At 41.2% G+C, this 121,896-nt stretch overlaps 2 protein-coding genes and 1 long non-coding RNA gene across 6 annotated transcripts; 1 reads left to right on the top strand and 2 right to left on the bottom strand.

Moving 5' to 3' along the window:
* Nucleotides 1–871: 871 nt before the first annotated feature.
* On the bottom strand, nt 872–23,258 carry LOC147255852 (mitochondrial carrier homolog 1-like). Of its 3 annotated transcripts, none has more exons than XM_086213874.1 (12): nt 23,068–23,258; nt 21,997–22,081; nt 21,802–21,903; nt 14,498–14,560; nt 11,058–11,115; nt 9,632–9,683; nt 9,479–9,538; nt 8,916–9,009; nt 8,696–8,743; nt 8,548–8,615; nt 8,361–8,436; nt 872–7,120 (listed from the first exon to the last, which is right to left on the bottom strand). In XM_086213874.1, exons 1-12 carry the CDS (start codon nt 23,196–23,198, stop codon nt 7,046–7,048), a joined length of 912 nt encoding a protein of 303 aa, XP_086070000.1. In that variant the 5' UTR covers nt 23,199–23,258; the 3' UTR covers nt 872–7,045. The 3 variants fall into 3 exon arrangements, with proteins under 3 accessions (XP_086070000.1, XP_086070001.1, XP_086069999.1); XM_086213875.1 differs by having other exon boundaries at nt 873–7,120; nt 23,046–23,192; XM_086213873.1 differs by having other exon boundaries at nt 874–7,120; nt 21,802–21,908; nt 23,046–23,258.
* A 13,864-nt stretch (nt 23,259–37,122) lies between these two features.
* On the top strand, nt 37,123–39,717 carry LOC147255851 (uncharacterized). The gene is made up of 3 exons (XR_015117726.1): nt 37,123–37,215; nt 37,419–37,446; nt 39,088–39,717. It is a non-coding gene; the product is annotated as an uncharacterized LOC147255851 (long non-coding RNA).
* Nucleotides 39,718–53,625: 13,908 nt separating this feature from the next.
* On the bottom strand, nt 53,626–73,045 carry stk35 (serine/threonine kinase 35). 2 transcript variants are annotated; one of them, XM_086213872.1, is made up of 4 exons: nt 72,690–73,045; nt 72,203–72,531; nt 68,897–69,710; nt 53,626–56,976 (listed from the first exon to the last, which is right to left on the bottom strand). In XM_086213872.1, exons 1-3 carry the CDS (start codon nt 72,773–72,775, stop codon nt 68,968–68,970), a joined length of 1,158 nt encoding a protein of 385 aa, XP_086069998.1. In that variant the 5' UTR covers nt 72,776–73,045; the 3' UTR covers nt 53,626–56,976; nt 68,897–68,967. The 2 variants fall into 2 exon arrangements, with proteins under 2 accessions (XP_086069998.1, XP_086069997.1); XM_086213871.1 differs by having other exon boundaries at nt 72,203–73,036.
* Between the last annotated feature and the right edge of the window lie 48,851 nt (nt 73,046–121,896).

The raw sequence follows: 121,896 nt of genomic DNA, 5'->3' as shown, positions 1-121,896 counted from the left end.
AGTAAGTGTCTTAAACCACTGTGCACTTTATCTGTTTTTAGCTGTCTGTATGTCTGTCCTTATTTGTTGTGCTTGTGCACTTTAGTGTTGAGTCTACCTCATTGTCAGTAGATGTCCTGTCTTCACTGCAGCATAGAGAGAAACGCAATTTCGATTCCTCTGTATGTCTGGTGCATATGAAGAAACTGACAATAAAGCTGACTTTGACTTTGATAAGTCACCTAACCCTGAGCTTCCCTGGCATTGATTAAAAAATAAAAAAGACACTCATTTTACCTGGATTCCTAACTATAAACAGAGTAAAACAGTAGAAACCACAAGGGATTCTCCCTCCTACTAACTGTACAAGTATTCATATATTCACAACATACTTGGAGATACTGGCTAATGTTAGACAAATCCTGCACAAACTACTCTGTAGAGAGTCTCCCTTATCCACCTAAAACACAGCTAAGTTGGTGGTGCTTTCAGTGGTGGGGGGGTTGAAGCGCACTTGATTGTCATCATCTGGTGCTTTTAAAACTCGCAGGCCTCTAAGGTGACCAGTGAGGTGGAATCAGGCGGAACTCTACCTGCTCACACACATAACCCCAATACACTGCCAGGCACACACATGGAGAAACGCAATTAACACTAAATAATGACCTGGGGTCATAACAATTTCCATGCTGCTCAGTCTTGATCCATCAAGAATGATCAGGTCCACCAGTTTCGGAGACAAAGGAACGGCCACCTATGTTTCATTTAGGTGCACTGCGCTTCCTGGATCCTACTGGCCTGTTTCCACAAAGTGAAAATTGCAAAAATCCCACAATACAACAATGTCCCTTGAGTAATGGAGGGTGAGCACAACTTCATATCCAATAATTATTGTGTAACTGGAGAAACACAAACCATATTTTCTTAATGTCCTACAACTGATCTATAAAGCTGAACTAAATGATAATGAAGCATTCCCGTCTGAGTGGTGCATAGTTGTATACGTGACATGGGCACTGCTGAGTGCTAGATATTTTCTTTTAATAAGAGCAATGTTCACAACACAGTCTCATCTTTACAGTCACAAAGTGATGTGTGGTGCAACGCCATCCTATCTATCTATCCAACAGGCAAGCATGGCAACACGTTCACACCAAACACCAAGCAAATGTTTTGGTACACAATGATTACATAGAAACTTTACACTTTGCATTGGAAAACTTCAAATCAGACAAGAAATCTGTGTGGGAATGTGTCAGTCTTACTGTGGTCGATCTGATCCCTAGTCCATTCAGAATAACATGCATTTAAACATGGCTCCCGGGTCATCCTGCTGGTAGCCTGACAGCACATCACACAGAGTACAAATTGGCATCGTGATTATTTTCATCAATCTATTGCAATTACAGCTTGTGTTTATATTATCAGTGACAGACTCCCTATGACCACGCCATTTCAACACATCACAGTCTGGGAAGTCAAACTCTTTGTCACATATAAAATAATTATCTGAGAACACAGGGTTAAAAAAATAAGATGGTTGTTTCCATTTACTCAGTACAAGATCATGTGCCATTTGCTCGGTAGTTGCTGTCATACATTGGACTTGACATTGTAGCAAACAGGTTTTAGACATGCAGTTACACTCATTGCAATAAATATCATCTTTCTGTTGTAATTATTTTCTTCAAATATACACATCTATAAAAAAAAAAAGCAATTCTTGATTTTAATAGTCAAAAGAAACATTTTCCATGACAGGAACAAAAGACACCGTTTGGAATATCAAAGAAAAGCAAAGCCTTCAGAAGCAATGTGTTGACACTAAATGCTACTTAAACACTGACCTACGGACATCGAGGGAGGGAAAGTTGTTATGAGGGCCTGAGCCCGGAGTCCCTCCGGGGCGAAGACCCTATCATGTTTGCTCGTTGTTGTTATTATTATTGGTGTTAATGGAGGACAACTGCAGTTTGGAGAACTGGCAATGTTTCGCTGTGTTTGAGAGAAGAATAAAAATAACACAAATATAAACCTGGAAAGTTACTTATAGATATATTGTTATTGATAGTTAAAACTGCATTCTTATTTTTTTTGGTATATTTGTATATTGAAGCAGCAGTGGGCAAAGCTGCATGTTCAGGATTCTTTTTCTGACAAAAGGTTATCACTAGCTCAGTCAGCTCTGACCAGGCTCACTCAAAGTTAAGCACGTGCTTGACTTTTAAAAGAAGGCATCATAAATGGAGTGCAGATAAAATGACTGACCTATTTCACACCGGAAATGTTCATGCATACTCAAGGTGAGTACGAGAACAGTTTCCCAGGAAAAATACTATGGAGCACACACGGAGGATGCTTCTTGAACCAATGCACATTTAGTCTTTTTTTCTTTTCTTTTTACATTTAACCAAATTTTCTATGTAACAAAAGGGGTGGAATCAGTATTTTTTTTATTTAAATCCAACACAGTTCAATCCAACACAGCACACTTGGAAGCGACTGAAAGTGAAATATAAAAATACATTTCCAACAGTTATGGCATATTTAAGCCTTCCGCCATTTAAATCATGTTGCAGAGCTTGACCAAGAGCCCTATGAGCTGCAGCACTCACAGTGGGGGGAAAAAGTATTGGGCAGCCAATGATTCTGCAAGTTATCCCACTAATAAAGATGAGAGAGGTCTATAATGTACATCATTGGTTAACTTCAACTGTGAGAGCCAGAATGTAAAAAATCCAGGAAATCACATTGTTTATTGGATTGCGTGCACCAACAGCACCACAACAAATTCCTCGTATGTGTTCAATCGTACTTGGCAATAAAGCTTTTTCAGATTCTGATCGTAGGATTTTTAAAGAATTTATTTGTATAATGGTGCAGAAAGTAAGTATTCGGTCAATATCAAAGGTTCACCTCAATACTTTGTAATGTAACCTTGGTTGGCAATGACAGAGGTCAAACATTTCCTGTAGGTCTTCACCAGGTGTGCACACACTGTTGCTGGTATGTTGGCCCATTCCTCCATGCAGATCTCCTCTAGAGCAGTGATGTTTTGAAGCTGTCGCTGGGCAACACAGACTTTCAACTCCCTCCACAGATTCTCTATTGGATTGTCCGGAGACTGGCTAGGCCACTCCAGAACCTTGAAATGCTTCTTACGTAGCCACTCCTTCGTTGCCCGGGTGGTGTGTTTGGGATCATTGTGATGCTGGAAGATCCAGCCACGTTTCCTCCTCAATGCTCTCACTAAAGATAGGAGGCGTTTGCCCAAAATCTCACAATACATGGCCCAATTCATCCTTTCCTTAATACTGACCACGTGACATTCTCTCAATCCTCCTCTGGGTCATCCAGATGGTCTCTGGCAAACGTTAAGACAGGCCTGGACATGTACTGGCTGGGGGACGTTTCGAGCACTGCAGGATTTTTATCCATGACGACGTGGTGTGTTACTAATAGTAACCTTTGTTACTGTGGTCCTAGCTCTCTTCAGGTCATTGACCAGTTCCCCCCGTCTAGTTCTGGGCTGGTGCCTCACCGTTCTCAAGATCATTTGTACCCCACAAGGTGAGGGGAGAGGTGAGGTGCATGGAGCCCCAGGTGGAGGAAGACTGTCAGTGACCCTGTATTTATTCCATTTTCTAATAATTGCTCCAACAGTTGATCTCTTCTCACCAAGCTGCTTGCCTATTGTGGATTGGCTCATGCCAGTCTTGTGCAGGTGTACAATGTTGTCCTTGTGTCCTTAGACTAAAAAAAATGAACTGTGTGAGATGTTGAATTAAATAAATACACCTATGTTTAATTTAATTAACATTTCTATGTTTCATTTTAAAACCTGGTGTACTTTAGTAAGTTGAACTTACATGAAAAGCAAAATAAGCTAGCTAAGGAAATTGAACAAAACCCTACTGAGTGAATCGCACACTCACCTCAACACACTGATTGTCCTTGATGGTTTTCCGAAGTTCATACTGCGACCGCGCCTAATTAACTATTGCTGAAGTTTGGTGGGTGGAGGTGCGTTTTTCACAGGCAATAATTCGGGGTTTACTTCCATCAAATGACTCCGATCTGAGTAAATATATACTGTATATTTTATACGCTGCTGACCAATAGTGCGTGATGCTTTGCCTGGCCTTGTCTTTTTTATATGGAAAAAATCGATTTGATATTCGAGAAGAAACTATCCTGAACTGTCAATATTCATATAATGTAATTTTCTTTTTAGAATCACACCACCCGATTAGGGGACACATTTTTATCTTAAGATGTCACAAAAACATGTCGTTGGTCCAGTTTTTCTGTTTTGTTTTAATTGAACTGTGTCCTGTTGCTATTTTTATAAATATTGTTGAATGTCTGTAGGTGGAAGCAGAGTTTACCTGCATCACCACTGTCCCACTGGGATCAAAGTTCATGCAACCGCTGGATCATCACTCGATGCAGCTGATGACCATTTTCAGAAAACAAGGAGGAGCAGCAGGACTAAAAATATGGAATATCATGAGAGACTTGGATGAGGTATTTTTTATTTCATTCATTATACACAAATCTGATCTTCAGTATAGGTATTTTTTGAAATAAAAATAGCAGGTCACTTGTTGGGGCCTTAGGACTGCGACACAGCTGATGGTATATTGTTGCATGCCAATTAGAATAAAACAAACGTTTTGCTTCTACTTCTTGTATGACAGTGATGATCTGTTGCAATACGATGCAATACCAATATCACCTCATACATTGCCCTTGTTCACTGCTGTAGACTGATGCTGTTGAAACAATTAGAGCCCGCGAGCTCAAAGCACTCATGGTCGACCTCAATGAACACCCTGACCATCTCATTCAAGAGTATATGCTAAGTATTCTGTCCCCTGGTTTCTCTATCATAAAAATCCCTTCAGTGAAATCCCATTAACAGGAATTTGTCATCTATTAATTGAAGGTTGGTACTTCAATGAAGGTGCTTTTCTGATGTGTATGTTGGAACTGATGGTTTGTTTTTTTTCTTGTTTTTGAGGATGTTGAGGACAACCAGAGGGCTATGGACCAGACAGTCCTGGGAATTTTTGCCATCAAGGTTAAAGGTGCAGAGGCCACAGATTGCCTGGCAGATGTTGGAACAATCATCGAGGGGGTGGATGTGCTCGATGACCTTGGTAACATTGCAAATGCTGTCGCCATTTTGTTTGGCCTCATGTACTCACTTGACTTGAGCTATCCAGCCAACCTGCAGTACACATTTGAGGTTCAGCAAAAACTTGTCATGGAGCTGGATGACAAAAAACTCTCAACAAAGGTGCAAGTTTTATTTTGCTTTATTTTGGTGCTTCATTTGGTTTTGCAGGTCCTCTTAAGATATATTTGTTTTCATTGGGCCCTATCTAAAACTATATTAAAAATTCTTAAACAAAGGGGACTAACATGTTGAAAAAATGGTGTTTGTGGTTTAAAATATTATGTGCAGTAAATGTTTTCACAGAACATAGTGTTGTTGTTTGATTTTTATTGAACTACTTTGTATGGAAATTGTTGACATAAGTAGGTCTAGTAAGTCCAACATAAATTCACCACTTTAATACAATAAAACCTTATAAGTATTGCTTATTCAAAGCAGTTACATTGGAATTACAAGGAGTTGTTCAATTGGTTTTACTCAATTCAGTTGAGCACAAGTTACGTCAGTGAGTTAGGTTACTGTAATGAATGTATGTTTATTTAGTGGAGCGTCACCTGTTCTATTAAGTCTAACTAAACCAGATGACATTAAAATGACTTAAAACGGTCTTGTTGGTTTCACATAAATTAGAATTTCCCCTTGTAATAATTTGTTTGAACATAACTCAGTTATGTGGAAATTGTTGACATAATCATCTTATGTAAATTGAACAAATCTATTTTTTGATTGCAGACAGCTCTTTGGTCTTGGCCATGGTGGAGAGGTTGCAGTCTGAGTGTTTGAGGTTGTGGACAGGTGTCTTTTATACAGATAACAAGTTCAAACAGGTGCCATTAACACAGGTAATGAGTGGAAGAAAGAAGAGCTTCTTAATGAAGAAGTAACAGGGCTACAGGGACCAGAATTCTTGCTTGTTTGTTGGTGCTAAATACTTATTTTCTGCACCATGATACAAATAAATTCTTTGAAAATCATAAAATGTGATTTCTTGGATTTTTTTTTTTTAACGTTCTGTCTCTCACAGTTGAAGTGTACCAATGATGAACATTACAGACCTCTCATGTCTTTTAAGTGGGACAAGTTGCAGAATCGGTGAATTTTTTTGCACCACTGTATAACTTAGAACCATAATCATGTATAACCTTTAATATTAAAAGGCAGCAGGTCAGTCAATGCACCTGCCCATTCCTACTGTGGAGGGACCTCCTATTCTCTTAGTAGGATGTGTAATCAGTGCAGCAAGTCTTAAAATGAGCTAACTCTCAGGTTAGTAGCACAATGCCGTTAGCACAATTTAATTTGAAGTCTTGCCCTTAAGTTGAACTAAATGATTTCTACGGCAGACACCTTTAGGATTAATCTCTGATGATCCTCAGAGGGTTGTTCCCAGTGAAAGCTAGAGAAGTAAACAGTAATATCCCACAACATGAATCATTTCTGTTTCTGTTGATAGAGGTTGTCCATTGAAAAGCCTAGTTTCCATAACAGTAATGACACTGCAGGAACATGTGTTGCCAATGGAAATTTTTCATCTCAGTTTCTTAGAGATCTTTCTTTTGATGTGCTTTACTACACTTCCATAATCCTCAGAAATTATTAGTATGAAAAAGCTGGGAAATCAGGCATATTCTGAATGTTTCCTCTCTAGAGTCAGTGTTGCATAGTTTATGACTGAATACTCCCACAACCTGCATCTTTATCACACATAACTGAACAAAAACTCCAGAAGCAAAAAATTCCTTGGCACTCCATGAATGTAGTCGCTGCTGTTCCCACTACACCTGGGTGACAGCACGAGAGGCTTACAGGTAGGGTGTGTCTTTGTAGAGTACTTCTGAGCAGGAGGAAGAAGAACAGTTCAGAAGGCGATGGAGATGACTGGTGTCAGTCATCGATGGAGGGCAGGGTGGTCACAGGTACCCGTCGAGAAAAGAAGCTGGATCCTCTGAAGAGGAGGCCCTGGTGGCGGCATTGGTGGAGGAAGGACATATTTTAAATGTCTAAATTTCTATGGAAACACCACATTACTGTGTAAATATCAGAAGCTCAGGCTTCTCACTTAAAAGGATCACTTGTCACCAAACCAGAAAATCTAGCGCCAAGTCAGTGTAGCATCATACTATTTGTTCCTCAAGAGGCGATCGTGACTCACTGTCGTGCAAAGTACCAGGCACTGTAGAGCTCCACCTGCCAAAGTCTGGGAATTTCTGAACACAATGTGGCAGCTTGAATGGCAGCCACAAACAAACCCACACACTTCCTCCAGATATTGATTCTCATCCCAAATCTCTAGTGAATCAGAGTGCAGGCATAGCAAACCACTTTGTAAAACAGAGAGAGAGCTTTGGTCTGGATGTATAGACAAATCAAGTCCTTGTAAAAGACCGAGTTAATTTTTAACAACTGAATACCTTTATATTTATCCACAAACTTTGAAGGAGTTTCCTTGCGTAAGTTCAGCAAGCTAGCTTACTTTCATGATGCTGGAGAATTTGTGTATTAATAGTTGTTTCTTATCAAACAAACTGTTCAATACTTGACGGGAGTTTTGTTTTTATTAGAAATATTATTTGCAAGTTAATGTTCATGGAATGAGTCCATCTTGAGTTATTATTTGGATGTCTGCCCCTTTTGGAGGTCTGCAGAATGAGGCATTCATTCAGATGGTTCCGGTGTTTCAACGCCGTGTTTGCACCCTCAAAATGAATTCGATCAAAGCTTTGCTCAAATATGAGGGCTGAGCACCGTGCAAGGACCCATTAGCTGTAGATTTATGATATTTGCAAACCTTTGTTTTACTTCATATGATGAAAGAGGGTATAAGACAGAACTTAACAGGACTGCATCATTTTAATGGCTTCTGCTTAACTGTTTTCATTAGTTAATTGCTCTGTAACAGCAAATAGGGGCTGCTGTGTTAGAGCTATTTTGGTTGCCCGCAGAATTATTCTTGTTGATGGATTGGGGCCATACACTGATTTGTTGTTATATTATTCATTGCTAGATATCTGCCCACTGCTGACCATTTTACCAGCACAGAGCTGAGTAGACATGTGGAGGAGACAATTTAACTTAACGTGCCACCTCGTATGTATGATGTAGGACTATGGAATATTATGAAAAAAGATACTATTGTCAGTTTCGAGATCCATAAAAGCTGCCAGAGGTATACTTTCACAGATGAAGGGAGTGAGCTTACCCTCTGGCTAAGGTGATTCCAGCAGTGCAACCAGGACCTGAAGATGGGTGAGTGAGGAGGAAGACCTGCAGTCAAACTGAAAACACAAAGTTCAACAAATCAGACTCCCGAATTATCAGAAAACAATCACCAATGTTTTTCCTATAACTGATTTGTGAGCAAGATAATGTTTCCATACTTGACTCACCCACAGTTGTTGACTGCCATCAGGTCAGCAACCAGCATGAAAGGATATGTTAAAACACTCACTGCAATCTAGAGAAGAACAATTATTAGTCATCTGGAACACTGCACAAGAGAATCCTTTCATGAACGGATATCGATGGAAAACTTACGCCCATCACAAATTTAGTGTAACTCCTCACTGCAGAGGCCTGACTGAACTGCAAAAAAATTTAGAGGTAATGGAACACGAACAAAAGGCATTTTAACACCACAATGTTTGCTTTTGTCCTGCAATTATGTTTGAACCTCCAAGGGCACTCCTTCTTTGAACCAAGTGAATTTTGTTGTAAATCCCTTTTTATAAAATTGCGTGAAAAAGAATGGACTTACACTTTCATCAACAGCATAGGTATTAATAAAGTGAGCCAGAAGATTGCAACTCCACAGAAAGAGGACTTCTCCCAACACATGAGGCACGACACCACTGCAAACACAACAAAGCACTGGTCAGACTCCATCCGTCCATCCATCCATTTCTACCACTCATCCTGTTAAGGGTCACAGGGGGGCTGGAGCCTTCGGGCGAGAGGTGGGTGAGAGAGGTGACAGGTCGCCAGTCCATCACAGGGCCAGCATATAGAGACAGACAACCATTCACTCTCACAGTCACACCTACGGTCAATTTAGAGTATCAATCAGCCTCGTCCCCTCTTGATGTCTTTGGATGGTGGGAGAGAGCAGGAGTACCTGGAGGGAGCCTTCGCAGGCACAGGGTGAACATGCAAACTCCAGGAAGATCCCATGACCAAGCCGGGACACAAACCTGAAACCTTCTTGCTGTGAGGCTACAGTGCTGACCACTGCACCGCTGTGCCGCCCCCTGGTCAGACTCACTAGCCATAAATCTGAACTAGTATTTGAAGCAAAATTAACAGTAAGACAGCATGACTCACACGTAAAACCCAGCAACTCCTTCTTCCTTGAAAATGCTGACGATACAAGTGAGCATTCCACTGCAAATGTGACAGAAAATAAACATTAAGACGGTTTTAAAGGCTTTATAAAAGTTTTTTTTTTTGCTTTTGTTTTTTTACGGTAGTTCTCACCTGTATTTGACCTCCCTGCCAACGAACTGGGCCATACACCGCACTGACATAACTGCCACAAGAAAATGACACAGGCAAAGCTAAAGAGACTGAAAACACACACAGTAGTTGGCAGCACAACAGTAACGGATGGATTCCACATATAATTTATCCATGCACATCAAAAAGAGACCAAACACTTTCTAATTTCAGTTTCTCCAGTATGAAGAATTGCTGACTTAACAATTGGTTTGCATTTCATTGGCTAGTTCGTTAACAAAAAGTGACATTATGTCCCTTTTTAGTACTCACTTTGCACCACAAAAAACCCCATCAACAATAGTGTATTATGACAGATTTTTTTTTTCAAACTATGATGTGGACCTCCCCAGTGGCTCTCCAGAGAATTTCAGGGGGTTCAGTGAATGGATGTCAAAGAATATCATATATCAGAGGAAAACATGAAGATGTATGTGATTTGGGGAAAGATATATTTAGTTAGGAGATACAGAAGTTTTGGGGGAATTCTACTGTTTGTCCTACTTTCATAGAGTCAGAAACTATTAAATAAATGAGGACAGAGTTTTTTCATGTATTTGGTGTTGGCTAAAGTTCCATAAAACATCAATATTAGGCTAGTTTGGCTAAATAGCTGACCGTCCTTTGGATCAAATACTAAATAATGATCATGATAGCTATCCAGAAAAAAACCTACAAGCAACATAAGGAGGGATAAAGGGAGGGGCTTGTCTAAGACTAAAAGGGAGGTCCATCATCTAAGATTTGAAAAATCCCTTGCAGGACCACATCATGTCTTTGCCCCTGCAAAGAGTATTCACATTCCTACTTAAACTGCTTCTTTTTTAATTTGTACTAGGCAAAAGTAAACACTATTGATGTTTTCAAAAATGGTGGGGACAAAATTTGAATAGGTCTTGTTCCCACCCTTTGCAACTGACATAAGCATTTTGGTTGTTAGAGTATTGCCAGTTTTTCTGGCTGAGATCTGGTTCTTTGGAACTGGTTCAGATTAGTCAAGTCAAGTCAGTTTTATTTGTACAGCGCCAAATCACAACAGAAGTTATCTCATGACACTTTACAGGTAGAGCAGGTCTAGTACCACACTCCTTTATTGAATTTACACCCAACAATTCTCCATGAGCAAGCACATCCTGCAACAGTGGTGATGAAACCTTCCTTTTAACAGGCAGGAATGTGTTACTTGGAGAGGAAAAAAAGAGCATGTTTTTATTTGTTTTGGTTGTGACATTTGTGCAGGTAAGTACAGACCTTCCCAAACAAAAACACAGCTTTTTATCATGGAAAAAAATTTATAGTAGTGACTGAAGATCATTTGGTATATATAATATTCTACATTTTGCTTAATAACACATGTTGTCAGCATGAGTAAAAAACAAATAGATCAAAGGAAAAAATCCTTACGTACCATGAAATGGATGAGTGGCAACTCTGGACAGGAACTGGATAATCATCTCATTAGAGGTCTAGAGAGAGGAAACATTTTGAGGGGACACCTTGTCTGAAAATGAAAATGGAACCGAACACCCTGCCACTGCAAAGCAGAGATGTTAGGGTTCATGACAGAAAGAGCTGAATGTTGTCTAATTCTACTGTAATCAGAGGAAATGCATCAAGACATCGTGAAGGAAGTGGCTCACTATCAGCGCTGATGCTGTGTGTGATGGGTGGGTGTGACCGTGGTCAGTCCTTGTCAACATGCAACTCAAAACCGAAATGTGAACATTTGACAAAAAAAAGCAGTAAAAATCTTATAAATACATTGTACATATAAACTCATATTAATATAATTTCTAGGTGGGGGTATATTGGAGGATAAAATTAGTCTGTCCCTGTGTGACAAGCTGGCCTACATCTTATAAAAAAGGTAAAAACTCTGAACTATGACTTGAATAGAGATTTGTCCCTTATTCACTATGTTTTTGTCCTCTGAGATTCTCTCCCATAGGTATCATCTCACCTGTCAGACAGACACTAGTGGTTCAGTTTATCTGGTGACAAACAAACATAATATGATGTTAATCACACTCTTATTACTGATGCATTACAAATTGGATTTAGTGGTGTGTTACTGTCACAGTTCACTGATTTAGGCTGCTGCAAGTTGCAATGCAAGTTCAACCAGTTTGCACAAGGGAGGCTATCAGTCATTCTTTTTTTTTTTTTCATACTTTATGTTTATTTTGTTTTAGTAAAACAGAACATACAGGTCACTGGTCAAGGTTAATACACTACGTTTTACACATTCTGAGTACAATGTCATGTCAGGGGTTACTTTAAAGGAGCAAGAAAAGAAAATAAAATATATGTAGCATCAGTTTTATGTTATGTCCATATTCATATATTTAAACCATTTACACCAGTTTCTTTGAAATGCATCTATACAATGTCTCAGAGAAAAGGTGAGCTTTTCCTTATCACTTATTTCTTTAACAACTGAAATCCACTCTCCTTTCGTTGGTGGTTCTTTATTGAGCCATTTCTTAGTGATTGTTTTTTTACAAGATACAAGCAGTATTTTAAGAAGGTATTTGTCATGAGCATTAAGAGAAGGTGAAATATTACCTAAATATATAGTAATGAAATTGTCTTCAATTTCAAAACCCTTTATTGCTTTTATTTCTTTTACTATCTCTAGCCAGTATGGTTGGATTGACGGGCAGCTCCAAAATATATGAAAGTGATCAGCTGATGGGTTGTGACAAAGTCTCCAACAATATCCAGCTTCTGGCCTGCCGCTCTGTCTAAACTTTCTTCTTGGAGTAATGAAAAATCTGATAATATTCTTCCATGCAAATTCTCTCCACTGGCCAGAGCTGGAAGTGCTGGATTGTATTTTACATATATTTAACCATTCTTCTGCTGTTAAAACCATGTTTGACTCCTTTTCCCGTGCAGTTTTAATATAGAAAGTAGAGTGATTCTTAGAAGTTTGAATAGCTGAGTATAGTTTGGATATTAGTTTCCTTTTGATGTTTCCTTTATATGCGTCAATAAAAACATGAATGAGGCTCACTTCACTTTCTCCATCAATTTTAACATTTTTGTCAAAGTGGTGCCTAAGTTGCAGTTACCTGTAAAAATCCTGTTTATCCAAGTTATGGGAGTCACAAAGACTTTGGAAACTTTTCAAGCATGTGGTGGTTGAGATTGTACTGTATGTTGTTATGCCTTCCGCCATCCATAGTTTAAACCTAGAATCTAATTCTGCTGGCTTAAAATCTCTGTCATATGCTACCCACAGCAACAACCGTATGTTTCTGTCCAATTTTAAATTTTTACAGTCTTGAAACCATATATTGAGGGGGACCATTGTCCATCGACTTCATTTATCTGAATACAGAGTCCTAGTGGTTCTGTCCCCCAGCATGGACTGCAGGGGAATATCTAATTGTTTTAATTCTAGCTCTTTCCATTTCGCATTGTAGTCCTCAATACACCAACAGACTAAATATTTTAATTGTGATGCCTTATAATAGTCTTCCAAGCATGGGAGGGATATTCCTCCTTTTTCTTTTGGCAATTGAAGTGTTTTGAGTCGCACCCTCGGCTTCTGCCCTTTCCAGATGAACCTGGAAATCATTCGCTTCCATTCACTGAACTGTTTTATTGGTATCTCTACCGGTAGAGATTGAAAAAGGAACAACAATCTTGGTAATATGTTCATTTTTATAGTTTCTATTCGATTATACAAGTTTAGTGTTAAGGGAGCCAACCTGAGCAAATCTGCTTTTATTTCCTTTGTGATAGGACCATAATTTATATTATAAATATTAGCCAAATCTTTTGGAATATTAATACCAAGGTATTTAATATGACTGGTTTTCAAAGCTATCAGTCATTCTGACTTTGATATTTGCATGGAGGTTTCTGTTAGTACTGCAGCAATTAACGAGTGTGTGTGTTTCACGAAATGAAGTTAGTCGTGTCAGCTCTGGATAGGCAGCACAAAAGCTTAATTCCTAGTTTAAGTATATTAGTAGCGTGCAGGTGGTAGGGTTTTCTTATGAAACAGTTTTCTATGATGAAGCTATTTTTGACTCATCTACATAGCCTTAAATTCTGCAAACACTTCTTAAGTATAAGCGCAGTCTGAAATAGAAGACCGACATCACTAAAACAGTCCTGGTGGAAGCAAAGTGGCAGAAGATGCACCATCAATAATACACCAAGACCTTTCAGCCCTAAAGAGGGGTCCAGGAAGTTGTGAAGCACTCTAGAGCCATTTGGTACACATTGCAACTACACAGCTCTCCGCTCAGTGTGCAGGTAAAGGTCTTTCTTATATATACAATTTCATGAAGAATGACACAGAAAGGAGAAGTTATCACACATCTGATCAGAAGATTAGCCTTGTGACATTCTCAGTCAACTCATCCAAGAAATCAAGAGGGCAAAATGTTCATGCATATCAGCCCAACCCTCCTAACCTGATTCCACCTGTTGTAGTTCACACCCACAGCCTGAATATCCTTAGCAGTTTTGGAGCTACCAAGTGAAGATGTTACCTGTGGATGGTGCAGTGGAGGCTTCCACTGGACTGTTGTGAAGCAAGTGCATATGGATTGTATTTCTTTTTCATTTTATGTTTATGTCAGTGGCAGTGGGAAGACTGCCCTTTCTCTCAATAGCACTGATTATACATAACGAGATGACTGTGAATGACTGTGAATGAATGAACATTAACTTTATGATAACCTTACAGAGGGAACGTATTTAGCTACTACGACAATATCCAGACGCTAAACCGCCTGTTTCCATCAGACACAATTCAAACAGCTACTGTTCCCTTTAAATTTATAGAGGCCTTTCAGTTCTGTTTAGATGTTATGTAGCAACAACTCTTACCTCTTTCACCACTTTCCTCAGAGAAGTCTGCTGCTCATCTTTCTTGGAGAGAAACTCCATCTGCTGAGTAAAGACACGGCCTCTCACAATTAGATATCGTCCACCCATCCATTTTCTTCCGCTTATCCTGTTAAGGGTCACAGGGGGGCTGGAGCCTATCCCAGCTGTTTTCGGGCGAGAGGCAGGTCGCCAGTCCATCAAAGGGCCAACACATAGAGACAGACAACCATTCACTCTCACAGTCACACCTACGGTCAATTTAGAGTGTCCAATCAGCCTAGTCCCCATTTGCATGTTCTCCCTGTGGGAGAAAGCCAGAGAGAACCCACACAGGCACAGGGAGAACATGGAGACTCCACACAGAAAGATCCCACACCCGAGCCGGGACTCAAACCCAAAACCTTCTTGCTGTGAGGCTACAGTGCTGACCACTGCACCGCTGTGCCGCCCCTGGTCAGACTCACTAGCCATACATCTGAACTAGTATTCGAAGCAAAATGAACAGTAAGGAAGCATGACTCACACGTAAAACCCAGCAACTCCTTCTTCCTTGAAAATGCTGACGATACAAGTGAGCAAATAAACATTGAGACGGTTTTAAAGGCTTTGTAGGACTATTGTAAAATATTGTGTTTTTGTGATGATACAGAATCTGACACAATATATTCACTTAAAATATACACTACCAGTCAAGAGTTTGGACACATCTTCTCATTTAATGGTTCTTCTTTATTTTCATGACTATTTCCATTATAAATTCTGATTTAGACCTTAGTGCTGCCTTTGACACAAGTGACCATCAAATCCTGCTACAGAGACTTGAACACTCATTTGGCATTAATGGAATGGCATTAAACTGGTTTAAATCATATTTATCAGGTCGATTTCAGTTTGTACATGTTAATGATAAATCTTCTATGCAAACAAAAGTTAAACACGGTGTTCTCCAAGGTTCAGTGCTTGGGCCACTAATTTTCACTTTCTATGCTTCCTTTAGGTCATATTATTTGGAAACATTCCATAAATTTCCATTGTTATGCAGATGATTCTCAATTATATTCATCAATAAAGCTGGATGAAGGCCAACAGTTATCTAAACTACATGCATGGATTACAGACATAAAGGCCCCAATGACACAACTTTTTACTGTTAAACTGATAAAACAGATGTCATTGTTATTCCTGTGCTTGGCCCTAAACACCTTGGAAAAACGTTACCTAGTGATATTACTACTCATTGGCATTACTATGGCCTCCAGCAGCACTGTTAAGAACCTCGGAGTTATATTTGATCAGGATTTGTCCTTCAGTTCCCCCATTAAACAAATTTCAAGGACCGCTTTTATTCATCTACGCAATATCTCTAAAATAAGAAACCTTCTGTCTCAAGGTGACACAGAAAAACTAGTCCATGCATTTGTTACTTCTAGGCTGGACTATTAGAATTCTTTATTATCAGGCCGGTCAGGCTTATCCGGGATTAGCTCCTAGTTTATGCTGCTAAAGACTTAGACAACCAGGGAACTCCCATGATGTACTGAGCTTCCTCCTTCTCTCTGTTTCTATCCATCTTCATCCATAACATTCACATATATAAATGCATCCATTAACCTAAACTTCTTCCCCGGAGTTGTCTGTGCTCTCTCGCCCTGCAGGTCACCTCGGGCTGTAGACGCTGGGGCTGTAGACATTGGGTTGATCGCTTCCTGTCCTGTACCAACCACTCTCTCACCCTGGCCCTGTGTTTCTCGCTCTTCTCCACTGCTCCCTCCCTCTCTCTCCTCTTATCCACCTACCCTGGTAGGGTAGGTGGAGGTTTCTTCCTGTTAAAAGGGAGGTTTTTTTCTTGCCGTCACTGAGTGCTTGGTCATGTGGAAATGTTGGGTCTCTTTCATTTGTAGTAAAGAGTAAGGTTCTAGACCTGGGGCCTCATGTATCAACGCGGTTTACGCAAGAAAAACTTGCATATGCCAGGATCGACACTCACGTTCAGATGTATCAACGCAAAAAGTTTGTCGATTCTTGCGCTGTTTCACGTCAACTCTGGAGCTGCCCTAGAAGTTGGTGGAAAGCAGATTCTTGTGTTAACTGCACTTTGGTCCGTTGGCGACACCCTGTGGCGGTGTTTGGTAACTGACATTATTTGACAACCGCACATACATCCGGCACGAAAAAGCCTTCCAGCGGGAGATGGCGGACCGTTCCGGGGTGAGTCAGTCAACCCTCAGCCGGGCTATGCCCTGGGTGGTGGACCTGATCATCATTAGAGAATCCGGCTATTGCTGCAAATTGCGCTTTAATATTGGCCTGTTCAACCGCACCGGAAGGGAATTTAATGTACCTGCGGGAGAGGCGGATGATCAGGTCCACCACCCAGGGCATGGCCTGGCTGAGGGTTGACTGGCTCACCCCGGAACATTCCGCCATCTCCCACTGGAAGGAGCCAGTGGCCAAGAAGCCGAGTGTGCTCAGCACCAGTTTCGGCACTAGCACAGCTCGGCTCCTGGCGTTTCTGCGCTGGAGCGCCGGTCACAGCTCCTCACAAATTTGTGGGAGGATGGACCACGGTAGCCTGAACCGGCTCATCAGCCACTCATCAGAATTGTGGAGCAAGTCTTCCCACTCCCTGAAATGTCGCTCCCTCTTATTGCACTGTTTGCCACGTCCTCCAACAGCGTGTGCTGCCATTGTTGAAAGTTGCACATTCAGCACAATCGTGAAGACTCTCTTATAGCTGCTTCAGTAATGCCAACAGGTGTTTGGGTTTGTGTTGATGGCTTTTTTGTGCCCGATATATGTGCGGTTATCAAATAATGTCAGTTACCAAACACCGACACAGGGTGTTGCCAACGGACCAAAGTGCAGTTAACGCAAGAATCTGCTTTCCACCAACTTCTACGGCGCCTCCGGAGTTGGTGTGAAACAGCGCAAGAATCTACAAACTTTTCGCCTTGGTACATCTGAACGTGAGCGCCGATCCTGGCAAGTTTTTCGTGCGTAAACCGCGTTGATACATGAGGCCCCTGCTCTTTGTGTAAAGTGCCTTGAGATGGCTTTTGTTGTGATTTGGTGCTATACAAATAAAAATTGATTGATTGATAGAGTCTCACTGAAGGCATCAAAACTATGAATGAACACATATGAAATTATGTAGTACACAAAAAAGTGTGAAATAACTCAAAACGTGTTTTATATTTTTGATACCTCAAAATAGCCAACCTTTTCTTTGATTACTGCTTTGCAAACTCGGCATTCTCTAGATGAGCTTCATGAGGTCGTCACCTGAAATGGTTTTCCAACAGTCTTGAAGGAGTTCCTAGAGATGCTGAGCACTTGTTGGCCCTTTTACCTTCCCTCTGCGGTCCATCTCATCCCAAACTATCTGGATTGGGTTTAGGTCAGCTGACTATGAAGGCCAGGTCATCTGGCGCAGCACCCCATCACTCTCCTTCTTGGTCAAATAGTCTTTACAAAGCCTTGAGGGGTGTTCGCCCTGTTAAAAAATAAATGATGGTCCAACTAAACGCAAACCAGATGGGATGGCATGTTGCTGCAGGATGCTGAGGTAGCCATGCTGGTTCAATTTTGAATAAATCCCCAACAGTGACACCAGCAAAGCATGCCCACACCATCACACCTCCTCCTTCATGCTTCACGGTGGGAACCATGCATGTAGAGACCACTCGCTCACCTTTTTTGCATCACTTAAAGAAACGGCGGGTGGAACCAAAGATCTTAAATTTGAACTCATCAGACCAAAGCACAGATTTCCACTGGTCTAATGTCCATTCCTTGTGTCTCTTGGCCCAAACAAATCTCTTGTGCTTGTTGCTTTTCCTTAGTAGTGGTTTCTTAGCAGCTATTTGACCATAGAGGTCTTATACTCTCAGTCTCCTCTGAACAGGTGATGTAGAGATGAGTCTGCACAAGAAATTTGTGCTGCATTTATCTGGGCTCTAATCTGAGGTGCTGTACTTGTGATGAACTTGTGATTTCTGAGGATGGTGACTGGATGAACCAATCCTCAGCAGCAGAGGTGACTCTTGGTCTTCCTTTCCTGGGGCGGTCCTCATGTGAACCAGTTTCATCATTGCCCTTGAAGGTTTTTGTGACTGCACTTGAGGACACATTCAAAGTTTTTGCAATTTTCTGGACTCACTGACTTTTAATTCTTTAAGTAATGATGGACTGTCGTTTCTCTTTTCTTAGCTGATTGGTTCTTGCCCAGATGAATTTATAATATATATGAATATAATATGAATTCCAACAGTTGTCAAAGAGGGCTGTCAGCTGTGTATCAACATGACTTCTCCATAACACAACTGATGCTCCCAACCCCACTAAGAAGGCAAGAAATTCCACAAATGAACCCTGACAAGACAAGTCTGTAAAGTGAAAACCATTTCAGGGGATGAATCTAATTAGGAGAAGGCCAAGGGTTTGCAGTGCTGTCAACAAAGCAAAGGGTGGCTACTCTGAGGATTCTAAAATATAAAACATATTTACAGTTATTTAATATTTTTTCTTTGCTACATAATTCCATATATCTCGCTTCATATATTTAATGTCTTCAGTATGTATCTACAATGCAGAAAGAAGTAAAAATGAAGAAAACATATTGAATAAGAAAACGTGTCCAAGCTTTTGACTGGTCGAGTTTCCAGAAACAAACGTTGTAAATTTATCAAAACAAGAAGCATGTAGAGTAGATGCAAACTGAAAATGTTATGACAATGACTTCTCTGTTATAGAGAGTGAGTGAATTATTGAGTGAGAAGTATGTCAGTACATCATTACCATTGAGGCTATAGTAAATAGCAAATTATATACTTAATTTTTTTCTGAAATATGCATTGGAGATCAAAATTACAGAGCAAATTATTAATAATTCATTATGAAGTATTGTTATTCTTATTGATAGAATAGAGAGGAGGAACAAAAACAAGCATCCGTGATGGTATGGGGGTGTGGTAGTGCCCATGGCACATCTGTGAAGGCATCATTAATGCTGAAAGGTACAGATTTTGGACCAGCTGCCATCCAAGCAACTTCTTTTTCAGGGACGTCCTTGCTTATTTCAGCAAGACAATGCCAAGTCACATTCTGGAGGTGTTACAACAGCATGGCTTCGTAGTAAGAGTGCGGGTACTAGACTGGCCTGCCTGCAGTCCACACCTGTCTCCCATTGAAAATATGTGGCGCATAGTCCATCCATCCATTTCCAACCACTTACCCTGTTAAGGGTCGCGGGGGAGCTGGAGCCTATCCCAGCTGCCTTTGGGCACATAACAAAGCGCAAAATAGGACAATGGAGACTCCGGACTGTTGAGCAACTGAAGTTGTACATCAAGCAAGAATAGGAAAGAATTCCACCCACAAAGCTTCAACAGTTAGTGCACTCAGCACCCAAATGCTGATTGAGTGTTTTTAGAAGGAAAGGTGATAACCAGTACCACAGTAGTAAAGATGGCCCTGTCCCAGCTTTTTTGGAATGTGTTGCAGGCATCAAATTCAAAATGAGTGAATATTTGCCATCAACAAAGCTTATCAGTTTGAACATTAAATATCTTGTCTTTGCAGTGTATTCAATTGAATATAGGTTGAAAGGGATTTGCAAATCACTGTGTTCTGTTTTTATTTTAAAAATCACTGTATTCTGTTTTTATTTTAAAAATCACTGTATTCTGTTTTTATTTTAAAAATCACTGTGTTCTGTTTTTATTTTAAAAATCACTGTGTTCTGTTTTTATTTTAAAAATCATTGTATTCTGTTTTTATTTTAAAAATCACTGTGTTCTGTTTTTATTTTAAAATCATTGTATTCTGTTTTTATTTTAAAAATCACTGTATTGTTTTTATTTTAAAAATCATTGTATTCTGTTTTTATTTTAAAAATCACTGTATTCTATTTTTATTTTAAAAATCATTGTATTCTGTTTTTATTTTAAAAATCACTGTATTGTTTTTATTTTAAAAATCATTGTATTCTGTTTTTATTTTAAAAATCACTGTATTCTGTTTTTATTTTAAAAATCATTGTATTCTGTTTTTATTTTAAAAATCATTGTATTCTGTTTTTATTTTAAAAATCATTGTATTCTGTTTTTATTTACATTTTACACAACATCCCAACTTCATTGGAATTGGGGTTGTATTTCCTATGGGCCTCTGGTTCATTGCTACTCCATCTAGCTAAACTAATTGGCTTATGTAAGCGATATTACACTGAGTCGTACACAAAAATAGAAAGTCATTGCATGACAATAACCAACTCAAGGGGGCAAGGGGGCAACGGGGCAAGGTGGCGCAGTGGTAGCACTGTCGCCTCACTGGCAGAAGGTCCTGGGTTGGATTCCTGCAAAGGACGCTGTGGGCACTCTGGGGTGTGCCCTCTCCTCCATGTAACTGGTGACCACAGCTTGTGTGGGGTCAGCTACAGGGCCTTTCTGTGTGGAGTTTGCATGTTCTCCCCGTGTCCTCCTATTCAGGAATCCCTCACAAAATCATGCAATAATCGTGGCCACTATAGCACCTCTTCTGGTCAATTGGGGTGCCTGATGGGAGGGGAAAAGAATCAGTGGGAATAACGAGATCCTCCCATACACTACATCCTACTGGTGAAAGTCCCCCGTCTCATGACAAGAAGCAGTCTGCTGACGGCCATGTAAGGTAACCAGAATATGGTTTTAACTGATAATGGCACGTGTTTAAATGAATGCAACACAATCAGAATATTGTCATATGCTGATTAATACAGTGTATGTCAACTTGGTCAATGTGACATAAGAACTAACTCTCAGTAAGGGCTTCCTGTTACTCTTACACTCGTAATGCTTCCAGATGACGACTGGCTACATACGCGCCATTAAACTTTGGATTCTTGGGAAAACTGTGGCAGGTGTTACCCAGCGGTAACTTGCACTTGCACTCAGCAGTATTTCTGCTGATGTAGTCGCTGTATATGGATTGAAGACATATGCGTTTACATTAGTGTTTAGAAGGTCAACTTAAGAGGTAGTCTGGCCAGTTGAAGCATGATCCATCCTCAATACTTCCTGGGTACATTTACGTTTACGTTTATTTATGAAGTGCCATCCTTTGGGGGTCTATAACACACAGTTCTTGTTTTGAAATACTCATTTATTCAAATTGAGATTATGTGTGACAACTCTAGATTTTGTTCTACAAGAATCGCTACAGCTATTTTTAGATGCAAGTATTTCTGACCCGCTAACCAAATCAGTGAAAGAAACCAAAATAAAATGTAACATTAAACCTTAGTCTTTATCTAAGTCCTCATTTACCTGTTTAACTTTGCTCCTGACCACCGTGGAGATGGCACTGGACATGATTCTTGAGGAGAGTCCACGGAAGAGTCCTCTCTTCCCATCCACTTTCACAATATACTGTGCTAAAACAAATCAATTTACTGACAGCTGCCCTGGCTGAACCAATTAACAGTCAAACAATGAGACAGTGAGTCATCAGAGCCCACTTACCATAAGAGAAGAAGCCAGGCAGGTATAAAACTCTTCTTCCAAACATAGTTGTGCCAACAGTTGGAGGAAGAGGTTCATGTCCAACCTGGAAACAAAAACGACCAATCAGAGGCTGTTATCCTGACTGGACGTGGAGTGTAAAGGCTTACACACTTGGAATGATATGGGGATGAACCCATTCTATCTGTGGATCCATCATAAAAAAGTATGCAATGTTGACAATAATGAACTCAAACTCACTGTATTACCCTCTCAGTATTACAGCCATGAGGTTATTCTCACAATATTGGCAAGCATTGAAAGATCAAAACTCCCAAGGTCCCTGGACGATATCAGCATGCAAAAACACATCGTTTTCTCCGTCTCAAGACAATGGCAGGGACAGGAGGAATTTAATGTAACCCAGCCCTGTCCCAGCCAGGAGGCTGTGTAGTAGTAAAATTGGGAAGACAACTTTCTGTCTTCATTCTTTCACATATTCAAGATATTAAATGTCAGCAAAACAGTTAACATAATTCAACTGTGATCTCACAGGCTTCTTAACTTTGATTTGAAAGGGTAATGTAGGAATCACTGAGCAAACTGTTCAACATCCAAGTGCAGCAACCTGGGAATTCATGAGCTGGCATTTATCAGCGTGCACAGCCATGTAAACAGCTTCTGCAATCAACCATGATCCTCCTGCTAAAGCTGGCAGGTTGTGGCACCACAGTGGAAGTAGAGGCAAAGCACTGCACTCGACCACTTGGTGAGAGACTCACTGTCCACCAGGAACGGGTCAGATTGCCCAGATTTTTCCAATATTGCAGAATGTGAACCCAGATTTAACCAAACGATGCACATGTGCTGTTTGAAGCCATTGATGGTGAGTTTGAAACAACATGTTGTCACTGGTTTGCAGAAGCAGGTCTAATCTCGTGTGGAGAAGCGCTTCCTCTTCCACCACACAGAGAACCATTTCAGAATATGAGAAGATGTAAGAAGCCGAAAACAACAGTTAAGGGGTTTGCCAACTTAATCGAGGTTACCTAGCTAGCTGCGTTAGCTACCTGTATCAGGAGCTTCACATACAGCAACGGATGTGTGATGGCTGTCACCCCTGCTCCCAGCAGTAGGACCGCGGTGTCCATGTCCACAGGAGCCGGCGTGGCATCCTGATCAACACCGTTTGTCTGGCGGAGAGGATTCTCCTGAGATTCCATCCTTAATTACGTGACGGAGGATACTTCATCCTCGGTCACTTTAGCGCTGTACGCAACTACTTCCGCTTTGTAACTTCAAAATAATACACTGTTCCTCAAGGGCGTCAATTTTGTAGTTATTGCATTGCAATCAATGCCGATGTGAGTCAGTTCCGTTCATGTCAAAGACACAATGAGAGCTTCATTATGTATGTATATAGACAACTTAAGTTAGGATGAAGGGGGGTGGGATGACCATGACCAATAGGGGCAGTAAAACATTATTAAACATATTGGCATTTATTTAAAAATCAAATTATTGCTCTGCTATCTAATATAATATGTTTGCAAGTTATTAATAAAACTGGTGATTTATTCTTAACCTAATCAAAGTAAAGTGAACCAAAGTAAAGGAAAATTAGGGTTAACCACTAACTTTGTTCTCTGATGATCAAGGCACAGTCCTAAGTAAGGGTGTAAATGACAGATCATTATCTGTTACAGTATTTTCATCCAGATAGTATATTTACTTTCCTACTGAATTTTCATAAAGCCTTTATCCTATTACATATTTTAAAAATACTTCTTAAAATGGCAATGTTTTTGCTGTTGTATTGTTTGTACTTTTTTTATAAACTCATGACATATTTGAAACACTTCGGTAGGCAATATCCACAGAAAAGGAAAAAAATCAAGCCCACAAAACCCACAGATTTCTCTGCTACATTGATTATCATTGTGGTGCAGTTTCAAAGGAAACCTTTATTTTAAGCAAATTAATGTGTTCATAGAAGGATGACAAAAAAAATAACAATAAACTTCATTTGTCTAGCAAATGTAAACATTAAACGCTTAACAAATGAACAATAAAACAGTGAAGCCCTGAAAACAGATCAAATAAGTTATATAAAATAGAAGTAAAGAGATAAAAAGAACTGATTAAAAACAACTGCTCAGAAAGATATAGGATAAGATATAATTTAGGATAAGATATACTTGTAAAGTGTCATAAGATAACTTTGGTGTGATTTGGCGCTATATAGATAAAATTGACTTGACTTGACCTAACTGTGGTGGGTAAGTTCTAAACTTTTGGTGCATAGCTTGCTGCAAAAGGCCATCTTACCGTTCTTTTTGCGGTTAGTTTGTTGCATATTGTTAAGAAAGCATGAAGCAAGCTCAGTGAGCAGATTGGAATATTGGTTAGTAGTCTGGAAGATGTGAAGGTTCTAAAGATTTTTTTTGCTTTGAGAGAGAATAAAAAAGTCTGTACTCAATGTATCAGATCATGGGTAACAGGTAGCTAGATGACAATACAAGTGTGACATATTCCCTTACTGGTTTTGGCAGTTCTTGTGGCTGAATTTTGAACGAGTTGCAGCCAAACTATTGTTTTTGTTGTTGTTGTTGTTGTTAGCTTGCTTAGATTTTTTCTTTAAAAAACACAATTATAGTGCATTGCAATAGTCTAAGTGTAAAAGCACAATGGTGTGAGTACGTTTTTAGCATCCTGTTAGGAAAGGCAGGGTCAAACACTTGCAATACCTCCTAAATGCTAAAAAAAAAAAAAAAAAAAAAAAAAAAACTGCCTTTGTAACATAGAGAATATGACTTTCAAAAATTATTATAGAATTTTCCACTTACAACTTCACCTGTAGGGCCAGAATTTAAGACTTAAAAGGTGGGTAGATAATAAGAATTTAAATTCCAGGGGTATTACGATTGTCCTTAATAGTTTTAGAAACATATGCCTGGTTTTCACACTGCATTTTCTGTTAGGGGTCATGGGGGGCTGGAGCCTATCCCAGCAGCCTTGGAGGGAGAGGCAGGGTTCACCCTGGACAGTTCACCAGTCCATCGCAGGGCCAACACATAGAGACAGACAGACATTCACACTTGCAGCCACAATTAACCTAGTCCCCACTTGATGTCTTTGGATGGTGGGAAGAAGCCGGTGTGCCCAGAAAGAACAGGGAGAACATGCAAACTCCACACAGAAAGATCCTGTGTCCGAGCTGGGACTTGAACCTTCTTGCTGTGAGGCGACAGTGCTAACCACTGCACCACTGTGCTGCCCCCGCAGAGTATATAATTTTATAAGTACAAATAAATTATATCTTTGACAGTCTATTATTATATCAGACTTTAGAGGTAATGTTCTGTATGATATATGAATCAGGAATATATCCACACAGATAACAGTAACCACAGTATTTTTTAAGAGGAATTTGGACATAGGAGCCCTAACAAACCAGCAGGTGGTGCTATTACCCTTAAAATGATCTCAGATGTCCTCTTTCAGGTCCCAACGTCAGAAGTATGTTTTGTAGCATTATACAGAATTATAGAACTCTCTGAATCGTGTTAGATTCAGACTTAATTCTTGCATGACTTACGGACAGATATACTGTCGATAGGTAGACAGACAGAAGAGTCATGCAAAGAGTGTGGTTGGGCCCTAAGGGTCTGGGCTTTGTAAAAATTACTCAAACTCTTTCAACTCTCAATTCTATTCTTTCACACTTTTCCTGACATGACAGGATGTAAAAATTAAGTAAGAATACAAACATCAATAAAAATAGTCTAAGAGTTAGGCACAGACAACCAGACTTCTTTTTGGTAAAGGAGACATTTCACCTGGCTGCAAGGTGGTGCAGTGGTCAGCACTGTTGCCTCACAGCAAGAAGGTTCCTGGTTTGAGTCCCGGCTCGGGCGCAGGATCTTTCAGTGTGGAGTTTGCATGTTCTCCCTGTGCCTGCTGGGTTATTTCCGGGTACTCTGGCTTCTTCCCACCGTCCAAAGACATGCAGATGGCTGACTGGACACTCTAAATTGGCTGTGAGTGTCTATATGTTGGCCCTGCGATGGACTGGCAACCTGTCCAGCATGAATCGCGCCCGTAGCCGCTGGGATAGGCTCCAGCCCCACCGTGGCCCTTTACAGGATAAGCGGAAGACAATGGATGGAGATGTTTCACCCCTTATCACTCTTCAACTACTATGTCCTGGATCACTGAAAACCTTCACTGGCATGAACAATAATGATTCAAAGTAAAGGTAATGACAGAAAAATAAATCACAAAAGTAAACTTAATAGAAAAGTCCTAACAGTATTTTAGAAAAAAGATTGAATCAAGTCCATGTGTGATTGTGTGATGGATAGCTGTATGGTAAAATCATCATTAATAATAAATGTTCCTCTTCAAACCCTTGTCTGCTGAGATGCCAATTGACCTCATGTGTGTTATGAATGAATTGGGTTTTTGGTTGGGCCCAGAGCAAATAGCCTCATTAATATGTGCCAGCCACTTAACATAAGGTTGCCAAATTGTAAGCTTCATCAAGATGTAATGACCACAAGTAAAATGTGCAAACAAATCAAGCACTACCATTCCCCGAAATAACAACCAGTTGTTAAATTGAGTTTGCATTATTAGGGTTACTTTATTGTGGTTGCTGCCCAAAATAAATGTCCACTGGGCCCACTCACCAATATCTAATCATACTATGTTATTGTAGCCATTAAAGTGAACTAGTTTCACAGGTTTTCCTCCTGCTGCTGGCTGAAAATAAACATAATGCCTGTGTGCCTGAGCTTTGCTGTTCATATAGCATAAACTCTCATCATGAATGTGTATGGATATCCGTCAGCACAGATATTTGTTTTATATATATATATATATATATATATATATATATATATATATATATATATATATATATAAATATATATATATATATATATATATATATATATATATATATATATATATATATATATATAAATTTTTATTTTTATTTACTGACATACTCAAAAACATCAATCGGGTCAACTCAAACTTTATACAAACAGTCTTGGAGACACACATTACTCAGATATTACTCTACATTGTTCACCTACAAATACTCCAATTTGCTCTAACCACAGCTGCCTTTTTTAATTTTCAGTGAGCACCGATTAATGTGTAAAAATGATTCGACACAATGCTTATTGTATCAGGCAACAGAGCACCTTGTGTGTCGTTCCCCCATATCAAAATAGATCCATCAAACTAATGTCTGATCCTATATCAGTACGGATTATGCAGAACAGCTGATCAAGTGTGGAGAACACTGAGGAACACTGAGTATCCTGCATTAATTGATGCAGAAGACACTGCTGAGAGACTACAGCTCTGCAGCACAAATGCAGGCTCTTGAACCATAAGATTGAGAGTTCTCTCTTCTGTACCTGTCTGTTGACGCTTGGAATGTGTTCATATATGTGGTGTTTTTTGCTCTTCAGCAGAGCCCCATTGAAGCTGTACATCAGAGCGAAAGTTGATACCACTTCCTTGCGTGGCCTTCAGAATGTTTTCTCCTAACAGTGTCATTTCTGTAATGTTTTGCTGCTAACAAGTTTGATGGTTTGTCTGATTCTCCATGTCTGGAAAAGTACAGAATAGACCAGAATATAGGTTAAACCTTTTTGGTCATTGTTTGAAACATGGCCAATATGTCTCAAGTGTGGGTGAGTGGGTAAGTGAGTCTATAATGTGAATTTGTGTGAATATTAGATATTGATGTATAATAGTACTAGTACTAGTAATATTAAAACATAAAATCGTTTTTGTTGTAATGCTCTGTAGGTCTGAATCCTTAACATTTAATTACCTTTTTTGCATTTTGATCAGGCAGCAGATTGACATTTTGAGTGGGAAGTCAGTTTGTCGTTCGTGAGATAAGAAAAAAATCAGGGAGGCATGAGAGACAGCGGTAGACAGACAAGAAGCATAGAACAACACAATATGCATTTCCTTTTTGCCCCTTGCCTAACATTTGATTTAACTTTTAGCCAACCAAACCAACCAACCAACCATAATTTAGGCACCCCTGACCAACTCAAAAAACATTATAGATTTATTCAGAGATTAATCAATGGGGTATTGTAAATTTAAGACAAATCGTATCCAGGAAATGTTTCAAAAAAAAAACCTGTGAAATCAAACACTAGCAACTCTAAATGCTCATCTTCTGTAGACTTTACATTGTTTAGTATCATTGACCGAAGAAGGAAGACTGTATTGATGGTAAGCAGTATTTTATTTTAATTATAACACACAGCTTTTGCTTTAGATGTATAAACCTCCAGGGAGTGCTGCATTGTGGAACAGGATGATTGAAGCACTAAATATCAGTAGCAGCAGTTGACTGTGGACACAGAAAGCTTCACTTTTAGGAGCTGTGTTGTTGTTTTAGTCCTGCAGTTATCTGCTGAAAAATTGGTTAATTCGCCAGCAAGGATGAGAGTTTTGTCTCACTGGCACTGTAGAAAGCATCTTTGTGTCTCAAAGCTGCACCAATCAGTGCGCTTCTTTTTCAACAAGTAACTGCCAGTGACAAACTCTAATACTCAACCACTGACAGAAAGTACAAATATAATCACTCAGGAACTATGACAGCTCAGCAAGTATGGGCTCTCAGCACATTTACAGTACAATCCCAGTGGACCAGCTAAAAAATAAACCAGTTTTTCTTTATGTTAAAAAAAGGAAGTGTGCTCTTGTAACTCCTGATGTACCACAGACACTGACAGGAATCATTCTGTTTCTGCTAAACCATTCATCCATTTTCTACCACTTAACCTGGGCTGGAACCTAACCCAGCAGGCTTCAGGTGAGGGCCAACACATAGAGACAGACAACCATTCACACTCACAGTCACACCTACAGTCAATTTAGAGTATCAATCAGCCTCGTCCTCTCTTGATGTCTTTGGACTGTGGGAGGAAGCTGGAGTACCAGAGAGAAGCCATTCAGGCACAGGGAGAACACGCAGACTCCACACAGAAAGACCCCGTGCTCGAGCTGGGACTTGAACCCGGAAAATTCTTGTTGTGAGGTGGCAGTTCTAAACACCACACCACACCAATGTTTTCTGCTAAACATTTTTGATTTTATGAATACTGCCTGGATACAACACTGATTCACTCATGAAATGGATAATTCATTCCTCAGATACTGGAAATGTCAACAGGACACGTTGATTAACATTTAAACTGGTCTTATTGTTTGTGCATGCCATTATCACCATTCCATTCATGGCAAATTGAATTCCTGCTCTTTGGTATTACTCGTTCCATAATGTTACACTCAAAACCACATCTGTTGTGTCTAGATTACCAGTAGTTTAATACTAACTTTGTATAACATTTAGAAAGATGAGGGCTCATGCACACAAATTCAGACTCTCATTCCCACCTCACCCACATACAAATCTCAAACAAGGCCAACCAACCGAAAACTGTGGACAGTTGATTTGTAGTCAACAAGGAAAATGCTGCTTTCAACCCCCTCTTGGTTTCCATCTATCCTGACAGACATGAACCTCCACGTCTGCAGATGGACACATCAGTTATTTCATACTGCTCCTGTCAAAGCAGTAATGCATAACAGTAAATAGGAGTCTTTACAAACTATTTCTCTCCATCACAATGTCTAGCTGTCCTCATATTGCTTGAATGAAAGTTGGAGACCATCCATCCATTTTCTACCACTTACCCTGTTAAGGGTCACGGGGGGCTGGAGCCTATCCCAGCTGCTTGCGGGCGAGAGTCGGGGTTCACCCTGGACAGAACCCACTCAGGCACAGGGAGGTCATGCAAACTCCACACAGAAAGATCAAGTGCTTGAGCCGGGGCTCGAACCTGGAATCTTCTTTCTGTGAGGCGACAGTGCTGACCACTGCACCACCGTGCCGCCAGCTGTAGACCAACAAGTTTTAATCTAAGTTCAAGCCCTCACCAAATGAGCGCATCCAAAGCTAATGAAGCTCACTGCTGCGACCAGAATCTGTGCATCTCCCACCAAATGGGGTTGGATTGTACGGCAAAGGAAAAAAAAGAGATTGGCACTCCAGAACAAATTTATTGTGTGCATGACATTTCATGCCTTCGACTGTCTTCGTCCTTTATTGAATATTAGATGTGATGAGATTCGGTGTCTCAATTTAAATAAGCACCCCTAAATAATTATTACATATGACAGATATATAGCCTGGGTCCAGCTTTGGAGTACTTATCCACTGGAGGTTTTATTTTTTTATTTGTATCTTAGTTTATTATATTTAATAACCTTGTGTATAATGGACTATGGGTACTTGTCTTTACATTGCAAATGTTGATGTGCATATGGAATTTGTCGAGATTTAAAATGTTAATTCATTTTTTTCACAAAAATAATCCAGAATCAGCAAAAATAAATGTTAATGATGTGGTCCTAAACAATCCCATTGAGTGTTTAAGGAGGGGTTTGTCCCTGCACAGAAACTTACAGACTGGCTGATGAACAAAGTGGTAAAATAAAAAGGTAAACATGACCAAGGTAGATGATCCTGAACTATCATGGACCACAGTGTTAGCAGTGGTGGCAGACAATGAGACATTCATTGCTCATTTTTTTTATTTTTTTCCCAAGTAAAACAAAAATGAGAAGTGTACTCAAAAGAAGTTCAAAAATTGAGGATTTCTTCCCTGCTTCTAAAATATTGTAATACCCGTTCTAAAATGATAGCACAGCAAACACCAAAAGGTTTTGAAATGGAGAAAAGAGTAACATATTTGATACCATTCTTGGTATAATTGGATTCAGAATGCCAGTCTTCCTGGGCGGGCCAGTTGTAACCTAGAATTAAAAAAGAACAACAAAAATCTTTGTGGCAACCAAAAAAACGCTTCATTTTCTGAAAACATCTGCCGCTGGAACATGGAAAATGTATTTACTGCATTTTTGAAACAAGATATTGTTCAGGAACTAGACCCTATATGTCACTTAAATGATACTTTTTAGGTTACAGTGACTTATACGAAGTGCAGAAAATAAATACACAACTTATCTCTGAAAAATGTTGATTTTTTTTTTCAATGTCCAAATGTAAGAGTAAATGTAAGTGGGAATTTGCATTTCTATTAAATATACTGTAATTACAAATGGAATCTCTGTCCAGCTCATCATAAATATAAATGTGTGAGCCACTTCGGCTGCTTAATATCTGCAGTGCTGGGTCAAGCAAAATTTTATTTGCCTCAGTTTAATTAACAGCATCTTCTCTCCCCATCCTGTATCGATCTCAGGGAAATCATTTTTATGCTCTCTGATATATATACAGCTTCTCTGTTTTACTAGCTGGTGGTCAACCAGGGTTTAGATGATGAATGCGATGTGGATTCCTGCCCCTCTGTGAGGTCAGTGGGGTCGATTTCAGGTTTAGATGGGTCAAATAATAAAATAGGTCATCAGTATGCATAGAGTTATAAAAATCCTCCTGCCTTGTCATTTCTTGTCCAATTGTTTACTGTGAACAGGTCGTATAGTTGTATGGACAGTCATTGAAGTTTGTAGCTTTGATTGAAGTGGTCATATTAATGCAAAAGCATGCTAGCTGCTGGATAAGACCTGTCTTGGACATGTTCAACCCTCTGTGTGTCTGCTTGCGCTGAGCAAAGCACTCTACAAAAGTACGCTTCCACCTGAAGCACCTCAGTGCATTTAGATGCAGCTTCCTGCTCAGTTGAAAATATATGCTGTTAAAGGCAAAAATCTGACCATGAATGAGGTTTCAGTTCAGGAGCAGAAAACACAAAGGAATATGCAATACAATCAATTTAACTACGTACATTTTTTAATTCATAAAAGAGGCACAAAAATCAAGGGAAAATTAAAGCTGCTGCACCACAATGGGATGGGCTAAGCGTTTAAGGGTGAAACAAAAAGGTTGAAGAAGACCAATACAGGAAGACAAATGAGAAATAGAGGAGGGTCCATCATCAGAACTGCCTGGATCAAAATGATCAATACATTTTATGGCATGTGTCTCTACATCACGCAGCACCTGAGCAGAAATTATGGTAGCATGTTTGTTTATTCTGCGTCACTTATGACTTTGACATGGTGATTTATCTTCTTACCACAGTCCAAAGACATCCAATTGGGGACGAGGCTGATTGATACTCTAAATTGACTGTAGGTGTGACTGTGAGTGTGAATGGTTGTCTGTCTCTATGTGTTGGCCCTGTGATGGACTGGTGACCTGTCCAGGGTGAACCCTGCTTCTCACCTGAAGGCAGCTGGGATAGGCTCCAGCCCTCCCCCCCCCCCCCCCCCCCCATGACCCTTAACAGGAATATGAGTAGAAAATGGATGGATGGATGGATAGATGGATGGTGATTTATCACAAAAATGAATACAAATCTAAACCAACAGATAAACATACAGTATTAATCAAAAACACATCATTTAAGACACCCTAAAAAAAGAGAAGTGGTGAATCAATAAAAACAAAAACAGTTAAAACAGTTTTATGTGTATGAAACTATAGGCCTATGATTTTCAGTTTGTTCGTCTCTAATTTTGTACCTAAAAAGTCAAGTTCCACAGCCGGGGAATACATAGAGACATTTTTTTTTAATCACACTTTTAACTGTCTTTGTGAAGAGAAGATTAAAGCTTTTCTCAGAATCTGTGGTGGCACAGCATCCAGCACAGATGCCGTGAAATGAAAAAGTCTCCAGAGTAAATTGATATAAAGCAGCTTGAACAACTTCTCGACATTCAAATATTTTTTTGTGATTAACAGACATTTTTCAAAAAAGTGACATCTGCTCCAACAACTCAATGAATTTTTTTTTTTTTCTGCTTTGGCATACAATTCATATCTGTATTGAAGATCTCTCATCCTGAAAGCAACTGTGGGAATATTAGTTTCATGATATTGCTCTTTATCTGTACAAAGAACCATTGGCTCTCTCAATCACCATGCCAGGATTTTAGATTTGGCTGGGCGTTTTAATAAAGCTATAGAACCTATGTCTGCCTTTCTTAGACTTCAGGCTGATAATGCAACTTTTCTTTTTCTAAAACATTTTTGAATGTAGAGACAGCTTTTTATTTACTCAACTCTTCACAATTACTCTTATTCACACTAGGCACAAACTGAATGAAAGTTAAGCTTGTTTTTTGGTGTGAATTGTGACTGCTCAATCAATTAGCTGAGAACATATTTAAGGAAGCCAGATCATCCAAACAAGGTGGTTAAGGGCAGAGGATGTTGTTATGATGCCATGTGAAGCCCTTTGAGACAAACTGTTTGTGAAAACGGGCTCTACAAATAAAATTGCCTTGCCTTGCCTTAACTAGTTGTTTGAGCTGATTGCACAGAGGCACAGAGACCATAAACACAGCAAGGGTGCGGTTCACCGAGGTGAAAAAGATTGAACCAAGGGCTGAAGGCATAATTTAAAGCCTCTGATTAGATGCTGATTCCCTAGCCATAGTCCACAGCACTGTGGTGCCATACACTGGTGTTATATATATATATATATATATATATATATATATATATATATATATATATATATATATATATATATATATATATATACACATATATATGTATATATATGTATGTATGTATATATATATATACATATATATGTATATATGTATGTATGTATGTATATATATGTATATATGTATGTATGTATATATGTATATATGTATATATGTGTGTATATATATGTATACACACACACGTATATATACAGTATATATATATGTATATATGTATATATGTGTGTATATATATATGTATACACACGTATATATACAGTATATATATATATATATATATATATATATATATATATATATATATATATATATATATATATATATATATATATATATATATATATATATATATATATGTACTGGTTACCGGGGGGGGGGAGTCAAAGAAAGAATATAAGACAAACACATTATTTGAATATTTTCTAATCAAACTCATTGCCCTAAACCTGTTGTAACAGATTATAATTACTCAGTTATAATTACTTGAGTAACTTTTTGGATAATTGCACTGGTGACCACATTGTTTTTTTCGTTTTATTTTCATTCCTGCCTGATGGGAATGGGATGTACTTTGAGACATGCAGGATGCTGCGGTGGTATGCTGGACACGCCCTTCATTACATTCTCTTGCTCTAAGCAGTTAAGAATCTGATTCAGTCTTTGGGAATCTGTTGTTTCATTTTTTCACAAAAGTTTTATGGGGTATGACGGTATTACATTGAACAAAAGTAGTTCTTTTAAAGGTCTTTTTGGAAAAAAATATCCCGACAGTCATCGGTCATCAATTGCATATTCATATTCATATCATAAAGTACATTTCACAGACACTCCCTTTCTATTAAGCGGATGTATTGCAGAGCGTAGTCGTCGTCACCAGAGGGCAAGCACAGGCTACGTGCTGTACGGGTGTGACAGGCAGACAGGCAGCTCAGCAGAATGAAATGGTAAACGGTGTTAGTGGCTGTGGGATTAAATTGACAGGAGGACAAGTAAAGGGAAAAAAATGTGACTGCCCTTATTTGGGATTATTAGGTTTTAAATCCAGTAATAAAAGTGGGCCAGCCTATACAGAAGAAGTTGAGTGCAGAAATTGCCTTAAAAGTGTCGTGGCTGAAGACGGAGGAGCCGGCTTTGCCATGCTCCTACTACGATGTACAGTAGTTTTCTGTCCGTGCAGAGGATATTGCCTTCGGCAGTGTCCCAAACAAGTGGCGTTTTGCCAGTTCAGTTTTACAGTCTTGTTCAGATTCTGTTGATGTGATTGTTGTACCTATCATGGCTTTTACCCTATGCCCAAAGAATAGGTCATTGCTGACTTTTGCTTGCCAATTGATGAAATCCACTAAATCAGAAAACCTGGCTCCTTTCCAAGTTCTCTTTTTTTAAATTTCACATGCTTTGCAGCTCCAGTGTTCTCTCCTTTCATTGGAATTTTTGAAATAACGATTGTCATATCTCTGGGGTCATCTCATTCATGTACTCGATGTCATCCATAGTGTTTCAGCATCTAGTCAGTGTCAGAGCATATCTAATCCTTTCCTGTCTTCTGTTTCTATCTGTGGCCATTCAAGGGCTTTACTCATGAGGGCAAGTGCAATTCACAGTTCATCACCATAGTGTTGTTGGAGGCGCTTCCTAACTTCACCATTACCTTCATCTGGCCTCATGTGTTCACAGCTTCAAACAGGGTCTTAAGGTTCTCCACTTGTGAACAGTTGCAGATGAAACAGTTGATCACGTTGACAATCGTAGTCTGCTCAAAGGCTCAAATGAACTATAGCTCTCTGGGGAATGTTTGAATGCAACCAGCTTTCTTCTTTGTGGATGTTTGACTGACAACCTTTGAAATACTGTCACTTGGCTGTATATCATCACAACCATCATCATGGTTTTCACCGTCAACTTTATCTACTTTAGGACTGCTTTGTAGCTTTTAAATCCAATCTCTTGTTTCCTAAAAAAGTCTTCAATTTCTACACATTTTGGAAAATACCAGATAGGTATAATGGCCTTTTCATCTTCATCATCATGACAAGGTGTTATTTCTGCTAAAACAACAATTACTTTCAGTACCCACAGGTTCTGATTGGTGTTTTGATGCACACAAACTGTCCTCTTTGCATGGTGGTTTGTAAGACTTCACTAGCACAACACCAGGTCTTGGGAAGACAGAAATCTGCAGTTAAATTTCTGCTTACTCACAACATTCAAGATCCACATGTCAATTTTAGTCCTTGTAAAGCAAGTTTTCTTCCTCTATGCTTGACTATAAGTCTATCCATATGCTTTGCATCTTTAACTAGCGATGGTTATATAAATATGTGTGTGTGTGTGTGTGTGTGTGTGTGTGTGTGTGTGTGTGTGTGTGTGTGTGTGTGTGTGTGTGTGTGTGTGTGTGTTGCGTGGGTTCTCTCTGGGTACTCTGGCTTCCTCCCCGAGTCCAAAGACGTGCAGGAGGGGAAATTGGTTAATTGGCCGAAGACTGCTGGGATAGGCTCCAGCCCCCCCTCCCGTGACCCTTAACAGGATAAGTGGTTGAAAAATGGATAGACGTGTATATATATATGTGTGTGTGTGTGTGTGTGTGCGTGTGAGTGTGTGTGTGTGAGTGAGTGAGTGAGTGTCTGGTCTTTATTTCTTCATTGATCTACAAAAAAGGCAGCATGATCATTGTAGGAGAGAAATCTCTGTGGGTGATTTTATCTCAGAAGGATTGTAATGTGAAATGAAACCAAGAATAAAATACTGACTAGTCAACACAGCAGCCTTTTAAAGGTGATCAAAATTCTAATCAAGGCTGATGAAACTCAAACCATGTCCATAGAAAATCAGCAGTCACTGACTAAATTATATATTTTATTTTATATATTTAGTACAACAGACTCCCTTTAGCCCTTGGCTTTCCTCAGTGTTACATCATTTTTTGGTCGAACCCGTTTAAAGATTGAGCCAGGACCTTCCAGGAATCAGACAGCTGCCAGTCACCCTAGAAGCAACAAATAAATATTATTTTGAAAAATCATAAACATATAATGATAAACAGACAATCCCACTTGTACGATATTTAAGGATCAGAGACCAAATGGATCTATCGCCATGCATGTAGATGTGTATATGATAAAATATTCACATTATACACGTTCATCAAAACAGTATAGTTAATGACAATGAACAAATAACATGAAGGGGGTAGTGATAGATGTAGTTTATGTATCTCAAGCGACAGCCACATCCACTCTAGAGTCTGTAAAGGAATTGTAATAGGCATGAAGAGGAATTCTGTGAATCTGTGCTTGACTACTCGTCCTCATCGACTGGAAGTCTTTCTCAGTGAAATGAATGGTCATTGTAGGAACTGAAATTGATTTGCAAGAACGGTGTTGTGTTCCAAGTTTCGTTCTGTTAGTGTTGTGTTTTTTGATCCAGTGTTTCTGTTAGCGTTTGTTTTTCATGCAGTTCTGAGGCTGGTGGGAGGCGGGGCCAGGTGACACTGAGCTCACACCTGATTACTATTGGCTCGTTTGGCCAGCCTATATCTGTCGGCACTGCCAGTGGTTCAGTGCCGGATGATTCCTTCTCCTGACCGCACGTATCTTCTTGTGCTTTCGGCTCCAGTCCTCCTACCAGTGCCTACCACTCGCAGTGTGCTTGCCGGTAGTAGTTTTGCTTTGGTTCTTTGTTTAGTCTTGTTATCCCTCAGAGGTGTTTTTGGTTTTGTCATTTCCCTCACCTTTGTGTGAGGCGCTTTATATTAACCTTTTTCCAGGCGAAGTTCTCCGGTTTTATTTTACTTGTCCCACGTGACTTTGTTTTGCACTTTCTGAATAAACTTTGTTACTCCTGCCTCTACCTACCAGGTCCTGGCCTTTGTCTCCAGAGCAGAAGGTAACAAACAGAATGTATAAGTATAAAGAGAACTGAAAGTTCACATAGGATGTTCATGTCATTTCAAAGTAAATGAATTCAGTGCCATTAAATTCAATTTCAAGTTTGTTGCAGTGCAATTCCAAATAATAACAATATCTAATTATACTCGTCAAATCTAGTTTTTAATGGAATTGCAATGTATTCAAGCTACCCAGTTCAAATATAAAACTTTCAAAATTCAGTTTCTAATGGCACATTTTCAGCCCATATTTTTTGTTCCTTAATGAAAGTTTTGTTCTGTTCGTTTTTGTCCTTGATAATTTTGTCCCTGTCTCACTCTTCGTTATATCTGTCAAATCATGATTGTATTAGGTTTGTTACAGTGTTACTGTGTCTATATTCAGGTTGCTCTCAATCATAAGATGATCCATCAACTTTGAACATCTCTGTCCGCTCTGAGCCGCAATCATCTTGCTATCAATATGCCTTTGTTCTCTTAGTCTGTCCTTATCAATCTAGCTAAATGTCCTTCTCATATTTAGAGCAGACGGGCTGATGAAAACATGGGATACTAACAGCAGCTCAATATGCTGTGACAAGGACAGGGCTAGTCTTTACTAAGGATGCCTTTTATCTGTGAGATATGGCAAACTCATTAGCAGCAAAGACTTGCGTCATATTGTTGGCGGTATTGAAACAATGCATCAGTATTAAATGAAGTCTTTTGTGTTGATTATTATTATTGTGGTTTCAGTCGACTTTAAGTAGCATTATGATAAGCCTATTCCTTGCTGCTTTATTTTAGAGTGGGGAACAACTCTAATTGAGTTGAGCAGACAGACGTGTGTCACTTTGAATAGTTGTGGACCACATAGAATAACTTTGATCTCAGTCTTTATTTGCACGTGAAGGTGATTTTAGCGAAAGATTAAATTTTTGTCATGCACCAGTTAGGGGAAAATGTAGTTGGGTACAGTTCATCCAGTTTCCATGTAATGTGCCAAAAAAATTACTGCTAAATCATTAAGTACATGTACTCAAAATATTTTAGTGACGTAACTGTACTTCTAAACATAGGCTGCCACTGATCATATCCATATATGTGTCTGATACATGGTGGTGCAGTGGTTAGCACTGTCTCCTCACAGCAAGAAGGTTCTGGATTTGAGCCCCGGCTTAAGCACAGGATCTTTCTGTGTGGAGTCTCCATGTTCTCCCTGTGCCTGTGTGGGTTCTCTCTGGTACTCCAGCTTCCTCCCACAGTCCAAAGACATGCAGGAGAGGAAATCGGTTAATTGGCTGAAGACTGCTGGGATAGACTCCAGCCCCCTGTGGTCCTTAACAAGATAAACGGTAGAAAAATGGATGATGTGTGTGTGTGTGTGTGTGTGTACACACGCATATAGATAGACCCTGGGGCACAAGGTCTTTCTGTGTGGAGTTCTCCTTGTGCCAGCATGGGTTCTCCGGGCCCTCTGGGGGACCCTGCCTCTTGCCCAAAGGCAGTTGTGATATGCTTCAGTCCCCCGTGAACCTTAACAGGATAAATGGTAGAAAATGGATGGATGTTTCTGACATTATAGCATGTTGGCAGATTTTAGATTGGCACCTTTTCAGTGATACACACCTGCATACATGATCTGTGTCTTCCTTTTAAAGGTTACAACCTACAAGACTATGGCCTCTGGAGGACCTGACTTCGAATGATCCCTCCTTTCAAGAAAGGATTCTGCCATTTTACCAATTTTAAAAAGTAAAACTCAATTGTAATCTGACATTCTGAGAAATTCACTTAGTTTTAAGTCCCGAACAGACTGAAGGCCTCAGGATGTTATCATTGTGCCAACTTCACACAAAAGCTGAGGTGTATGGACCCTTTGGGTTGTGGAATTGCTATATTGATCTGTTTGGCCTTAATTCCACCCACAACCTCAGTACTCAAGTGGAAATATAGCTCCCTCAAAGGACATTTCATGTAAAATCAGCAGTGTACAAACCAATGTTTGTAGAGGTCTTCATACTCTCGTATCATTTCATCTCCCATCAGGGTTTTTGAGCACATGGTTGCCATTATAAGTGTATTATCTATTTTTATCTGTAAATACCTGTACTCTTAGTGCCCTTGACTGTTTGTTTTTATTGCGTACTATTTATAATTCCTTGTTAATTGCCTGTTTGCTCTGTGGGTCTGAGGACTAAAATTTCATCTGTGCTGTCGAGCATATATGGTACATTTGACAATAAAGCTGACTTTGACTTCAAAAGTCACAAAATACTTGAACAAGGAGTTGATACAACAAATGATTACATCACTAATTTTTCACTTGATTGATTTGAAGTGCTTGAAAACAGGCCTCCAAATTCTTTGAACACAAAACCAGTTTACAGTAAATCCCATCAAAACAGTGAATGTCGTAAACATTCATAAGATTCATTCCCTTTTATCCAACGGCTGAAAGAAGCGCAGCAGATATTAGCCAATACTTAAATCAAAGTGACCCACATTCCCTCAAGATGAAGAGATTCTTTTCACAGGAGATACAAGCAGGATTACAGCAGGAAGATTCAGCTCAGTGAAATTTATATACAACAATAAAATGTTCTGCTCAAGTCAACTTCTTGATCTGGACTCTATAAATAAAGACCATAAAAATATAAACAAGGGCCATACTTGTTTGGCTGGATTGTTAACAGGAGTGGCACCACTTCAATAATGAAGGCCTTCATCACTGTGACATTACAATGTATCATCCTTCATATAGAAGGACATATATCACTTCATCTTTATGACATACCATTACTAGGTACAGAGGTATCACAATATACTGTACCACAAACTCAAAGCTTCTACAACTGTTCTGTTAGGTTTTTTTTGTTGTTGTTGGTATAATTTTTTTTTTTGTCAGGATACCAGTAGGACTTCTTGATATCAGCCACTTCTTCTATGTACCATTGATACATGTTATGCAGTGGCTTGTCCCTCCATCATGGTTCATCCTTCTCCTCTGTATCATCAGATTTCTGCTGCCTGAGGTTTTCACTTAGCAATTTATCTTTGGGGGGCATCTTCCTGATGTATTCTTGGATCTTGGCTGGAACACTAATCAGTCCTTGGCCTAGCTCTGCCGAGTGAACATTCTCAGGATGCTGGAGCTGGGGTGAAACCTCCTTGCATTGTGAGGAGCTTCCCTGTCTTGACGTCTTACAGACTTGCAGAGTGTATGTGTTGATGGCCTAGAACTTGTTCCTCCCATTAAGCTGACTTCTTAGGGCCTCCCCTACCCTGTGGAGCTTTTTTGCTTTGGCTGAGTTCCTTGAGGCCTCCCCATGATTTCAGTTTGTCTGCAGTATCCAAAGGTAGTTGTAGCTGTCCTGAACATTTGCAGTGCTGCCTTCTGGTGGGTCAGCCCCATCTGTTCAGATCATCTTTTCTCTCTCCAATACAAAAAGCAAAACTCATGGCAGCAGAAGAGACAGTCTCAAAGAGTGGCTATGGGCTCCAATTCCAATTCCAAAGTGGAGTAGCCATCAGTCACCTCCTTTACATGGATGATATCAAGCTGTATGCTGGGAATCCAGGAATGAACCACTGGAAGGTTATTTGTTTACAGCTCTGCAGTAAATTAATGTCCCTTCATGAGGATTATGATGAGTTACAGTGGTGTTGATACGCACTAAGTTTTACTGATGGGTGTATTTTATGGTGTGTCCATCCCATTTAAATGAATTAGATAACAAAAATATTAAGAACAGCTCTTTAATAGGGCAAAATAAAACTGAGTGGAAGGTTATGTGCTTGAATGGACATGGAAAAAGTATACTAATGTATCTCTTGTCCTCAGGAAGGTATATGTCTGGTCAAATAAAATCTCATTTGATTTTCTTCTTTTATGTAAAATACAGTATAATGACAAAAAAAACAGAACAAATATTTGTCTATGTGGAGTGAGATAATATTTGCTCTGGATAAAGAGGCAAATATAAAAGACATGCAGTTATTTGTACAGAACACATTCAGCTGTACTGCCATCTTTCAAAGATATGTAAACTTAGTGAAAAGAGGGTGATAACAGAGGTGGCACGGTGGTGCAGTGGTTAGTTCTGTCGCAGGTTCCTCTTCAACACTGTGACCAGGCTCACCAAGAACCATAGTGCTGTTGAGCCATGCATCCCCCCAACTCTCAGCAGTAACGACTTCCTATCTTTCTTTACTGAAAAGATTGTGAATATTAGAACAAAGATTGCCAGTAATGGAGGACAGACTACAGTCCCCATAGAAGCACCTCGCAGACTTGGTGCATACTTGGACACCTTCTCCCCCATCGACCTGTCAGAATTAACTTCTGCAGTCACTTCCTCCAAGTCAGCCACTTGTCTGCTGGATCCCATCCCAACAAGCCTCCTTAAGGATGCCTTCCCTCTAGTCAACACGTCCATATTAAATCAAATTAATCTTTCCTTAGTCACAGGTTATGTGCCACAGGCCTTTAAGGAGGCTGTCATCAACCCTTTACTTAAAAAACCTTCTCTTGACCCAGATGTGTTAGCCAACTATAGGCCTATATCCAACCTCCCCTACATCTCCAAGATCCTCAAGAAGGTTGTCCTGGAGCAGCTACATGAACATCTGCACAGCAACGAGCTCTTTGAAGCCTTCCAGTCTGGATTCAGGGAACACCATAGCACTGAAACAGCACTTGTCAGAGTCTCTAATGATCTTCTCATAGCTTCAGACAGAGGTCTTGTCTCTTTACTTGTCCTTTTGGACCTCAGTGCTGCATTTGACACCATCAACCACAGCATCCTACTTCAGAGACTAGACCATGAAATTGGGATTAAAGGAACTGCCCTAAAATGGTTGAAGTCATACTTATCAGATAGGTTTCAGTTTGTTAATGTTAATAATGACTACTCAGAGTACAGCAGAGTTACATATGGTGGACCACAAGGTTCAGTTTTAGGACCGATTCTCTTCAATCTTTACATGCTTCCATTCGGTGACATAATCCGGAAGCACTCAATCAACTTCCACTGTTATGCAGATGACACACAACTTTACTTGTCAATGGAGCCAGACGACACAAGCCAGTTTACTAATCTGCAAGACTGCCTAAAAGACATTAAATCCTGGATGTTTTCTAACTTCTTACTGCTAAATTCAGATAAAACTGAGGTCATCGTGTTTGGACCTAAACACCTCAGGGACACACTCTTGAATCGGATCACTACTCTAGATGGCATCACCTTGACCCCGAGTACAACTGCAAGGAACCTTGGAGTCATTTTTGACCAGGACCTGTCCTTCAGCTCCCACATGAAGCATGTGACTAGGACCGCCTTCTTCCATCTGCGAAGTATCGCTAAGATTAGGAATATCCTTTCCCAGAGTGATGCTGAGAAACTGGCGCATGCATTTATCACTTCTAGGCTGGACTACTGCAACTCTCTCCTGTCAGGATGTCCTAAATACTCCCTAAAGAGTCTCCAGCTGGTCCAGAATGCTGCAGCAAGGGTTTTGATGGGAGTTAAGAAGAGAGAACACATCTCTCCCACTTTAGCTTCTCTCCACTGGCTTCCTGTAGGATTTAGAATAGACTTCAAAATCCTTCTGCTGACTTATAAGGCTCTCAATGATAAAGCTCCATCCTATTTGAAAGAGCTCATTAGTCCCTACTGTCCCACCAGAGCACTCCGCTCCCAGAATGCAGGTCTTTTAGTGATTCCCAGTATCAATAAAAACAGACTGGGAGGTAGAGCCTTTAGTTACCGGGCTCCTCTACTTTGGAACCAGCTCTCTCCATGGGTCAGAGAGGCAGACACTTTAACTACGTTTAAGTCCAGGCTTAAGACCTTCCTCTATGACAGAGCCTTCAGTTAGGACTGGTTCAGGTAGCTCTGAACCATTGATAGCTATGCTGCTATAGGCTTAGACTGCTGGGGGACACATCAGATTACATGGAGCCCTTCCCTCCTCTCCTCTCCTCTCCTCTCTTCTCCTCTCCCCCTCTCTCCTCCTCTCCTCCCCGCACATTTTTGGAACTGTCATTACCATTACTTGTTGCACTTTGTAGTTTGGCCTTGGTGTCACGCAGTCTCTCTGTGTTTCCACAGATCCACCAGAGCCCCAACCGCCGCCTGCATCGCCCCCCCCCCCCTCCTCTTATTCCCTACTGTTACACCGGCCTGCGCTCCCCTTCCATGAACCAGTCTGCCATCCAGTCCCCCATCAAGCTGGCTTGCTCTCCCTGCCTCCCCTACCAGAAGCTTCCTTCTTCAACTGTTATTAACATTTCCATGTTTCCCACATTTTGTATTGTAAACTGTTTTCTGTGACAACATCTACTGCACGTCTGTCAATCCTGGGTGAGGGATCCCTCCTCTGTTGCTCACCCTGAGGTTTCTCAGATTTTTCCCTGTTAAAAGGGTTTTCTATGGAGTTTTTCCTCAGTCGATGTGAGGGTCTAAGGGCAGAGGATGTTGTTATGATGCCATGTAAAGCCCTTTGAGACAAACTGTTGTGAAAACGGGCTCTACAAATAAAATTGCCTTGCCTTGCCTTGCCTCACAGCAAGACGGTTCCAGGTTCGAGTCCTGGCTCAGGCTCAGGATCTTTCTGTGTGGAGTTTACATGTTCTCCCTGTTCCTGTGTGGGTTCTCTCTGGTACTCCAGCTTCCTCCTACAGTCCAAAGATATCAAGAGGGGACGAGGCTGATTGATACTCTAAATTGATCGTAGGTTTGACTGTGAATGTGAGTGGTTGTCTGTCTCTCTATGTTGCCCCTGTGATGGACTGGCGACCTGTCCAGGGTGAACCCCACCTCTTGTCCGTAGCCGCTGGGATAGGCTCCAGCCCCCCTGTTACCCTTAACAGGAATAAGCAGAGGAAAATGGATGGATGGGTGATAATAGAATGCTTAATTATATTTTATTGGTTTGAAATTCAAACTAGTCACTATTAACTGAGGAGAATTAGGAAAAGCAAGGTTATGGACAAGATGAAAAATCAGAGGTCAAGAAGTTTATAATTTATTGATCCCACTTGTGTTCTGTTTGCTTTTCTACCGATAATTAACCAGCAGAGGGCAGTCTTCATCGACAAATTCTTTCTCTTTCATACCCTGACTTCAAGCTTTAACTATTGATTTCATGCCAGTGCATTTACTGCTGCTGCCAAACACTCCCAAAACTTGAACACACACACACACACACACACACACACACACACACACACACACACACACACACACACACACACACACACTTGCAGCACAGGTAGTGACAGGACACCATAAGACAAATCCACTGGTGGTTTATGAAATACAACAATTTACACTTTTAGAAATATTAGTGTGTAATTATTATGAATGTCTTGTGGTAGCAGGAAGCAGTGTTGACTCACCCAAAAGTGACTCAATACCAATACCTTTGCTTTGCCTATATTTCTATCACTTCCTTTGGCAGCTGAATGTGTTGTCTTGCTAGGACCAGATGGTGGCTAATCATGATCTTCTGCCTCTGTTTCACTACCTCCTCATCCTTTCATCATGATCTTAGGGTAAACTACATATTGCAGTGACTCAATGTGACATCTTATTGTATGATGTGGTCTTACAAGCAAGGGTAACTACCTGCTTAGCATGCTAACAAACTAAATCCAGTACTCAGAATAGTTACACGTACATGAAATCCAAATATATTTAATGTTATTTCTAATTATTTATTGCTATGTACAATATTTTATGCTTTGTGTTGTACAAACTTCCTTTAGAATAGAATGTTTGATAGGTGGAGGGAACAGTTTCAAGCTGAAATCCAACTATATCTAGTCAGACTAAGATAATTTTATAAGAATAAAATGTGCACTGATTTATTTATTTATTGGTCAACAACAAAAAATTTACATTTTTCTATCCAAAAAATCATGGTCCTATCTCTTTTCACAACTATAACCTGCATTATGTTATTGATAACTTACATAAAGTCTTTCTGTATGTGCATAAACTGTGGGAAGTATCCTCTTGTTGTTGCTATTTTTATTATTATATTTATATCATGCATTGAACTCTAGCCATCCTAAGTCTGATGCACATAGTGCATTATTTTAATAATATTATGCAGGGATTTTTAATTAAATTGGGCAAATAATGAAAATGTACTGGAAAACGCAGTGAAAAGCAGCTACTTTGGCCTTGTATTGATGTGGGGTTTCCAAGTAGTCTCACAAGCAGAACTATATAACCTTTAGTATTCTATCTCCCTGTGTTATTGTTACGGTGTAATTTGCAGTAATCTTGTACACTGTTTGATTCAATGCCTATTGCGCAATGTACTGGTTCTCGCCTGTACAAAATACATACACAATTATCATGGTGTGAAAATGTAATGGGAACTAATGGAAAAACATAGGAGTGCACTCAGTGCAGATTCCTACCAAGGCCAACAACCAACTCTTAAATAAGCTTTTATAAATGGAATCAACACAAAATAGAATTAGAAGATGTCAGCATTGTACATAAGACAAATATTCTACATCAATGAAATATTCCCTAAAAAAATAATGAAAAAACTATGTACAAGACAATGCAATGAAAAGCAACAAATATCGCAAAATACCTTTTAATATATCAGACTTACATTCAGGACAGGATAATCTTTTATATTTACAGCTAATAGTTCGATAAAAGTACCATCCATCTTCTTCCGCTTATTCCTGTTAAGGGTGGCAGGGGGGCTGGAGCCTATCCCAGAGTATCCAGTTAGCTTAGTCCCCAATAGCATGTCTTTGGACTTTGGGAGGAAGCTGGAGTACCAGAGAGAACCCTTGCAGGCACAGGGAGAACATTCAAACTCCACACAGAAAGATCCCGTGCCCGAGCCAGAACTCAAACCTGGAACCTTCTTGCTGTGAGGCGACAGTGCTAACCACTGCACCATCGTGCCGCCTGATCAAAGTACCTTTCTTTCTTATTTCATTGTAAAATGGAAAAGAGGCAAAAGCAAAAGAAATCAGATAGAAGAAAGTGAAAAGCATCCATCCATCATCGTCGTCTTCCGCTTATTCCTTTCTATTAAGGGTCGCAGGTGGGCTGGAGCCTATCCCAGCAGCCTTCAGGTGAGAGGCGGGGTTCACCCTGGACAGGTCGCCAGTCCATCACAGGGCCAACATACAGAGACGAACAACCATTCACACTCACATTCACACCCACCTCTCGCCCGTAGATGCTGGGATAGGCTCCAGCCCCCCGTGACCCTTAACAGGAATAAGCAGAAGAAAATGGATGGATGGATGGATGGAAGATGATGTTGTGGGACTGTATAAAAAGAAAAATACAATACAATAAAAGAAAATAATATGTGCAAATCAAATCACTTCAGGAAATACAAAAATTGAGACATGAACAGCACAGTGAGAGGCCATGGCACTCTTAAGTGTGTGGACGTAATCTGTCTGACTCAAATTTCCTGCTGCGTCATCCTCAGTGGAAAGACCGGATTTAGGATCTGTCATCCAGGCCAGGCCAGGTCATGGTGACACACTGCGTGTCCACAGTTTGTTCTCACAACAGATTAAAGGCCTGGATTAGGATTAGTCAGATCTACATATACCTGTGTACACTTCCCAGCTTTGGACTGGGTGAGAAGAAGTGAGGTCAGGAAGCCAGGGTTGTGTTTTCCTGTGTCTGACGTGGCAAACTGTTAAAACAGGAAAAGCTTCAGCTGGTAGTAATAAAGTGAAAGAGTGGTCATGGACATATTGGGAGTAACGTGTTACAAGTAACGTGTGACTGCAATCAGAATATATTTGTCTGTATTTTGTTTTAACTTGAGTAATAACATTAGAGTTTCTAATCAAAAAATAATTTCATTATTTGCATTATTTCAAAGTCCTCAACTCTCTGAATAATAGGAGGTCAGGAAAACCAATCAAAGAGAGATGTGGGTATATGTAAGGCAATGAAATGTAACTCGTGGTGTGAGTAATCCAGTAAAGTGAGTCAGTAATTAAAAAAAGATTCACACATAATGTGTAAAAGTCACTGGTCATGACTGAGAAATAATGCACATATAGAACAAGATAATAAAAAATGTTACATACATACATCATTTTTCTGAGAATGGACTAAAGAAACTCTCAAACAGCAGTAGTTGTAGGACCATCACCTTTCACAAAATTACTGAAAAACAGTACTTCAGATACTTCAATGCTGTCATTGAGGTACATTGCACAATACATCTTTTCTGAGGAGATGAAGTCTTAGATGAAAAGGCAAGCTCTTTCAATTCATTAATTACCACAGTCACCTTATATGATGCATTAAGCACGTGATTTGTGTTCCGTAAGATCTCCAGGATTAGCACAAAATCATTTATATACATCTCTTACATTAGAGGACATGCAGTCAAAAGGAGAAAAACAAATGCTTAGATAAATACATTTTTCAATATCATCACTCAATACACTCAGAACAACATTAACAACATCGTGACAAAGCTAGGAATGGCAGTCGGTCCATTAATGGAATTATATGCACTAGGTGATATCAAACAGTCCATGAAGAATGAATGGTATATTATAAAAATGGCTGCAGATTCTGTACTCACAAAAAACTTTCATCAGTAAATCAGTGCCTTCATAACTGCATTTTGACTCGTCCAGGGAAAATGCTGCATGTGTTAATGAGGCTTCATTTTTTACAATTTTTAAATGTTTCCTATATGGACTGTAATATCTTGTCAGTCTCAATTAGCCTGACATCATATTGATATATTTCTAAACACTCATACTGCTGTGTCCGTCCTGTCAACAGTTGGTGGAATTCATTAGCTTTGATATAGCTCTTTAATTAAGATTGTGTTCAAACCTATCAGGCTTTTTTTTGTTAGTTTGTTTTTTTGGTGTATTTTCCCCTGGTTTGGGGCCAAAATGCATCACTAAAAGCAATGGGAATGGCAATGAGAACAAATAAAGCCTGCTTTATTTTTTATGACAGTGAAAGATTGGAGACCTGATTGCTGTTCATTAGATCCATTCGTGAGTGACTAGCATGTATTTCAAGAACCTCCAGTTTGAATGATATATACATTGTTCTTTAAAGACAGACCCAAGTTATGGACTCCTCATTCTGCTCCTCCCTCCAAAACAGACTGCTTGCTTCAATCAGGTTGCTGCTCTAACGCAAGCACGCAGTTGAGGCTCGCAGTTGCAACTGTTTTGCTAACGTGAACAATGGGCACAAACAATAGGTTTTGCAGAATGTCTTCCAATGGGCACAAAAAAAACCAACTAGAAAACTAGAAATTCAAAAATACATGGTGAGAAACTGATCACACTGACAAACAACACATTACGTCACATCTTGCTGCTATATGAATGTGCTATATGAGGTTGTGTCTGGGGCAGCTGAACTCACACTCTATATATTTATATGGGTGAGAGGGAAAGAGGAGGGAGAGCAGTGTTTGCTGACATTGTACCAGAAAAGCATATGATCCCTCCTACACTGCTGAGTCCTGCCCTGCTGCCCTATATGTTCTGGAACATGTTGTTCTCTAGCATGCATGCAGCATGCCAAACTGAGGTGCCAAAATATCCCCACACCACAGAGCATGTAATTCTGCAGCTGCTGTACTACTTCTGAGAGCTCACACATCACATACCAATATTAATGACCTCTTGTAAACAATTAACTGGAGAAAGAAATAGTTTTCTGTCTGGGGAACAGTCTCTCTTTTTTCATCCATAAAATTAATTTCAAAGGCTGAAACTTACATTCCGTTCCCTCAGTCTTGTACATTTTATTTTCCTGTTTAAAAGTTCCCTGAAAAGAAAAGATCAACATAAAAAAAACAACAGGCAGGAGAGGTACAAAATAGTGCTTCCAGTAGCAGTGTCCTACAGTGTTGCTAAAGGGACATCACTCTTGTCAAAACCCAGGAAACTGAGGAAGTGACCTGAGAGCGGGATTAGGAGATGGAGAATAATAATGGGCCTAAATACTGGATTATAAAAGAGCATGATATGCACATTTAATAACCCAGACGGATGGATCACCAAAAAAAAAAAACAAAAACAAAACAGAGCAAAGGAACATAAAACATCCATACACCAAAAAGTTCTCTCTTTGGTGTGCTCATCTCTGGGAGCCAATGGAAGAAGAGAACTTACCTCACAGTTATATCTTATTTGGAAAAATGTCATGTATTTATACAAGATACTCTGATTCATCACAAATGAGTGTTTTCATCATCTCCTCTGTAAATGTGATTGTAATATTTCTGAAATTATAATAATGAGGATCTTTGTACATAGGTTCTAAGTATATTCTATTGTTTCTAGCTTCATAGCATGGCTGGGCTATTTTTTGGTATTGTAACAAGCTGGTTCAACATTTTAGTTACTTAGTGAAAAATGATTCAACATAAACAGTAAAACATATTTAATAGAACAGTACCTCTGGCTTTCATCATCATTATGACAGCCTATGTATCTAAGAACTTCTAAATATTGAGGTCTTAACCAGCTCCATCTGAAAATCGCCCTGGAATCGATAGCGTCCTGATTATCCCTGCACGTATAAATGACATTGAGGTGGATTACATAATTTCACATGACTTTTATCAATATTAAAATCATTTTTGCGATTAAATGTGTTTGTCTTCAGGTAAACTGTTGTAAATAGAATGTAGAAGAAAGATATCTAACAGAATGTGTAGAACTACCTACTACATGACTTTCTTTAAGAGCTTTCAGCTCCATTGTGAGGTTTTCCTCTGTTCTAATGAAGAAGAAGAAAAAATGAAATATTTTTCTATGCCGTGCTATGCCACAAGGAAAGAAATTGATTCTGCTGTGATCAATTCATTTTAGACATGAAGTGAGAATGTTTCTGTTTGAATTTATCTTCAAATCATTTGTATTTAGATTGTCATGAATTGCACAAACAGTTAATAATATGATGCCGGGGCAGTTTTCATATGACCAACCGCATATGTTCAAACAATTGCTAAATTTGATTCTTGAGGTCTGATTCCTCATAGTCTTGCCTCTGATGTGATGCTTCTTGTGCTCCTACTGGCTGTTTGACGCTGATGTCACAGCTGTATCCATCTTCCTCGTTTCAGTAGCATCTTGTAAAATCCAACCCCCACCCCCGCCTCCTGCCTTTCAGCTCCATTTCACTGTCTATAGCCACCCTTCCCCACTCCTCCCCCATTGTGTGCTGTGTACCAGACTGAACATAAAGAGAACAGAACACTGGCATAATAGTGTGTGTGTGTGTGTGTGTGTGTGTGTGTGTGTGTGTGTGTGTGTGTGTGTGTGTGTGTGTGTGTGTGTGTGTTCTTGTACTTGCTACATATTGAGGACTAGAATACATATTTAACAAACAGCGTGCATACCGTTAATCTACAGTATCAGGTTAATCACATTGTGCTGTTAGGTGGTAACATGAAGAGGGCCTTTGCTTCTTACTATGACAACAATGACAGACAAGGCATGGCAGCCCTGATCTCCTGTGGAGTTGTTTGCAGTTCCATAATACTTACCATGGCAGGGGGTCCTCTACTTCCCCCCTGCCAATGTGATCAGCGTCTTTTGTTATTCTGACAGTTTTATCCCCATTAGCTACTACCAGAGCAGCTGCTGCTTCTACTGAAGACTAGTTACATTTCCCAAAGCGTACAACATACTGTCACATCATACAGCCAATCCTAGGTGCCTTTGGGTAAGAGGCGGGGTACACCCTAGATAGGGCTCCAGTCCATCTCAGGTCCAACATATGTAGACGGACAAGTATTTGCTCTCACAGCCTCACCTACAGTCAGTTTTAAGTATCTGATTAACCTAGTGCCATCTTGCATGTCTTTGAACTAAGTGAAATTGAACTGTGGGAGGAAGCTGGAGTACACAGAGAATATCCATGCAGGAACAGAGAGTACACAGAAGACCCCTTGCTCAAGGCAGGGCTTGAACTCTGAACCTTCTTGCTGTGAGGCGACAGAGCTAACCACTGCACCACTGTTCCGCTCCTGAAATTTGCCTTATGTAAGCTTTTGCAGTCAATGGAAATAAAGCATTTCAACATCAGCTTGTTGCTTATGGGTATGTTTGCTTTGTCAATCATTGTAAGAAATCAATTTTATATATTTTTTTGTTTTATTTTTGTTTTGTTTTTGTTTTTGTTCACCAACCAAAAAGTTGGCATATTCATAGGTTTCCTTGACCAATAGCAAACTGACATGGGATTGTGAATTAATGCAGGAAGTCCACTCTGTGGTAAACAAAACCTTACTAGACTTAACTAATGTGGGACCACTTTGCCTGGAGGTAGAGTGGACATCTGCCAACCAGTGGAGATGCTAGTTTGATCCTCACTTTCCTTGGTGACTGTGTCAAAGTGTCCTTGAGCAAGATGCTGGAGCCCTACTTGCTCCCTGGTTTGCATCAACAACCCAGAACTTCAGCATCACCAATTTTAGTGGAGCCTCTTTTGTCTTATTTTTAACAGCATTTTGTTGACACATGAAAAGCTTTGAAATCCCTGAGTGTACCCATGAGTGATTGTTATGTATTTTATGACAAAACAGAGAACTAAATTTTAAGTAATGTATGTGATAAGGCCATTGTGCAAGTATGTATCTGAAAGCCCATTCAAAAACAAAAAAACTCTAATTCTTTCCCCACACCTTCTGAGAATGTGTCCTAAATGATTCAAGCAATAAACATTGGCATTATTACTCCGACTTTGTGATGTGTGAATTAGAACTTTAAGGTTTAATTAACGTTTTGATCTCGAGTTCTGATGATGCATGGACCCTCCTGTCTGCCTACTCAAAATGCTGATGTGCACACCTGTCCCCAATTCATCTGAAAGTGCTTTTTTTTTGGGGGGGGGGGGGGGGGCACATTTGACTTGAGGGATATAAAATAAGATAAACCTTTATTTGTCCCTCAGTGGGGGAATTGGCAATATTACATTAAAATCAAAACTAAAACAATCAAGATGGATTAAAAAATTGAATCTATTATATTTTCAATTTTGTTTTTATAGTACAAACTTTTGAAGGCTCAGCCTAAACGAGTTCAAGCTCCTTTTGTACCTCTATGGAAAGATGAATCAACACACTCATAATTTGAATTATTTATTTCAAGAAGTTGTCAAATATACAATATATATACAGAAAAAAATGATAGAACATGTAATGGCTCCTGCCAGCTTCATTAACAAAACAGGTCTTATTTTACACTTCTGAAACAGATTTATGTACACACTGGAAATACATACCAAAAGAAATTACAAAAAAATGTTTTCAAAAGGGTGCGGCTCTGTATGGTGTTGATAGTGAGGCAGTGAAACGTTTTGCATAGTGTTGTCAAGTGGAATCATTACCATTTGGAAGAAAACGCAAAAAGAGACAGTTACAGCAGGGCAAGTGGAAATCAAGTTGTACTCGTGTACTTGATGATTATATATGTACTACAGAGAGCCTCAGTTAGAACAAAGAATACATATTGAACACTGATAAGCAGGCTCAAGATTCAAAATCTCCCCATGGAAATAACAGGCTTCGACATTCCTGAACAAAAAGTTACAAAAGTTAAACCCAAAATGTCAATTTCTTTAAATTTTGAACCACCGCAACAGACACATTAGTATTTAACGTCTACAACTCCAATGACTGTAAAATTTCATTCAGATTTAACACATATATTTGTCATATTATACAATTCTGCCATCTCTGTACATTCATGGAGTCCTAAACCTCTCATCAGTTACTCAGTCGATGAATTTACAACATTCAAGAGGGTGACGTGACAGCTAGTGACACCCAGCAAATCCACATCTACTTGTCTTGACATGCACCTTTTAATTCTATTTTGCTTTGAGTTTATTCGGGAAGCGCTGTTAATATCTCAGTATGTATACTTGTATGATTGCTAACAGATACACCATTTCTGTGGCAGCTGAGAGTAATCTGGAAATCATTTCTAAAAGTAACCAAACTGGTAAACCATTTCACATCAATCAGATTGGATTGTGGAGACATAAAAGAAGTTGGGGCTTCATGCAGTGTAACACTGTTAATGCCCTTCAGTAGCAAATATCTGACAGTCAGATGGAAAGAACTGAAGAGAAATCATAGAAGGAAATAGGATATATACACTTGGGGGTATGGTAGCTGTTTGAGTGATGTAGTTAGTCCAAAACATTTTCTCTGCAGTTATTGTCAAACACACTAAATGTCATTACAGGATGATGGACCCTATTTCAATGTATCCTGGCCAAGTTATAGCATACTTTGTAACACAGCCTCAGGTTGAAGATGGAAAGTACTATGTAGTCATTATGGAAGAAAAAGGTAGCTGTCACTTGTTGCTAAGCAAAACACCACATAGTGAAGAGCCTGAGTCAGAGGTAAAAATATATCCCACTGAAGAAAACTGCCCCCGGTATCGGAAGCTAAAACAAAGTTGCTAGTGTGACAGTTAAGGAAAATAAAATTTTCAGAATGCTGAGAATGAGGTAGCGCCACACAACAAAACACTTGTAAATCAACTACTACTGCAGAGTCACTGAATGGAAGCAACACTGTGAGGCTTTGGTAAGTCCACTGATACTGTATATGCTGAAGAAAAAAACTGGATCTCAAATGTATCCTTTAATTCACCCATTTACCTCTTATTTTAATTCATCTGTAAGTTTCAATTTTCCTCTCTGAAAATCTTACTTCAACACCCTGAAATATCATCTCATGTTTTCAAAGATGTCAGTATGGGACATGGGGACAGGTTACAAGGCTTGTAAGTTATTTGTACACCAGAATGCACTTGTGATCTTGAAAATAATCTCACCACATTAACAGTACACTATAACAAACCACTGTCTGAATGTCTACTACTCAGTATAACATGCAACCACAAAGTGTATACAAAGCTGGGGAAATAAGGGGACAGTTAGGTGGGGTATCACTTGGTTGGGGAGAAAGTAAATCTAGACAAACTTAATACTGCTAAGACTGTGTCTGATTTTTTTTCTCAGGAATTCATTGTAAATTAGGTTCATATTGCAACAATCGGAGAAATGAAAAGGTAGAACAGGACAAAACTTAAAAATTCTCAATGACCAATCAAAATAATTTACCTAGTGACTTATCTTGAACCACATATGAAATATGAATTATGCTAGAATGTCACTCTCAATTTCTATTGAAGAAACCATTCGGTACAAAATACACAAAAGCATTCTATGTAATCATCAAAGCATTGGGGTTTAAAAAAAAATCTGGCATCCTTTAAACTATTCGTCTGATATAGCATGATTGTTTCTTGATTAATTCAGTTAATTTATCAACTATGTTAATATAGTCAAAGCTTTGCAGTTATGACAGATTAACATAATACTTCATAAGGGTGTTCTTTTGATTCAGTGGGATTTAATGCCAAAAAAGGCTGGACATCGTTGTGTAGTACTATTGTAGGAGTATTGTATGGAGTTAATATTGGGCCACATTCTTCAATGATATGAGGGATATTAACAGTTTCACAAAAAAACAAATACAAATAAGAATTGTATGTCAATAATCACATTTGCTCTGCCTAAAAGATGGCATGACTGATTATATCCATCCATCCATTTTCTTCCGCTTATCCTGTTAGGGGTTGCGGGGGGTGGAGCCTATCCTGGCAGCTTTTGGGCGAGAGGCGGGGTTCACCCTGGACGGGTCGCCAGTCCATCGCAGGGACAACACATAGAGACAGACAACCATTCACACTCACAGCCATGCCTACAGTCAATTTAGAGTATCAATCAGCCTCGTCCCCTCTTGATGTCTTTGGACTGTGGGAGGAAGCTGGAGTACCAGAGAGAACCCACACAGGAACAGGGAGAACATGGAGACTCACACAGAAAGATCCCGTGTCCAAGCTGGGGCTTGAACCTGGAACCTTCTTGCTGTGAGGTTACAGTGCTGACCACTGCACCACCGTGCAGCCCAGCTGATTAAATATCTTTGTAAAGTTTCTTTTTGCAATGCATACAGTACACATCTGTAATGACAATCTGCATCTTCACTTACTTCATTTTTGATCTTTTTCTGCTTCAGTATCATAGCAGTTAGCATTGTGGGGGATTTATTGCAGCATTATTGCAGCATGGAATATTGATTCATTAATATGACCTCTTTGAAAGTGAATGGCTCCATTGCTCAAGTGCCTATTTGTCAACATCACACATAATTGGGCTTTACAGAACTGTTAACAGGGTTTTTCAGAGGATTCTGGTGGGCAGGGGATACCACGGGCTTGTGTAGTTATGGAGTTTTTGGGGTCCAACCAAAGAAAACATATTTGACTAAAAACTACTAGTCACATTACACTAAGACATTAGTGAAAAAATAAAGGGGAAGAAATCTGCTAAGAGAGGAGCAGGTTGGATGTCCTGAAGTAATCTTCACATTTTTTGTGAGTGTGTGCCATAAAATACAAATAATCACACTACAACATTGTTTAATTAAGGTTGATATTGATTTGATTCCAACTGTGAATTTGCTCTTGACCAGGCGTGAGAGTAGGTATCAGTAGAATTTAATTTTATCTTGCTACTCCTGCTGTGATGAACAGCCTGCAGGTATTACAAGTATAGATGAGGGACTGGTTTGTAAGGGGAGCTGATGTCTAAAACTGAACTGTAGCTACTTTTACATAAATATGCAAAACTCGTGGAAAACTAAGACATCAGTTAGGATGCAGAAAGCTTTGCTTTTCCCAGCAAGTGGCTATTAGCTTAATGCATATACTGTGGTTGAATTGAGCAAAACAAAGTTGGAAATATTTTTCTTTTACTTTTTCATAAAACTGTTTTACTCACACAAAATATTACCTTCATTTCACCATGTGTGAGAGATTAACCCTTCCCACAGTTAAATGCGAGGAGTAAGAGGGTAAAACGTGACCAAAACACAGCACAATATACTAGAGAACTCTCAGCATAGGTTTTTCTTCGTCATTCAAGGCGCTGTGAGAAAACGTCTTAAGTGCTAAATATTGGAACGGGAGGGAATCCCTGTTTAAGGCACAAGCTTGTAGGGGACAGGGAAATAGAAAGACAGTGTCATCTGTTCTTTGTAAACTATTCTAAATGAGTAGACCCCACAATCACCCCAAAATAATTGTACCATATCATAGCTTGTGCCACAGTCCAGGAAATTGCAAATGTTGAGGAAGCGCAGGCCTTTCTTGAGCTGTTGGAAGCAAAAATTTACAACTAGAAAAAAAAAAATGTCATTACGCCTTGTTATAGTTGTCAGAGCTGTTGAGATTATCCAAGAGTGAACATCCTCAGCTCCGTTGTGATAGTGTCTGTTACTGGATGGTGCAAGAAGTGCATTGTTGTGTTCTGATTTGCAGATTTGCATACTGTTTCCATCCCAGGGTTTTGGAAGTATCAGCCAGTTGACTACATCTTTCTCAAATGATGATTGTGAATTCTTCACAGTTTGCCATAGTCCCTGTTTTCCACAAGAGTTCACATCCATGTAGGAAAAAAAATCTGCAGAAACAGAAACATTTGAACACGTTAGCATGAGGCAACAGAAAATGCGAAGCAAATAAAAACAATATATACAATGCTATTGAGAATCCTAAGCCCCTGTATTGAATGCCAATCACTCTCAGCTGATCTCTTTAGTTCTTGGGTAAGGCTGTAGTGGTATTACTTGATTCTAGCGAATTAACAGTAACGAGTTATCTTGATGATTGCAAAATCCAAGTAAATAAATACTTCAGATTATCCTGCAGCAAATGAAGTTAGCATTAACAATGTTCCACAGATGCAGCCTATGACAAACACAAAGGACATTCACATTTGTTGTGTATTAGCCCAGTAGTGTCTTCACTGGATACTGTAATTGATTATGCTAATGACTGGTTTATTTAAGCAATACTAGAAATATATTATAATATCTTAATTTCTGTTCACAGGCCACAGGCACACTGTGGTGAGGTTCTCATGTGGTAGTTTTTATCACAAAACTGTAATTACTTTAATGATTATGAAAAATGTGAATAGTATGCTGATATTTCTTGTTTTTTTTTTAAATAATGCAAAAGTGTGCACTTGTATTTTCTGAATATTTTTTCTGCAGATTTCAACAATATCATGATAATAAAGATAAGATGATAATTTTGGTCACAAGAATTGCGATATGCAATGAATACTATGGCTGCAACTACAGATTATTTTATTGAGCATCAGTTATCTGATGATTATTCCATCCAACCATTTTCTACTGCTAATCCTGTTGAAGGTATCAGTTTATTTCAGTAGTGTTTTTTGCAGGCAATTTAGATTTGGTTTAAGTCTTAGTCTTTTGGGCTAAATGCTTCTTAGTTTTAGTCACATTTTAGTCATTTCTATCCTTGATGGTTTTAGTCTAGTTTTAGTCGACGAAAACTCAAAGATACCTATAAATAAAAGATGTGTATGGACTGTATGGCCAATACAGGTGTTAGAATGAAGCACACTGAAACTGATCTAACTTTCAAAGGTGAGTTTTTTCCCCTCTTTTTCTTTCTCTACCTGTTACTTCTATTATTTTGTTGCAGATGCAGACAACACACTGGCACACAATATGAGTATTGCATCACAATAAAATAGGATTAAACAAAAAATAAAAGCACACTTGACTTCCATATGAATGACCTCATGTCCTACATATTGGCTTTAGCTGCTACTATTGGTTAAAGCATCCAGGGGTGTTGCTTAGATAGGGAACAGCAGCAGCTCTGAAGACTACCGTGTTTCCCAGTCCCACAAACGTGGGTCAAAGCATTTCACTTGCCACCCGTCCACAAATGGACAGGGGTTTTATTCATAACATGCAAAATGAATAGAAGGGCTGGTTTAAACGAGCCAATGTTAGCGGGGCCCTGGCAGCCCCATTCATTCTAGCTTTAGCATGTAGCACTAGGAAGCGCTCTCTGCACCACGGGGAGGCAGAACCACCACCACCACCACCAAACTTTAGGCTTAATACAAAAAAGAAAATGTATCACAGGGCTGGCCCAACATTGACGAAAGCTATGCTCTAATCATCCCTCTTTCTACGACCACCTGACACCGCTGCTGCTGCCATGGTGTGTGTCTCGTCCGCTGCAGACAGGCCCAGACTTGTCTCTGTGTGTATGTGTGTGCGCGCGAGAGGCTTTTAGTGCGTGTGTACTGATGATGGGGGCGTGGCCATTAGGACCAACAGCTACAGCTGGCTCCATTCTGATTTTTGAGCTCTTGATTGACATTGCACGCATGTTATACTTGGCGGGAAAAAAACGCATGTTTTGAAACTTTGATCGTTCACCCTCTAAAATTTTAGTCTCGTCTCGTTCTCGTCAGACGAAAATGTATACACTTTGGTCACATTTTAGTCTTTACAGGGCTATGGTGACGTTCGTCTTAGTCTCATTTTCGTCATGGAAAAAAGGGGTCCTACTGTACGTCCTCATTTTCGTCCAGCGTGACGAAAACAACACTGGTTTGTATCACTGAACCCAGAACCTTGTTACTGTGAGGTGACAGTGCTAAGTACTGCACCACGTGCCGCCCCTGACGATTATTTTCACAATTAATCGACTGATCATTTAGTCAATAAATGCAACAATATAGAGAGACATTAAATGCCTTTGTATGAATTAGATCAATAACATACAAAATGGAATCATACAATATTTTGTGTTACATGTTTTCTCAATTCTATTCTTGGTAACTAAAAATTTAACCATTTACACAATTCTGAACAATTGAAACCCATGCATCAACAACATGACTTCAAAGTGCTTAACTTTAAGTACATCTCCATTGTTCTTTCCCCAATATCACTCTAAATAACATTTTTGCTAAACTCTTAAAACATAAACTGCATCATTTAGCTCACTCTACTGGACAACACTTCAGTTAAAGTGCAGGGTGTAAAAGAGGAAGAGGGAAAGTGAGTATCAGAAGAGCCCCTGGAGGAATAGGAGGAGAAGGAAGGGAAAGAGGGTAAGATAAAGGCTGCAGATCAATTTGTTTCATTGCATTTTTGTGTGATTAACTTTTTGTTACCATTTTGTATCAGTGTACTGATTATCATTGTATTACCAGAAGGGCAGTCTAAACATTTTCTATACTGTCTTTCTAATTGTACTTATAATGGGTAACTTTTGTGTTATTCAACTACAGTAACTGCTATCTTTTAAAAAAAAAAACTCATACTTTGTTTTCTCACAATTTTAAGCATTTGAATATGTAACATGGTGTCTTGAAGGAAGGAAGGAAGACTATTTTGAAGGGTTTGTTTTAAATTTATCACCCCAGTGTTAAATGGATGCTCTACAAGACATAAACACAGAAAACCCATGAGTATTGTTTTAATGGAGGAATCGGTTGTTAGGAGAGAGAACATGGTTTTGAGAGCTGGGTTTCATTTTGCAGGAGATTTGAGTTTTGACTCATTTCATTTTAGTGTGTACAGTTTGAGGAACTCGGCCACTGTTTCTTTTAATATGTTTGAAAGTTACATTGTCTTGTTTTGACTGTCACTGGATCCCACAATTGGAATCCGACCAGCCCTGTAACATGTTGATTGTGTTTGCAAAGATCAAATACACTTTTTGTACCTTGCGCGAGTCAACAATGCCTTTATCATGACAGAAAGAAAACAAAACAATACAGACTGTGTTTATTTCTTGGTGTCTTCAGGTTAACATATTACCCAAGATCGTGATGCCCTTGTAATAAATCTCTATCATGTTCACAGTTCATGATCATTCTAAGACTGGGAAACTAAAATATCATCAACGGAAGCAAAAGTAAGCCAAATATGCCACTAACTGGTTGGTTGTAATATAAGACACAGACCACTCCATTCAGATACACTGTTTTTTTCTTTTACCTGTTGTAAAGGAACAGAACGCCATTGTATTTCCTGGATGTGTTCAGGTTTAGCTTAGCACTGCAGTCTAATAATAGCCCAGTGGCTACAGCTCAGGCAAGCAGAGGTTTGTTCCTCTTGTCATGGGTTGCATAAGCACACAGCACATGGTCAGATCACAAGTGGGTCAGTTTAGCAGGAGACAGGCAAGTTGAGATCGTACATGATGGATGAGTGGAGACAAAGTGTTCTTGTCACTGCTGAGTATGAGCATATTCAATCAATAAATAAGCTAGTAAAGTATATTGATTTTAATATTCAAAGTTTATTATGCAATGATCTACTTAAAACAATTGTTAAAAAAACAAAAACAATATCAGGAATCCAATTGTGAAAATTGCTGTCTCACTTATGCACTAACAACTAAATAAAGTTTTAAACTATGATGTTAGGTTTGGGTTGAGCAATTTAAGAAAATATATGATGCGATAATAGAAATGCTATGACTGGAAGAGGTTTGAGGCAACCCATTCAGAATGAGGAAGGAACATGTTGTGCAGCTGTTCTTGTAAAATGTGCATGTTATGTCTATTGTTGGATTGCTATTGGCCTCATGAGCAGGAATTTGGTTTGATCAAATTATGGTTTTTTTTTGGCGAGGGGAGCTTTTTTAATGGAATAAACAAACAAAATTCATTTCAGCTTGAGAAAACAGATGATTAACTTTTGTGGTTAAGTGAAGCACTGTTGAGGTCAGAGTGTCAATACTGATTTTAAGCAGAAGAAATACTGTATAAGCAGGGAATGGCCAGTCCTGGGATATAAATACTGCTAAATGCCAAGCAGCTGAGTTTTGCAGCAATATATATCTTTCTCGCTGGCTTTGAGGGCCTCTCTCCTGAAAACCTCAGTTTCTCACTTTTTGTTAGTAGCTACATTAACATTACTCCATCTTTTGTTTGCAATCTGTGTTTTATATTTACACAAATGACTTACTCGCTCCCTCTCCTGTAGCATTGTTATATGAACTACTCGTCATAGTATCAGAAAGCAGAATCTGTCATTCACACCAATAATTTAAAACCTTGAACATGTTTTATGGATGAGTGCAAAGCTGCAGTCCTCAGACCATGTCTGCCTGGAAAACTATCTGTTACAGGGCTATGGTGAGCTCAGGTATATCAACAGTCCTCAAACCCCCAAAGTTCATTCTTATTTTCCAATGGACTTTTTGTTTACAGCTCATTCTTTCAGTCACCACACAAAGTTTGTGACAATGGGTGTATGTTGACAAAAAAATTAACAGGTAAACTGAGCTTCTGCTCATGGTGAAGAGTTAGCCTTTCCTTGTTTGTAGCAATATAAAAGAAAACCCAAACATCATATCTACCCACTGCAAAGAATTTTCCAGGGCTTTTGTGGATGTTTTCTAATCAGTGATTGTAGATGTGCCCCTTTCCCATAAAGAGAGCAATTCTACATTTTTTTCAAACAAGCAGATGCACACAAGTCAGTCAGTCAGGTTTGTGTGTCACGGTTAGAGGGATTCAAACCAGCTTACAAGTGTTGCTTTTTTACAGTTTTTACAGTTTACAAAATAAACTACAAGAAAGAAACAAGTTGAAAGTCATACCTGGAAACAGTGAGCTCTAATGACTCCTTTGCCAGTTATTTGTTGTTACATAACCAAAGAGACTACCTTATTAAAAAACCAGCAGAGACTGGTATCTTTGGGGAAGTGGTGGGGGTTGGGAACACTGTGAGCACTCTGTGATTACCAGTTGGAAAAGGAGTACTGGATTTTTACAAGCGTGTGGTGAAGTGTATTTGTGGGTGTGTGGCATGCAAAAGAACACATTCAACTTGGCTGAAAGTCAGGAAAACTTTTCATTATGTAAGTTTAGGTGTGTGCCAGAAAGTTCCTTGAGATGCAAGAATGGCAACACTTTATTCTGCAAATACAGGGATTGGACAACTGTGGACAAACACAAACAATCCAAGAGGTTGTGTGACATTCAGCCAAAGTTATATATATATATATATATACACACACACATATAGTACACACACACATATATGTATATATACAGTATATATATATATATATATATATATATATATATATATATATATATATATATATATATATATATATATATGTCTATTGTTGTTGGATTGCTGGATATATATAGAAATAAGTGACTTCAATCACCTTCAGACCGTTTATTCACACTTCTTAGTTTTCAGTCCTAATTTAGACAATTCCTATCTCACTGGTGCTTTATTTTCAAACTCGTTCTTAATTATTGGGTTTACCTGGTTATTTGCTTCTTTTTTTAAAGGTTGCTTTTACTGCTATTGAGTTGTTGTTTTTTTGTGTTAAGAGTGAGCCTTTCCATCCATCCATCCCTGTCCAGGGTGAACCCCGCCTCTCGCCCGTTGACTCTGGGATAGGCTCCAGCCCCCCCGCGACCCTTAATAATAGGAATAGGCATAAGACAATGGATGGAGGGATGGATGAGCCTTTCTTTATGTTTGGTTTTGCAAGGTTACAAGCAAAATTTACAAAAAGAAAGTTATCAGGCTCTAGAGTCTGTTATCAGTTGACATATAAATTTTAAGTATATAGTTTGTGATGTCTTTACAGCAGTGAATCAGCAGATCCAACAGTTCTGAACACATTTATGAGACAGAAGACCCCATTTTTGTTTTGGGCTAATGGCAACAGATGTTGACCACACCTCTTTTCATCAATAATTTACAAGTCAAAATTAATAGTGACTGCTTTATTAGAGCAATTAAAATTCCACTGAGGTTGAGTTGTGAAGTGGTGATAGATGGTGCCCTGACCAGGAGGAGATTAGCACTGTGTAAAGAGCTTACAACCCATTAGAGTCAACACAACCACCATGAATGGGGACAGTGGAGTGGAACAGATGTGGACCCATGTTTTTCCAGAATACTGTGGGAGGGTGCAATGACAGATTTACATGTTTAAATGACAAAAAAATCAAAGGGAAAGGCTAGATTACTGGCCTGTGCTCCTTTTATTCATTATCCACTTTTATTTTTACTTTCTAATTCAGAAGTTCTCCACCAGAATATTTTTTTTATCGGAATTGTTTTTGTAACTCTTGTTCTGAACCCTGAGGGCTCCAAGGAAACATGTACAAACATCCTAGCCACCTAATGCTCACTTTTACAAGCATACTGTTTATGTGCTATTGCATAAGTAAACCAATGCGGTCATCACACCCACTCTCACAATCTCATAAAGGTAGCCTCCCTTTTCTTAGCCGTTTCTCAGCCACTCCGTAATACCCCCTACGGACTGAGCCAGTGGAGAACATACTGTCCCCTGAATTCAAAGAGTTCTCAAAACAACACCATTTCCTTTAGACACGTGAGATCAGCATTCTCTCTGACTTCTCGCTAAAAAATGTTTAGTGCCTTGGGTATGTGGCTGAGATGAAATACACATGCAATGGTAAAATCCATGCTTCAGTACATCAGTATGTGTATTACAGTGTGAGGATGCAATTGTGCTATACAGGTACAACACCCTGAAAAAGCCTGAGCTTGCCATTAATCGAAACTCTGAGCATACGGTCAATGAAATAAATACTGATTTTCACAGGAAAGACTGTATCAGTGGCGCGGGCAAGGGCTAATATCACTCTGGCCTCATTTGAAAAGAGAAGGCATACAACTGGCAGGCAGCAAGAGGACAAAATGTTCCAGACGCAAGCCTTCATAAGCCCTGAACCAGGAGCAGCACTCTCATTGTCCAGCAGAGGAGGAGAGGGGAGGGGAGGAGGGAGGGGAATGGACAGGGGGGATGGACAGAGAGGATGGATCAAACAGATGACAACTCAATATTATTATATTTTGTTGACACTGAGTTTGCTGGTATATCTTAAGAGAAATTTCTAAATAGTCTTTAAATACGTAGTACTTGCCTTTAGTATTTGCCATACAGTCTCAAAAAAATTTAAATTTTCTTGCAAAAACAGCACACTTTGCTGCTTGCCTGAAGGTAGAGTACAGCAGAGTGAGATACACGAGGGACTGATAAACAGTGACGATCAGTGGGGACAATGCTGATCATGGCAAGTTAATCTTGCATGTATATTAACAATGTCAAATCTAGGATAAATTAAGTTCAGTCATTCTCATGACAATAAATTCTATGATTGCTGGACTGTTATTTCTAATTAGTACAGGATATATATTGATTAATATTACTTTGCTTTAAATATATATTTTCTATTGAATGATTGAGATTTAACAAGCAAGAGGTGAAATTCACATGATCTCACAATCTCTTTAAATCAGTTCTTCCATACTCTTCTAAAAGGGGGTGGACTTAACAGACTGTTTATTTTTCCTGCATGTGACACATTTTGCTTTTGGAATTTGAGGATACTTTGTGTTTTTACAACTTCTAGCAATATTGAATTGTGTAATACAGGAGATTTGAAAGAAAACATGCTATTTTAAACTGAGACTGGTACTACAAATCATCATTAGAAGGTTAGTGAGAGAGTAAGGGTCACCTAATATTTTCTGTTCTATGACAGTTGTTCACTTTTCACTGGTGTAGATCACCATACTAAACCTAACCTGCCCCAGCACTGGGTAAGAGGTAAATCAGAGGTCAGACCTTCAAAAACATTTACATGAACTTGCTTTTACAAGACCCTATTGGTTACTTTAGAGGTTCAGAGGTTTATTACATACTGGGACCTATCTGTCAGAACCAGACACCATTTCAAATACAGAAACTGTCAGTGGGCTGCAGGTGCGCCAGCAGATTTGCATGTGGTGTACATATAAAATCTCATTACTGATCTAAGTATGGTCACTGTCGTCAGCTGTACCCTTAGTTAACTAACTTCCGACATAAATACCTACATGCAGCACAAATGACTACCCTCCTCTCCCCTCCCCTCTGTGTTTTCTCATTGAACCAGTGCAGGGCCATGGGCTTGTTACATAACATACTATCCCATCATGTTGCCAGACAGCAAAGCTAATCTGCTGCAGTTGCTGCATGCAGTAGCTTGTTCAGGACACATCAGCAATCTCATTGATAGCTGGGACATGAAAGGTGTTGCATCACAAGTTGAGGGGCCGGGGACTCTGGGTGAGGGTTTACAATAAGGGGATGGTTTCAGTATCCAGGAGACAACTGTAAGCCTTTGTCATAGTCAATCAAGGGTTCAAGTTCAAACAAACAGGCAAATGTTTCAGGTCACCAAGCATCAACCTAGTGGCTGATTGATGTTCTACAAGGAGTTTCTGCTCCAAATGGCAAACACAAACAATTAATACATTTTAAGGGAAGTCCACTAACACTGCCTCTCTTCAGAAAAAAGGTATTTCATACTAGGCAGCACGGTGGTGCAGTGGTTGGCACTGTTGCTTCACAGCAAGAAGGTTCCGGGTTCGAGTCCCGGCTCGGGCACGGGATCTTTCTGTGTGGAGTGCATGTTCTCTGTGTGTCTGCGTGGGTTCTCTCTGGGTGCTTCCTCCCACAGTCCAAAGACATGCAAATGGGGACTAGGCTGATTGATACTCTAAATTGAATAAATGTGAGTGTGAATGGTTGTCTTTCTCTGTATGTTGGCCCTGCGATGGACTGGCGACCTATCCAGGATGAACCCTGCCTCACGCCCGAAAGCTGCTGGGATGGTGTTTAATACTGACTCTGTCTTTTGTCTTTCAGGGGGTTAATGGTGTAACAAAGCAAGGAAATAATGGGCATCCACTGTGTAGGGCCTTCTTTTTTTTCCAGCAGACTTGACACTGCTTGGTGAATAGTTGTTGGTGGGCACATATGCAGTTGCCTTGGTTCACTTCTGATTGGATAGCAATGACTGGTAGACAAGGAGCACTTACTTCTCATTGGTTATCATGACTGTCTTTCTGACAGCTAAACCTGTCTGGCAGACACTGCACTGTATAATAATGGATTAATCACAGCCTTTGTCTCAAATGGCAACTTTGAATTCAAATCAATTAATCAATCCCCCCTGGATTAAATACCCACCAACAGGACAATCATGATGTGGTATCATGATAACAACAATAATAATTGTGAACAAACTATCATTGCCCGCAATAACTGTATTGAAAATCTGATACAGTGACAGAATTTGACCTTTTGTCCTTTTACCAAGCAACAATTGTCCAGGCCAAGTTTCCATTATGTGTCAAGCTCAGCAGCACTCAAGTTGAATTACCTCATACCAAATTAAACGTATAATTATATTTTCCCCAAATGTGTAAATATATTTTGATAATAAAAATAGATGTCATTTGCACAACACCTGCAATTTCCCTTACAAATACTTAAATTTGGGCACATCCCCCATTGAAATACAAAGAAGAAAAGAGAAATCAATGTGAAAGGTTTGAATATGAATCACACAACAGACCAGGACATGGGTTAATCCCAAAGATCATTCACTGTTCATTCCAGTGCATCTCTGCCAGTCAACAGTTTTCTGCTTCATTCTCTCACAATGTCACACAATCACACACCCTGACTGCACGTATTCAGTGAAAGCCAGGCGGTTTGCCCTCAGGCTCAGACTGTACCCAGCCTGTGCCACTAAAAAATCCTCCCTACATACAGTAGCTCTGTTTTCACACCATGCTCAGAGGCCATCAACTCACACAGTTACTAAACTTTACTAAATACACTATCAAATTCATCAGCAGTGGTTGGGACTATTATACAACTGGTGCTCTTTTTATTTAGTGTGGGTGACTTCGCCAAAGTCGCAGGTAAATAAAAGTAACATATCAAACGGATATTCTCATACCATTTTCTCTGCCCTGTATCAGTTCTGATACCTGATCTGATCCCTTGCCAGTGTGTTCAAAAGAGTACAACTTCTTTGTTGCCTTCTCCACTGTTCAAGAGTGGTTTATAAAAATCAATCACCTGTACTTTAGAAATATCCCAGCTAACTGGGAAGCAGCTTGATCAAATATAAAGTACCACAGGCATTAGGGAACTTTAAAAACAAATCCCTTTTATTCTAACATTCTTGCAACATTCTTCAGTGCTCACTGTACAGTCTGCTTGTTTACCTGGCAACACTTTGACACTGCAATGCTTCGGCTGTTATTCCGGCTATAAATCTGATGCTAAAATTAAAATATCTCACAATTTTAAATTACTACTTCATAGAAAATGTTACACACAACTAAAGTGTAATTAAATTAGGCTCAGACCATTTTAAAGATGATTGTAATTAGTAACTTTTGACTGACCTACACTCTGATGTACACAGGGGTGAGAGAGATTACCTCTCAAATCATGATTTACATTGCAGTCCCTTATGAAAAGGGTCACATTTTTTTGCATATAGTTCAGCCCTTATTCAGGATATTTTTTTATATTTCAAAATGTACTATGCTTTTTATTCTTTAAAACATGTACTTCATTATAAAGCAGGGCAGAGAAAGACTGTATCTGAAGCACTCTGTGCGTAGTGCTACATCACATCGACTAATGGCTTTGGAATAAGGGACCAGTCCCAGCTGACCAGGTCAAGGAAAGGCGGATGATGTCGGCTGAAATGAAGATTACTTGTTCAACCCCAGGTTAGCAAGGGCCAATGTTGCCTTTCAGCCAGTTGAGGTATGTCCTGTGTCAGAGAGAAGTCTACAGGTTTAAATTCTCCCTAATCACTGCAGCAGCCTGTTTCACTGACTGTTGCTCCAGTCTAGTCAAAGACTGATAAAGCAGTGAAAATAGCATTGGTGTGGTTTGGCTAACACCCAACAGCTTTTTTCACAGATTATCTATTTTTATCAGTTTATTAGTCAAGAGGTCAGTTTACTTATAGAAAGTTGTGGGTAAGTTTAGGGAGGGTGAAACTCAAAATGTTTTTGTTTTTTTTTCTCAAAGTGTGCCTGGCTTGCAATGCTGCTCCCATGTGCTTTAGTGAGAAAGATAACTGGTTACATAGTCTCACTACATGTTCTATGACTGTAGGCCATAGAATAACAGACAAGTGGATAAGGCAAGTGTGACATCAGTTATGTGTTTACTCCTAGTTTGAAACCTCAAGTTTGGCATTTTGGCTACTGCTATCTTTTTGGAGTAAATGGACCTGGAGAAGAGTGAGGGGTGGATCAGCCCGCCACTCAAAGAGGCAATGTTTAATTATGCATTAATTTTACGCCTTGTTATAACTAAAAGTGGTTGATGAAAATTGAGATGTAATTTAAACTGATGACTTCTATAAAAATTCATCCCACACAGTTTTTGTGAAAGGGAAACTTTTTTTGAGATTTTTATACTTTATGCTGTAAAGTTGGGCATTTTTGCATGTGGGTCTGCAGAGTTCGCCCATTCTTGGAGCCAGTTTTTGGCACTTCCATGTTGGCTCTTCTTTTCTGAGCTTTGGATAGGTGAGGCTCCAGATATAGTTGCAGCTCCTTCACTCTACAGTGACTCATTGTTACCTCTTGAGGAAAGTTGTGTGAAAAAAGAATGTTCTTAAAGGCAGTGATAAACTACTAATTAAAGGAAGTTGAGCTCACCTGGGAAGTAAAGAGGTTCCTTCTGTGACTGTTAATAATAGAAAAGGAGAAGGGTTGTAAAGGTGGAGATGTCACGCGGCACATGTGACTTGGTCCATCCGCACCTCCAGCTGGAAGGCGTCTGGTCGATCCTGAGGATTGAATGCAAGCATGTCCTGGAGGAGTTTCTTCACTCCGTCAGACATGGTGCTCCTGGCCTTCTGAGGGATGTGAAGGACCATTTTGGGATTCTCCAACAGTGCCTCCCCAACAGGTACAATCTCTGAACCTTGCCGAATATAAGTGCCCAGCAGCTCGCGTTTGGACTCCGCATCGATGAAAGTGATCCGCTCAAGCATTGCCCAGATGATGATCCCCAGGGCAAAGATATCAGCCTTGGCTGTGTAGTGGCCTTCCCACACCTCGGGTGCCATGTAGAAGTCAGAACCGCAAGCAGATGATAACCAGAATTTATTTATGTTATTGATGTTGTTTTGGTTACTGCCTTTGCCGCCTCCTCCTGATGCAGGGTAATCTTCACTGTTTTTGGAGTTCAGGCCAGCACAGACTTTACTGAGGCCAAAGTCGGCAACTTTCAAAACAGGTGAACCAGATTTCTGTGAGATAAGTATATTGTCTGGCTTCAGGTCACGATGAACAATGTTGTTCTTGTGCAGGAAAGCCACAGCGCTTGTCAATTGCCGCATAAAGCTCCTGTTAGTATGGGGGTCAGGCCTGCGGGACAAGATGTACTGGTTGAGATCCCCACCCTCGCAAAACTCCATGACAAACCAGAGGTAGCACGGCTCTTCTGGGTAGCCCAGGATGCGCTCCCCTGTAGTACAGGCAGATTAAGAGACAAATATTGATTAGCAAGCTGACAGCAGATACCAGAAATAACTTTGACACTGAGTTACTGGATCTCAAAACTATTGACATTCCATTCCAAATACACAAGTCAAATAGTGTCTTATGTATAGTCAGCTCATTTCTCATTTCACTGACATTTAAACAAGCCGGGTTCCTAGCAACATTGTCAAATACTCAAGAAAATAAAACGCAGGGTCTCATATAATCTAAGAGTAGGAGTATGGTCAACAGGAATAAAAACTAGTCAATAATCATGATTTAATGGGAAAACTGAAGACAGTCAAAAGCCAAATATAAATGTGGGTAATCAAGAGAGGGGAAACACATAAGAGAGGGCAGTTAAAGGTAGGATTTATGCATGTTGAGTGATGAGTGTTTCTTTCTTTCTAAAATAAGCCCATCCAAAGTTAGAATAAAACTGAAAGTAACTTAAAGTAGAAGACTGGAAGTCTTTGGAATTTATTAACTGTAGAGTAAGCAGTTGCTACTGGATAGGATCTCAATCAAAACTGCAGCAAAGTGGAAAGTTCATGTCAAATATGTGACAGTTGCTGTCTTCATTGTTAAACAACCATGCACCAGGATACGGTCATATATTAAATTCATGTTACATCTAGACTTCAATACAAGTTATGTCATTTTATTCCAAAGAAATTAGACAACCAAAAGATAAGTTCACAAAATTTAAAGCTACTCAGACTAACTTTATGTAGTGAAAGTGGTGATTGCTCAGTGCCTGAACGATCAATCTCATTATGCTATGTGACAATGACTTGTATTGAAGCTGAGGGGGGACGGTTATAAATTAAAGTTTCATTCATTTTTGTACATCAGGCCTGATATTACACGTCCTGCACTAAATACGATATTCAGCAATGGTCACAATTTCTCAAAAAAATTCACTTATATATGAGGCTATCAAGATCCTAGACAACTCTAGTCTCAGGTCAAACTTAGTAAGTAGACGACACCCTAAATAGTAAGCATTGTAATTGAATTTACGAACTTTACAATGTGAAATAGAACATTTTTTCCGAGGATTACTTCCCAAGTGTATACACAGTACACAATGTTAGTGAGGTGGGTTGTTTGTTCGTTTGTTTGGTCGCCTGGCTGGTTCTGTGATTGGTTCTCTACATATAGTATTTTTGAGAGTACTACTGAAGGTGATTTTTGAGTTTTTAAAAAGATTCAAATATTTGCTCATAAAAATACATCATATTTAAAATAGAAACCAATTTAACTATCTTGCTTATGAATAGTAATTTATAAGCAGTTATAGACACATAACAAAGCCCTTTCTACTTTGTAGACACTGCAATATAACAGGTAGTAATGCAGTTGTCTCTTGTGTGATGTTCAATTTGAAAATCAGGCAAAGTCAGTGAAGAGGAAACAATGTGTTGTAAATGGGTCAGACACTTCAGATAGGTAGAGGTACAAAACAAAAAAGGGAGCATATGATTTAAAAAATAAAAAGCAAACTGTCATGTTATTCAGAATATGCAAGTACAAACTACAAAAAATGCCTACAAAGAATGTCTGCTTGGTTTTACTATTTCATCTAAAGAGCCTGAATGGTGACACTTACATAACATCAAAGCTATGAAAAGAAGAAAAAGCAAAGGCTGCCCATTGCACGTATTATTTCCCTTCAAATTTGACCAGCACGTTAGTATTGTTATTCAAAAGGCCTATTTCTGTGTTATTACATGATATTTAACAGCTATTATTGACTTCGAGTTGATCTGCTGAGTCATAACAAAGAAACTGATATGGAGGTCAAATTATTTTATTACAAAATAACAATAAAAATAAACTAATTATATGTTAACCACATTATCCCCTCATAGCATGTCATATTTAATGCAGCTTGACGACTTAGTCCTTGAATCATCAGTCAACAGGCAGTGGATTAATATGCTGCTACTAACTAGTACACAGTGTTCTCTTGTGAGCTGAGCGAAACACGGTGTTCTCTCTGTGCCTACTATAGACAACGTATAGCTACACACTGACATATAGGCTCCAGAAAGAAAGAATGTTTACGTACGACATCCTTTTTCAGCCAGACTTGCATTATTCATATAATTCATAGCATAAATATTCCTCTTGATTTTGTTGGAACTACACATTAAATTAAAGTAGCACTGTTGTCATTTACCTTTAAAAAAAAAAAAGTATTTAATGGTGTCACATTTGTTGCCATAAACTGTTGACCTGGCCTAGTAAATATTAGCAGACATTTAAATAATATAATACATTTTAGTCAGATCCGAGCCGACAAAAATAGGGATAGATAACTCTAGACTGAAAGCTTAACATAGTTTTAACAAATAATAATAAAAAAAACACCTTGTTAAATTCTTATGGAAACAATTTTTGCTTTTCTGTCTGTTTCCTTTAAATATTTGTGGTGTTCGTTTTGACAAGACAGGACGAGACATGACAGTGTACCTTTGAGCGACGTCTCCACCAGACGCAGGTATTGTTTTGATCTCTTGTTGCCATGGCTCATCTTTTGGGCCAGTCCGTTCCTTTGAAGGACGCACTCCTCCAGCTGAACCACATTCTGGTGTCGGTTCTCCAAACTGGTTAGGGCCCAGAACTCGGCCAAAGCCAACTCTACGTTTTCCGGGGCGTCGCATTGGAGCCTCTTTACTGCTAACCTGGCCCCTGTTTTCCGTGCTATCGCCTCATACACCACCCCGTAGCTTCCCCGACCGACCTCACGAAGGAGGGTGTACCGGGGAGATACCAGCAAGGCGGGCTCCAGCCTGTCGTTCCTGGGGAAACCGAAAGAGAAGCAGTCGTCGTCCTCATCCTCCTCCATGGGCTCTGTGTGGTTATTGTCCTCCACCGTGAGGGAGCGGAGGACTTCACAAGCCTCCCGCTTCATCTTTCCGGCCACATTTCGCCTACAACCCCGCACACTGGCGCTTACCTTTCTCCTCTTCTTCCCGTCGCAAATTTCCATAATTTCTTTTTTGTTGTAATTAAGCATGAAGGGGGGACGTATTTATCTTTCATTACTTTAACTATACGATAATAAAGTTTGACGTCCTTCCGTCTTCTTCGTTACTGCAAGATAGTTTTACACCAATCGGTCGATAGTGGATGGTGAGAAAGCTAGCGTAGATCCATGTGATAACAAGCATTAGCAACTAATTTGGTTTCATAAACAAAATGTTCCAGCTCATAGAGAACAGGGGGCGGGGCTTAGTGTTCCTTCTTCTGCTCCGCCTCACGGTGATTGGTGGATAAACAAATAGGCTCGGATAGATTGACACGAAAAGCACGTTTTCTATGTTGTTATTTTGAAACCGATCTCATGTGACGGTAACGGTCCTATTTAATATGTTTTAATTTAAAAAAAGTTTATTGGGCGACAACAATCGCAAATTCAAGCAGCTTCGCCGATCCATGCATCCGCCCATCTCCATCACCGCATGGATAACACGAGCAAGCCTGTCACGTGTATGGAGGCATGGGCAGACGGCCCCGCCCCCCACAGAATAGCAGCAAGGATAGACACTATTGACAAGATGGAGAAAAAGACCAAATAGGGTTTAAGGACAAAGCTTTCTCAGCACACCCCTGAACAGTTCAAATCACTTAAAAAATCGTAATAGTTTTTTTTTTATAAAAACAAAGATATTTCAGTTGACTGATTTTATAACTTCTTATTTTTCTATTTCATATTGACCTCTTCATGCAATGATTTTGGCCTAAACTTCAGATGTGGAATTTTTTTTTTAATGTTTTATGTTTTTTATTGAGGTGACAGTGGGTGGTTATGCTATACTGAATTGCATTATATGCCCCGCTCATGTAAATGCGTACGGATGGATTGGCCAAAAATATTAGAAACTCCTATAATCCCTGTGTTCTGCTGCCTTTGCTTGTTCATTGTCTTTGTTACTTCACTCGTTGCAAAACTGATATCCTGCATAACGTGCTACTCATCCCAATACAACTGTGGGGGAAACATAACTATAATTTCTTTTACCTTTAAATTATTATTTGTGTTATTATTATTCTTAGTTTCTATTATACATAATTTTTCTGGCAGGCCAACATTGGCCCCTGGGCCCCAATTTTGGTAACCCTGGTGTAGAGATACTTTTTCATTTACCTTGAAGGTCATAGGGGACTTAATTAAAGTAGAAGTGCAAATCCATATAATTTTGATTTACAATCATGTTATATGGGTCAAAATTAAAATTAAATAATTTAGTTTGCATTATAATCTTAACACCTTATACAGGTGACCTTTAACAATATGAATATGCCATCAATCTGCCAACATTCTTTTTAAGGGACAAAATTAAAATGAAATGGTCAAACAGCACCACAAGCATTTACATTTGAGTTTTCATTTTCAATATTTTCCATATGGGACGATCTGAAAATGAAATTGCAAACTGTTAACCACCTGAAATATTCCTTTTAGCAAATCAGCCTGATATCACCAAGGGAGGACTGAATCAAAGCATTGCAGAATGCTCCAATTTTTTAACACTGAATGATGCTGAAGTTAGCTCCCAATTCTCAGCTTCTGATCCAGCTGTTGTGTAAGGGGGAAAATGAATTGAAATGCATTTCACTTTGAATAAGGTCTCCATCAAAAACCACAACTCTTCTTATACACAGGACAAATGATGTGTGAACACTTTCAGAAGCCAACTTCAGCGTTGTTTGTCCACATTGTGTCAGAAACACAGGAGTGTTCAGCAATGCTTGCAATTAACTGCTTGATTCTGCACACTGTTCATAATGGCTGTGAAATCTATAGTTATTTACTCTATGACACAGTAGCATTACTGTGTTCAAGTTTACAGTAGATTGTTGTAAGGTTTTACAGTAAAAGCACCGAAATCACAGTATTTTAGTTGTACTGTTGTAATCACAGTAGTCAAAGCACTACTCTAAAAATAATCACAATAGCCGGAGAAGTACTGTAAATAGTAAACTACTGTATTTTTCTTTTTTCTCTTGTCTCTCTCTTACTCACACACACAACACATACATTTATTACACTATTACTTGTGCACAAAAACACAGACATGCAGACACGCACACACACACACACACACACACACACACTACACGAAAATGTAATGGAGATAAAATGTAGATGTTTTCATCATATATATAAAAACACATCATATCATTATATATGTAATTTAGATAAAGTATAAACACATTATATATATATAATGTGTTTATACTTTGTCTAAATTACATATATAATGATATGATGTATATATATATATATATATATATATATATATACATACATACACTCACACACACATATATAAAACTTATTAATGGGACATTATTTTTATCCTTCTACCCAGAGATTTTTATTTTCACCCAACTAAGTTTATCAAATGATGATCAAGATAGTTCAAGGGTCAAGCTTTGAATGGGCCAGTCATAAGATCGCACTCAGTAGAACCAGGTACACAGGCGTTCCACGACATCTGTGACACAACGTAATCGAGAAAAATCTCCGTGAATTGCCTATTTACGATGTACTCGTAGCGTTTACCTCTGTCTCTCTGTTCTTCTTTTCATATCTGTTTCTCCCAGTTTGTTCCTTCTTATCTATCCGTGAAAGAAATGGAGGGAAAGAATCTCACACACACATACACACACGGTCTTTTTGAAATTTACTTAACAGTAGTTCCGTTCTAAGTTGTTCTTTTTTGTAACAAGAGATTTCAGCCCACCTTTTGGTTTCAGTGAGACTTTCTGGGGAGTTTCTGAAATCAAGCAGCCCCATTCAAACACTTGGTGGGACTTCTGGAAAATCCATAAGTAATGTCACCATCACTACACTGTCTCCCTTATGTGCAAGGAGTATCTTGCCAGGTTATTATCCAGTTAGCTTGCCACTTAAATCAACTACACCTGCATTCACCATAAATTCAACAAAACTTCAGGTCATTGTCATCTTGTATCAGGATTCATTCAAAATTGTGAACCCACTGGGCTCAGGCAGAAAAAAAACACAAAATACTCGCTCATGACTCTTGCAGAGATTGCGCCACACAACAATTCTTCAATTGATCCAATGCAACTTGTTATGCTGTGCTAAGAGGAGGATTTACAATTTTTTGGACAAGAAAGAGTAGGGGTGTAACCCTAACCCTAACCCATGAGGTAGTTCTCTCAAATATAAATGAAAATAATACAGCATGACTGTCCAACCTATTAAATTATATCAGCTCCTTTAGTGTTTCATTTTTTCTCATTAAAACAAACAAAATCTGTGCAACAGGTTACACTGCAGACATGTTTTGAGCCTTTTACCAAAAATAAAGTGCACCGCAGTATTTTGCTTTTACAAAAAGGAAATCAAAAGGTTTGAGGTAGTTAATAAAATATTAAACTTAAAATAAATTGCAACAATTTGCAGGACAAACTGAAAAAACAACTTAGCAACCACTAAGTATCCTGAGTCTTTGGTTTCCCTGTAGTGCAAAAAGAAAAAATGCCCAAATGCAACAGCTTTGTGGCAATTTAAATGTTGAAATATTAATCTGAAAATAACCTGCAACAGTTTACAGAACAAAAGCTCCTAAAAGTAAAACATTCTACAAAAAATAAAGTGCAGCATGTGTAATTTTCAAGTCAACAGGTAACAACAAGAATTAACATGACACAGGTAAGTTGTTCTCACTGACTTTTTGCAGTTACTTGTACATTAATGGTAAGTTTTTCTTGATTAACAAAAGCATCTCTGCCTTTTCACCAGAAAGGCGACTTCTTTTGTCATCTACTGCATGTCCAGCCAAGCTAAACAGGCGCTCGCTTTCAATGCTTGTGCTCGGGGCAGAGAGATAGGCTCGGGCAAGTGGAGCAAGATGAGGGAAACGATTTTCGTTGAGCTTCCAGTAAGCCAACGGGTTCAGGCTCCGGTTGATGGGAATCTCAGATAGGTAGATCTGTACTTGCACAGCTGAAGGGCTAGGCAGCTGTTGCTCCTTCTAATGTTCTCATTCAGGATTTCATTGTGTACTGCATGCAGTAGGCTGCACCTTTTGGATGCAGGTGCATCTGTGTGAGGACGTCCCAGTTCAGTGGATGTTCCTGCAACAGGTCTCTCATCCACAGGTGTGTGTCTGGTCTCCCCTCTGCAAGTTCGGCCAAAAGGAGCTGTTTCACTTCATCCTTCACCTCTGCTGAGAAATAGTGATTCTTGTACCTTGTTTTGTATAAACAAAGAAAGATGGGTCAATGTTTTGTAAACACTATCAATTTTTATGACTTGCATGTAAATAAAGAAAAACATTTCAATAAAGCAATTGTCATTTTTAATTTGGTTTTGTAAATGTAGTAGTAGAATAATAGTAATTATGGCTAGAAAACACAATATTCATAGTTACTTGCCTTGGATCAAGAATAGTGGCCAAGGTGGACAGGGGCTGCTGAATATTCTCAGAACAGCATCCAACAGTGTGGCTTTGGCTGTACCCACACCACGGTCTGTGTTTGCTTGCCTCTCCAAAAGCCGTTTGAGTGCAGTGATGGCTGGAATGACATCTGCTGCTGTAGCTGTTGATGAGCTGATCTCCTTTGTGAGTTACTCAAAAGGTACGAGGATGGTTGGCACATTGTCGATTAGCTCCCACTGGTGTGCAGTGAATGTCGTTGGTAACTCGTACTAAGCAGTATACACACCAATAGCATGTCTCTGCTCCATCAGGGACTGCAACATGTAGACCATGCTGTTCCACCTGGTTGAAACGACTTGCTGCAGTCGCTTCCTGGGCTAACCTAACTGCGTCTGTATGTCGTAGAGTCAGGAATGGGCGAGCGATGAATGCTTAAAATGTCTGACAATTCTCCTTCCCATTGCCACAATATCCATGACGCTGCGCTGCGCTAGCTGTCCCTCATTTACTAGTTGCAGTGTGTGCTAGGCAGGGCAAATTTTTAAGTTGGCATCGTCCAGTGCTTTGACCATGTTACAAGCATTGTCCCGTAAAACAACGTGAATTCTTTCATGATCAATTTCCCACTTGTTCAGCATCTCCAAAAACTGTGCTGTTAAGTTGGCAGCAGTGTGAGACCCTGGCATTTCTTTGCAGTATAGAAGTACTTGGTAACATTCAAAATGTTTGTCTATCCACTGCGCAGTAAGACTCAACATGGACATTAAACTTACAGTGGAAGTCCAGATGTCTGTTGTAAAGCTCATTGTCTGTGCATTGGCTTCAAGCAGGCTGCGGTTGTGTCTCGAAACTTGGCCAAACAACTGCGGTAATGCAACGTCTGAAAAGTATCTCTGACTCGGCATAGCATATCGTGGACTCAAGTGCTGGATCAGGTTTCTGAAACACTGATCCTCAACAACTGAAATGCTGGTTGTCCAATGCCATGAACTCCATAAGTATTGTTGGGTGTAAATTCATTGAAGGAGTGTGGTACTCGACCTGCTCTACTTGCAAAGTGTCATGAGATAACTTTTGTTGTGATTTGGCACAATACAAATAAAATTGACTTGACAAGGATGTAGTTAAAATTGGAGGGGCACCCAGGGCATGGGATTGGAGGAGGGAGGATGTTGTTTATCATTCCAGTATCAAAAAGTTCATTAATATATTTTTGGTTTCTGAAGTGTTACTTGAAAACTTGGTTTGGTAAATACTGTATGGGCACTTGGTCTGAATGAGGTTGATTTTCTCAAATGGTAATGAATACAGCCTGAATAATTCCTCCAGTTTGGTAAATATAATGTCTCCAGTGGTGTTCCCCTCTAATGGAATGAAAGACAGAAAGTCCTCTCTAAACATCTTCCCATCAAAATATCTCACATAGGCACACATCTGGCTTACATCTGTGTTGTCGGTGCTCTCATCAATGGCCAGAGAAAAGTAATTGGCCTGACGTAGACCACTGAGAATAACTCCATGCACAGCATCCGACAGTGCATCTATATACGGGTAGCGGACCTCAGAGAGAGGCACCTGTTTCACTGAGGTGATCATCCATCATCCATAGACTTATCAGTAGTAGTTCCTCCAAAACTGCCACCATCATCTCTTTAAAAACCTCTGCATCAGTGAATGGTCTGTTGTGCCAGGCGAGCACCCATGCTGCTTTCAGGGATGCACTTATCACTTTTTGTTGCGCTGTGAGGCCTCGTACCAGGATCTTGCTACTGTATGCATAACTTGCTGTCAGGGCTTCAAGTTTGTGCTTCCATGCCTCTGTCTGGAGTGGACAGGACACTACGAAGTTGCCATGCTTTGTTTCGTGGTGCCGTTAGATGTTATATTCTTTGCAAACTGCAACAACATCGTCGCAGATGAGACAGACAAGCTTGGCATTAACAAAGTCAGGTAGGATGAATGGATATTTCTCTTTCCACTTTGGACAGAGACATTATCTTGCTGCTAACTAGCAATGTTTGCCAATGTCTCAGAGCACACAAAAAATAGCAACGTTAGCACGTAATGTGAGAATATGTTACTAACAGACAGCCCAATCCTGAAAATCTCTATTTATAAATCTTTATCACAAATACGTTAGTTGGGCTCAAAGAAGCAGTCATTTTGAAAATGGAAACTATTCAAATTTTTATTAAATGTGTGGGGGAAATATCATTTGCTATGGTACATTTATGATGACTTAAAAGACAGTCTGGGTAACAAGTCGCTGATTAAAGACAGCAGCTTTATTGTCACCAAGTTACTATTATAAGGTGTTTTATAACATGGCCACAGTGGAGCTAAAGCAGTAATAACACACGAATAGTCTGCATATTAAGTTACTTTATTTTAAACGAATGACTTTCTTAAATTACATTGTGTACACAAGATAGTAGCTTATAGATAAGGGGAAAACTTTTTTTTTTTAAAGAGAGATCAAAAACATGTTTCTGATTGATGTGATATTTTGGCCCGCCATTCAGTTGCTCTGAAAATTTTTGGCCCAAGGCCAAACTTACTTGCTGACCCCTGAAATAGACCAACATATTACTTACCATTGGCAGACCACAGTACATTGTAGAACAACCTGAAATAACAGTGAGAAAGAACAAACATTAAAAAGAATAAAGGACACATTCGTGTGCGTAACAGATTTGGAAAAAACAGTCGAAAAACTCATGAACACTGAGTATGTTTACATGCACACCATATTCCTGTTTTATTGGTGATATCCTCAATATAATAAATATTTAAAAAAATAGTGGAATACCTTGGACAAGGTATGAAAACTTTAGATATTTTGCGAAAACTGAAGTGTGATCACCGTACAATTAAGAGATTTGTCACTGATTCAGGGCACACACGGATTCGTGCTGATAAAGGCAAAGTGAGGAAAGTTTCTGCCAGACAAATGCATCAGATTAAGAGAGCTGCTGCTAAAATGCCATGACAAAACAGCCGACAGATATTTGAAACTGCTGGTGCCTCTGGAGTCCCACGTACATCAAGGTGTAGGATCCTTCAGAGACTTGCAGTTATGCATAAACCCTCTATCCGGCCACCCTTGAACAACTCCCACAAGCAGAAACGGCTCCAGTGGGCCCAAAAATACATGAAGACAAATTTTCAAACAGTCGTGTTTACTGATGAGTGCCGTGCAACCCTGGATGGTCCAGATGGATGGAGTGGTGGATGGCTGGTGGACGGCCACCATGTCCCAACAAGGCTGTGACATCAGCAAGGAGGTGGCGGAGTCATGTTTTGGGCTGGAATCATGGGGAGAGAGCTGGTCAGCCCCTTCAGGGTCCCTGAGGGTGTGAAAATGACCTCTGTAAAATATGTGGAGTTTCTGACCGACCACTTTCTTCCATGGTACAAAAAGAAGAACCGTGCTTTCCGTAACAAAATCATCTTCATGCATGACAATGCACCATGTCATGCTGCAAGGAATAACTCTGCATCACTGGCTGCCATGGGCATAAAAGAAGACAAACTCATGGTGTGGCCCCCATCCTCCCCCCGACCTCAAACCTATTGAGAACCTTTGGAGCATCCTCAAGCAAAAGATCTTTGAGGGCGGGAGGCAGTTTACATCTAAACAGCAGCTGTGGGAGCCTATTCTGACACCCTGCAAATTATTTACAGCAGAAACTCTCCACAAACTCACAAGTTCAATGGATGCAAGAATTGTGAAGCTCCTATCAAATAAGGGCTCCTATGTTAACGTTGTTACGTTGTCACGTTGTGGCAACACAAGGAATAACACAAACAGCCAAGTGGAAAATGATAAGTGCAAGAATTATTTATTTCACAAAAATAGGGGTGATCAAAAGAACAAAAGTTGTGCACAAAGTGGGAGGGAAGGTAGGCCGTGAGGGGATTGTGCAAAACAAATTAACTTAAGATAACAAATCAAGGCCTAACTGAAATCTTCCTGACACAAGAAACACAAGTAACAAAAGGCCTGCCTGTCTAACTAATAAAGGTTGTCAAAAACGTACAAGGATGGCACCAACCCATAAACTAGTGTGGTATACAAAAGAAGACTACGTGATGTAAGGTGTGTGGGGTACCCCAATCTAATCTAAACCTACCACCTCCCACTTCCAAATAGGTTGATCTTACAAAGAGGCTTCCCTGTAACCAGCCAGGTGGAGGGGCAACCAGGCTCCAATCAACTCCTCTCCCAGATGTCAGGTGGGAGGGCAGAACAGGAAGCAGCCAGCGTCCTCCTGGATCTTCCTCCGAAGAGCAGGAGAGGGAGGAGGGAAACAGAGAGAGAGGGAGAAACCATGCAGGGGCTCACCTGAGCCAGCTCTACATGTCACACATGTAACACCCCCACCCATACATGGTCCAAACAAGGTTTGGACAGCCTCATTTTATAAACTCCTAAACAGAACGAGACAAGGAATCAGCAAGCACATTATCAGCCCCCTTCTCATGTACAATCTCCAGATTGTAGTTTTGGATGATCAGTGACCATCGCATTAACCGCTGGTTCTGATTGTACATTCTGGACAGAAATACAAGGAGTGTCACAGTCCCTTTCTCCCATCCCCCTCCTGTCACTCAGCTGCAGTGTCTTTCCACACTCCCTCCCTCTGCTCCACTCTACCTGCCAGCCACTCCCACCTCATCAGCCCAACTCTGCTCACCTGCCTACACAGCTGCAGCTCATCCTAATCAGCCCTGCATATAAGCCTCTCCTGCACTCTCACTCCTTGCCAGATTGTTCTTCTGCAGTATACAAGACTTTCCAGCATTCTTCTGTCTGATCACCCGGTGCCGACCCAGCCTGTTTCCGACCTGCTCTCCTCGTCTGCCTCCTGGTGAACTCACCTGCCTTCCGTCCCTGACCTCATGCGCTGCCTCAGTGTTTCTGGTGTCTGACTGCTCTGCTGGTAATTACTCATCTGTCTGGCCTTGGCTATCCTCCTGCCTGCTGAAGGAACTGAACTGTTTGGAGCCAGGGGCTCTGGAGCTTCCCCTCGGTCCCACGGCCGGATTCGGCTTCATCCCTTCCCCTCGTGTGAACCCCAGAGACTGTGTGAGGGCTTACAGCCCGAAGAACGAACTTTATTCTGAGGTTACACATACGGCTCCATACCTTGTTTGCTGTGGAGAAAATAAAGGTCATTACCAACTGTTCCTGTTCTCCTTGTGTACTGCATTTGGGTCTAAACCACACCCGTTTCAAGGGGGTTGTGATCGGTAAAAACCCGGACAGGTTTAACACTGGACAACAGGTAAACTTCAAAGTGTTGCAATGCATACAACATAGCAAGTGTCTCCTTCTCAATCGTTGAGTATCTGAGCTGATGTTTGTCAAATTTATGTGAGAAGTAACTTACAGGATGATCGATGCTATGTACATCCTCCTGCGGAAGGATGGCGCCAGCTCCCACAGCACTGGCATCCACCTCCAGGTTAAATGGCAGACAGGACAGGTTTACAACACAGCAAGTGTTTCAAACTCTCAAAAGAATATTGGCACTCCGCTGACCAAGTGGAAGGACTGGTCAGAGCAGTCAATGGAGCTGCCACTGATGAAAAGTCCTTCCAAAAGCGGCGGTAGTAGCCAGCCATTCCTAAGAACCGGCGCAGCTCTCGCCTGGTGATTAGCACGGGGAACTCAGTGACAGCTGCAACTTTGGCATCCACTGGACACACTTGACCCTGACCAAGCTAGACGACGCTTCCTTTTCCAAACTCGCACTTGGGAAGGTTTAGTGTCAGTGAGGCGTTCGCCAACCGCTGGAAAACTTCTTTCAATGTAGCAACATGAGAAGTCCAGTCATGAGTACACAATATCATCCAAATACGCCTTGCAATTTGGGACCTCTCCCAAAACTTTGTTCACCAGCCTTTGGAAAGTTGCAGGAGCGTTGCACATACCAAAGGGCATAACCCGATACTGGAGGAAACTGTCCGGAGTAACAAAAGCTGAAATCTCAGATGCACATGGCGTTAAGGGAACCTGCCAGTAACACTTCAGCATGTCCAACTTGGAAATATAAGTAGCTGGGCCAATCTCATCAATACAGTCATCAATAAGAGGTAAGGGGTACGCATCAGGAACAGTCACAGAGTTCACCTTGCGATAATCTGTGGAGAATCTTGGACTCCCATCAGATTTTTGCTCCAGTAGACAAGGCAAACTCCAGGGGCTGGTACCGCCAGTCCATGACTCAAAAGGTAGTCGACTTCTCCCTTCAATTCCCTTTTGGCCAGATTAATTCAGTAGGCCCACTGTTTAATGGGTCTTGGATCTGTTAGGATAATGTCATGAGCAATAACTGTGGTTCGGGACGGAACATCGCTGAACAAACAGGGGAAACTACAAATCAGTCCCTCAATGTCATGACGTTGAGCATCAGGAAGGTGCGACAAAAAGTGAGACAGCAGTTCAGAGTTGTGTAACCTGGCCCCCTGGGGTGTTGCACTACGCATCACCAGCCCATCATCAAAAGAAGTATCCTCAGGACCAACGGGCATGGGTGTAACCATGGCCTGCACAGCAGCAACTGCAGACACCTCCCCCCCCATCCCCCCGAGGGATGTACTGCTTCAGCATGTTCACGTGACAAACCCTGCTCTTTCTCCTGCGCTCAGGAGTTTGAATGGCGTAGCTTGTGTTACTGAGCTTCTTCTCTACAATGTACGGACCAGAGAATTTGGCAGAGAGAGCAGATCCAGGTACAGAGGAGAGCATCAGAACCCTGTCCCCTGGTTGAAATGAGTGAGAGACAGCTTTTAAGTCATAATGCTGCTTCATCCTCACCTGGGAAGAAACCAGCGCATCCTTGGCTAAAGAGCAAGCATGCTGAAGGTGGGCTGTAATTTTGCCAGCATATTTGGGAATGCTGTGAACAGTCTCTTTTGGTAGAAGAAGCTGTTCCTTGAGCAGCTTAAGAGGACCTCTCACCTCATGCCCAAACACTAACTCAGCAGGGCTGAACCCCACAGACTCCTGAACAGCTTCACGTGCAGCTAAAAGAACGAATGGCACATCCTCATCCCAGTCTCTCTGACAGTCCAGACAGTACTTTCTCAGCATGGACTTCAAGGTTTGGTGAAATTGTTCTAGTGCCCCCTGGCTTTCAGGGTGGTAAAGACTCGAAGTGGAATGTTTAACATTTAGTGCTCTCAACACCTGACCAAACACACAAGATTTAAAATTGGTGCCTTGGTCAGACTGGACCACTTTGGGAAGCCCAAACAATGTGAAAAACTTGACGAGAGCCTTACTGATGGCAGGAGCAGTGATTTTCCGCAAAGGAATGGCTTCTGGAAACCTGGTGGCAGCACACATAATAGTCAACAGGAATTGATGACCAGACTTGGTTTTTGGCAATGGGCCCACACAATCTACTATAACCTTCTCAAATGGCTCCCCCATTACTGGTATGGGACAGAGCGGAGCAGGAGGTATTATCTGGTTTGGTTTCCCTGCTACCTGGCAGACATGACATGAGCGGCAGAACTGAACCACATCAGACTTGAGTCGTGGCCAGAAAAAATGTCTAAGAACTCTGTCATAAGTCTTGGTGATTCCCAGGTGGCCAGACCATGGATTATCATGCGCCAAGGTTAATATCTGGGACCGGAAAGCTGTGGGAACCACAATCTGGTAGATTGTATTCCAATCCTCTTCCTCCAATGTCTCACTGCTCCAGTGGCGTAAGAGCAACCCGCTGTCAGTTATGTTGGCCAACTTCTTTCTTTTTACTTCTTCTAGGCTAACAACAGAGGACAAACACTTCGCAAGTGTTAAATCGCTCTGCTGGGCTGCAATAAACTCCCCCCTAATGGCAGGTAGCTTTACTGCTTCTGTACCAAGGGAACCAGGCAGCACAGTCACAGTTAAAATCTCAGGCTGACTTTTAGATCCTGTCATTGTCACGTCGGGTGCCTGATCAATAACCAAAAAAGAGTCAGCAAGATCAGGGCCATACTTCCTGGTTTGGGCCCAAGTGACAGCACAAGCAGGGAGGACTTCAGACTGAGCATCCATGGCCCAGTCAGATGCCCCTACAACTGGAGTGTCCACCACAATGGGAGTTGGATGTATTTCACCCCCAGCAATATCATTGCCAAGGAGAAAGTCTACACCTGAAACTGGTAATGCAGGGAGAACAGCCACCTCAAACCAAACCACTAACTAAGGGACACTGCACATACACTCATGTGTAATGGCGCAACAACACTAACCATTGCCACCCCTTGAACAACTACATTACAATGACACCAGGTCTCATGTGAGACAGGCAAGATACCTTCCTTAATAAGTGACTGGGAGCCAGCAGAGTCTCTCAGGATGGTGACTGTTTCTGGAGAGCCAAAGGATAATAAATCAGACACAAATCCCTTTGAAATAAAGGGCCAGAAACACGGATCAGGTTCAAAAGAACCTATTTTGTCAGGCAGCGAAACAGCAGCAGGTGACTGAATTGTTTTAATCAAACTCACTTCTTTTGGCTGAGCTTGCTGTTTTTTTTGTAGTGCTAAGCAGTCAGCTAGGATGTGGCCTCTTTTGTGGCAATAAAAGCACTCACGAGACTCCTGTGGTTGTGGCGGTGGACTCTTAGCCTGAACTGACACAGACAGGCCAGAATCAGGTCACACAGGACGTGACACAGGAGCCTTCTCTGGCTGCATGGAAGGCCCAAACAGATTCCTGTGGGTCAGGACAAACTCATCTGCCAAGACAGCAGCTTTAGACAGAGAAGAAACTTTCTGTTCATTGAGAAATACTACCATTTTCTCTGGTAGAGAGCCTTTAAAGTCCTCCAATAATATTAACTGGCGGAGAGAGTCAAAGTCATCTTTCACATCACTCGCAGCACACCATTTATCAAAGAGAACTGACTTTTCTCGTGCAAACTCAACAAATGTTTGACCTGCACTTATTTTTTTGACTGCGGAACTTCTGTCTGTAAGCTTCAGGCACAAGCTCATAGGCACTCAAGATGGCTTCCTTCAAGATGTCAAATTCCAAGCTCTCTTCTACAGAGAGAGAGGATGCAACCTCCTGGGCCTTACCAACAAGCTTGCACTGAAGTAAGATGGGCCACATGTCCTTAGGCCAGTCCAGTGCAGTAGCAATACGCTCGACAGCGCTGAAATATGAATCAATTTCTGACTCTCTAAATGGTGGCACCAGAGAAATATACTTGCTCACATCAAAAGGTTGTTTATTGTGTCCTGAATGAGACGACAAAGATTTATCAGACATTCCAGGAAAACCAGAGGAAATTCTCAAAGCTTCAATTTCAAGCTCTTTTAATCTAATCTGTTTGTCTGTTTCTATCTCCAACTTACGTATCTGCAGTCTGAGGTCAAGGTAAGCCTTACGTGCCATCTCCTTCTCTTGAGCCTCCAGCTGGAGACGGGCTAAGCGGACCTTAATCTTAGTGCTCAATCTCGACCCCTCAAACTGTGGAGAAGATGGGTCAAAATCAGGCAAAGTAGCTGGGGAAACCCGTCGCTCCATCTGTATCATAGGAGTGGTTGGTGCAGTTGGTTCCTCCATGCCACTCTGGAAGGAAACCTCTGCTGTAGTAGAAGGGAGATCAGCTGAAGAGCCAAGAACATTCAAATTAACTAAGTGTTCCACAATTGTGCCTCTTATTTCCCTTTTCACGTGACATTTTTGAACAGGTATATCAAAATGGGCCGCAACACACAACAAATCATCTTTGCGACACACATCAAGTTTTTCAAGTGTGGGATTATCTACAAAGTCCTGCAGGTTGGAACTCATGTTCACCTACCTACCTACTCCACAAACAATTCAAACACAAAAACTTACCATCTATAGCTGATTGAAAAGGGATATTTAGGTATCCCGGACGAGCCCCCAATTGTGTTACGTTCCTTGTGGCAACACAAGGAATAACACAAACAGCCAAGTGGAAAATTATAAGTGCAAGAATTATTTATTTCACAAAAATAGGGGTGATCAAAAGAACAAAAGTTGTGTACAAAGTGGGAGGGAAGGTAGGCCTTGAGGGGATTGTGCCAAACAAATTAACTTAAGATAACAAAACAAGGCCTAACTGAAATCTTCCTGACACAAGAAACACAAGTAACAAAAGGCCTGCCTGTCTAACTAATAAAGGTTGTCAAAAACGTACAAGGATGGCACCAACCCATAAACTAGTGTGGTATACAAAAGAAGACTACGTGATGTAAGGTGTGAGGGGTACCCCAATCTAATCTAAACCTACCACCTCCCACTTCCAAATAGGTTGATCTTACAAAGAGGCTTCCCTGTAACCAGCCAGGTGGAGGGGGAACCAGGCTCCAATCAACTCCTCTCCCAGACATCAGGTGGGAGGGCAGAACAGGAAGCAGCCAGCGTCCTCCTGGATCTTCCTCCTAAGAGCAGGAGAGGGAGGAGGGAAACAGAGAGAGAGGGAGAAACCATGCAGGGGCTAACCTGAGCCAGCTCTACATGTCACACATGTAACAACATGTAACTTGACCTGTTAAGATGTTTTGATTAAAATTGCTTTTGATTTTCACTAAATATGACCTGCCAATGGTTCTAATTTAACAAATGACCATTTTCAGTATTTTACAAAAATACCATGGTTTGAAACTCTGTTGTACATAATAATTTGGAACAGTTCATTTTAAGATTTTATTTTTGAACAAAATACTGTTATCATTGGGAGGTTTGTTCACTAACATTTGAATTGTACTCTAAAGGTTGATGACTTGAAAAATGTGACAACTGTCATTTGTATTGATGATTTAGCAAAATCAGAAAAATATCATTTGCATAATAATTTGGAACGCAGTGTATAGTTATAGTTTCGCACGTGTTAGATCTGCACACCTTGCTGGTGTAGTGTTTGCTCTTTCCCCTAGATGGCGCCAACCTCAGGGGATGCCAGCCTGTGCCTCCACACCTGCTCTCCATCACGATCAACAACCTTTATAAGGATGGCATCGTACCTCCCCTGGCTGTCAGATTGTTGGCCTTCATACCCGGTTTTTGGATCCTTGCGTGCTCATCGTTTCTCGTATAGTGGTATTTTGCCTGTTTGTTTTTTTGGACTTTGTCAGAACTGTTATTTAATTACTAACCTTCGTTTCTGTTTTTTCCCCGAGGTTTCCAGTCCGTCATTCGTTGATGCGCCCTCTGTTCGCCAGCCAGCTGTGGAGTTTCCGGCCTTATAGTCTTTGTTCTTGGTTCCTCCCAGTGGAGAGTTTTTCGTTGTTTATCCTCTTCGTGAGCGCTTTTTGTTAGTCCTGTTTTGCCTAATAAATCCTGTGCGACACTTTCCATTGTCTGTCCGCGTTTGGGTTCTCCAACACGTGACGTAACAGAACAATCTGACCAGTATGGACCCAGCGGACACACAGCGGGCTCTGTCAAACCAGGGAGTGGCGATTAGTAGACACGAGCAGTTGATCCAGATCGCCCACCAGAATCTTGCAGCACTTACGAGTACTGTCGACACGCTGGTGCGGCATCTGTGCCACATCACCAGCCCCGGTGCAGCCGTTAATGCCAGCGACAGGGAAGCAGCCACTTCCGCGACTTCCACGAGATCCTATGCCTGTGATCCGGAACCCTACGACGGCAATTTGAATAAGTGTAGGGGCTTCATTTTGCAGTGCCGTTTGGTGTTTGATCAGCGTACGCGCTTGTTTTCTTCTGATCGCACTAAGATCAACTACATCATTGGGCTGCTGCAGGGACGGGCCCTGGCCTGTGCCCAAGCTAGCACTGGTACTCGCCTAAATTCCCTGTCACTGGAGGAGTTCCTTCAACGCTTCGAGCGGATCTTTGACCGCCCGTGTCACGCGGGCTGCGCCGGGGATAGATTATTTACACTCAGACAGGGTGTGCGGTCGGTGGCTGAGTACACTGTTGAGTTTGAGACCTTGGCCGCGGAGGGTGGCTGGAATGAGCCAGCCTTGTTATGTGCATTCCGACTGGGACTGAACGACTTGTACGCGATGTGCACGTTTTGGGATCACACCCCAGAGATTTGGCGGAGATGGTAGACCGTGCCATCGAACTCGATAATTACCAACGAGAGCGAGGGTGGGAGTGGGCCCCCCGCTCCGTTCCTCTGCGTTCCCCGACGCGACCTCGCTCCCCTATGCCTGGGGCCCAGTCATTGGTCGATCTGAGCTTCCGTGGCGAGGAGCCCATGCAGCTGGGGGGGGGGGGGCTCGACTCTCCTTGTCCAAGCGCCATAGATGCTTTTTCTCCGACTCCTGCCTCTATTGCAGCCAGATTGGCCATTTCGTCACCTCCTGTCCGTCTCGGCCAAAAGACCAAGCTCGCGAGCAAGAGTAGGCGTGCTGGTGAGCGTAGTGTCAGCCTGCGCCACGCCGTCGCGGCTCATCCTGCAGGGGACGCTACTGTGGGGAAATAACTCACTTCTGGTGCCGTTCATGGTGGACTCGGGCGCAGATGATTCATTTATTGATGAGAACCTGGCTAGACAGGCTGGACTTCCTCTTGTGGCCCTCGCCGAACCCCGCATGGTACTAGATTTGAACGGGCGTGTGCTCGCTCGAGCCACACACCGTACCACTTCGCTTACGCTCCTTGTCTCAGGTAACCACCGTGAACTGATCCAACTTACACTTATTCCTTCCTCCGTGTCCTCGGCTGTCCTCGGTTCTCCCTGGCTGGTGACTCACAACTCACAAATAGACTGGTCCTCGGGCACTCTCACTGCATGGAGCGTGGCGTGCCATTCGCGTTGCCTGCGTTCTGCCCGTCCCCCCGCGCCTCTGGACCTTACCTCCGCTTCCCGGACAGTGGACCTATCTGCTGTTCCTGAGGTCTACCACGACATCAGGGAGGTGTTTTCCAAGCAGCAGGCTCTCTCTCTTGCACCGACCCTATGATTGCGCTATTGATCTACGACCGGGCGCCCCACTCCCTTCTAGCCGTCTCTATAACCTCTCCAGGCCGGAGCACGAGGCTATGGAGAGTTATATTCGTGAGTCAGCACGTGTCATGTAAACACATACTGAACCCAATTTAGATCATATTCCAGTTGGAAAGAATTCCATATCAAACCCCTGGCATATACTTGTTCAACTGGAATATTGTGCCATGTAAACACCTCAGTAGGAAAATGCCACGCTCGATTCACAATGAATCCTGGGGTGTCTTTGTTGCTAGGGTTACAGCAAGTGGGGAAAACAACATGGCGAACAGCAGCAAGACCCAGGAGACTGCAGTCCACCTTTAGCAAATTAAAGACTTAAATACCATGGAGTATATCAAGGAGAAAACAGAAATAGAACAGACTTCTTCCTCGGTATTCCCAGAGTAAACCAGGCGCCTACGCACTTTCCAGCGAAACATGGAAACACGCCAAGTAACATGTAAACAGAATATTTGACTTGCCGCAGCACAATTACCCCACCCCAACACCGACTCGCACCCTGCCGCCAACAATATACTATAATAAATGTATAAGCATTAAACATAATTTACCAATTCTTCCTGATGCCCGCTGACATTGTTACCTTGTGTCTATTTAGTTTGGCGTTGGCTGGTTAGCATTATTTTTTTCAGTAGCTGCCGACAGGATTTGACAGGGCTAGCAATTTGAAATTCGGCATACGGTATGTTAAACAACGGTGTTCATCAACTAGCCCATACAGTTCCTGCTTATAATAAAATAACTGACTTATTGGTAACTTTTGAAAACTTACCATAACTATCTTTTGGAGTGAGGGTAGAAGGAAGATGGCGATGCACCTGTTGAGCTTCAGTCTGACCTGGTTGATGAGATGGTTGATGGGCAGTTTTTCCAAAGTGATTTTCTTGAGCTGGTGGGAATCTACTGATTGATGTTAAGATAACTCTGAGAAGTCAATTTTCTTTAACAACAAATATTTGAGACTGATAGTGTGTAGCGTAGGTAAATGAAAACAAACGTTGGGCGCCAGACAGGAACACAATGACCCTATCAATTTTTCTTTAAATTAATTTGTCTTCACAAGCTTTTTTTCTTTCTAAACACAAAAACCTCACTACGAAAGAGTCCACAGATTGTTAACTTAAAGTATTCATTTATCGATTAAAGAAAACACAAATATCAACAATACCACAACACAAAATCACATTCACAACCTTTTTAGGGTACACTGGTGAATGAACAGTGAAATAAAAATAAATTGTCCCTTTTTTTCAGGTGAGAATGAGTGTGTGTGGAGGGGGGGGGTGGAGAAGGTCAGAGTTCAGTTCAGTTCGTGTATAATTGATTCAATTGTCCATAAGTTCATTTATTGTAGGAGAATGTTATGTGTGTGGGGGTAAATGAAGGGGAAGATGGGGTTTGATGAAGTGGAGCTGGTGGCAGTAGTTGGAGTTAGGGACAGAAGTGAAATGAAATGGGAGAGGAGAGAGGAAGCCAGGAGGCTGATTAGCAGAGACATGCCACTTATCTGTTCAAGGGTTTGCCGACCAGTATTGCTCCACGTGCCACACCAAAGGAATGATTTCTTTCAGCACACGTGTGGTAGATTTGGTCCTTTTGCTCCCAATGTTTTAGCTTTCAGCTTCTGCCCAGCTCACGTCCTTCTCCCCATCCCCCAACTCACAGGTGCATTCGATGATCAGTGTAGCCCCTCCCCTTACCTGTGGGGAGGCAGTGCAGACTGCCTTCCTACCACAGGTGTAACATCTCTGTTAACTGATTATTATTATCACCAAAACAGGAAGCTATCCCCTTCCATTTTACTCTGCCCATTGTTAGAATTATTCAGGAAGAGTTGAAATACTTTGTCACTGCATATTTGACACTGGGAAATTTACTGTGCATGTACGGCATTTTTGTTATATTTTTGCCCTTTTATTACAGGAATATGTAAGAGTTCAAGGTATACAAATTTCAAACCCTTTGAAATAATTAAACAAGTAGAAATTTACAACAGTTTTTTTCACACCTTTTCTCTTACTGAAGAAATGCTAACCCACAAACTACTATTTGCTAACACACAAGATTACATTTTAATTTTCTACACATAAAATAAGTCCATATTGCAGTGTATAAAGATGCAGTGTTGCCTGTTACTTTGCCTACCAACATGGGGTTCACCCACAATGAGCTGAAACACTTGTTTCCTTGTTTGTAATTCCATCGTGGAATTACTTTGTTTTTGCTAGCAGGATTAAACCCTGACAAATCAGACATGTCCTGGTTTTGCTTTGAATACCACAACACACTGTGGCATTCATTTCTCTGCATACCAGGCTGGCTGGATTTACAGAGCAGACTGTCTATTGTCAAAGCTCAGTGGCCAGTCAAGATTTATTTGTGAGTATAATCAAAAGGGGAATTTATTGAAGCTTAGGCATTGGACTGCCATCAGCAAGAATCTCAGGCCTTGTTCAGACTGCAGGCAAAACTGATTTCTTCTTTCTCAAATCATCATCATCATTTTCCTCAAAAAAAAGATTTTTCTGTCCACACTGTCATTTGTGATGAGATTGGATTTGTTGTGTCCAGACATTGCAAACCCATCTAAATGGGTTGCTATTAGTAATGACATTTGTGTCCATAACTCTGCACACTGATGACATGGCTTTCCAAGCGAAAAACGAGTAATGGAGCTCCATCAAATCCAAACAATGACAATTTTACTGCCTTTGCAGTTTAAAAAAAAATACAGCTTCAAGACAAATTTAAGATAAAAACATGAAAATAGATTGAATACTTGTAAACTCTTGTAACACAGACCTCCTGTATTGACTTAAGATAGCAAAACTGGCAGGATGAAAATAATGATCCAAACAAATGTATGAGGCCTTTTTGACTACATTCACTGTGTTATCTGGAAAGACTTACCATTGGAGCTTACCTTGCATTTGTTTCGGATTATCAAGCAGATATTATGTGACAACATATTGAAAACTGTAGAGGAATTTTTGAGTGAAAAAGGAATTCATCAGACAAAGAAACAGGCTGGAGACTCAGAGATGACTTACACTGGACATGTTCACAACAGATGTACAAGGTTTGCTGTGAGATGAAGTTGCATCAGCTCCCCCAAAACATCTGTGTCTGACCCCCGTAAACAGTCATACTTACAATGTAATACCGAAGAGAACATTCTGCACAGGTGTGACCTTCACATCGTCTAAACACAGCTATTCATGTAGACAACACTGGCACCATCAGTGTCAGCAAGTGCTCTGACTACAAACTTATGATTATGAAAGGCACCACAGGTTCACTTCCCAACCCAGGTCAAGGCCCTGGGGTCAGACCAGCTATTAACCTTGCAGAGGTCCAAGTTCAAACAGAGGATACTAGCAAAAATTCTTTATCAAAATCCATCCATTTTTTATACCGCTTGACATTGGGGTTGAGAAGCGGAATACACCCTGGATGGGTCACCAGTCTGTTGCAGTGCCATCAGGAGCGATTAGGGGCTCTGCTGCTTCACACTCAGCAACAAACTGCCCCTGCAAGAGCTGGAGTTTGCTTTTTACAGACAACTTGGTCTTCTTAGCTCCATCAAACCACAGAGACGACATCCTCCTGTCTCTGAACTCGACCCCCACCACCACCCAGCTGCTCCTAGAAATTCTGACCATAAGAGTTATGAACTGAACTGAACCGGTAACAAAGGGCCAGCATTGCAGAGTCCAACCCTCACTGGGAACAAGTCCGACTTTCTGCTGCCAACGCAGATCAGATTTAGTTAGTTAATTAATTAATTACTCTGGTAGAGAGACTGAATGCCCCTTTTAAGGGGCTATCCACCCCATATTCCTAGAGTACCCCCCACAGGGTGCTCCTGGGGACACTGTCATAAGATTTCTCCAGATCCACAAAACACATTTTAACACTGGTTGGGCAAACTCCCATGCCTCCTCCAGCACCCTAGCAAGGGTAAAGAGCTGATCCATGGCCCCACGGCCAGGACCAAAACCACATTGCTTCTCCTTAATCTGAGGTTCGACTATCACCTAACCTTCTCTCCAGTACCCTGGCATAGACCTTTCTGGGGAGGCTGAGGAGTGTGTTCCCCCGATAGTTGGAACACACCCCCTGGTCCCCTCTCTTAAAGATGGGAACCACCACCCCAGTCTGCCACTCAGAAGGCACCGCCCCCATGTCCATGCAATGTGGCAGAGACATGTCAATCAAGAAAGCCCGATAGCATCCAGAGCCTTGAAATGCCCAGGGTGGATCTCACCCTTCCCTAGAGCTCTGCCTTTCACTGCCTTGGCAACTTCTGCCCCAGAGATTGGAAACATGTTGGTGGGATGGAGGAGTTCCTCAAAGTATTTCTTCCACCATCCAATTATCTTCCCAGTTGATGTCAGCAGCCTCCCATCCCCAATGTAAACAGTGTGGGCAAGTTGCCGCCCTCACCCTGAAACGACAGACAGTTTGCCAGAACCTTTTTGGAGCCAACCGACAGTCATTCTCCATGGCCTCACCAAACTCCTCCCACGCCCGAGTTTTTGCCTTGGCAACCGCCATGGCTGCACACTGCTTGGCCTGCCACTACCAGTTGGCTGCCTCTGGAGACCCAAAGACCAGCCATGCCCTATCAGCCTCCTTCTTCAGAGTAAGAATACTGTAGGTTAATAATGGAAACCTGCTGCCAACCCAAGGACACCAACAAGGTTGAATCAGAAATGATGACGTGTCAGATGATGAATATCTCCAGGAGAGGCTGTGGAAATATTTTGTCCCTCTCTTTCCATAAAAGGTTTCATTTGTAAAAAATAATTCTTACCTAGCCTGATTAGGAGACCCTCCTAAAAATACATATAGCAGCTCTAAGTGTCTAAGTGTCTGAGTAATTCAAAAGACTATTACCTATTAGCTCCTTAGTCTAACAGAAGTTGCAGGAAGTCCAGAGGGCTCCTAAATCATAAAATTCAAAATGTCAAAACTGGGGAGAAAAAATGTAAACATATGATTATAAAATGTGCAAAACAATGGCAGATGACCTGGGAAGAACCAGTCCATCCATCCATTTTTTTCCGATTATCCTGTCTCCAGCCCCCCGAGACTCTCAGGGGCCTGGAGCCTATCCCGGCTGCCATTGGGCGAGAGGCTGCGTACACTCTGGACGGGTTGCCAGTCCATCGCAGGGCCAACACATATAAACAGATGAGCATTCACTCTCACAGTCACACCGACGATCAATTTAGACCATCTGATTAGCCTAGTCCCCTCTTGATGTCTTATGACTGTAGGGAAAAGTCTGAGTCCCTGGAGAGAACCCACACAAGCACAGGGAGAACATACAAACTCAACACAGAAAGACCCCGTGCTTGAGTCAGGGCTCGAACCCAGAGCCTTCTTGTTGTGAGGTGACAGTGCTAACCACTTCATCATTGTGCCACCCAGGATCGAGTTACTGTGGCAATTTTTTTTTAATTATAGAGATGTCTGCCCCCCGACCACGTCAGTTTATTCACTTCAATTCTAATTGTAGAGGAGTCAATCAGAAAAACCTAGTCAAAATTAACACAACCACTAAATTAACTCAAAAGGATTTAAAAATTAGATGTGGACTATTAAATATCAGATCTCTGATGCCAAAAACTGAATTGATAAATGAACTGATATCTGACAATTGTATTGACCTGCTCTGTCTCACTGAAACCAGGCTGTGTGATGATGAGTATGTTAGTCTAAATGAATCCACTCCTCCCAGTCACATTAACACTCACATTCCTCGAGGCTCTGGCCGAGGAGGTGGAGTTGCTGCCATTTTTGACAGACGTTAAGTAATAAATCCCAAACCCAAAATAAGTTTCAATTCATTTGAAAGTTTGATTCTTTGTTTGTCTCATCCAGCCTGGAAACATCTACAGTCACTCTTATTTATTATTGTGTACCGCCCTCCTGGTCCTTACTCTGAATTCTTATCTGAATTCTCAGAGTTTATATCCAGTTTAGTTCTCAAATCAGATAAAGTCATGATTGTAGGTGACTTCAATATTCATGTGGATGTTGATAACGACAGTCTGGGTGCTGTTTTTCTCTCTCTCCTAGACTCAATTGGTTTCCATCTGTCTGTTCATGAACCGACTCACCGTCACAACGACACCCTCAACCTCGTCCTAACATATGGAATTGAAGCTGAACATCAACAAATAGTTGTATTTCCACAGAATATGCTTTCATCTGACCATCAGTTAATCACTTTTGAATTTGCACTAATCGACTACACTCCATGAGGGAAAATGGTGGTTTCCAGATATTTGTCTGATCAGGCTGTAGCTGGATTTAAGAAAGCGATTCCATTGGCGCTAAATTCAGTGTCATGTCCCATTGTTACAGAGGACACTGTTGTCAACCTTAGTCCCTCCCAAAATGATCATTTTATCGATAGTGCAAGTGCAACAGAACAGAAGAACAACTTTGGACACAATTGTCCCATTAAAAAAGAAATCTTTGAATTCAAGATAACAAGCACCTTGGCACAATTCTGAAACCAGACAGGTTAAACAAAAAACCCAGAAACTGGAGAGAATTTGGCACTCCTCCAAGCTTGAGGAGTCACATATAATCTGGCAAGACAGCCTTAAAAGTTATAAGAAAGCCCTTCGTAAAGCTAGAGCAGTCCACTACTCGACACTAATCAAGGAGCAGAAGAACAACCGCAGGTTCCTCTTCAATACTGTAGCCAGACTGACAGAGAGCCACAGCTCTATTGAACCAAGCATTCCTGTTTCCCTGGGCAGCAAAGATTTCATGGATTTCTTTAATGACAAAATTCTCCTTATTAGAGAGAAAATTCATCTTCCCCTGCCATCTGCCAACAACATGGCATCTATAACCTCTGAATCCTTAGAGGCAGCTGCAGAACCAGACATACACTTTGATAGTTTTTCTACCGTTAGGCTACATGAGCTTAGTACAATAATTTCCTCCTCTAAACCATCCACCTGTCTTCTAGACCCCATCCCACCTAAGCTGCTGAAGGACTCTCTACCCCTTGTTAACACTTCTCTCTTGGACATGATCAATGTGTCGCTGTTATCTGGTTACGTCCCACAGTCCTTTAAAGTAGCTGTAATTAAACCCCTTCTCAAAAAAGCAACCCTGGATCCAGAAGTTTTGGCCAACTACAGACCAATATCAAATCTTCCTTTCTCTCCAAAATTCTGGAGAAAGCAGTTGCTAAACAGCTCTGTGACTTTCTCCACAGCAACAGCCTATTAGAGGATTTCCAGTCAGGTTTCAGGATTCATCATAGCACAGAAACAACACTAGCCAAAGTTACCAATGATCTCCTACTAGCATCAGATGAGGGACTCAAGATCTTAGGCAGCTTTTGATACCATTGACCACCATATCCTTGTACAGAGACTGGAACATGTCATTGGCATTAAAGGAACTGCACTAAACTGGTTCAGGTCAAATTTACTAGGTCGATCTCAGTTCGTACTAACTAATGATAAACCCTCGGAAACCACTGCAGTCACTTATGGTGTTCCACAAGGCTCTGCGCTTGGACCAACCCTCTTCACCCTTTGTCTGCTTCCTCTCAGTCACATTATGAGGAAACACTCAATTAATTTTCACTGCTATGCTGACGACACACAGCTGTACTTATCAATGCATCCACATGAAATAAATCAGCTGACTAAACTGGAGGCCTGTCTAAAGGAGATAAAAACTTGGATGACCCATAATTTCCTTTTATTAAACTCTGATAAAACCAAAGTCATTGTCCTGGGCCCAAAACATCTTAGAGACACCCTATCTAATGAGATAGGTACCCTGGAAGGTATTACCTTGGCCCCCAGCACGACTGTAAGGAACCTAGGAGTTCTTTTTGATCAGGATCTGTCCTTTAACTCCCACATTAAGCAAATTTCTAGGACTGCTTGCTTTCATTGAAGAAACTTTGCTAGGATCAGACACATCCTGTCTCAAAAGGATGCAGAAAAACTAGTCCATGCCTTTGTCACTTCCAGGCTGGATTACTGCAATTCCCTCCTATCAGGCTGCACCAGTAGGTCCTTAAAGACTCTCCACCTGGTCCAAAATGCTGCTGCCCACGTGTTGACGAGAACTAGTAGAAGAGACCATGTCTCTCCTGCACTGGCTTCTCTGCATTGGCTCCCTGTCAAATTTAGAATAGAATTCAAAATTCTCCTTCTAACATACAAAGTCCTCAACAGTCAGGCACCTTCATATTTGACAGAGCTCCTAGTCCCCTATTATCCAGCTAGAACCCTTCGCTCCCAGGATGCGGGGTTACTGGTGGTTCCTAGAGTTTCTAAAAGTAGAATGGGAGCCAGAGCCTTCAGCTATCAGGCTCCCCTCCTGTGGAACTGTCTCCCAGTTTCGGTCCAGGATGCAGACACCCTCTCTACCTTTAAGAGCAGACTTAAGACCTTCCTTTTTGATCAGGCTTATAGTTAGGGCTGCTTAGGCTGGCCCTTAGATATGCTGCTACAGGCTCAGGCTGCTGGGGGATCTCCCATGGTGCACTGGGCTTCTCTCTACTCCTCTCTGTCCTCCTATATGTGTCATACATAAATCATACTCATACGTATTACTAACTCGTCTTCTTCTCCGGAGCCTTCGGGCTCCCCGCTTCCCTGGTACTGCTGGAGGAGGCTGCAGACCTGAAGAGGCTCAAGCTGCCACCCGAAGCTCCACCTGCACACATCCCCATCTGTCCATCAGTCTCTTCCCTTTATCGATCCCTTTATCTCTGTCCCACTCTTTCCTTAGGCATATATATCTTCCTCCGTTATCTGTCTTTGTCTCTGCCCCGCTCTCCTGCTCTCTTTCAAAGCAGAAGGCCGTCCCCATTGAGCCTGGATCTGCTCAATGTTCCTGCCTGTTAAAAGGAAGGTTTTCATCACCACTGTTGCAGGATGTGCTTGCTCATGGAGAATTGTTGGGTGTAGATTCATTGAAGGAGTGTGGTACTAGACCTGCTCTACCTGTAAAGTGTCATGAGATAACTTTTGTTGTGATTTGGCGCTGTAGAAATAAAATTGACTTGACTTGACTAGATGGTGGGAAATGCAGCTTGGATCACTGATTAATTTGCCATGTTCTGTCAGGATTATTGAGTGGATCAATATTGTTTTTCTATTTGGTTTCATGTAAGCCATTTGTGATAACTAATTAGCAAACACATACTATTTCTTAAATGTATCATGATGTATGTACAGCTTTGTTATTTGGTTGTGAGAGGAAAAGAGCCATTTAGAAGGACTGTTTGTCCCCATCACTGGAAAGCCATGCACTCCTGACCTCTAGTGGCTGAGCTGGAATATCATGTTATGAATAAATCTACATACCTCACATAATATTGTTTCCTTGGGGTAAGTCAATATTCTGAGTTGAATGCAACAAAGAAATCTAGGAGTAGGGTACATTCTTCACTTTCTATTAATCGTGTACATAAGAAATATCACATGAAATGTCTATTGCATGGTTTTCTGGAACATACATGTAAATAGGGGGTACAGTGCGCAGAGTATATAGGTTGTACAGTGTGTGTTTGTGTGTTTTCTTTCAGAGACAGATGTCGTGATCAAGATAAGGTGGATATTCAAGCTCCATTCACAATCATGATAGAGCTGAGTGTATGCGTGGAGCTGACCTTGCTTTATCACTGCTCCTCTGTTTGCCTGCAGAGGTTTTGTGTTGGTGCTGTGCTCTGGCAGTATTATTTTGCCTGTTCTGCTCCTGGATACATATCTTTCACAAGTTTCAGGGACACTCACTTTAGCTTCTGAATTAGTCGCTCATAAACACAGCTCTACACCCAGTGTTACCATGGTAACCTGAAGGCCAATACTGTTGAGGTAGAAGTGGATGGATAGAGATACGGAGATGTTTGTCCCTTAGTGTCTTTTGTCTGGAATTCTGTCTGTATTGAATACAAAATTTAGAGGACTGAGTCTGAATGCAACACAAAACCTCATTGAAGTCAGTTATGACATGGTTCTTCATGTCATAATTTTTTCATGTCAATGTATAAAATAAAAACATACATCAGAAACCTGTATTTGCAAATAGGAGGAAAAACAAGAGGTCTTTGATGCCATTGCAATGTTTCCATTACACTCAGTTTCAAGTGCAGGTAAATATATAAGAGACATCCAAAACCTGGAGAACACAATAGTACTGTACATATTTACCCGTACTTAGCATATTTAAATTGTCAGTTTAAAAAGTTTCTCACGAAGGCAAAATACCCCAACAAACTACCCACTGATTCATGATATCTATCTATCTATCTATCTATCTATCTATCTATATCTATATCTAGATCTAGATATAGATATAGATATAGATATATAGATATAGATATAGATATAGATATAGATATAGAGAGAGAGAGAGAGAGAGAGAGATGAACATCGCACCTGCCGGGTAATTTCTTTATTTTGTGTCATGCTGCAATACTTTTGTTTATTTAATGATTTATATGAAAGATCAGAGGCTGCCCTTTGTGGTTGTAATATCTTCATGTGCATTGTAATGCAGGAGATCGCATGACAAACATTGAAGGACATTTAACTGTTTCCCTGCCATTGATACGATTTTCTGTCATCCCTCCTAAAAAAAATTACACATGGTTACTCACATATAACTCAGCTTCATCACAACTGCATAGCCATAGCCATACCAGATACTCATTTCATTCCAGCATCCAGGTCATTCCTAGTATCCACTAACCCCTCGCAACAATAAATGAACAGCCATATCTTGTGTGCCAACTGCCAAAAGAGCTTTCTCCACTCATTGCTGGCAATCAAACATGAATCTGCTGGGATAAACTCTGATAATTGACAAAACCATGTTCAGTTGCCTCTGTGGGTTCAATTTCTGCTTATCCATTGTGGTCTGCAATTGTGGGTTGGAATCCCACATTCATTGAATGACATCACTTGCAGGTCTCCATTTCCTGCTGATCCAGTTGACAAGCATATGCAAACAGCCCTGCACATTTTCATTGAAAATCTCCTCTTGAGATTGACCCTGTTCAACATCAGACAAGTATGCTCATTGCTATAACACCAATGCACCCTACACACCTACTACAAAGCCATAAATTTTGTCTTACAGAATAACTGGGTTAAAAATGATTTGAGACTTCCACCAGATTATTCCCAGAGGTGTGAATCACTGACAATTTAAGTGGGATCCAATTCTATCCTGGGAGACCCTGGAGTTCCATGGTGTAAGGGACACCACTATTGAATTTGAATCCAGTTCCTAAACTCGTTTTAGTGGGACCTAGTTTGGAATCTTTGTTTTTTAACCTGCTGAGAAATGTAATGAAAAGGTTGCATTTCATACAAAGCCAGAGGGCAAACTGCATTTTCTATGCTCACTGTCCTGCACAAAAGCATGATATGCAAGGTTCCAATTGAGCATTATTCTTTCCTGTTGTATTGTAACCACCTTTCAAGAGACACTTTAATTAATGTGAATCCATGAAAAAATGAGCACCTGAATTCATGTGAATACAGGCTGGCCCATTAGTCTACGTTGAACCATTGCACTTGACAAAAGAAAATCTCGCGTAGGGCGGGGTCACCATGAGCAAAGTGGATCATTGGTATTATTAGACACCTTTACCTGCTAGAACCCTCTATGTTAAGAAGCCAACCCATGCACTGTATGTATGGTGCAAGTTTTTAATACATAATTTTGCTGTTGGGCTGTTGCACTAGGGCTATTAAGTGTGGCGGTATGCAAGTTTTTGGGGGGGGCAATAAGTGATAATTGGTCTGAAAGGTTTTGAAAAAAACACTGCCATATAGCAATACAGAGTGATAAATTGCATTTGCATTCTTAGATAACATATTTTGACATGCAAACATGGTCGATGCACTAGAATTTAAATGAGGGTTTGCATGTATCAGTGCTAGTTTTGCTGCTGCAGTTGGAAGAAAGGAACACACTAAAGCAGAGACACCATTTGTAAGGAAGAATAATGAAATGGGAAGAAAAATTCTGATTTAATTTTCTTTTTTTTGTTGTGGGTGTGGGTGGCATGGAAGTTAGCACTGTTGTTTCAAAACTAGGAGGTTCTGGGTTCAAATCCACCAGCCAGTCAAGGCCCCTCTTCTGTATATCTGTTTTTCTCCATTATCTGTCTTTGTCTCTGCCACGCTCTCCTGCTCTCTTTCCCCCAACCATTCAAAGCAGATGGCCATTCCCACTGAGCCTGGATCTGCTTGCTCATAATTGTTGGGTGTAAATCAATTGAAGGAGTGTGATGCTAGACTTGCTCTACTTGAAAAGTGTCATAAGATAACTTTTGTTGTGATTTGGCACATTACAAAATTGACTTGACTCGACTTCTGTGTGTTTGCATATTCTACCCATGACTGGGTAGGTTCTATCAGGGCTTCCTGCCACACACCAAAAAAAGGAGAAACCTGCGCATTCATAAACACACTTATTAAGTTAATTGAAGACTCTAAATTGCCCAGATGTGAATGGGAGTAAGATGACATTTGCCTTTATGTGCTTATGCCCTGTCCTGGATGTGCCCTGCCATTCACCTGATCCCTTTGCACATTTGTTTGTGGGTGGTATCAAGTTTGCACACTTTTACACATGTAAGCCTTTGGTAAATCAGGTCCAAAGTGCTCAGCCTGGCAAAACAGCTACAAAAATGTATGACTGATGTCTTACAGCTTATAATAAAATGGAAAAAACATGGTTCTAATAATGTTCCTTTAAAGAGAATGAGGGTATTGATGAGGGAGAAATCAAGATGAACCCTCATCATCAGCAGTGACAGTACCACTGATTCCAACAACAGCAACTCTCTGTTTGTGCAGAATGTGCCCATGCCCTTTATGAGGTGGAGTCACATGCTGAAATATCCAGCACAACACACAGCAGAGGGGAGGTCCTCTTGCTCAGGGGGAAGGAAACATGGGAAGACAAGCAGGTGAGTATCTGATGGATCATTTATCAGTTGGTCTTATGACAATGGAAAACAGCAGGTTATCTCCCTCAAACATAGCAGAATAAGGACCAAGGGATTTCTTTCATATGTCTGCCATTTTGCTGGAGTAGAATTCATAACAGAACAGTATTTCATTTTTTAATTGCATAAACACTAAAATCAAAAGTAGTATACAATTATCAAAACCTTACGTTCAAGGAGCAAACATCAGCCCAGATTTGCACCCCTATAAGCACAATGTCGGCCACACGCTTTTTGCTAAACAATACACAGACACAGAAGTATATATTGAATTCTCTTCCTGGCAATTCCAAAGCAGACTGTCAGATGAACACACTTATGAGCCAATTGGTTAAACACAGCCACCAGGTGTGCAAACACGTCATTTTAATTGTAAACATTAATCAGGTTTAGGCACTATAAAATGCAGCAAGTGAGTTCCACTGTCTTCTGTCTTCAAAGAAATTGGAAGGAGTTCAAAGAAGAGGAGCAAGGGTGAGAGGGGGAATGGAAGGAGATGGAGGAGAAATGGTTAGAGGAAGAGGAAGACCCCAAGCCGGAGAACCAGGAGAACCAGCTCAAAGGAGACGAGGAGCAAACCTAACTGATTAAATACAAGCAACACTATTTGAACATGCCCTGAAACATGGGTTGGCGCTAAGGGAGGCTGGACTTCATTTTCAGCCAAATCTGTGCAGATTCACAGTGGCATCTGTCATTAGGACATTCAGACAAAAAAAAAAAAAGTTACCAGGCTCTTTTACTGTGGAACCAGCTCTCTCCATGGGTCAGAGAGGCAGACACTCTGACTACTTTTAAGTCCAGGCTTAAGACCTTCCTCCATGACCAAGCTTTCAGTTTGGACTGGTTCAGGTAGCTCTGAACCATTGATAGCTATGCTGCTATAGGCTTAAGCTGCTGGGGGACACATCAGGTTACACCTCTCCTCTCCTCTCCTCCCTGCACATTTTGGAAATCATTACCATTACTTGTTGCACTTTGTTGTTTGGCCTTGGTATCTCGAAGTCTCTCTATTTCCACAGATCCACCGGAGCTCCATCTGTCTGCACCAACCGCTGCCTGCATTGCCCCCCTACCCCCCACCCCTTTTCCCCTGCTGTTACACCAGCCTGCGCTCCCCTCCCATGAACCAGTCTGCCATCCAGTCCCCCATCAAGCTGATTTGCTCTCCCTGCCTCCCCTACCAGAAGCCTGCCTCAGGCAAGGGGTCTTTCTGTGTGGAGTTTGTATGTTCTCCCTGTACCTGCATGGGTTCTCTATGGGTACTCTGGCTTCCTCCCACAGTCCAAAGACATGCAAATGGGGACTAGGTTAATTAGATACTCTAAGTTGACCGTCGGCGTGGCTGTGAAACCTCTTGGCTAAATCCAGGGTTGTGATTAAATGGGTGGGCCCTAGCTATTCAATGAGTTCATCTGCCTGGGGCATGGGGGAGGTGTTGACTTTGGACACAGCCTTTAGCTGTCTGAAGTCATTGGAAAACTGGTACAACCCCCATCTGGTTTGGTTATCAGAACCATGGGGCTCAACCAGTGGCTCTCAGATTCCTCAATCACGCCCAGTTACAGCAACTTGTCCACCTCCTCCTGGATGGTCATCCATCTTGCTTCCAGGATTCAATAGGGCCTCACTCGGACAGTCACTCCCAGTTCTGTATTGATGTCACAGGTGTCCACTGTGGTCCTCCCAGGCAGTTCAGAGAACACATCCAGGTGCTGGAGGATGATATCCCAGAGGCAGACATGCTGTACATTGCTTGTCAAAAAGGGAGCAATGATGTTGGCCCACTGCTCTGCTGCCCAGCACTCACGTGCCACCACTCGCTCAAAGACCCCCAGGTAGGCCTCGAGATCGTCCTCCGGGTCTGCTTGGTTAAACGGCTGGTGGGTATCACTACGGGCAGGCCCTGTGCCTGGCTGGTCTGTACTTTGATCAGAAGCTTAATGGCTTACTCCATTTTACAGCCATGTTGCATGGTGATGGCTCAGTTAGGGGTTTGTAGGCGGGGTCAGAGTGCCCTCATTCTCCACCGTATGTAGTAACCACGGAGCTTTGAGATATGTACCCCTTAGCAAACACCAAGAAAGACTCCGTTACTGTGCTCAAACATAGACCAGGGGGCCGTTTATTGGAAAAACAAAAAGTGTCCAAGTAGAATAATGATTCTCATCCTCAGCTGTCTCAGGGAGATGTGGGCTCAACCCGCTTTCCACAGCTGGGAGGAACAAAAGAAGGAGAAGATTAGGGGTTGGTTTGAGAAACAAACAAAAGGAGCAGCCACTGTAACTAGCCTGTCCCTGTTCTCACCATGTTACGAATCTCCCCTCTGGTGTTCTCTGCCTTCTCTTTATTCCTTCTCCTCATTAGTTGTTGACTCCCTGCAGCTGGGAGGGAGCACCTACTCTGTCCTGATGGCTTCATCTGGTTCAGGTGTGTGGGTGGGTCATGCGGTGTAGCTCTCCACGGTGCTGAAGGGCTCAAGTCAGAGTTGGGCTGCAGATGAGATAGTGTTGCTATTGCTGGTGCTGAAGCATTCCCTTGTCTCAATCATATGTTTTTTTACCCAAACTCTTTACTCAAACCTGGAACTTTCTTGCTGTGAGGTGACAGTACTACTGCACCACCATGCTGCCCTCTTCTTTTCTTACTCAAATACTGCTTTAATTGTATGATATACAGTAAGAGTATGTTTAATAAGAAAAACGCATCCCATCTTTCATGTAATAAACTACCCCCCCAATTTCTTTGAAATGTCTGAAATATGAAGCAATAACTTGACAGCATTGATGACGAATTGTAACATTCAAGATACTACAATAGTATTTTTTTGTAGTTAGCAGTTTCAATGTAATGATGTGCAGACAATTATGAGCAACAGTTCAGCTCCTCTTACAGCAGACTGAAAGAGGACAGCCAAGCACCATACAGATGCGCCTAGGTAAAGGTAAGCTCTTCTCTTTTATAGGGAAATTCAGGTGGTCGAGTCATTTAAAAAACATCAATCCATCCATCCATTTTGTACCGCTTATTCTGTTAAGGGTTGCGGGGGGGCTGGAGCTTACTCCACGCAGAAAGATCCAGTGCTCGAGCTGGGGCTCCTTGCTGTGAGGCAACAGTGTTGATCGCTGCACCACCATGCTGCCTCCACAAAAATAATAAAGAAAGAAAGAAATATCAACAAATATACAAAATAATAAATAATAATAAAATAAAATATACATGTATAGTCCCCTTTCTATCCCTCTTGCAACACCTACACTCACCGATCCATGCACACACAGCCAGTATACACACACAAACGCACATAGCACTTCAAAGCACCCTTTTGTTGTCTACAGACACACCCAGAGTAGACAAAAGCACAGAAATTTTTCATACAGTTTTTACAACCAGTTCCTTCATTACACTTTGATATACTATGACCTAAATGAAGCTTCACAAGAGCCCCTTTCACACTGCACCAAAAACGCGGGTCAACACAGCTTTTTGGGCACTCCGAAAGGGTCGACTTGGCATTTTGACCCACGTCAAACAACTCGCCAAGTGACCCAGGTGTTTAGCGGCTCGGCTCGGCTCACATGCAGTGTGAAAAGGCAACCCGCGTCGTCTCAGGTTTCACGCACCCTTTCTGTCACATCCTGATTTTGTCACCGTGCCACCTGTCAGGCTTCGCCTGGAGCTTCTTCGGCTCCCTTCCAGATGAGCCAAAAACTCCATCCTCCTTCGCTGCATTAGCGCTGAGACATTTTCCAATCTGCGCTGAGTTTGTATGCTTTGCAAAAGAGACATTGCAACGCACGCAATGACAAGCTAACGTTCGACTCGACGATGTCCACATTGTTGTTTGTTTACCTCTCAGTGTTTCAGTGCACGTTTACGTGAAATGATGTCGTTTTCAGCACAATGACGTGCATAAGAGAAAAACACAAGCACGCAGCCCCCACAGCGGGAGTTCAGACTTGAATGCAGCCCTAATGCCCTATGTGCCCTAATGCTGAGCAAACACGGGCCCAAAACCCCACGTTGACACGTGTTTTTCAGTGTGAAAAGGGTGAAGGATAGTACACTGCACAATCTCTGATGTTCCATTCAATTCAAGTATGAAGTGAATTATTTGCACAATGAGATCACATATAAAGTCAATACAAAGACATCATTAGATGCAAATTTGATGTGAAGTATTTATCAACATTAAGGTTTTCATCATATCATTTGGACCATTCTGGAACCTAATGCTCATACACAACAACAGCGAAATCATTTTTTGGGAAATTTCTGTAATTCATGCTATTTCCACATTTTTCTGGAGGTGGAGACAATGTGATAACATGGCCTCATACAATTTCACTTCTCCATTTTTCTCTTCTGTCAACATTGACATTTGAGAGGTTTCATTTGCGAGACAGTGAGCAACATTTTTACAGTTGTGTGTGTGTGTGTGTGTGTGTGTGTGTGTGTGTTTTTCAGCTCAGTGTTTTTTTGGAACTAAAATCTTTTGTCATAAGGTATGTTGAATCACAATATCTTCTAATCTGTTTTTGCATTTATTATGAAGACAGGAAATGTAAAAGTATAGGGCAGAGGTTTCAGAAGAAATGGTTTGCATTATCAAGCAAATAAATATTAAATGTGCCCACTTTCATACTTTAAATGTCTATCTGTCTAATTATGCTTCCAAACATTATATATACAACATACTGTAGCAGGATAACTATCATAACAGTTAAATATCAACAGTATTAACAATGCCAGTGGTACATTCATTATAGACTGTGCACTGGTTGTTTCAACACAACTACTGCATGTATATACTGTCCATCAATGTGTGATTTTGTTAGTTATCTAGTTATAGAGATAAATTAAGTGGTTTTCAGTCTTATTAACTCAGGTAAAGAGTGAGAAAGATTGTGTAGGATAATATAATAATTACCATAAAACCTGATGAAGGTCGAGCAAGAAGACACAGGGATGCACGGTACTGGTGAAATAGTCTAGAAATTGCAGATTCACTGATTCAGTCACAGTCTCCACTGTCATGAAGATATGAATATGGCAACATTGCCAAGTGCTTTCTATAATGTTAATTTTATATATTATGTCTAATTTCTGTCTCAGTAAATATTACATGGACCTTTATGAAAAACAAAATAAGGTATACTTACTGTGACATTTTACTGTGACAGTATCATATAGAATTTAGTGCAGTTCCCAAGATATTTTCTAGTCAGAGAAATACTTCTAGTTATAAATAAGGGATAATATGGATTTGCCTCAATTGTGTAGGTCAGAGATAAATAATTTTTAAACCAAGTACTTTTAATTAAGCAAAATAATGCATGACCTAGGGAGCTCTTTATTGTTTTTAAATTTATATCTGAAAGCAAGATATTATTGCATTAGGAGTGTGTCACAGCCCATAGGATATTGATCAGTGTCAATGTTGTTTTGTGGGAGTATAACCATCCAGTTACATTCAAGCCTGCCTTGGTTTGGAACACACAAGCTTTAAAAATAACACCTAACATAAAGAGGCCTGCTTTTCATCCCTGCAACACTGTGCTTAACTATTTTGCCTCTTGCACACTTGCTGGCTCTCCAGTATCAACTCTGAGCACTCTAAAAACTCTGCTTTCATAATGTTAATTAGCTGTGTATCCTTGCCGAATGACGTCAATGACAAAGTTTCAGTCTTTTAATAAGACGAGATTCCCTGCGCATTATGAGTCACTTTTCCTTCTTCTCAACAAGGTGAAAATATATAAAGTGATCCTCCAACCATTGAGAAGGATTATTTATGGTGGAGATGGCAGCTTTTCTTAACGGCTGCTATGGTTACCTTCATTCTCAGGTTGATGGTGTTGTTGTCACTTGTGCTCTCATTTCACTTTTGTCTCATAACAGATCATTTTTATTGGTGGAGCTGTGAGGCGTCACCAAGGAGTTAGTGACTAAGTTGGGGGGCAAGTGTATGATGATGATGTTGATGATGATGATGATGACAATGAAGTACAGAAAAGCTTAAAGACAGGTTGCAGCTCTAGAGCATGTTGCTGAATAAGAGCAGGAAAATGTAAAATCAATGAGACCTTTTTTCATGCTTAACAAATTCAAGACAAATAGTATGACATTATTTTCTATGTAATTGTATCCTCTCTGGAGCAGTGTGTGTGTGTGTGTGTGTGCGTTTGTGTATGGCTTGTGGCTAGCTAAGTTGTGGGAGTAGTAAGCTAGTGTTCTTTGTGAGAAGCAGGTGTCTCCAGGTTACTAGGGAATGCAAATGCAAACAAGGCTGCTCAAACAGCAAGGGGGAGCGTTCATGATGCCTGGGGCTACACATATCATTGACTACTGTGTGTGTGTGTGTGTGTGTGTGTCAAAGAGACCTTGTGTGGGTGTGTTTTGGTTAGAACAATATTCAACCATATATAGCTGTTGTTGGAATGACTTTAACGATGGAACAAGTACATTTTGAATAACAAACGACATAACACACTGTTCTTCCACCACAGAATTGTGGGCTTTCAGACTTAACTTTTTCAGTTTGATTTTAAACTAAAGCAATATAGCTAACAATATTGACAACAGCAACATACTCTGAGGCTCTCCACAAACATGTAATATGAGACAGGTGAGGGCTGATATCCAGGCACCCCTGAGCCTCGTCACGAAGAGCTCAACTCACCAGCTATCACTCACTAGCTGAAACTCTCCAGTCCTCATATATCTGGGGATTCTAACTAACAGGCATCTTTTAGATTGTAGTTTCACACCATTTTCTAAAACTGCAGTTTCTCTCATAGTCTCATGGCAAATTAAGTAACACATTATCAGTAGGATAAAACTAACCTGTCTCATGATGGTCGAAACCCATTTTTCCTTGTGGTTACTTTTCTGTTACCTCATGCTTAAAACTTGGGAAGTCAGGGGGATTTTGCTCTACTGTCCACGAGAGGTTTCTGACCTACCAAAGCTCAGGTAGGTCAGAAAGATGGTTCAGAGACGTCAGAGTCAGTGATAAATGTCCAAACTAAGTTGCTTTGTGCTGTAATGCAGCCGTCATTTTCAAGTTATCTTTTGCTTTTTTTCCCCTCTAAAATATATTTATTTCAGAAGCATAAATTAAAATTTGTGTCCCCTGGAATGTTGTATCTGTCATGTCTGGTTTATAACAGGCTTACTTACTATGCTGATTCAGCATCCTACATTTTTGCTGCAGGAATACAAATACAAATACAAATGTTTACAGTTACTACTAGGTCTGTTTCTGTTGGTATGTCAGGAGGTTAAAATCATGAAGGAAGCAATGCTACTGTGACTCCTGTTTAAATGCCCACAGCCTGGGTTCCAGAAAGGGATTTTGGCATTTTGTGCATTTTGCTTTTATAGTCAGGTTAATGAGCAAAAAATACCACAAGTTTTCACAAAAAAGTTTTCATGTTCACTTGAGATGGTTCCACATTTTTCTTGAATGAGAACATGCGTAAAACAGGGGGTTGGAAAGACCTTGTTTGAATAAATTGTAATGTAATGTTTCTTTAACTCAGGTGACTAACACAGTTATTTTTGGCTTCATCTCCAGACAAGAAGCAACATGTTCCATAAATGGCACCAAAGAAAAATAACATCTTATCCAACCTACTTTATCTTCTTAAGACTGCTTTTCATTTGTCATTGGTACATGGCTGTAGAAGGCAAAAACAGTGGGTTGAACTATTGTATCTCTTAATGGAAATAGGCTGCACGTAACCTTGTTTATTTGCTTTTAACCACATAATGGAAATTACAAATTCCTATTTGTGGCATTTCAAAAATTTGCCTAAAATTCACTTGACATTTTTGGAAGCACTGTTATGCCTGTCTTAATACTACAGTTCTTGGGAATCTGGTAATCTTGTTAATGTTAATTGTGTGTGTGTGTGTGTGTGTGAAAAAGAGAGACAAAGTAGGGGAAAAAAAACAGCCTTTTTGTCTGATCCACAGGCATGGCAGCTGGCTTTTGGGATATTGAATGTTACCTCTGGCAGTTGGAGTTGGTGGAAGACGTTGAGCGTTACCGGCTTGATATAGTCGGCCTCATCTCGACACATAGCTCCAGGAGCGTCATGTATCAACGAGGTTTACGCAAGAAAAACTTGCGTTCGCAAGGATTAATGCTCATTTTCAGATGTTTCGACGCAAAAGTTAGTCGATTCTTGCGCTGTTTCACGCCAACACCGGAGGTGCCGTAGAAGTTGGCGGAAAGCCGATTCTTGAGTTAACTGCAAGTTGGTCTGTTGGCGACACCCTGTGGCGAAGTTCAGTAACTGACATTTGATAAACGCACATACATCGGGTCCAAAACGCCTTCCAGCGGGAGATGGCGGACCGTTCTGGGGTGAGTCAGTCGACTCTCAGCCGGGCTATACCCTGGGTGGTGGACCTGATCATTGAACAGTGTCAGGACAGGACTCAAAGAAGGACCCAGGTACAGAATAGCAGTAATGGAACGAGCTTTAATGATGATCCAAAGTCAGAGGAGTGGGCTATGAAAATTATCTTCACGACTCACGCTCACAAGCACTCACACACACACACACACACACTCTCTGACTATCGGGCTTAAGACTATGGGTCTACAAGGGGAAAAAACATTTACAAAGGGAATGTAACAAAAATCTACTTTACAAAAGATAAAGCGCAACTGACTACTCAGTCCAGCTAAAATAAAACTCTGGCTATGCCTTGCTGGTTACTCTACTACTATATACAAAAGCAAAAAGCTCGCTCACTCAACAGAGGAGGGCTGAAAACCTATAACAAAAAAAATCACAACATGACTACACAATGTCTACAAATAAACAAGCAAACTTCTTAACTCAAAACTGATCTTAACGATAACTACGTTTTACCTGACTATGAAAATTTACCAAAAAATAAACAAGCTCTTGACAAGGATTCGGGATTTCTCTGAGACTGTAAGGCTTCCGTGGTCGACGACGAACAACACTTCTGCGACAAGACAGGGTAAGACAGAGACATATATACACGAGAAGCTAATCACACTGATTGGGGACAGGTGTGCGGGGTGCAATAGGGGAGAGCGTAATCAGCTGCCTGAGACACAAGAGGGGGCGGGACAAACGCTGACTGACAGGACTGGGGAATGCAGGATGACAACAGGAGGAGAGGCTGGTGCACTGAAACGAGAGGGAAATTAATTCTTCAAAAATAACACAAAGAAATAAACACAAGACAAAAAGCCCAGACAAGACAACCTCACCACTGTGACTGTGACAAACAGGCCAATATTAATTTGCAGCAATAGCCAGATTCTCTAGTGTCTAATTCTCTAATGACTGCACTCATGTTGCCATAAAAGCGCCGTCCCATGAGGAACACGCTTACGTTCATCGTAAGGGTTTCAATGAGCAGATCATCGATGCTCAGAGGCTGGAGGGATGGACGCTGATCCCGGCCAGGCAGCCGTCATTGCCTTCCAGAATTTCATTTTCACAGTGTGAATGGGTAAGATGCTACTACACGATTCATGAAGCCAGATTCATTTATTTTGTCCATGAAACATTCCAGAACATTTATCAGGCGGTCGAGCCGCTCATTGATCCCCGTTATTCCCCTAATAATGTACTCCTGCGACTGCAGGACCACCTGTGTGAAGACCCTCCCTCTGGATCCGTGTGGGCCGGAGGATGCGCCGCTGGGTCCGGGTGGGCTGGAGGACCGTCCACCGCTTGTTGGCCTGGTGCTTGTGCTGGGGCCGGGGGGGTCCTGTGAGTGCCAATTTCCATATTGCTATTTAAATTTAGATTGAAGCCAATTGATTATTGTAGTTGTTGCATTTCGTGATTGCGCAGTGTTTAACTTAACAATAACAGGTCCAATCACTTTTTTTTATCTCGCGGGTGCATTGCTCCAAGCCCACCACCTCTCGCACTTCTTATACCACTCATAACTTTTATTGTTTATCCTTACACCACTGGACAGGCTGTCAAACACAATCTGCTGTCTCTCCTCCACCTCCACCTCCCCGACCAGCACCTCCACATCGCACGCCGGGAACCTCTTTTTCTTTGACATTGTTTTGCGAGTGCGGACAGCGGAGACCCTATTAAAATGAATTTGCATATTTATAGGTGGGCGTAACGGGGGTGGGCCCGGTCGCTCCAACATCTGCGCCCAATTCCACACTGATTGGGATTTATCTAGGAAACGCGCGTGGATTCTGGCGTTCGCACATATTGATACATCCGGATTTTTTTTTGTGTACACAACTCTCTCTCTTCTTGCGACCGCAAGTTTTTGGTATGAGATCCACGCAAGTATTGATACATGAGGCCCCAGGTCCGGAACCCAAGTCCTTAAAAGGGGTTGGACACTCTCTCTTTCGTTGGAGTTGTTCTGGGTGAGAGGCGGAGGGCCGGGGTGGGCTTTTTGATTGCCCCCAGACTCTCTACCTGTACATTGGGGTTTACCCCGGTGGACAAAAGAGTTGCATCCCTTTACCTATGGGTCAGGGAACAGGTTCTGACTGTGGTCTGCGCTTATGCGCCTAACACTAGTTCAGAGTACCCACCCTTTTTGGAGTCCTTGGGAAGGGTACTGGATGGTGCCCCAACTGGGGACTCCATTGTCTTACTGGGAGACTTCAGCACTCAAGTGGGCAATGACAGCGTGACCTGGAATGGCATGATTGGGAGGAACGGCAGGCCCGACCTGAACCCTAGTGGCATGCAGTTATTGGATTTATGTGCAAATGCAGTTTGGCCATAACTAACACCATGTTCGAACATAAGGATGCCCACGGGTGCACATGGCACCAGAACATCCAAGGTCACAGGTCTGTGATCGATTTTATAGTCATATCATTTGACCTGCGGCCGCATGTTCTGGACACTAGGGTGAAGAGAGGAGCTGAGCTGTCAACTGATCACCATCTGGTGGTGAGTTGGATCAGGTGGCAGGGGAAGACGCTGCGCAGACCCAGCAGGCCCAAACGAGTAGTGAGCGTTTTTGTTGGGAACGCCTGGCAGAAGAACCTGTCAGAATGATCTTCAACTCCCACCTCCGGCAGAGCTTTGACCACATCCCGGGTGTGATGGGGGACATTGAGTCTGAATAGGCCATGTTCCGCTTTGCCATTGTCGAGGTGGCTGTTGTGAGCTGTCACTGTAAGGCTGCTGGGGTTGGTCGCGGCGGTAATCCTCGAACCCGCTGGTGGACACCAGGCTGAAGAAGGAGGCTTACAGGGTATGGCTGGCCTGTGGGTCTCCAGATGCAGCCGACAGGTACCAGCAGGCCAAGCACAATGAAGCCATGGCAGTCACCAAGGCAAAAACTCGGGTGTGGAAGGAGTTCGGTGAGGCCATTGAGAATGACTATCGGTCAGCTCCAAAAGGTTCTGGTTGACAATGTCACTGCGTGGACGTAGGGGGCGGTGCCTTTGGAGTGGCAGACCAGGGTGAGACACAAGAGGGGGCGGGACATTTGGGAGGGGCTCAGAGCAGAGCCGCTGCTCCTCCATGTCGAGAGGAGTCAGTTGAGGTGATTTGGGCATCTGGTGAGGATGCCTCCTGGACGCCTCCCTTGGGAAGTGTTCCAGGCATACCCAAACGGGAGGAGGCCTCAAGGCCGTCCCAGGACCTGGGTTTATATCTCAGCTGGCCTGGGAACACCTCAGGATTCCCCCGGAAGAGCTGGCGGAAGTGGCTGGGGAGAGGACAGTCTGGGCTGCCTTGGTGAGGCTGCTGCCCCCGTGACCCAGACCCACCAGATAAAGCGGAGAAGGACGACGATGACGAATACAGATGCCCCCCAGTTTGAAGGTTCATATAACAATGTTAATCTCTGAAATTAGGCTTTTGGGGAAAATAAATTGTAAATACAGGCAAGTACTGATACGAATATTTCAGTGATGATGTAGTTATAAGTTATTAAGCAGTTATCTGGTTATCTTTATTCAGATTAATTATTGATAGCCTTGTCAATTCCTGATCAAGTATGACGTATGACGTTTTCACACCGAGTCCTCACACTGTTCTTGTGCGTGTGAAAAAAGAAGTGATATGACTAGTCAAAAAAGCTCCAGTTTTGTCTCATCTGTCCAAAGGACATTCTCTCAGAATCTTTGCGGCTTCTCAATAGGCATTTTGGCAATTTCCAGATTTGTTTTCAACAATGGTGTCTTCATTGTCGTCTTCCCTTCAGTCCACCTTGGCTGAAACAGCAATGGATGGTGCAATGTGTCACTGATGTACCTTGACCTTGGAAGTAGTAATAAGACTGCACCTTTCCACGTGCATGTGGAAATGTAACGAAGCGAACTTCGTTACTGAGGTCCATAAGAATGGGCCACCTCAAATGGACTGATTTTAACATTTATATTAAAATGGGTGAACATGAGCCATGTTAATCACAAAGGGGCACCATGCACTTTGATAAGAGTAAGCACTTTATTAGCAGGGATTTGCACACAAGAATTTGCACATTAGTTTAGCATTTTTGTACATGGGGATACCAGTGACAGGACTGAATGGGCTGGAGGTTCCTGGAGAGGAGAGTCCAGTGGTTGTTGGTTCCTCTACCTGTAAGAGAGTGCCCAATATAATTAATTGAAGTGAGGGGGTACCATGGGGAATCGCTGAACTTTAAATTATGTAGTTCAGTAATGTAGTGCTAATCAGTGATTGTGTCTGCGGGTGTGTGTGAAGACTTACCTGTCTATCTCTTCCAGGGTGTGCCGCTCAAAAGAGTCCTCCGGGTGAAAGAGCTGGCTTAAGAGGGTTCCGGGAGGGACCATTTGTTATTCAGGAGGAGGGGTGTGTGGAGCCAGGAAAGGGGTTGGTGATGTAAATTTTCACAGATCTTTGTGTGGGTTTAGAGGAATCATTAGGAATGTATCTGGGTATTTTATTGCACATAGATTTTTGTAAGGGGTGTTGTAGGAAAGTTTATTTTATCAGAACTGGTATGGTGGATTCCTGTCGGTTGGTCTGTCCCGGGTGACCAATCAGTGGCACAGCATAAAAAGGCGCCAGTTACCATCAGCCTGTGCTGCTGGTCAGGAACCCTGGGCCTGACCAGCCATGAAAGGTGATAAATAAAAAGAAACGTATTGATAAGACGCATGGTCTCATCTTCCTGCTGATTCTGACCCACCGCCGCTACGGTCACTCTAACAGGAAACTTTTGTGCGTGCATGTGAATACGCGTCCTCATGCGCGTGCACCCCCATGCTAAAAGGGGGCATGTCCGTTTTCGTTTGCCGTTTATCGCAGCTCGCAAACAATGGGAGTCTGTGACAGGACGTAAACATGCCCGGACATGTTCCGCTAGTCATATGGGATTCTGGGTAGTACTTGAATACGCCCGGAGTTTGGTGGCTGTATCATATGCCTTTCCGACCCAAGGACTCCCGCCGTATTTTTTCTGGTGAATCATGGCCATGACTCTAGTTAATGGTAAGTTTTTCCCCAATGCCTATTTGTTTTCATGCGTTTGTGTTTTTTTCTGATATTTATGTGCGCACAAACGTGTCAGTTTCCTCTACCGCAACAATGTGTGATATTAATAAACGTGTTTGATGTAGACGTAATTAGGGTTATTGGGGTGTCTGACCACATGACCCGCATGTTGTGTGTGTGCGAGTGTGTGTGCGTGTTTGAGTTTGAGTCTAGGTAAGTTTTTCCCCAATGCCTATTTGTTTTAATGCGTTTGTGTTTTAACACCCCTGTTATTTCTGTGCGTAGATGAGGGTAGACGTTTGTATTCATCGGTGGAGACGTGTCAACTAGAGGATCCGCCCTGTGACATTCTAGTGGGATCTGTCAATGTATATGTGGATAATGATGATCGCTACATGGACCATGAGACTTCAGACCGCTTTATGAAGCACCTTAAGTTGTACTTCCACTGCTAAACGAATCAATCATGTCGCAGTGGTTCGATGACTGTGAGGAGTGCAGAGCGCAGCAGCGGGACGATGGCTGCATGGACATGTGGAAGGGACCACATACGTGTGATGATGACATAGCCTATTGGTACTTTGATAGGAATTATGACGCTATCATGACGAGTTTGTGGAACAACAATTTCCTGCGCACAATCAGAAACTTTATACATCTAAAGAAAATGCTCATCAGCCCCTCTAAAATAGCAGGAGCCGTTGAGACAATGTTACACCATCTAGACCAACCAGACGCTGCCATAAAAGCCATCGACAACTATTATGGCAGCATACCGTCGGGACCCGGATACTGGGCAAGCCGTGTGGACCACCGCTTGATTTCAAACACATGACAGCCAAAGTGAGGTTATTTTCGATGTGGGTGATTTGTTGTTGTTTTTTCCCTGTATACTCTGAAGAGTTAAATAAATATCAACCTTTTTTGAACACTATGTGCGTTCTTGTTTTCTGTGATGACATGCTTGTTAAAGGGACCAGTGTGATAAAATCTGAAAATGTAATTAAACATGAGTATCTGGTTTAAGGGGTTCTGTAGTAACCCATTCTGGCTAAAATATTTGATTTTGTAAAATACTGCGTTTAAAAATAAACTCAAGCCCTGACAAGCCTGAACATGCTCTGACCATATCTCACCAGATTTAAAAACACTGTCCACAGCGGCTGGCATCCTATGAGAACACAGCCCCGCCCCATCCTCACACGCAGTCCCTATAAGAAACAATCGGCGCCGCATCACTCCACCGACTCCAGATCCCGGCATCACGATCGGATCATCCCTGCAGATTTTTTCAACATCTAAAGCAGACTCAACAAAATGGCTACACATCCCGATGGTACGTCACAGCATTGTGTAGAACAGGACAGGCCAAAATGCAAAAAAAAAGAAGCGGGTAGATGAGAGCACTGCGCTAAAGTATGAGGAGGCTGTAGAAGGAGTTTTTTGGTATGTGTATAAAGTTAAATATGAAGACTGTAAAGTTTATCTGAACATGGGCGATGCATGCGTGGACTCATACGGAGTCGCACACGGCATGTCTATTTGAGATTGGTCTCATTTTTATGATATATTGCACGCAAAGTTTCACAGTAGCCCTATAATGGGCTACACCGAGCTGTACATGTCCCGATGGCACAGCTCATCAGGACCCAAATCATATACAGCTTGTCACAATGGTGCTGTGTTGTACCTGACAACATGTCTCGATAGAACAAAAAAGGCCCAAAAGAATTTGAAGACTTTTTTTGTACAGTGGTGCGACAGACCAGCTTTGTGTGAGGTGTTTAATGCCTTACAAGAAGTCATCGAGAAGGACCCGGTGGCCACAGCTTTTGCAGGAGTTAGGAAGCGCCTTATTTTTGATGCTGTATCAAATCAGACTGACGATAACGCATGTGGCGGCTTTCTGCACCCCGCCAAGGAAGCATTGATGAGATCCTACAGGGTGTAGGTATGTGGTCGTTGTTCAAGGCAGGGGTTTTTGTAGACATTGTGTATCTGTTTGATTCATGTGTTAATTCCCTTCTCTCATTTCTTTTATTTACAGACACCCAGACACCACTCAAAACCCACCTCGTCCCCAGACTGTATTCACCAGAACTCACTATGCTCCTCACGCCATCCAACAACAACAACAACCCCCACCAGGACTCCTCATCCATGCGGTTGAAACCACCCCGGCAGACGCTTCCACTCACAGTGGTGTGTATGTGGACAGTGTAGAGACATTTATGCCTCAAGACCAGGGACCGCGTCTTGTGCAGCATGTAAAATTTGCCGTCTACCTCCTGCTCACCAGAACTGTGAATAAGGTGTGGAATGATGAGTGTTATGGGTGTCTTGTCAACCACCTGAGCCAGCGTCAACACAGCTGTCTGGAAGAAGTCCCTGAGTATTTTCTTAAAGCAGAATACGACGCCATCATGAACATGCTGTGGAATGAACACTTCTAGGTGACAATCAAGAGTTAATTGTTTCTGAAACGCATGCTCTGCGACCCTGTGAAAATCGCCGGAGTAGTGGAATCTATAATGGCTGAACTGATAGAGGTTGAGAGGTTGACAACTTTGCAGCCATACTTGACAAGCAGAGCGACGCTGTGAGCAAGCATGAAAACTTCTGATTGATATACGACGAGCGGGTGAAAATCTCAAACACATGGGAGCCCAAACCACCAGCTGCTCAAAAATTGTTCTGATCTGAAGCTGTAACCAGCTTTCACTCTTTTTAAAAATTTTAGTCTTTATAGATTGTATCTACGTGTGTGTGTGTGTGTGTGTGTGTGTGTGTGTGTGTGTGTGTCGGGATTTTAAAATAAATCAATGTGATGTTTAACCAACACAAGATCATTTGCGGTTTGTCTTGACCATGAACACCATACTGCATAATATTTATTACGACCCCTCGCACCCAGGGGGTCTTGGGCATATTAACAGTCTGCGTAAGGCAGCGAGGGAGACAGGGGATGCTACTCCTGACTTGGACACCGTTAAAACTTTTTTAGTGGGCCAGGACGCCTACACACTCCACGCCAGGGCTTTTAAACACTTTCGCTGTCATAGAGTACTGGTCAGTGGTATTGACAAGCAATTTCAGGCTGATCTGGTTGATATGGGTGAGTATTCTGAAGACAATAACGATGTGAGATATTTGCTGACGTGTGTAGACGTGTTCAGTAAATACGCGTGGGTCCGGTGTCTAAGATCTAAAAGCGGGGAACGTGTGACAAAGGTGGATGCGTCCCTGTAAAACTCCAGACAGATGTGGGAACAGATTTTATAATAAACCCTTTCAGAGGCTGATGAAGACACATGACATCGTACATTTTTCCACCCTGAACGAGGCCAAGGCTGGTGTTGTGGAGCGGTTTAACAGAACCTCAAAGACACGTATGTGGAGGTATTTAACATCTGTTAATTCAAGGAGATATGTGGATGTGATCCAGGAGCTGGTCAGTGCGTACAAGTCTTTTCACAGATCAATTAAAATGGCTCCTTGAGATGAGAACAGTGAAAATGAGGACATAGCTTTTCACAACTTGTACAAAACAAGACCAAATTCCAAAGTCACACCTTTTAAATGTAAGGTGGGGGACACAGTGTGAATATCAAAGCTGCGAGGCGTGTTTAGAAAGGGTTATGAACAGACTTTTACAGATGAACACTTTACCGTGACAGAGCGCGTGGCCAGAGACCCGCCCATATACAGATTAACAGACGGCGGGAGAGCCGGTTAGAGGAACATTTTATGCTCAGGAGCTGCAGCATGTGATAGTGGATAAAAACAAAAGCTTCAAAATTGAGAAAATACTGTCCCGGAAAAAAGAGGCGGGCAAAAACATGGTTCTAGTAAAATGGTTGGGGTGGCTTGAGAAATTTAATAGTTGGGTTGACGCCCGTAATATCGTTCATGTATCATAAACGTCAGAGCCACATCACAGTGTTAACCACTCTGCATTCTGGCGCGCCACGAGATGGATAAAAAGAACGGGTTCTACATCACGCTGCTTAGTAATGCATCAGCACACATTTATCCTAATAAGATGTGGAACTACAGGACAAAACAGGCCAGGACTATTATTTTAAATGAGCCATACGAAGTGGATGTTATTGGAGTACAATACCCCAGGATTTGGGCTTGTTTTCCCACCTCCGACGCCGTCATCACCGTGACGACAACTAATCATGTGACAAAGACTGTGGAATCAAAAGACATTATGCTAACGGTGGGACATTGTGATTCAGTCTCTAGAATTTTAAAAGAGGGAAACTCAAAGCTGGCCACCCACACCACGTATGGGTCATACACTTTGCGTACAACAACATCAGCAATAGGGTTTACATCGGGTGGTTTGAACCGTCTACTAACAAAACGCAAGATGCGACTCAAATGACCACCGTCACGCTGCGCGGGCGACTAGCTGAAATACTGGGTTTTACCCCGGGTGAGGAGTTTGAGATTCATTCGCCAGTTATTCCTATGAAACATATAGCCCCCTTCCCCGCAGACATCCATGGGGGCGATACAATATTTTTATTCATAGCGATATCGTGGATTACCAGCTGGTCGGTGACAGCCATGTCCTGCTCTTGAGGTGTATAAATGTGTCTGACGAGCCCCAACACATGCCCACATTGACTTTTGACAAGCAGCACTGCACATCGCTCTCCAAATCTATTATAGACGACGTGGAGATATCTTTCATAAACGATCAAAACGAGCACATACCATTTATGTACGGGAAGGCGATCGTGAAATTACACTTTAGACCTGTGAAGAACAATTTTAAATAAGATTGCAGCCATGTATGCCCCTCACGTGAGCGATGATGGGAGATATATGACATATTACATGAACCAGGCATGTGGGGCTATGCCGGGTTTCATAGGGACGAGCACCCAATATGGTAACAGTCTGGGGGGGATGTTTTGCAGTTTATTCAGGATGACCCTGCCACTGCTGCGAAGAGGTTTAAATATAGCAAAACCTCATTTAAAGACAGCAGCCACCGGCATTATGGGAGATGTGGTTTCAAACATAGCGAGACGTGCCAAGCCGGGGCATCAGGAAGGAAATGGGTTTATTGCACGCAGCGCGAGACAGAGAAAAAGACCCCCCAGTGTCACCGCCCCTAAAAAGAAGAAAAGAAATAAAACACCTGCCAAAACACATAGCCGTTCCAGAAAGAAAGCAGCACCCAAGAGGAGAAGAGCATCATCAGCTTGCAGCAGACCGGCGATAAAAGACATATTTTTACAAAATGTCGCTGATTCACACCCAGTCAGGAGAGTGTGTGAAA

The sequence above is a fragment of the Aulostomus chinensis genome, chromosome 9 (assembly GCF_037954235.1).
Source record: "Aulostomus chinensis isolate RoL2024-O1b breed Wild chromosome 9, RoL_Achi_v1.0, whole genome shotgun sequence".
In the NCBI taxonomy this organism is placed as follows: domain Eukaryota; kingdom Metazoa; phylum Chordata; class Actinopteri; order Syngnathiformes; family Aulostomidae; genus Aulostomus; species Aulostomus chinensis.
This window is presented reverse-complemented; position numbering and strand designations above follow the sequence as displayed.

Bases quoted from the DNA above. Each gene is read 5' to 3' on its own strand.
- LOC147255852 (XM_086213873.1), bottom strand. From the start codon at position 23,198: ATGGAATCTCAGGAGAATCCTCTCCGCCAGACAAACGGTGTTGATCAG. The intron at 11,116-14,497 runs GTAAGAGTTGTT...TCCTCTCTCTAG, and splicing joins TGAGGAAAGTGGTGAAAGAG to ACCTCTAATGAGATGATTAT. The intron at 9,010-9,478 runs GTGAGTCATGCT...TTGTGTTTGCAG, and splicing joins GGAGTTGCTGGGTTTTACGT to TGGTGTCGTGCCTCATGTGT.
- stk35 (XM_086213871.1), bottom strand. From the start codon at position 72,749: ATGCTTAATTACAACAAAAAAGAAATTATGGAAATTTGCGACGGGAAG. The intron at 69,711-72,202 runs GTACACTGTCAT...CCTGTACTACAG, and splicing joins GGTGGAGACGTCGCTCAAAG to GGGAGCGCATCCTGGGCTAC.